Source organism: Bacillus rossius, chromosome 2 (genome assembly GCF_032445375.1).
Source record: "Bacillus rossius redtenbacheri isolate Brsri chromosome 2, Brsri_v3, whole genome shotgun sequence".
Lineage (NCBI taxonomy): Eukaryota > Metazoa > Arthropoda > Insecta > Phasmatodea > Bacillidae > Bacillus > Bacillus rossius.
The window spans coordinates 92992836-93107933 of record NC_086331.1 but is presented as its reverse complement, the minus strand read 5'-3'; the positions used below and the strand labels follow the sequence as shown (position 1 = coordinate 93107933).

The window sequence follows — 115098 nt, the reverse complement described above, 5'->3', positions numbered from 1 at the left end:
GAAAATTGTCATAGTGACAAAAAAGGACAAGACACCACGCTTCTGCATTAACTTCCAGCCGCTGAATGAGGCAACAGTCAGTGCAGCGCCCCCGGCAGTAAATATCCACGAAACGCTTAAAGCCATTGGGACAGCACGGGTATTTTCCACCCTGGATCTTAAATCAGGGTACTGGCAGATCCACATGCACCCAGACTCCAAGCATTTGACTGCCTTCACCACTCCGACAGGGGAGCGTTATCAGTTCAAAGTCATGCCCTTCGGCCTGAAGAACGCCCCTAGTACGTTCCAGCAAATGATGTCACAGGATGTATTACCGGACCTCATTGGGCAATGCTGCTTTGCCTACCTCGATGACATTATTATTTTTTCCAACTCTTGGGAGGAGCACCTAACCCATCTAGCACAAGTACTGGAACGGTGTCAGTTACACCATCTAACTTGTCATCTAAAAAAATGTCACTTTGGAAAGAGCCAACTGGAGTACCTGGGACACATCGTATCAGCAGATGGAAACGAAGCTAATCCAGAGAAAATACAGGCCATCATGGAAGCTGAAGCGCCCAGATCGGTACGTCAAGTCCGGAAGCTAATGGGTCTCTGCAATTGGATCCGGGAATTTGTACCACATTTCTCTAGTATCTGCCAACCCATTACCGATCTGCTGAGCCCCCAAGTGCGCTTTCACTGGGGGGCCGAACAAGCACAAGCCCTGGCAGACCTCCGCAAGACATTCTCCCAGATCAAGAGGCTAGGCCGACCCGACCCAACCCAGCCATTCACGCTACAAACAGATGCCAGCCAAAAGGGACTAGGAGCGGTACTATACCAGGAACCGACTCCGGGAAACCGAAGGATCATTTCCTATGCCAGCACCAAGCTATCACCGGCAGAACAAAAATACCACAGCAATGAGCTGGAGTGCTTGGCCATCATGTGGGCCATCAAGCGATTTCGGCCATACCTGGAAGACCAGCATTTCACGTTGCGCACCGACAACAGGGCACTTACGTGGCTGGGATCCATGAAGGACAGTAAGGCGAAACTCGCCCGCTGGGCATTGATGTTACAGGAGTTCGATTTCACCATTGAGCATTGCGCCGGGAAAGACAATGAGTTCGCAGACGCCTTGTCACGAGCACCCACAGGACCACCACTGGAAGATGACTTCCAAGACTACGACAGGATGGTCGCAGACCCGAACCCACTCCCTCCAACAGCAACGGAAGGGATGAGCCTACAACAAACGGGGATCCTAGGAGAAAGTCTCTGCCAAGCCATAACACAGGGTCAACAAGCAGACCCAGGCATTTGTATGATGGTGCAGCGCTTGCAGCGCATACATAATACCCCACCTTCTGAGCAATCGCCCGCTGATCAACAGTTTGCTCGCACCCACCGCCTCCACCCCACTGGCCTAGTGAGATGGCCTGACAAGGGGGTCAACCCGCAACTATTAGTTCCCCGAGCCTTAAGGGAAAGGGTAGTAAGGGAATACCATGATGCGGATCTCGCCGGCCACCCCGGCATGGCGGAAACCCGGAGGGCAATCCAAAAGAGATACACCTGGGACGGGATAAAGAGGGATGTGGAAGAGTATGTAGGGCAATGCTATCGGTGCAACACGGCCAAAGCACACCGACCTGCGGGGCCCGACCACCTTCATCCTCGCCGCCCAGAGAAACTCTGGGAAACAGTAGCAGCCGACCTCATGGGGCCATACCCCACGAGTGCCCGGGGAAATCGGTTCCTATTAGTGGTGACCGACCTTTTCTCCCGATGGGTGGAGGCATTTCCCTTAAGAAACTCTAAAGCACCAAGGTTAATACAAACCTTGGAGAATGAAGTCTTCTCACGCTGGGGATATCCCAAACAGATCCTTACAGACAATGGGAAGCAATTCACCGGAGAACAATGGGACAAAGCCTGCAAGCGATGGCGAGTGAACCGATGGACCACCGCACTGTACCACCCCAGGGGGAACCCCACCGAGCGAAGGAATCAAGAAATTAAAAAGGGAATACGGATTCGGCTTGGGGAAGACCACCGCCAATGGGACTCGCATATCCCATCGATATTATTCTCCCTTCGGAACAGATACAATGAAGCGCTCGGCTGCAGCCCCAGCCAGTTGCTGCTGGGAAACGAACTTCCCCGACCAGGAGAATGGGAGTTACCCACTACCCAACCCCAAAAAGCCGAAGTCCGACAACAAGCCGCCAGAGAACATCAGTCTCAATACCACCAAAGGGTTCACCCTGCGTCTCCTGAAGGAGTGCAAGAATCAACACTCCAAGTAGGGGACTGGGCCTACTGGCGGACACACCCAATGTCCTCACAGGGGGATAACTTCTGCGCCAGCCTCTCCCCTAGGTGGCAGGGACCCTACCCAATAGTGGGGAGACGCGGGCAAGTGCTCGCCCTAGAAATGAATCCTCAGAAGACCATCAAGGTCCACCAAAAGGACCTACGAAAATCCCCACTAAGGGATCCCACCGGAAAACCTAACTCAGGCCCAGATAACCTCCGCAAATCCCCATCATTAGGGACGATGTCATCACGACCACAGGACACTCGGCAAGAGGAAAACACCACTCCAAGAAGACACTCCAGTCCATGCCAGAGGCTACGACCACGGGATCGCCTCACCAAACCGGCACGGTACCGGTTGTCATAAAGCGAAGTGTAGTGGCCAGTGTAGAGGAGCCAGCCCTGGGACTGAAGCCCAGCGTGCTGACTCCTGGCATGTGCAACGATCCCAGTCAAGACCACAGAGGGAGGGGGGCGAATTGTCATACCCACCATTTTGGCCTCGGCTGGTATAATAGCACAAGCCCCAGGTGCGCCACCCCTCCTACACACTCTATGGGCAGGACATTTAGTTCGCCACCCGCCCCTAGATGGCAGACAAAGGGGAATGTAAAGTAAGGTGACTTTGTCTACCTGCCCCGTCTAACTCAGGGCAAATATGTAAATATATGGTGTTGTGACAAGAAACTGTTAATGATACAAGTGAATGTAAAGAGTTTTGTAAGTCGAATATGTATGCACAGGAAGGGTACAGATGTGCCCTCCCTACTGAATATGTACATATTTTGTATATTTACCCTGGCTGAGCTAAGCCAGGCAGAAAGCTCTTCCCAGTATTTCTGGGCCAATAAAAGTGACTGAATACTTGAGCAGTATTGTTTTAGGCAGCGACCTCTCTGGAGGACCGCTCCTCCCCCTTCCTTCCTCTGGTAGGCAGCGACCTCTCTGCAGGACCGCTCCTCCTCCTTCCTTCCTTCTCTGGTAGGCAGCGACCTCTCTGCAGGACCGCTCCTCCTCCTTCCTTCCTTCTCTGGTAGGCAGCGACCTCTCTGCAGGACCGCTCCACCTCCTTCCCTCCTCCTCTGGTAGGCAGCGACCTCTCTGGGGGACCGCTCCTACCACTCCCTGCTCTTGGGCAGCGACCTCTACTCGGGGACCGCTCCCACTCTCTCCCCCCCCTCTGCCCGATCTTCCCCTGCTCTTGGGCAGCGACCCCTGTTCGGGGACCGCTCCCGCTCCTCCTCTCTGCCTGGGACAAGTCAGTGGTATTCACACAAAACAAAAACAAAGCTGCAATAACTGCTGACAACAGCTGACGAATAAAATTATTAATATTTCCACCAATAAGAAAAACAAAATTCCCATTTAATAATGAAACCAAAAATATAATCTAGTGCTGTAAATGTTTGCAAAACCACATTCTCACCTTGCAATCTATGTGAAAACGTAATCGCAGGGATAGGGCAGTATTGTTATGACAAGTGTACCACTTAAGGAATTAGAACATTTTGAAACATTATGTCACATTGCGGAAAAGGATAGTTTTGTTGCATATGCCTTCATGGATAACAACAGTTTTGAAACACACCACATAGGTATTTCAACACATCATTTATAAAGGAATGTAGGACATTTGAAACATAATATTGACACTGTAGATGCAGTAATGCCAACTGAGTCAGAATAGACTTTTACTCGATTATTTATTTATTTTTGAATAAGGACAGTTTTGCAGTTCATTACTCTATTGTACAAAACTTACTTTTGTTGGGTTGTTAGGATCAGAGCAAAAAAAAATCTTCATCATTAAGCTAACAAATGAAGTAAGTAAAAAAGAAAGGAGATTGAGGAAAATAATATTAACAAGAAAACAATTAAATGTTAAATATGTGTATGTTATAAAACAACACACTATTATATAATAAAACATCAGTTCAGTTATAAAAATTATCTGGACACATAAAATAATAATAATAACGAGATTTAGTCCCAACATTTTTTTAAAAACCCACTGGAAACTATTTTTGATCATTGGGTGATAGTTCACTTAAAAAAACAAAAAAAGATACAAATAATAGTAAGGTTGGTCATATTTCCCCCAAAATTATGACCTATATTTGCCATTGATTTGAGTGTATTGATAAACATAATATTATTAAGAATGTTTATGTTGTGCAAAAATCTGTATAATTGGAACAACTGTAGAATTAGCAGTACAGGATCAGGATAGAGAGCATCACTGTCCCTCAGTAACACTGAGATTCTTGGTCAGATGAGACCTAATGCATCAAGACCTCATTCTGCAGGCTTGTCTGAGATGGAAGATCTATTATTCCCAGTGGCATATTTTATCAGCATTCTGTAGTCAGCATCTTAGCGCCATTAAATGTAACAAAAAAATTGGGCTGTAAGTTAATCACAAACACAAACTCATATGCTCCCAAAGTTTGAGCAAGTAAAAAAAAGAAATCAAACTAGAGAATAACATATTCGCAAACTACTAAGGAATTGGCCATTTCATTATTTTAATATTCTTCTAATTATTTTTATTATAAATATTTTTAAAACCTAAAAATGTTAAAAATAACAATAACTTTGGGTCAGGGTTAACAAAATAACATAGCCGCACATGTCAATGGAAATTTAAAGGAGAAAGTATCAATTAATATTTATGAAATTTATTTATGTGAACACCTGTTGAATAACATAAAATATTTATTTATGTCTTGGTTCATAATTATAAACTTAAATTTCATACAAATATTCCAAAATTATATTCTGTCACAATTATCTTTCAAGCTTTATTACTAGTAGTAAGTACCTTAAATATCATGGTTAATATTTCTTAATCCAATCAATGAAGAAAACTTTCCCTCGACTGCAGGAATAAAATTTTTGGTCATTCCCTGCAAACTGAACCTCAATGATGAAATTCATTTTAGACGAAATAACCAACCTAACAGGGACAAAAAAACATTTACACGGTGCTAAAATAAAAGAGAAATCTTTTTTCCTTTCTGTCTGTGGTAACAATTCAACTCAGCTTTGAGAAATCTCGATTCGACGGCTTTGTAATGCGCTGAGAAATCTCGCGAAATCACAACTACTTCTATCTCAAACTAATCTCGAACTCCACTTGAACTTAGGAAAAACACGAGAATTTTTCGCTGCACTCTATTTTAATATTTTGAGTTCAGAACTATTTTCTTTAGTGCGTAGCGCATCATGCTATGTTTGTCCATGCACAGTGGAACACTGTCTAGTCACGCGCCGGTAGTTGGCCTGGTCGGTTCGGCAGTGTCCGCTCCGGAGCAGCGAGTGCGAAATGTGGCTTGAAGCTGTTGTTACAGTACGCTGGCGAGGACTTTATATTTACGTAACATAATTGGGACGCGTAGTTGAATTTAAGAGTTCACGCGGATTTTCTTTCGCAACATGTAGAAAGAGTTTTTTCAGCTGTGATGTATGATGTGTTGGAGCTACGTCGATGTGGGGCTACTTGGAAATAAGCCTTACACAGGCGTGCGATCGATGCTGGATTACTAACAAGTCGCAACGGACCAGTGACTGCCTTCTCGAATCCCAGCAGGGATGTGTTATTTTTGCGGACTCATGAAAACGATTACATGGCTGTTTAATGCCTCGCAGCAGTCCACGAAGTTAGTAATCAAACAAATCCTACAATCGTTAAATTCGCCTTTCTCTTTAAAATGTACTTAAAATTACAGTAACTTGTGCCAACTTGAAAAGTGTAGTTCCAATACTTGCCTCATCTGAAATCTATGAAAAACGAGCTATCTACGATTCTAAATTATTCTTTCATATTTGCATCTTTCTGAGCAAACATTTTGTTTCAATTTACTCATAATCCATTAGATAACTATATACACCATTGCCGGTCTACCAAATGGGTAGGTAGTTGAAATGTTCTTGATAAAAGCACAAATAATATTCATACTTTACTATACACTTAACATTTTTGCGATCTTTACCACTTTTTATTTGCAAGCAAGTTTCAGGGTAATGCTTTTCTATAAATAATACATACATGTTCATTACATATAAATCAGAACATAATTATCTATATTTCGCTCGTGAACCATAAAGTGGAATGCAGTAAGAAAATGAGCATATGATGGAATATTTGCTCTAGTATTTATTCTGACTTACCTCTTGGTTTGTTGTTGTAGCATTCTCTGTTGTCTTTCGGTGACAGCCCAGTACCTACTATGAATGCCTGTTAAGTGTCTTACTCTTGCAAAACCTATTCCAATCAAGTTACCAAACCTTCATGGCATACCATGGTTTCCTCTTCACCAAGTACAATCTAAAAAAAAAAAACATTAATAAATATAGAATGAAGCTAATGTTTATTGTAATGTAAAATAAGTAAATATATTTAACTTAAGGCTTTATTATACATACTGTGCCGGAAATTAGGCATTTCGACACCTTTTTTAATTTTTACTATAATTTTAAAATTAATTTTGGAAATTTTATTTTTTTTTAAATTTATCTGGTTACTAAAGGGGTGATTTACTCTTTGTTAGGCTGGTGTACTCTATGTAGTTAAACTTTGTGCCAGTGGTCTGAAGCACCTTTCTCAGGGACCTATCTGATATTTTGCTAGTCTAATGTGGACGTGGGCAGCCCGGTTGAAATTTCTCTCGCCTGCAGTCACGTCCCAGGTTTGTAATATTAATTCCCTGCATGACCAAAATTGCATAGAGCAGCTTGTGGGCTGCAAGCGGCTACTTCTTAGAGGCCTGCTGAGAATAGCGAGTCTCGTCACGAACGGGTCTCCAGTGGACCCCCGTTCCCAGCTTAGTGGCGTTTTCTGTCCACCCTCCCCTCTCTCTCCACCACCTTAGTTCTGAGAAATTATGCTAGGAGCAGTGACCTGACGTTAACCTAGCCAAGACGGTGGCCTGCTTCAAGGACATTCTCCCTGGTCCTACAGAGACCTCCACGAAATCTAGCGGCAGAAAAAGCGACTTCGGCCCTGGTGGGTAGCGAGCAGTGACTACGTCAGTGACACCTAGCGGCGGTTCAGTTCACCGCCTCAGTTAGTTCCCCTTTATGCCTCTAGAAAGCAGCGCCGCAGCGCCATAAGGCCCTATGCTTCTTTCTCGCGTCCTGTTAAAGTCGATTGTTTGTTGCATTCTGTACCCGCCGGTAGAGAGTGCGCATGTCGTGTAGTTGTCACGACCACTCCTTCGGAAATTTTCGGCATAGAACCGAACCTTCCCCCTCCTTCTTCCTAGGGGCTTTAGCATCTGTTTTAATTAGAAGCATGGTCCTCCATGAGGTGACTCTGACATTGGCTACTAACCGCGCAGCTGTTCGGGCGAAACTTCTCTCCGTCTCTTGTCGCGGCTACGACGGAAACGACTTCTATTAAGAATATAGTCAACGGTCTTGAGGGATGTGATCCCATTTGTACAGTAGCCAGTCAGAAGTAGTCATTAGAAAAAGTTATGTTTAGTTAGAAAATTTAATTTTTTTTATTTTACTAAAAATTTGGTTTCTTCCATGTCATCTGTGGTTTCTCGGTGCGCGCCATCCTGATGTCGGCGCAAGACATCTCGTGAGATCGAAATCTACACCCTGTTTGGTGAGTAATCCAGCCTTTTTTTTCTCCTCCCCAAATTCCCGTTTGTTGGCCTTTCGCACCGACTGTGTATGACTGTCTGGAAGCAGGTCTAATTCGTTTTGAATTTGACTTATGTTTCAGACAGGGTCGAAGTGCTGGGGAGACAAATTGCTCCCTGCTCGTGGTCCTGGACCTCGAACTCCGAGTCACGTTAGAAGAGATCTTTCCCGACCCGACGTCTTACCGTGAAGACCCGGGTGATAATGTAAAATAAACATCTCCCCCCTTTCTATCTACGTACTAAATTAAAAGAATCAATAGCCTACCAGCGAGCAGTGATTTAAGAACTTAATCCTCAAGAACATGTAGAATCAAGGAAACTTACTATCTATGTAATCGTTGGACGGATCAAATTTTGGTGTGATACTTCAAATTTTTAAATTTTTGTTTATGTAATCGTTCCTCTGTTAAAGTTGAATATGTGTTGTTTTAAATAATTTCGGGGTGCCCCCATATTTTTAGTTACATGCTAAGATCTTGATTGTGATATCAGAATAATGTGAAAACAAAACTTCTTCATAATAAACCAGGGAAACCTATAGACCAAACTACTTATGTAGTGTATTTATTTATCACATACCTTCTTCTATTTGACGCCAACCGCCGGTGCTCCCTCTGGTCCGCAAAGGTCGTTATGCCACAACAACACTTGCCCCTAAGTGCATCGAACACGCCCGAGCGTGATGTCCGCCGAGTGTGTGAAAGTGCGCCGCGACGAACACCAAAGCGACGTCAGCGCCCGGCCGGGTGTGGCAATGCGCCTAACTAATTATTCATAATTATTTGTCAAATAAAAACAACTAAATTAATAACAATTTAAAAGAGGATTCATGTAAGGGAAATTATGTCTAATTGTTTTATAAGCATATATTTTGTAACTTGTCTTTAAGTTCAAAACTGGCCGGGTCGGTTTTCCCGCGTTTCACGTGGTTAGGCGCGAGGCCGCAGGGCGGTCTCGCGCTCAGTTACCGTCTGGAGTTCGAAGGGGTCGGGCGCTCCGCGAACGTCGGGTCATCAACTTTAGCATCTCTTCAACATTTCAGCAATAGTGTAAGTCTCGTAAATCCTTTAATCAGCTCGGCGCCGACCCCAACCTGGTCACACGATATTTCGTGCGACTCTTAACTTATTAAATTCTTCCCACAAGGGAACTTTACTTTTCATACGTAAATCCATGTCCAGTTTAAGGACCGCGTAGTAGTGGTACACAATTTTCGGCTGATAAGCCAATTAATCGTTATCGTCGTAGATCCTCCGTAATAAGTGTTGAGAATAATACTGACTAACTTTCGTCTCTTAACTTTCTCCATTTTTATAGTGCAAAGTGTAACGTGTATTTTAAGTGACTAACTTTCATTTGCAAGAGACGTTTACGTGTACGTCTCCAGTTGGCGTGTCCACATAATTTCTGAAACGTTAATATTTCGTTGCAGACTAGACTGCAAATCATCCTGAACATAGGAACTTTTCTACGTGTTTACCAGCCCGCCTAATTTGGGGCAATACCAGTTTCATTTACATGCTAAACCTTTCACAGGGACGAGAACCCACTGTTTCAGTTTGTCGACATAACTTTGCAATCCATCTTGGTCGCGCAAACCGTCACGTATAGAGATACGCGTGTCATAGCGGTCCGACAACGGACGCGGCCAGTATCGGGACGAACGAGTGTATCAATACTGAATAAAGTGCAGTGTCCTGTAACTTTACCATTCATTTACAAGGCGTCCTGGGTGGCCTGAACAGCCCAGGTAATTTTCGAAACGAGACGCGCTCCTGCCTGCAGCCACGAGGCCGAACCCCCGTTAAAACCCCTGAGATATTTTACAACGCTAATAATTAATTAAAAACTAAAACAGGCAGCGGGAGTGGCGTCATATTTAACGATCCATGAACTCCCAAGTTGCTAGTGTGCAGGGAGTGTAAATTTTGTCTTGTTCTCCACCTCGTGCCCCCTCTGGTAATTAACTTTAATTTTCTTAATATTTTGCCCAGCAGTTTCCAAGGCCGTTTTATTAAATTAAAATGATATAATTTTAGGGCACGAGGGGCGTTACAATACAATATATGTATATTGTTTTGTATGCTGCATGTAATACCCTTCTTTCTTTGGACCTCTTCTGGAAATAACACTTTCACAAACAAGACCATATAAATAAGCATCTTGGGTATTTTTGGAGGTCAATGTATTGAAGTTGGTCAATAGAAACTGCTTTTCCTTATCAGAATATTTACTAAGACATCTTATTTGACACCTAAAGGAAATAATTAAGAATGTATGTGACTGTTAAATAACTTTTGAACACCTGTTTTAGTATAAAGTGAGGTAAAGCCTGGATAAGTACATTTCAGTTTAAGATAAATTATATATACACCTGTTTCAGACAACTTTTCTCTTTAAATATTTTAGAATTTAAATATGATCAAAGTATTTGTACGAAAGAAACTCCATCTAACATAAAATATTAATATTCTGTGGTATTTAACCTAATAACCTTCTGTATGTTTACGTACCTGCAAAAAAACTGTGGTTTTTCAGGTCCTTAATCTTCCTACCACTCTATATTAATATACTCTTTTCCTTCCATTCATAATAATTTTTCTTCCACTCACTCCCATTTCTATTTAGTTTATCTAAATGTACTACAGTCATCAACAGTCTTAACCAAGTCAGCCATTTTCAATACTCTCTCAGCTGTTTGGCAACAACACTAACACTGTACAAATTAGATGGTAATTTCAAGAACCTCCCAAGTCTTGGTCTTGTGATTTTCTTTAAATCACTACACCATTATAAGTCACCGTTATATTTTGTGGTAGTGAAATGTAAAGTTGGCTGGTTTATTTCTTCCCTAGATGTGGTTTACTCCATACCACACGATTCAGGAAAAACCCCATTTGGCCAAAATAGGGACATGGGATGATTTTGAAATCTCTGTTTCATGCGAATTTGAAAACAAATTAATGTTATTATATATAAGTTGACGCCGACCGCCAATGCTCCTCTATGTCGCATAGACCGCTATGCCTCATCAACGTCTCCTAGAAGCGTGTGCACCGAACGCGCCCGTGCGCGCAGCTAAGTGTAGTGCGTGCGTCGAGGCGATCGCCGTGCAACGAGTGCTGCGCCGGCGGAAGGATCCGGCCGGGTGTGGCATATCCTTCCGCCGCACTACAACAAATTGTTATAATTATGTTTTTCCACAGGATTTTATTAAACATTATTTTTCATTAATTAATAATTCAGTCTTTGCAAAACCTTGTTTCACCGTGCGATTTGTCACGAACCTGACAGGTTCAGTTTCCCGCGAAATTCACACGTTTCCGCGGGAGGGCTGGCGGGGGAGGGGGGTCGCGCGCGGCGACACAGGCAGTGTCCTTCGAGAGCTCAACCAGGCCGGCAGCCTGCGCGCAACGCGGAACCTTCAACCTTTGCATTCACCGACATGTAGTTTTCCATAGTGTAATTTCTTTTCAACCTTTTGTACAGTTCCGCGGTCGGCCTAAATTTACCATGAGGTACTTAACTTAATGCAGTCAGTGCTCCGAGATGAGTGTTCCACGTCATACGTAAGTACTGTGGGGAGAGTATGTGGTTTTACGTCGGCGCTTCACGCCCAACCTAGCCTACAGGCTACTTAGTTTTGGCCCGCACGGGGCAGCCAGCAGGCGACACGTGCCATAAAACTTAATAACGATTCAGTCCCTGGGACACACCTAGACACCACGTAGAGTCGCCGGAGACACGGGCCTACGTGCTGCTAGCCCAGTTTATCAAGTGTAATATGTTAGTGGAATAGTTGTTCGCCTAAGTGTAATTCGTCATGTCAGGGCTTATGTATCACCGTCGTACGGCAGTGCGCCACCAAACTTAATAACGATTCAGTCCCTGGGACACACCTAGACACCACGCAGAGTCGCCGGAGACACGGGCCTACGTGTTGCTAGTCCAGTTTATCCAGAGCTAGGTATTAGTGTAGTGTATTGTGCTTCAAAATATCGTGTGCCATGTCAGAGTGTCTTTTGTAACTTTCGCGTCACGTATACGAGTCTGCCCCTCACGCGCATAAGAATCGTGAGCCGCCACTGAGGAAGTGAGCTGCGCGTGTGACTAGTCGCGTCGGGCAAACCGTTACGGCCAGAACGGGCAGCACCATGTATTGGGCTGTGCTGTATTAAATTCACCAACTATCTGAAGAAGTTTTGTGTTATTATTCAGGCGTCCCGAGTGGCCTCAACAGCTCGGGGGGGGGGGGGGCCCTGCTGCGTTGACCCCTACCTCTAGCCACAAGGCCGAACCTTCCCTGAGAACACGAACCTAACAAAATCACGTCTAAATAATCAGAGGTAGCGGGGACGGCGTCAAAGTCAATAGCAAAAAATGTAAATACAAAAGTGTCATGGTTAGAATAGCGAACAAAAATTTTTTTAATGTAATCCTTTTTTATTTATATGTTGAATAACTGTGATCACAAATTGCTGGTCAAATGTCACAGGATAGTTATTTGGTAGGTAATATAGTTACTTACTAACACTGCCAAAATATTTCGGGTACTTTCCAAAATTTCATTTGCTAAAATTAACAGTTAGATTTTAATTGGGTACTGACTTCGCACAGGTCGTGTTCACAGTCGTGCACATGGACTGTTATACACTCGCTAATGTTTTTTTAAATTTTGTATCCAGCCTTACTGGTACTGTTTTTTTTTTCAATTGTGCAACCAGCTTAAGCGGTAAGGGGTGGATGGCCATCAGTAAGGCCGGGTTTCCAATTATAAACATAAGCGAGTACATAGCAGGCAATGCGCATGACTGTGCACACGACTTGTGTGAATTTGGTTTACAATTATTGTAATCTTACTGTTAATTTTAGCCAATTATATTTCGGGATTTACCCGACATATGTTGGCAGTGTACAGAATCATATTAAGTACCAAATGATTACCCCATGACATCAGATCAGCAATTTGTGAACACAGTTTTTCAAAATATAATAAATAATGGTTATTTCAAAATCTAGGTATCCATTCTAAGTACCACAAATTTTTTCTAGTGACTAATAAGTAATAGCATTAAATCATTTTTAAAGCAGGAATTACACATGAGCATTTAATATCTCGACAATTTTTTTTTCTTCACAATATGATTTATAAATATAAACATTTCTCTAGTCCACTGTAATTGGGTGTTGTGTCATACATCTGTAACAAAAATAAAATATATTCATTTCCCTTCTATGCGCACGACCGCCTTATGCACAATTGCGAATCAGTTGTTTAGAAAAAATGGTGGTCAAATTTTGTGCGCATGACCTACTGTTACTGTTATTGTTTCCATTGTACAACCAGCTTAAGTCACCGCGCAAATCTTTTTGGTGCATCCTTGAAGATAATATTTTTTTTGACCATGTGTATAATATGACTGAAAAATTGTATTTTGTAAAATTTGGAAGTATGCATAATTATACCTTATATTTTATATGTGTTTAAGAAAAGGGTCGTTGCGCATAAGCTTAGCCCACTCTAATAATTGATCTACTGATGACAAGGTCGAAGTGATCACGTGAAAGGCTCGTGTTTGTGTGCGGACCAAGGGCGGACGTAACCGATGGTACCCGAGTTCAGTCGACTGTTGTGTATATGAAACGTAATGCAAGTGTGCTGTTGATTGAACAGCTAGATAAGATTACGCAGTAGAATTATAAAGGCGTGGAAGCGAGAAATTTAAGTTTTGGTTGTTCATATAAGTCCGTAATATTCTATTCAAATCAATCGTCGAGAGAGTGAGTGTGTTCGTACTATTTATTGGCGTTTATTTTTATTTAGAATTGTATAACTTTCTCTTAATATTAATTGTTTTGTTCCAGGAATCTAAATTCAGCTATGAATCAGCTTTGTCGCCAAGTTAGCATAGAGAGTCCAGGTCCTACGATCAAAGATTGTGTTTTTAGTTTTGAAGTTCCAGTACCTAATGTGCCCCCACATGGAGCTCGAATAAGGGTAGGTGTAATGTTTATCATTTTGGTCATGTTAAATAGTTTTTAGTCTTATTGTAAGGCAAGATATGGGACTATTCTTTAAAAAGAAAAGTTATCACGTAAAAGTAGCTGGTTTTTGTAGAGTTAAGAAATTTCCTAGCAGTAAAAAAGCAAAAATTAATGTCAGTGGGGAGATTGTTCTGTATAGTGTTCCCAAGTACATCCTTTAATCCTGATGGTAGGATACTGTATTTATTGATCCTGTGGTACATGATGTTTGCCATTTGAATTTAGTACGTCGAAAGATCTTGAACATAAGAAAAACTTGTGATTTAAAATTAATTATGATTGTAAGTGGAATACTAAAGAAAATATATTCACATGACTTAACATAGTTTTTGTTTGGCAAGGATCTTTTGTTGTATTAAATTAAAACAGCAAACATCATGTACCACGGGATTAATCATGCTATCATAATGAAGGGATAAACTTGGATAGGTGTTACAAAACTTTACCAATTGTGTTTTTGAGCATAAAATATTTTTTTTCCTAGAGAACAGCATTTTCAAATTCCTACTGCAAATGGCAGGGCCATAAAGATGAGGGAAAATCTGGTGTGAAAGCCATTAAAAACTAGACAAATATTGATTGGATGAATATTAACATAATGAATTCAATGAGGTACCCAAATTACTGTAGTAAAAATTTTTCTGCACATACTGAGGTACATTATGAATTATTGTGTTGTGGTACCAGCAACAAAAGCCTCACATTCATCACAAAAATATATGTACAAAACCAATGAATGCTCTATGAATGACCATAACTTTCTTCTCCAAGCTAATTGATTCTTTACTTTGCAGTCAACACACCAAATTATATGCGAGTAACAAATTAAATTTTTTATTGCATCCATCCCACAAGTAAAAATAATTCACATTCTTGTTCAGTTTTAAATTAATAGAAATGCAGGTTACCTAAAAATCTTGAACACTGAGTTAACATGGCGCTAACGAAGCGTATACGCGAATACACCGCTTTAACAGTAAACCTATTTGCAGGTAATTAAAATCTCAAAATGTTTTACTCCTGTCTCAGCAGAACTACCACAATGGTTAGTAGAACTGAAATATAACTTAAATGAATTCTTACATTTTTTTTATGCAGAAGCTGCTAATATAGATAATTTATAAGTACGTTGAAATTTTTGTCTAATAATTATTATGACCTTTAAGCCTTGTGTATGATGGATTTGTAAAAGTTGCTGAAGGTACAATCATATTTTAAGTACACATAAAATCATGAGCATTGTCTTATTTCCAAGTCTTTAAATAATTCAATCTGAAACTAACAAAGACTAGGCCTATGACATGTTATAGATATAATCTTGGAAAGAAAAACTTTACGTTTCAAAGTTATTTATTATTACTTGTCATTACTAAGTAGCAATAAAGTGTTATTAAGTAATGATTTTCATTGTCTCTCTTGAGCACTGAATTGCAGGGTTGTGGCATTCTTAATCATAAGACTGGGAACTGGAACTTAAAATGTTGTGACCAATGGTGGTAGTCAAAAAATGGTTACTGTAAGGTAAATTTTCTTTATAATACACTATGTGATTCTATTTTAAGTAGCTAACCTAACCTTATCCAACCAACTGTCCATATAATTTTACAGTAAATTACAGCTAAATTAACCCAACCAAAGATTCAGAAATTTTATTTTATGAGTCAGCCTTGCTTGTAACAAATTACAGCATGAAGGAAAGCATTGAATACATGTTAAGGAATTTTATGTTTCTGGAAAAAAAAATCAAGGAATAGTTTAGCAACTATAGGTTCGGTCAAGGAACTTAAAAAAGTAAGGTTGGACACACAAGCCAACCCAATAGCTGTATTTTTGTACTTTAAATTTAAAATTAAAATTTTGAACATCACCTTATTGGAAAAATAAAATAAATAGTGAAAACTTTATTTTTGACTACATTAGCCTAATTGTTTAGATGATCCTCTAAAATAATTGGTTTGAGTTCAGGCTGGATTGTAAAAAACCTCCACAGTGGGAAGGGTGGGATAATAATAAGGCATTTAAAACTGGACGAAATTGAACTGAAAAATATTAAACTGGTAAATATGTAGTGTACGGATTATCCTCAAAAATTTTTTTTAAAATCTGAAATAACTTTCATTATATGTTCTTTTACGTCCTCTTCTCATTACAGCCTGCGGTGATAAGAAATTCCAATTACTTTTGGAGATATCGCCGTTCTTATTTTGCAATACAAGACCTATGTAATCATTTGACCGCCGCAATTTTATATTTTGCAGTGTGTGCGTGAATGCCTAAATAATAGAAATTTTCCATTAGGTAAGGTTAGTTACATTATAAATACTTCAAAATAAACGGAAATTAAAAATAATATCAATTAATTTTACTTGTATAGTTTTAAGTATTTATAATGTAATTGACCTGACCTAACAAAACGGGACAAAGGTAGATTAGGTCAGGTCAGCTACATTATAAATACTTTGAAACTGAACGGACATTAAAAATAATAAAATTAATTTTAATGGTTGTTTAGTTTTAAAGTATTTATAATGTAGCTGACCTGACCTAACAAACCGGGACAAAGGATGAACAGTAGGAACTCACGCAGTTTTCTTTTTACATGATGTAGTCGTTCACGTGGGAGACCTAAGATGCACATAAAGTTCTGCCATTCCCGATTACACCCGAACAATTCACCTTCAGCCAACTTCGGGATTAGTTTTATTTTTGCGCAGGAAAAATGAATTCAAATATTAAAATTTATCGGTTAGGTTAGCTACATTAAAACACTTTAAAACACTATGGACGGTTAGTTAGGTTAGTATAGCTACATTAAAATAAACAGAGAAATATAAATAATAAATAAACCCGAGGTTGGCCGAAGGTGAATTGTTCGGGTGTAATCGGGAATGGCAGAACTTTATGTGCATCTTAGGTTTTCCCGTTCACGTACGTCGCAAAAAAAAATCATACTTGTAAACAAGCAACAATGTTGAATGCCGCATGAGTGCACAGGATGAAAATTAAAAAATTCAATATTTCCTAAAGTATTTGGAATTTCTTATCTCCGCCGGGTTTAATGAAAAGAGGAAGTTAAAGAGCACAGAATAAAAGTATTTTCGGAATTTAAAATTTTTTTTTAACAAATATCGCCCAAATATGAAAATTACAAATTCGATCTCTCCTAAAGTATTTGGAATTTCTTATCTCCGCAGGCTGTAATGAAAAGAGGGCGTAAAAGAGCATATAATGAAAGTTATTTCAGATTTTTAAAATTTTTTTTGACGCTAATCGGTACACTACATATTTACCATTAAACTTACTATAACAAATTATTTATAGCAATTTTATTTATTTTTCATGAGTATTTACTTATCCTCAATCTGGTAAACCACACAGTGTTCCTCAACTTCAAAGCCTTATGCAACTACCTATTTTTCAAGAATCCAGTTGGAATAAATTACTCCATTGTGAGAGAATTTATACGTTTGAATGATTTTATCATATTTTAAATGTCACTGGCCTAGCCCTTCAAGTACTTTCATCACTTAGACCATTTTAAACCCAACTATGAGATAAATCATCCCCTCAAACACCTATCAAAACTCTAGATTGCATTTAAATTATTTAACTTTTTTTAACTGTCACCGATCGTACCTAACCAGGACTTTTCACTTTTTTTATATCTAGACATGCAAACTTCTAGCCTTTTCGGAAGAACTGCCTAGTTTCATCGATAAAACTACACCAAAAAATTATGATATTTGGAGTTACAAAAATGGTTAGTATGGCTACTGCAGAAATTATCATGGTTGAGAAAAAGTAGTTGAAATACAATAAAAAATATGCAATATCAATTGATACTGTTTTGGAAATATTTATAAAATAAAACACTGGTCAGCCATGACCACTTTCACAAGCATGAAAAGGGAAAGACAATATTTAATTTCGTACTATCTTATCCATTTGACCCTGTTACCTTTAATGATTGTGGATCTAACTGTTATAGTTAGAAGTATCATAAGTTCACCTTTTCCGTGATAAAATTCTAAATGTTTTGAGTACTACAGATGTACCCTGATTTTATTCTAAAAGGGCGTTTGGAAATTCCGCATGTATACTTGATAACACAGTGTTCATTAAAAACCAGAGATTCTGAGCACTTGATCCTGATGGCATGATCTTTTATACATTGTTTCTGTAGTACATGATGCTTGCTGTTATTAGTATGTACAAACAACCTGAACATTACAAATACGTCATGATTACATTTACAGATATGAGTGGGAAAATATTTTGGAGAAATATAACCACATATTTTTCGAAATTTTTTTTTTCATTGCCAACTTAATTTAAGATAGGTTGATATATTTTATGCCGATTGGTTGGTTTTGCTTAAGGGGATTGGTGCAGGGCAAAAATCGGTCATGCGTCAGAATTTGTTGGAATTTGTCTTAAGTGTCTCATAAATGCTTGTTCGTTACTACTGTAGGACAGTCAGTACGTATATAAGCTAGCGGGTTAGATTTCGCAAGTTAGTGGCGAGCGAGCTCTCATGAGCACAGGTTGTTGAAGGGTGCAGCTCTGAGGCCTGCCATCTAGCGGGAATCGTCGGAAGGTCTTCGAAAATATCGCCTTTCTCTCTCTCTCTCTCTCTCTCAAGCACGAATACCCCACAGGTTTTCTTAGAAGGAAAGCAAACCGCGATAACCAGCTCTTCTCCTTTCCACCAATACTCTCCACCTCCCGCCCCCTTTCACACCAGCCGTCAAACTTTACAATGCCATTGTCCTTCATTCTCGGCAGCGGCCCTTCCACTCGCGGACTTTTGTGTGTCCTGCTCATGATGCAGACTGACGTGTGAAATGGCACATTTTTTTTATCTGGACATACCTTTCAAAATGTTTACTCAGCTAGCCTTCTGAATTAGAAAGACGAGGTGCTTAATTAACACAGAGCAATATCAATATTTTATCAATTTTGTAACCTACATGACACAACTATATTAATAACAAGTCAGGCTGTAGTTACTTAAAATTATTTTTATTTAGCTTTGCAAAACATTCACTATTTAATTAACGGTTATTAATTTTACAATATAAACATAAGTACATTACCAAACCAATGTGATTAGCATAGCCATGCATGTTTAAATGTTTTTAAATCACTGCTCATTTATTTTATTGTAGGCTAAGCTGTCAAGGGTTCAAATTAAAAAAAAAAAACCTTTCGGCTAAGCTTAGAGGCGCATGTAGACTTTGAAGTTGTTATACATTTTGCTAAAGTTGTATCCAAATCATATCCTATATTTTTGAATTTAAAAAAAATTTATAAAACATCTCCCCATTTTTAAACCAAAAATGTTGTTCTTAATTAGAAAATTTACGAATACTTTAAAAGGCTGGATACTGTATCTACTTAAGGTGTAATAAATTTGTTGTTCCGCATGCGTATTTTGGTCACCCATAGAAGTAAGGGTTGGTCATACCAATAACTAGTTCAGATTTTTTTTATAGATAATATTTAGAAAGTTTTAAAAAACTTTGTATGGTGTCCTAAATTTTTAGAATATGGGGGCACTAAGATATGTGCAATTTACAATTATATTTCTCAGGTGTAATTTTCGAAGATCAATTTCTGGTTTCGGGTTCTGCTGTGAATATCTCTCTCTTCCCTCTTTGGCGTCAGGGAAAGATGCTGCTGGTGAACTTACCAAGCAGTTATTCCAGCTAGCACACCACTGAATGTATGAGAGCGAGTGTGAGCTTGTTGCTATTGAAACCAATACTGTATGTATTAGGTGTGTGATGTACCTCTGCATAAAGTTATTGGTCAGGTCCATAGTGTTCAATTTCCATTTAATAAAATACGCATGATTAAAAGATACCAAATTCATTCAATAATTAGCAATGACTGTATGATTCTAAGGTGGGTAGTGCAAAGATCATTTTCACATAGGTATCTAAAACAGGCCCTAATATGCTAGAGGACAACCCTAGTTAAAGGAGATTTCAATTACCATCCTGATAGAAACCTGCACCTTTGTACCTTTAATATCTGGTAATGCAAGATGGCACACAATAAAATGCCGGAACTAGCTGTGAAGAGTCGGGAACAAACTAATTTTATCTGTCGGACCTCCAGATTAGTACTCGGCTACACTGGAAACTGGATCGAAGACCGGCATCCCTTTAGTCCTAAAAGGTTTATAGTCGAATTGGATCTCACAAAACGTCAGAAATATTCGTAGTGGAGTGCTACAACCATCGTCTTGAGGCACTATATGTACGAAAGCGACAGAAGCGGAAGTGTTTCACAAAGATGTCGTAACTCCCTATTTCTGACATACAATGTCAGAAAATGCTATCTCAACGCTTTCAGAAGATGGATCTGTATCTGATTAAATCGCATGTGACGCTCATCTTCGGCCACTCGAGCAGGCAACCAAGGATTTGGCAAGCCCCAGCCCGAGCAACGTCTTCCCAAAGCAATGCCCAAGGCTTCCCTCTAATTTTTTTTCTAAAAAAAGAAGAAAAAAATGCAGTTGAATTTGGTTGCTCACAGCAAGGTTTTCTCAGTTATTCCTCAATATCGAGGTAGTTGAAAGGTGAAAAGAGGAACGAATAAAATATCAATGTGTGCGCAAAGATATGGCAAAATGAATAAAACTCCAAGGAATAATAATTCGGAAGACCCTGAAACTAAATAGGTATTATAAGAGGTAGTGTTGTGTTATATGACTTTCAAATGGTTGTCCTCCTAACAAATAAAATAAGTCATTGCATTAAATATGATTTATCACAAATTATACCAATTAGCTTAGAACAATAATAAAGATAATAAAATAAAAACTGTAAACAGTCTGATTATTACAATGGATTTGACAATATACCTACTAAGAGTATTATAATTTTCTAAAGTTTTATGTAATAATAACATTATAAAAAAATAAATTTCAATGGATTAGATACTGTGTGTACTGCAGAATAAATTAATTTTTTTCTTAAAGCTACTTTTTTTAAACCTCTTGCAGTAATGTTTGTTAGTATCAGAAATGTTGACAGTCAAAAGTTTGAGATAATATTAAGAATAGTTACAATCACTGTACTAAGGAAGTAACAATTTCCCCACCCCCCCTCAAAATAATGTTTTAACCCTTGCTCTAACGCTTAGTTGCATCAAAAATTGTTTCAGACAAAAGTGTTAGATAATAATTTGTTGGTTTGAAAAAAAAAACTTTGAATAGATTTGATAATGTATCTACTAAACAATTCATCAATTTTTTTCCAGCCCTTGCAATGTAATGGTTGGTGGGTAACATCAAAATTTGTTTGTGACAAAAGTTTTTGATAGTATTTAGAATAGTTAAAATTACTTGAAACAGATTTGATACTATGCTTACTATGCGAGATACAAATTGTTTGACGGAAAACCATATTTTTCCCACCCCTTTCTGTAGTGGTTGGCTGTATTAAAAAAAGTTCCAGGCCAAATATTGAGGCATGACTCTCGTACACAATAATAAATTTAAATGATTAAAATAGATTTTGTATTCAGTGAGTTACAGTGATTCATCTGTTTTTCGAAAAACAATCCCTAAGTTGACACCCTTGGTCAGATTTTGCCCATTAATGAACTTGACCAAGATTTTCTACCTTTTGAAGCAGTTGTTTGGGAGTAATTGGTGCAAATTGTGGCGGTTATTATGCCCATAGAAATTTATGCATATTTTGTCAACAGAAAAGTTGATATAAATATGTAAACTTTTCTGTTGACTATGATTTTGGGTTCTAACAACCATGAAACTAAAATCTGCATACATTTCCCGTAAGTTACATCGTGGTAACTGCAAAGGTAGACTTTCTTAGAAATGTACTTAAAAGTATTATTTGTTATTTTGAATCTGCTGTAATTAGGTTTCAAAACCACTTTTTATCAAAGAGCTATTTAAAATGTTACGATTTACTGCGGGTTCGTAAAGGATAGCCCAATTAAAGATTTTTATCACACACAGTTTTATTTATTGCCACTATTTACATTACTAGCTAATAATCTAAAAATGCCAATTAATCAATTGTACTTAAAAAAATGTTGCTTCCTCCAGTCACTCGTTTCTCACAATCCACACGCCTCGTTGGGCCGCAACTCTGGCGCATCTCTTGCCGCAGCACTCCTCGGTCCTCCGTCACAGGACTCCGTCGCCACACTCAGCCGCCGCCGTCGCACTTCCCCTTTGCCGAGATCCCACTAGACGCCTCGCTCGGAACTCCGCCGCGCCCATGGCACTATCGCCCGGAACTGAACTCTTCGCCCTGGAACCTTCGTCCTGGAACCTTCGTCCAGGGACTTTGCCACTCTATCGCCCGGAAACTACGCCGCGGGAAAACTCCCGACTTCACTCTGAACTCTCTGCTGAGGCCGATGTCCTCTTTTTATATATCAGCCATCATTTTTGGAACTCACGAGTGCGGCTGAGGCCAGTCGCGTCATTCCGCGCCGACACGACGGCAGAAATCTCTCGAAACACGTGTCGGTGGCTCGCGTAACTCAGGTTTCGGATGTCAAACAGCGCCGCACATGGAGCTGAGGGCTGGAGGGAGGGGAAGCGGCGACCCAGGTGCGCACGGCACATCTCATGTTACAGCGGCATGTGATATCAGCCCAGCTAGCTCTGCACCTGCGTGTGATGCAACCTTGCTCACTTGCGAACTCTTGAAGGTTTTCCGAAGATCTCTGTTGACGTGTCTTCAGGGCTGTTCTGTACACCTCGCCCATGTGTTGGTCGCCATACCTCAACTCAAGGGCCTCTACTAATACCCCATATTCTTTCTAGTCCATAACTGGTATGGTCTGCAGCAGCTCTAGTGGAGATCCTCGCAGGGCCAAGACGAGTGCCGTAGCCTTTTCTTCATCGTCCCAACCATTCACTTCAGCAGCTGCCTCAAACTGTCGCCTGTAGACAGCCCATGACGATTGCCCATCAAAGGTGGGTGGCTTGAATTTTGGGTGACCGGTTGCACCTTCCACCTTCACATCTCCAGAATTACTGCTCCTTTTCGTAGCCATTGCAGCTTTCTTGATCATCCGACAGCACTCTTCAGTTACAGCTGCTACTTGCTGTTCGGTGGTCTGCTTGAGCTGCGCTAGCTGTTCTGCCATCATTTCTTCATGTTCGGCTAGCTGTTGCTCTTGTTCTGCAAGATGCTGCTCCAAAAACTGCACTTTGCCTTCCAAATGGATGCTGGTTTCATCAATCTTCTTCTGCATTTCTTCTTGTGCAGCAACTATTTCATTTCGCGTATCTTCTTGGTTTTTCTTGATGTCTTTGATCTCAGTTTTCATGGCATTCTTCATCTCCTCTCGGCAGTTATCAATTTTATTCTTCATTTCTTCCTGGCCACTCTTCATCTCGTCCAGCCTATTATCCATTTTCTCCTGGCCACTCTTCAGTTCGGCCAAGAATGCCAGGACATTCTTAAGCTCATCAGCAGCCATCTTTCTTGTCCACATATACTACAAGTCTAACACTAATGTCTTATGACGACACTGTAATTTCTTCTACAATCTAACCAAAACCCCTACTAAACACTAATACTAATTTACCAACTACTACACTTAAAACTAACTACAGTTCCTAACACTTGTTGCAATCTCGAAAATCTAAATAAATTTTAATTCTCTATAAACTAATCTTAAATTCTTTAAATTGGGGCTATCCCACTTCTGACACCAAAATGTTACGATTTACTGCGGGTTCGTAAAGGATAGCCCAATTAAAGATTTTTATCACACACAGTTTTATTTATTGCCACTATTTACATTACTAGCTAATAATCTAAAAATGCCAATTAATCAATTGTACTTAAAAAAAATGTTGCTTCCTCCAGTCACTCGTTTCTCACAATCCACACGCCTCGCTGGGCCGCACCTCTCGCCGCAGCACCCCTCGGTCCTCCGTCACAGGACTCGGTCGCCACACTCAGCCGCCGCCGTCGCACTTCCCCTTCGCCGAAATCCCGCTTGGAATTCCGCTGCGCCCACGACACTATCGCCCGGAACTGAACTCTTCGCCCTGGAACATTCGTCCAGGGACTTTGCCACTCTATCGCCCGGAAACTCCCGACTTCACTCTGAACTCTCTGCTGAGGCCGATGTCCTCTTTTTATATATCAGCCATCATTTTTGGAACTCACGAGTGCGGCTGAGGCCAGTCGCGTCATTCCGCGCCGACACGACGGCAGAAATCTCTCGAAACACGTGTCGGTGGCTCGCGTAACTCAGGTTTCGGATGTCAAACAGCGCCGCACATGGAGCTGAGGGCTGGAGGGAGGGGAAGCGGCGACCCAGGTGCGCACGGCACATCTCATGTTACAGCGGCATGTGATATCAGCCCAGCTAGCTCTGCACCTGCGTGTGATGCAACCTTGCTCACTTGCGAACTCTTGAAGGTTTTCCGAAGATCTCTGTTGACGTGTCTTCAGGGCTGTTCTGTACACCTCGCCCATGTGTTGGTCGCCATACCTCAACTCAAGGGCCTCTACTAATACCCCATATTCTTTCTAGTCCATAACTGGTATGGTCTGCAGCAGCTCTAGTGGAGATCCTCGCAGGGCCAAGACGAGTGCCGTAGCCTTTTCTTCATCGTCCCAACCATTCACTTCAGCAGCTGCCTCAAACTGTCGCCTGTAGACAGCCCATGACGATTGCCCATCAAAGGTGGGTGGCTTGAATTTTGGGTGACCGGTTGCACCTTCCACCTTCACATCTCCAGAATTACTGCTCCTTTTCGTAGCCATTGCAGCTTTCTTGATCATCCGACAGCACTCTTCAGTTACAGCTGCTACTTGCTGTTCGGTGGTCTGCTTGAGCTGCGCTAGCTGTTCTGCCATCATTTCTTCATGTTCGGCTAGCTGTTGCTCTTGTTCTGCAAGATGCTGCTCCAAAAACTGCACTTTGCCTTCCAAATGGATGCTGGTTTCATCAATCTTCTTCTGCATTTCTTCTTGTGCAGCAACTATTTCATTTCGCGTATCTTCTTGGTTTTTCTTGATGTCTTTGATCTCAGTTTTCATGGCATTCTTCATCTCCTCTCGGCAGTTATCAATTTTATTCTTCATTTCTTCCTGGCCACTCTTCATCTCGTCCAGCCTATTATCCATTTTCTCCTGGCCACTCTTCAGTTCGGCCAAGAATGCCAGGACATTCTTAAGCTCATCAGCAGCCATCTTTCTTGTCCACATATACTACAAGTCTAACACTAATGTCTTATGACGACACTGTAATTTCTTCTACAATCTAACCAAAACCCCTACTAAACACTAATACTAATTTACCAACTACTACACTTAAAACTAACTACAGTTCCTAACACTTGTTGCAATCTCGAAAATCTAAATAAATTTTAATTCTCTATAAACTAATCTTAAATTCTTTAAATTGGGGCTATCCCACTTCTGACACCAAAATGTTACGATTTACTGCGGGTTCGTAAAGGATAGCCCAATTAAAGATTTTTATCACACACAGTTTTATTTATTGCCACTATTTACATTACTAGCTAATAATCTAAAAATGCCAATTAATCAATTGTACTTAAAAAAAATGTTGCTTCCTCCAGTCACTCGTTTCTCACAATCCACACGCCTCGCTGGGCCGCACCTCTCGCCGCAGCACCCCTCGGTCCTCCGTCACAGGACTCGGTCGCCACACTCAGCCGCCGCCGTCGCACTTCCCCTTCGCCGAAATCCCGCTTGGAATTCCGCTGCGCCCACGACACTATCGCCCGGAACTGAACTCTTCGCCCTGGAACATTCGTCCAGGGACTTTGCCACTCTATCGCCCGGAAACTCCCGACTTCACTCTGAACTCTCTGCTGAGGCCGATGTCCTCTTTTTATATATCAGCCATCATTTTTGGAACTCACGAGTGCGGCTGAGGCCAGTCGCGTCATTCCGCGCCGACACGACGGCAGAAATCTCTCGAAACACGTGTCGGTGGCTCGCGTAACTCAGGTTTCGGATGTCAAACAGCGCCGCACATGGAGCTGAGGGCTGGAGGGAGGGGAAGCGGCGACCCAGGTGCGCACGGCACATCTCATGTTACAGCGGCATGTGATATCAGCCCAGCTAGCTCTGCACCTGCGCGTGACGCAACCTTGCTTACGTTCGTAACATATTTTAATTATTACAGATATGAAATATGCGTATTGCTTAAAAAAATACATTCCCCAATCTTAAATATTCTTACACCATCAAATCAAACAAATAATTTTACAAACAACAAAAAATTTTTTTATTAAAATTGTTTGTCGATGTTCTAAAATAGGTAGTTAAGAGTTTCACGACAACATTTTAAATATAACCAACAATTTACATAAACAATGAACAAAAATTCATAAAAACACTCTAGCATCGAAATAATGAAATAAGAATGAATGATTACATTTCTTTAGTTTTCGCCACAAAAAAATCATAGCAAGTGTTTTGTCTACATCCTTACTAGTATTATAAATGTGAATGTGAGTTGGTTAACCCTTTTTATAGAAAAAAAATTTTCTCTAGGGCAAACAAATTGATATTGGTATGTATGATCCAACTGAGATTTTGAGTAATTTGAATGAAATTTAATGCCATCGGGCATTTCAATAAGTAAATTAAATAATTCACCAAACTAATACTGTAATACCGGCGGTCAATTCACGTTTCACTTTTATTTTTCTGTCACCACCAAGCAATACTTCAATTTTTTTTTTAATTTTTGAGGTTAGGTGTCTGTTTATTTTCTTCGGTGGTGGTTGTTTGGACGTTGATGCTGAAGGTTATAATTTACTTTCAAGAGAATTTTGTAATTTAGTAGAAAATTATGTGGATCTTATTACTTAAGTTTTCCCGGACTTACAACAAAATTTTAATAGTAATCAGTGGTTGTGCACAAGAGTATTATTGGTGCCAAAAAATTATATCATTAATAAAATCAGAACTTATATTTTAAAAGAGGTGCAAGGGGAAATGAAGGAGTATTTGCCAATAGATACAATCATGGATACAGAACAAAGCACTTCATATCCTGCGGAGTTTTTAAATTCTCTTGAACTTTCGGGTGTACCCTCACATATACTTCAAATGAAACTAAATGTACAAGTTATGCTTATGCGAAATCTAGATGCTCCTCGACCATGTAATGGAATGAGGCTTCGGATCACACAGTTAGGGCAGAATATACTTTGTGCTACTATAAAGCGGAAAGTGTTATCATACCTCGAATTCCAACTATCCCCACTGATCTACCGTTCCAATTCAAAAGAGTTCAGTTTCCCGTCAGGCTTAGTTTTGCTGTTATCATTAACAAAGCGCAATGGCAAACACTGCAGGTAGCAGGGGTGCATTTGGAAAAGGCATGCTTTTCCCATGGCCAACTATATGTAGCCTGTTCGTGTGTGTCCAATGCCCGAAATCTACACATATTTGCACCGGACAGAAAAACATATAACATAGTATACAGGAGCATCATAGAATAACACTCTGATTTAAACTATTCTTAAAAAAAAAAAATTTATTATACGTTAATACTTTTAACTTTTTAAAATGTTAGTATTTAAAATTTTTTTTTGTTGTAATAGTGAAACATATTTCAAGAAAGCATGTTTTCAGTTTTTTAAGCTAAATTGTATGTTAGAATTTTTAAATACTGATTATCCCAGTACCACAATAAAAAAAAACAACTACCATATTATATAATTTTCTTTGCAATGATCTTTGATAATTATTTAAGGACATCAACGCGAGCGAAGCTGCAGGTAAAAGCTAGTTTTACATAAATTAAAACACAACACTGTAACTAATAAATTTGAAATTGCTAAAAATAAAGATGTAGAATAGAAATTTGGGCAATTATAAATTATTTATGTCTCAGAAAAAGTTTTTTTTTTGTTTTTTAAGTAAAGACACAAGAAAAGCATGAAAAAAGTAAGAATTAAAAATTTGTTTACACTGCAGCAAAAGATGAGCACTTTACTATCTACCTTAGTTATTTCGAACTCTCGCATTTTTAGACCAATAATCACTGTAACTCCCAATTTCACGCCCTGTATGGCTATGTGTATCGTACTTGTTTTTCAATAATAGTGTTAACACGTTTACATAATGATTTTTAAAACATTCAGTTACTTTATAGGTTTTATAAATATGGTTAAATTAATAGTAAACATATATCTATAACAGTTTTACGAATAATGTAAACTTAAAAAAAAAATTAGTCATTTCACACAAAAAATAAACACATTTCCAAAGCTTCTAAAATAATGCAAATATTTTTAAGATTATGATTTAAACTTTCCGTACATCGAAAGTTTTTAAGCTTGGCAAGCTTTTGATGGATGAATATAATTTTTCTGGCGATCTGATTGGCTGTAGAATCCTGGATGAACGAACGTGATTGTCTTTTGTAAACACAACTTTAAAAATTATCTTTCTTTTAGATGTTAGTTCTTTTTCATATTTAATTATAAAAATAAGAATAAGATTTAAAACAGACTTTTTACAGTGTGAATGTATTTGATATTATTATCTAGTTACATAAAATATTTTGTTTATAATTATTTTAACTTTACCAAATATTTATTTTTTACAATTAAAATTGTTTTCGGGACTAACACGATGTTCAAAAAAGGACTGAAGAATCAAAAATAATGGCAGAAAAATACGTTTAAAGACAATTTAGAACATCCCCGGAATGAAAATATCAATTAAATAAATAATTTCAGTTTCTTGAATGACAAGATCACCGTGGTTTTGACGTCATAAGACTTTGTCAGTTTTGATACAAATTTAATTTTTATTTTAACCAACTTTTAATAGTGTAAATGTGTCTTTCACTAGATTTACTGTAACAACTTATTAATCAATAACAGTATCAATAATAGTATGCACGTTTTTGTCTTACACGGTAGTATTGTATTAAGGCAGCAAACGTCGTATCGCAGTCTGTTGTATTTGATGCTGAACTTTTTCCTTGAAATTTTTCCTTGGCCACGTTCTCTCTTTCTTATGCTTCTCTAATGTAATCTGGATCTCTGCACCTTAGACCACTGCTGTGCCTGGGATCAGTTATTTCAGGCATTACACATTCAAGATAAAACTTTTTAGCTTTGGGAGCATTTCAATTGACCAACATTGAAAATCTTGTTCCACAGAAATAAATTCTGTATCGAAATCACAAAATAAAACAAGAGTAGCGTATTTTACACTATAAATGTTGAGTTGCCCCTGTAGTTGATAGTAAAACGAGCTGTTCTTGTATGATACACAAAACATGTTCTATATTCTTCTGAAAAAGAGTGCGTTGACCTTTAAACAGGTACCATCTTTATTCTCCCGTCTCCCATTCGTCAACAACAGAGGTACGGCGCAGGGCGGGTCGAGAGAAAGCACTGGTTGTAAAAAGTTCCAAAAACTGCCGAAAGGTGTCTACACAATCCAGCACGCTTTGCCACACGTTGTCGCCGATATTACCCGTAGCCTAAACTCTGTTCACTACCATTGTACCTGAGGTCCGATTACAATAAACTAAAAGCTAAATTAAAGTCAATCCTTCAGACAACAGAATGAAAGGATTTAAAATTATAATTGAAACGTGAATGCTTAAAAACTTGCAAATGAATATCATGTTATTTTGTAACAGCTAATTTATTAAAATTAAAATCTTAAATACACTAAATTAGTAATGATTACATATACAATCATGGTTTTAATGAAATCTCTCGTGTTTGAAGATTTACCTACAAAAGTTTTACCACCAAATTCTTTGTATTTTTTTAATTAGTGAGGAATTTTGAAAATTCCAGAAAACTGACAATAACTTTGATTTAACAAATAAATAAAATATCAACTATACACCAGAAGGCTTAAAATCTTCTATTACAGCTGAATCATAAATAAATATATTGTTTTTTGGACTCTTATGCGGGTACACCAATCCTCTTAAAAAAACAATTTTTTGTTCCTACCAGTTGTTAGGGTAGTATGTTTTCCACCCAACTTCTGAAATATTAAGCCAGCCATTATGTTGCAGAGAAAGATAAAATGTATATTTTATTTGGTTCTGTTTATTTAAAAAAAGTATATTTAATTGTTTGTTTCTGTGAAAGTATTAAATCATTGAAAAATACTTTTCTGGAAATCTAACATTTCTATTTACAACATAAACAAATTTCATCAAGTAGTTGTGTATTACTTTCTTTCATATTCAAGTTATAATCATAATTCATTGTTATATCACAAGTTTTTATGTACAATATTTTTTGACATAATTATAACAGCAAGCATCATGCACCACAGGATCAATATATACCTACAGGATCATGCCATGAGGATCAAGAGCACAGGATCTCTGATCTTACATATAACATGTAACAAAACTTCAACAAACTTTGAACAACACTCACCTATGTTGGAGGCAGGTATAATGACTTGGCAGTGAGCAAAAAAATACTGCAGACATTCACACTCGTCAGGATACCTCCAAAAGTAATATAAATTTCACGTGGTATTTAACAAAATTGTACACTGCGCCGGGCATACTGGAGTACTACTTGCTACGCATCTTCCCGTACCCTCTTTATCCTCTTGTGTATTCGCCCTAGTTTCTCCATTATTGAAATGCATGCAAATATGGGTAACCTGGAGGTGCTCGTAGTTTTTATCTGAAAGATGGTTGCAGGTTCTCCCAACAGTCACTAATTATGGTGATAACAGGCAATGTATAATCTTTAATGACCCAAAGCAAAGTTCTACTAGTCTGATCTTAATTGGCATGAGAAAAATATTATTTCGCTCTCAATATCCCCGAAGACCCACTGGCTATAAACCACTCTGTATTTATTGCGTTTTCTTTTCCCAAACTTAGTTGTGTTTGTATGCATACCACTTTCCCCTCCCAATTTGCCTATCCTGTAATTTTAATGCTAGTCACTAAATCTTATCTGCAAAATTACCACCAACTACTGTTTTTTCATTGACATGAAAATTTCTTTGTACATATTTTAATCGCAGAAGCGGAATTGTTTAAAGAAAGTACGTTATTTCTGTGACCTTTTTAAATGTAAATAAGGCTTTGCAAAAATCATGCATGATCAATTACAAAAATATTTCTGAAAATCAACTTTTTCCATAGGGAATAAGGAGAAAAGGGTCCATTGACAATGAAACCACTCGCTGTCCTCAGCCAACTCAATAAGTGACCCACACTTTGGAAACTTCAATTCGCTTCATAAAACTCTATGATCACTCAAAATGCAGTCAGTAAATACTATTCTGACAAATACACAAACATCTACGTAACACCAGCCAAAAAGCTTATCGGTTTTCCTGACAAACTTCCTGAAGTACGGGCCATTCCGGAAAAATGTCACCAACAGCCCATGTACAGACATGTTTACTCACTACAAAATTACAGTGAAAAATTAAATTCAAATTTCTTTTCATTTATCAATGCTTAAGAGGAAGAAGCTTTTAACATTTACTGAATCATAGTTACAACCAACTCATTCACTGACACACATTCCCAACACGTCTAATAACAAACATGGCGCTTATCAATTAACAACACAGTTATACCAGGAAATAAATGCTATGTCATGTAATTCACTACTGCAAATATTGTTATCCCCTTTTTACTGAAACGTCAGGGATAAGTATAGAAATTTGTATATATTATTTCTGGTGTTTTTTTTTGTGGCAATGCCATATCTCCGTTAATTCATCAAAATTTTAGATTCAAACATCATTTTAAAACCTATGTTCCCCACTATTGATGAAAAATAGACAAATAAGTTAAAATTAATGTTTTCATTAAAAAACAAAAATGGCTCACTTGAATTATAAATGACTTTGTAATTTATGGCTAGATTAGTGATTAATAAACATATAACTATGCCCAAATTACCTCACATTTGTAGGAAAACATGTGCAATGTATATAAATCAGTGGCGAATATAAGGTTATAATTTTTTGGGGGTGATAGGTGGGGTGGGGGGGGGGGACAATATGATAGCTGTTATTTAAACTTTTTTTTAGTAACGTGTGTGTGTTTGACATTTAATTGTATTCACATTAATATTATTTTCCTCACTCCCCTTACTTATTTATTTACTTAATGTGTTAACTTATTTTAGTAAAGATTTTTTTGCTTAGTCCCAACAACCCAACAAAAGTACATTTTCTACAATGGAAAAGAATGTTGGTTTATTATTTTTGAGCTATAACTAGGGTGTCAAATGAATACATAAAAAAAGTTTGCCTTTTTAGGTAAAGTTTACAAAATGAAGTCCATATTTCTTGATACACTAGCAAACTTATCAAGAACTTATTCATCGCTTATTTTAATGTATGGATTTAAAGCAATGCTAGTCCATTAATCCTATTTTTCCAGTGTGGTATTTCTTAAGTAAATCTTCAATCTTCTTAAACTTCAGATGCTTCTTTCCACAGTTGCAACAGAAACAGGCAGAACTGCTAGTAGTTTCAAGAGAATATAAATTTTAGGGAAGAAAGCCATGTCATGTTTTTCTAGAGAACTAATGGCTGTTTTGGGAAGATTTTCAGGTTTTTTCCTGACTCCACTTTTCTTTCCACAACATAAGCTCACTTTGCACAACCTTTTTATTTATCAAATTTTCTTCGTAGGAATTGAAAGCAGGTTCCAATGAACAGAAATCTGTTTTGGTACAAAATTCTGGAAGAATTTTTTTTTAAGGAAGCAACTGTTTCCTTGTAAGATTCAAAGAGTTGCTTTAGTGAATTACAAAAATAATCAAGTTACTTTATGTGAAGTTTTGCAGCAAATTCCTTTACTTGAGCATACAGGGTTTTAAAGTTATCATTAGCTTTATTTCGATAGCAGATCTAAGACACTTGTAACATTTGCCATAGCTTTTAAACATTTTTTTAAGCTTCTGAGATAAGTTATTAATGTTGACAGAATCTAGCTCAAAAGAAAATGATTGACAAGAAATTGTAATTGACTGATAAAACTACTTAGAGCATGTGCCTGAGGGCTGAGTCACATGATTCTTCTTCTATTTTCAAAAGAAAGATAAAGATTTGTTCTAAAATATCTTTAAATAAAAACACTGAGTCGTGCCTTTCCACCCCACCCATCGTGTATCACATAGTGAAATAAGTTTTTTTTTGTTCAGGGTAACTGTCAGATATCGTTGATTTCAGTATGGAAAAAACCACAGACTTTTTGATAACGCTCATACAAGGAATGTTACTTGCATCCGTCAAACGCAAATTTAGACTATGTGAAGAACAATTGTACTAGCTTTCCCACTCAGGGTAAAACCACTGCAATTTAGACACTTTATGGGAATGGCCTTCACAATTTTTTAAAAATTGAAGTTTATATTTAAACTTTTTTCCGCTAAATTGCTATTTCCTGAAGCAGGTGTCCTTAAAAACACAATTAAGATGTTACTCCAAAAAAATTCTAAGAAAGAAATTATCTTGATAGGGCTTACTAAAGAAGTACAAAAATTTATAAATGTTTCAAACAATTTAATTTAATTAATAATAATTTTTTTCTTTTTTGAACACAGTGTCAATACAAATCTAAAAACAGAATGTTCAGATAAACTTATAAATATAAACAACATTTGAGCGAACATTTTTATTACTGATTAACATGCCTCAAAACAAATAATCTTCAGCCTGCTAAAAAAGTTATACACTACTCTTTAAATAGTATTTAAAATTTTTTTATAAATTATAAAGGTTCCTTCAAACAAGTTCTCGACACGGGTCATTCACTAAATCGTATGCATGGCATACAATTTTGGTGGCCTATAGTCGTTAACACACTCATTTCGAGGATGGGTGTTGTTTTTTTATGTGCATAAGAGGTTTTTGGCCAAAAATCTACAATACCGAAACACCACACTATTCTTAATATCAAAATTGGTTTCCTGCTTTTGGGCTGCTCACAGTAGAATGGGAAATCACTTCAGCAGATTGTGCCTGGTTTTAAATCATGACACACCCTCTTGGACAGGTCCACTTACCTGAGTTTAGGTCCCTGGTTAAGAAACATACGTTTCCCAAGACGTATGCCATGAACCTGGGTTCCGGACAGCATCAAACCCTACAATGTCTTGACAGCCACAGCAGATACACTTACGCCCTCCAGCAAGCTGACTCATACACATGCGCACTTTTCTTCCAGAAATTGTGTACCACTGTGATATATCTGGTAAGCCAGTTTCCAGACACAGTTTTCATGTTTAAATGTGTGAACAAGTTATCACTGCAAAATATACACTAGCATTTTTTTCCGCTACCTTCACTCGTGTTCCATAGTTAAACATCTGCAGCGTCCGTTTAGCACTACAGTTTTCCAGTTTAAAACAGCGACGAATGAAGTCCACGAAAACAGTTACACGCTGTTCTGCCTTTTGTCCGCGGCCGCCCCGCCCAGACTAACTGCCGCCAGCGCTCCACCCACTCACCCAGGGCAATCGTCATCAACCATGCCCCTCTCGCAGCCAGGAAGGAAAACTAGAGTTCCACGCAGAGAGTTCCAGAGAGTTCCACCTAACTGAGAATATAAACTACCTTCCAAAACTGTTTTAAAAAGATTAAAAACAAATTACAAATAAAACTTATAAACTTAAGACTTACAAATAAATAAACTAAATAAACCTAAAATACAAGTAGTAACAAAATAATACCAGCATGTAAATAAAATGGCCATAACTATTAAAGAACTAAAATAAAATCTACAGCAATATTTATAAAATAAGTACTATGCATAATAAAGCTTATAATTAATATTAAAAATATTTAAAAAAGGCAGGGGAAACAACTGAAGCCTTTAAATACTCCATAGGGTATGCAAAGCATGCCACATATGTGTATACAATGCTAGTGGTAGTTTTTCTTTGATAGAAGCTTGTATTCTCTTGTATTCACATTGTGGCACTGTCATTGTATCCTTGACCTCTCATTTTCTTTAAGTCAAAGTCTGAACTTGGCAAGGTATCTTAACACTGTGTTAGCTAAGCTTGCACTCAGTAACTTTACATTAAACGGGGACAAAAGTTAGGAAATCATCTCTAATTTTGTATGATTGGTCTTCAACATACCGTACACAAAGAGAAAACTGTTCTATTTGGCTAATGTCAGTGGTTTCATCTGCTAAAATGGAAGAACAAATAGACTTCCTGACATTTGTCACAATTCGAGATTTGATTAAATGACCAAACATGTTAATGAGTTCATTTTGAATAAATTAACTAGTGTACATGCTCATCCCACCACTGTTCATAATTGGTCTCTAAAGTCATTATCTCCACTGTTAGCTCTGTATCTTGGCAGTGATAGATAATTTCCGTAATTTTTTTTTTCTGGATTTTCTAATCCTATTCGTCCATCATCACAATGACCTCTTACTGCTATTAGTATTTGCTGCCTTCCACAAAATATTATTGTTTGTATTATAGGGATCAATCATTTTTCTTTTTTTTTCAGTAGCCAATCTTTTTTGAGAATTGACTTCAGTGGTAACACTTAGTTTTTTTTAACAAATGGATTTTTTGTTTTCAGCAATCAAAACTGATGTTTTATGATATGTGCATTTTACATGTTTACAAAATATTTCCTTGGCTTTTTTCATATTACTAAATGCATGTATTACTAATTCCCCTGTTACTTGGTGATATTTTCCTACACTTTTGAAGTGCGTAAATATTACAAAAATATTTACAAAAAGATCCTGATTTTTCTAAAGAATAAGCTAACAGTTTTAATTCTTCTAGCCATTTCATTTGAAAAGAACTAGTATTGTTTGAACTATAACTACTAGAAGTAGAAGGAGATTTATTTACAGGTTGAGGTTTCTAAACATTTTCTACAAGCAAAATTTTTTCTTCATTTTTTAACAAATGAATGGAATTGCTTTGAAAATAGTTTCCAATATCACCAACATTTTTTCTTTCTTGTTTGAAGTCCCCCGCAACTGGGTCTGGATCAATGATACTGTTATTTGTGACACTAGAAGAAACATTTTTATTGGAACAGCCAATTTCAGCACTGTTGCTAACAGGCGTATTTACACTGTGTTTTTTGTAAAAATGTTTTCTGTAGAAGCATGTCGATTCATTATGAATGCAGTTGACTTAATAGCAAATTAATAATTCAGAATAGCAAATTGCAGATATAGCAGATTCACAGCTATTCACAAAGCTCACTGACTCAATAAACAGAGCTACAGATAAAACAACTTGAAAGACAAGCAGAGAAACCATTAACACATAAGCTAACCTCATAAGAATGAACTTATGCCTATTGCCGGTCACTCCCTCATATAGGATCAGTTGGTGTGCTCGGCGACCTTCTAGAAGCTTCAATTTCTGTAATATTCCAGAATCTTGTACCCTATTTGAGATTTTTACTAGGTCTCTTCACTATTGGCAACTTTGTTTTCTTGACAAATTTGGCACCAAAGTTGTATATGTATAAGCCTAAAATTTTGCAAATAAAATAAGTTATGTAGTGAAATTATCCTTGGTATGATATATTTCAAAACAAGGCCACATCTTCATTGTACACCTGTCTTTTAAATTCACGGTACTCCTGTTGCCATTTATATACATATTTTTTTGGAAGTTAATAGTACGGAAATTATTTGCAAGCAAATGAAACTGAATAACAACTAGGTACCAATTACTTTTAATTTTTTTACTGATTTCAGGGAGTGGGACCCCCTCCCCCACATATACATACCACAGATACATATCTAGATTTGGTTTCAGTATCATTGGTGTTTTCTGGAAAATGGCTTTGAATGTGATTTGTCTGTTTGTTGACTTATAGAGAAGAACAGTGTTGTTGCATGCTGAGATCATACTGGTAATAACACAAATGTATTGTTTCATATATATTAGGCAATGTATGTTTTACATATATCATACAATGTGTGTTTTACTATGTTTATTATTATGCAGATAAATATCAAATCAGTTTTTTCAATGAAAAATATAGTTGAAAAACTTTTGACTAGCTATATTTTATGTGGTACAGTAGAATCTGTGTAATGTGAACTTCTGTATTGTGAAATCGCATAAGTTCAAAAGTTTTTGCTGGTTCCTCAAAATTACTGTTTAGTCAAGTTACAAAAATTGTGTATATTTTAAATTTTATTCAATAATTATTGTTAACTATTAGTAAAACATGCTTAATTTCTGCAGCGGCAACAAATTCACATTTCATTAGTGGAGGAGAGGAGACTGTTTACAGCTTTGAGACTTGTTTTGTGGCAAATGAACAAACACTTTGGCCGTAAACATGTCAAACAATTTATCCTTTTGTCTACACTACCTTGCCAACAGCCAGGTAGCGAGCAAGGAATGTCAAGTTACTGGGCGTCCTAATCCCCTTTGCCTGTTTACTCTAATGTCGAGCTATACACAACTCTTCCTGGATACTTGCAGTAAGACCTGTTGACATAGTTTTCACCGCGTTGTTCACTAACATCCTCGAATCAGGCCTTATGTGCTTTCCCTGTTGTAACATATGAGTTCATTTCAGCTTTGTAATTTTTTTGTTGTGTTTTAACTTGATTGTTAAGTTTCATTGTTGTCATAGAAGAGTTAAGCAGTCATACTCTAAGTCTGGGCATGCAATATTGTTAGAGAAAAATGTTTTAATTAAAGTGGAAATGGGACTAAAAGAAAAGATTTGAAAAAAACCAAGAATTTTTTGATTTCACCACACTGTGTACTTGCCTGAAGAGTGAAGATAAAATTTTGAACAGAGTTAATATATCTGTTTTCCATAGAATGAGACGACACAATTGTGAAATGCGGCCATATGTTGGCTTGACAAAGCTGGCTGGAGTCGGATGGGAAAAAGTTAAATAATTATAATATGTACCTCTTACTGGGCCCATTACATTGTTCGGCTTGACTTTCAAGAATGAGTTCTGCAGTGTCAGTGATTTGGATAAGGAATGAGTAACATTTTTTGTTCGGGCAAATATGGATGGTTCTGAAAAACTGCCATAGTTGAGGACATAAATCTTTTTTCTTAATTCATTTTGTTTCTCAGTCCATTCGGGTTTGTACTAAACAAGTTTGACTGTATTGTAAAGAAACATAGTTTTGAGTAAAAAAAAAACCTATATTCATTGCTGAAATCATTTTGTATAATGAATGCAATGATTTGTGTATTTTTTACTATCACGAAGATAAATACAATTGAATGGTTAATTTGATTTAGTTGCTGTTTTTACAATGTTCCAGTGATTAAATCTGATATTAGAGCTATGAAAGTCTGATAACACCTTTTCAACAGACCATCCAACTACATAAAATAGTTTTGTATCAAACCGTTTGAAGTGAACATAGATTGCATCAAACAGCATTTTGACCAAATTAATCTGACAAAAAAATTTAATATTGGCCTTGTGGAACCCACTGATTTTCTGAAACAGTGAAAAGTTGAGAACTGGAGGGTTGAACAGAGACCAAAGTCTTTCGTAATGCGAGTTCAGTTTTACCATCGCGTTACCTCATTTGATGGTTACTGAAGGTGAAATAATCAAAATTAATCAAGAAGGAAATGTTTTGATTATTTTGTTTTGTGTAGAAGACAGTGATGGTAAGTATAAAATTTGACAGTGTTCAAGATTATAATGACAAATCTGAAATTGAAGATAGGCTATCTGTTTTTGTTACCTGAATTCTTATCAGCTAAGCAAACAAAAATCAGCAAAACATTTTAAGTTTTGGATACGCAAACAAAAATTACGCAGTTATGGCTGGAACAAGTATAATTTTATCATGAAAAAGCAGGTTGAAACATTAAATACAGTAAACTCTCCATTATCCGGGCCTGGTTTATCCGGTTTTCGGGTTATCCGTGCTTGATTTTTTTATGAAGTTGTAAAAAAAAAAGACCGGGTGTGGCTACGCCGCACTTTTTTTTTTTTACTGCTGTGTCAGAAAGCCTTTTACCTGACCCTTCAGACCCTCGTTCCCCCGCCATCTTCACCCGTCAATTTGTCACACTTTAAACCAAAAAGGAATGCTTCCGGCTCAACTCCCTCCCCCACCCCCCCTTTTAAATTTTCTTTTCACAGCGCCCCGCCACGCTAAAAAAAAAAAAGGTCCCTCTACCTCTTTTACTTTTCCACACTCCTTAGAGGCATTTTTCACGCAGTTATTAACATCAGTTCTCCCAGGCACATTTGTTTTTGTAATGATGTCTGGTAAAAGGAAACGTAAAGTGCTGACAATAGCAGAGAAGTTAGAAGTTGTGGACAGGTTAAAAAAAGGAGAAACTGCCGCGAAATTAGCACAGGAATATGAAATTGGAATCCAAACCGTGCGAGACATTAATAAAAGTGAAGAAAAACTTTTGCAGTTTGCTAGTAGATCAGACAGTGTGGCAGGGCCTTCTAAACGTAAAAGCATGAAAACATCTACCCACGCAGATGTTGACAATGCTTTGTATGTTTGGTTTAGGTCGTTAAAAGGGTGGAGGGAGATGCTGAGTTGGGACTGCCGCCGCTCTCCCTCCCGAAGCAATAAAGGGGACAGGAGAAGGATGGTGGCAACACAGTGTCAGTATTGTTTACGGTCCAATAAGCTGGGACGCGGTATACAAAGCCTTTGTTTGTACTCATATAATTCTACTGAAGAGACCAACTTTTGCCAGTAAATACACCATTTTTAAGTGGTGAAACGGATTATCCGGGGTTTTTTATGGGCATTCAATTATCCGGGCATCGGAAGGTCCCAATTAACACGGATAATCGAGAGTTTACTGTACTAATGTGCTATGAGTGAGTGTGTTGTGTATGGCATTGTATCATATTGACAAAATAACATTAATTAAAGGTTTAGTTGCACAAACTGTTTGCAAGTTGAACTGTTGCATTTATGAATGACAAACGTGGTGTAATGAATTTGGTTCATACTTTGCTTGAAAACTTACTATGCTAAATAATATATATTATTCACTCATTGAAAAATTCAAAACACATTATCACTGAAGAACATTATTTTTTTCAATAAAGCATCTTAAAATAGCATCTTAAAATGAAGAAATTTCCATAGCTATTGGTATGGGAAATAACCAGAAATGAAAGGGACAAGATCGGAGTCAAATAACAGTGAAAGCATTAATTTATTTAAGCAAATAGCTAACAAGTCACAAAATGTACAATGTAGGAAGAGTGTTTTTCTGCTACATCATTTCAACGGATTTTCGGTCTAATACTGTTATCAGGTGTGTCCAACAAGAATTTCGTGAGTGATTAAGAAATTATCTTGACAAGTGGATTTATATTTCTAAAAACAAATTTTTTTACAAATGAGAGAACCTTGAACATACAACTGATGGTTTTATGGATGTTCTTGGCCAGCTGGAATGATGGAAAATTATAGTAATAGTGAACTTGAAAAGTCACTTATTTAAAATTTAAAAAACTCCTAAAATAAAACTAGGCAAAAACTCTGCTGAGTGCAGAGTATAACTATTTTTATTCAGAGTCTAAATGAACGCCAGTAAAAGTACTAACTCATAAATCCATGCGAGGTTTGCAATAGCAAAATGTTGGGACTCAATTCAGGAGGATCTGTATTTGAATCCATGTCCATCCAACCTGATTTTAGTTTCCCATAAGTTGACGTCCCTCGGCTTGAGGCCCCCGGTTCCCTGCTTGCGTGAATGTCCAGTTATGCCCGTACTGCTCTGCGGAGAGTGGGTCCAGGCCAACGTGGCCGGGACCGGGAACTGCGGGACCTGGAGGGAGGAGTTAGGTGGAGAGGAATATTGGTAAATTGTTCCAATAACGATTCGGTGTTGACGGTTTTCACGAGCCCCTTTTATTAACGATTTATGACCCTGCCGCAGCCTGGCGAAACCACCGCGGAACCAGCTCCCTTCCCACGGCGACCCAGACTCACGTAACACCGTATGGTCCGCTATGACGTCCCGGCACAGATTGAGGCTGCTTACACGTAATACTAGTCCCGTTAAATTACACCACGAAGAGGCGCTGTGCGCGTGCACCCTGTTACGTAACGTATGGTCCGGAATACTCTGTGAGTAACGTCTGTCGGAGACTCGTAAACTCAGTAACGCGGCGAATGACTCGCGGAGGCAGCTTGACTGCCGTACTCTGCTGGTAACGTCACTTGACGACTCGTAAACTCAGTAACGCGGCGAATGACTCGCGGTTGCAGCTTGACTGCCGAATGACTCGTGAACTGAAAACGAAGGTTGGCCACGAGCTCCGAGTACGCGCCTCGCGAGCAGCGCGGAGCGGCGTACTCGACCGTCCTCGTTCGAGCCCTGAACACGACTGACTCTCCCCGCGGGCGCCCGCGGGCTGCGGGGAGGGGAGGGGAAATCGGCCGGCGTGGGAGAGAGCCCCGTCTCGCGGCGCGCCAGGCTGCAATTACATACTAGCATATGTGTGGAAACACAGAATATTCACAGCAAAACGAAACATTAATCACAACAAGTTTACAGAATTAATAAATTATATACAATATTTACACACTCGTTGAGGCCCGTGACCATTTAGAAAATATACACAAAAACACAGAATCCTCTCTTGCGCAAAAGGCTCATTAGCCCGCTAGGGCGCACGCGGGTGCGTCCCTGGCCGTCGCACTTCACTGGGGAGAAACACACTACCTCAGGCCCCCGTCGGTGGCCAGGTACGGCCTCTGTATCTGGGAGGGTACGACGACTGTCGTCAAAGTTATCTAAATCATGCCAGGTAAATGCCAGGATGCTTCCTTGCAATAGTCCATGGCTGATTTCTTGCCCAATTTTCCTGACATTTATAGTGTTTGCACATCTTTCATTACCTTGTTGGCAGGATATAAATTAGAACTAAACAAAGTAAGCATTAGATCCTGTGTTGACCATAACATTTAAAGTAGACTGGCCCAATTGATTTTATGTAACTAATATATTTTGACTACCAAGCTAATCATTAGGAACTCACCTGATGATAATATTTATGAATGAACCTTCAGTAAAGAATTATTCTTAACAAAATCTCCTGGCCATTAGCATTTTGATGTAAAATGAAATTTACGTGCCTATAATGCAGGGTTGGCTGATTCAAGCAATGGTTTAAATCAAGTGTTTTTTTAAACAAACTGGTTTTAATGAATGGTCTAATTCCACTCTAATAACAATAGTTCGCGCATTAATGTTTCTTATGATTTCCAGGAACAAAAAATCATGTACTAATCAAGATATTATCATTTAAATTATGTGAGTAAGTTGTAAATTATACCCAGCTAAATTCTCCTCTAAAATTAAATTAATTAGTAAATAGTAGTCAAAATGGTAAATAAAGAGGAAATAAATAAATTTATTATTTAAAAAGAAATTCTATTTTGTGGGAAATCTCAGACTAAATTGTAAATCCCCTTTCTGTAGGAAACATCCATTCTATGGAGAATCCTCCTCTTATGGGGAATACCCTTTCTGTGGTTAAATCTCAGTCAAATGTGCAGATTTGCTGGACCTCAGTTCTTTGATGTTAAAACTTTTCTGGTTCAACATGTGTGGCAGAAAGCGGAATGTTTTATTGCTTTCATTTTAACATGCGCAGAACCAAAATAACTAATGTAGTAAAAAAAAAAAACTTGGTTTGAACCTGGTTTGAACAAAAAAAAAACCAGGTTTGGTTTTTAAAAAACCTGGTTTCTTTCCCAACCCTGCTACAATAAAATTTTGTGCTCGTTTGTAAAATATCTTGATTATGTAATTGTTATTTTTTTATTTTCCCACATCCCATAGAAAGGATGTTAATTAGAACTGAACACTTTAGCCTGCACATTAGTGAACAGAGCAATCAAAATCTGTAATGAGTTAAATGTACTATATACTATAAGGATTACAGCATGTTAAGCATTATCTAATCACCAGTGGTTACCCAGAAAAAGAGACACGTAGAACAATCAAAGGTACCTAACAGCAAAGGAAAAGCAAAAATTGAGACTCCAAATAAAATTGGGCTTTGTTGTCATACATCAAAGGAACTACTGGAAAAATATCAAAGATGCTAGTGAAACACCATATCAGAACAATCTATAGGCTTATCAGCAAATGGAATGCATGTTTACGTTCAGTAAAAAACAGAACAACCTGAAAACCTTCCGGTGGTTTATTAAGTACCTACTATCTTCCTGTAACAAAACATACTTTGGATGGACTGGCAGAAAAATCTCAATTCTTCTGAAGAAAAATCTGGTAGATATCAATATAAATAACCCCACAAATCAGTAAAACTGGGCACCTCCTTTACTTTGACCTGATGAAAATAGATTACAAACATTTTGTGTTAAAATTACAGAAAATCAGTGAAGCCATAGGAATGAAAGAGAGAAAAAAAAATCCCAACAATATCACTAGAGAAGATGGATTTAGATTAGCTAACATCAGCAATGCACTATTCAATATCGCCATGAACAAACTCCATCAAAGAAGCATCCTGGGTCAATACTGCTGTATCTACACCTGATGCCTAACCTGAAATGTGCTTCACTTGCTACTAATTTTGTTGCTGTAGAGCCATAAAGTGGGCTCAGTTTTTAGTTAATTCCTTTAAAAATTCTAAAACAAAAATATATAGGCCTATAACTATAATGTTTAGTCAAATAAATATGTTTTTGTTTGCGTTTGGACTTACCCAAATTGCTTAGTTTAATGACTTATATACATATAAGTACCGTATTGTATAGAAAAAATCTCGAGAATATTTTTGTTGTTTATTTTTTTCTATGTACAGGAAAGATACAGTCTAGAAATACTTATAGTGATTGAAGTGTTGATTGCCAGGAAAACTGTATTGCTAAGCTAAGTATGTACAAGAATAACTAAATGATTAAAATATGTGTATAATTATAAATTCTGTAGATTTGATGTAGTCAAAGTCATTGTTATATCAAATCAAGTAAAAACTATTAGCTATACAGGGCAACATTTTAAAATATTTTCTCCAATACAACATCAGGACTGCTAGGAAACGGTCAATATTCAGCAGCAATGCATTACTGCACAGTTAAGACAGACACTGTTTCCAAAGGACTCAACTAACTTATGGTTCAGAGCATATCACTGGGAACAAAAATAAATCTTCAGGCTTCTATGCGAGTGGTGGACACAAAATTTAAAGTCAGAGGCAAGCTCGAGTTACCTGAATTAAGCATCTAATCCTCTTACTCTGACATAAGCACAAACATAATTAAAAGCCTTAAAATGTTGTTTTTAATTTTGCTCTTTACTTTACTAAAATTGAATGACAATGATATTACAATATCCAAAACAATAATTATGGCCAGGGTGAATACACAATGGTAATCTATACTCGCTACCGGTGTGCACCTCCGAATGACCTAATTTTGATAAAACTTTAAAAATCAAAATACAATAATACTGATTATAATAATTAAAATACTGTCATGATTTGATTTACAGTTCATTACTGTGCATCAATATGTGCTAATCCATGCTTCCAGCTCATGGCATTTAAAGTCTTTCAACCATGATGTAAGTGTTAACGTGTATACTGATACATAATGTAATTTTCATGGTGAATCCAACAAGAAAGATAAACTTAATTTTACAAAGTTTCACAAAAAGGTTGGAGAAAAGTTGGACGTCACTACGTGCGATGTCAAACTGTCTTATGTCTCGTGGCAGTAAATAAATTGTACAAAATCTCATGTAAGAAACACTTAAAAGTCTTTTCTTTGCACCACCCTGACATTTTCAACAAGCTGGCGTGAAAACCTAGAGCACACAGCCTGCTCGCACTTGCTCGTATCGCAAGATACTTATAGCCTGACACAAACATAAGGGCCGTGCCCACTTCTCTTTCGTACTGCATGTAATCGTCTGGACTAGGAAATAACTTCCCAGAAATGCACGAGACATTAAGGAGGTTTTGGTTCATCTATTGGCATGGCATGCATGCATTATACCTCAGTTATTTCACCAAAAAATTACTCATCAGTCATGACGAGGTTGAGCAATAACTGTTAGATTGAGTTTGTTACCACTACTACTTGGTAGCCACTTAAACATGCCAAACGCTGCTGTCTCGATACCATAAAATGTTGTTTCAACTCCAGCTTTTCTGCATTTAATTTTGTAATGCAATTCCGTTATACTGCCAAAATGTGTCGTTAAGGACAGTCCAGCCCAAACTGTGTTACGAAGTAATGACTGGGCAGCGAAAAATTATCAAAGCAATTACCGTTCATGCCACTAAGTCCAACACAACATGCTGCATGCATTAACGAAAATTACTAGCCCGATGTGTGGCTCACCATACCCATGCACCTCTCCTACTTGTGATGTCGACGCTCTAGTCTGCTAAAACGCTCACTGCCAGGGCATGTAGATTTGGTCTTATGGGTAGTTCACACAGTCCGGGTGGAATCGACAAGTCCGGTGCATGAGAGTGGTCAACATGACCACCTCGGGTCAGCTGCTCCAATCCAACAGGCCACAATGATGGCCGCAACTCCTCGCGTCGCCGCTGATCATCGCGCCGCTCATTGGTCAGCTCGCGTACCAACACAAAATGACAAATTATGGTGCGACCCGTCACACAAACATGGTGCGACCCGTCACACAAACATGGTGCGCAAAACACAGAAGCTATGGCGTGCATACCAGAAAGTTGTCTTTAAATGTGTCCTGCTAAAAGTCTTAATTGCGGGTAACAAATTAAGAGTAAATACAAAAAGCGAATGATGCCTTTAATTACTTAATTTAAATTACATGTAAAAATAATATACTTGAGACACAGGGCATCTCAACCTAACCATGCTGAACAACTGATGATTCTTTGGGGAACTTCAGGGGACTAAGCATTCAATTAGTATTTTTACATGGATTACAAGGAGCAGAAAAATCAAATTAGACCACTTAAACTTGAATGTCCTGTTGTGATTCAGTCATAAATTTTATGTTACTACCAAAATTTCTTTGATTTGCCTATGAATGCTAGGTTAATTATTGTGACTATACATTAATTTTTTATGTTAGTGAGTTACTTATGAACTGTGGATTAGGGCCATTTTATTTAATCACATTATTGTATTTTTTTGTAACATGGCATGTTCAATACCTTCATGCAAATTTGTACACACAAGATGGATATAATGTAACACACACACATGGCCAAATTCTGCATGTTGGGGGGGGGGGGGGCGCTAGTGTGCAGTGTTATATTGGTAGATGTTGCCTCGGGTGCCAACTGCCGGTAGAGCAATGTGAAGAGATCTCCGGCTACATTGATTGTTCAACTGGGCCATCTCCAGTTTTTGGTCTATTGTTGACCCGCTGCTCCTTGCCTACATTAATACCTACCCAATGGGGTGACATTCAGGATTCAACCCACCTTAATTACACAAGAGCCAAGGTTTGTAATAATACTCGCTGTTCGTGGTGACTGATTTACTTATGTTTGAACTTACACACACTTTATGTACATTGACAACATACTCTCAAAGGATATATATAATTTACTTAAACCATCCCCCAAAAATAGGAAAACAGAATGGGCCGGACTTCTGGGAGACATTTGAAAAGGTTTCATATATTTAGAGTTATTGCAGCTATTTAGAGTTAAGAAAATAAATAAATGTCTCCCATCCCACCACATACATCCGCCGGCCCGAGTCGCTTGTCTCCGACTGTTTTTACCGTCCTAAACCTCGACCTCTTGAAGTCAAGCTTCCCTTGTCGTAATTTAAATAGTTATTACATTATTAATACACTCAAACAAGTTTACTTATTAAACCTTTTTAATATTTAAATTTAGGCCTAATTGTCCGTCCTTTACTTATTCTAAAAATGTTTATTAAAAGTTCCAATTACCGTTAGTTAACATTACAACCGTCCCTGAGACACTATGACAGTCAGCTAAATTACTATTATATATACATAGATGGACACTTATTACCAGTACTAGTACATTTAGGCAACGCGCTTATTCATATTCTATTTAATAAGTAAGTACTAAATTAACACAACACTCCGAAGATGTCACACGGCCATGCTGAGCGCCGACAAAGGAGGCACATGTCAAATGGCTACAATAAACTAAAACAGAGGCAATTGAGTAGAGTAGCAGCTTCTATGAAATATGTCGATAATAATGTAAGTGAAAGATTGTTTAGGTACATACTATAATAATACCAAATATACTTCATAATTAACCCTTTCTCTTTAGTTATTAACTTTTTCCTTTGTTGAAGTCACTATGCTGCTTGGTTACCAAACTAAACAAACATTCTGATGGGGCATATGGAATATTTGGGAAATGATTAATTTTGAGTACATAACTTTTTTCAGAGAAAGTGATGTGACACCATTTTTCTTTATATGCAAATACAAAATATACACATATACTACTTTTGTTTAGTCATTCAGCGGACATGGAGAAGTGATTACACATTTTTTTATTGGTGTTTCTTGAAAAAATAGTTTAGTTAAAAGGAATGTTCAGTGTTTTAGGGCCATATGGTTTAATTGTCGGTCATGTAGGCCTATACTAACATATGTTCTGAACATTTTAAAGTCATTATATGGAAGAATCCAACAGTCTACATTGTGTAGATAAACAAATGAAAATAGTCTCAGGTAATAAACCCAAAAATATTACTTTAAATATTTCAAGAGCAATGTTTATGTAGTGTTTGCTTTTACACATTTGCTATCTCAAAACTAGATATGCTATGATAATTATGTTAACAAATCATTAAAAAATATAAACACTACAATTTTGTGCGTGTTGATCAGTCGAGTGTATTGACATGGTAACTAGACCACAAGACTTCAAGGTAACAAAAGTCGAAGCATCATTAACACTAACTGCTGCATATTATACAAGGTTGTTAGTGTCATAGTTGAGACACCTGATGTAAGATGTGACGCTTGTGATAAGGGAAATGGTAATCTTTTTTTTTGCTCCCTGTCGTAAGGTGACTGTCAAAATATCTGTAATTGATCAGCAGTCTCCCAGTTCAACCTTTAAAATAACTGCAACAGAACCTGCTGAGACGTGAAGTAATTATCAACTAGAATTGCCTCAACCCAGAAACCTAGATATTTTTAAACAGAGCCTGGCAGTAAAACCACCTCCCAAACCTTATCTTTTGTGTGATGAAACTTTATTATGGCCTGAAATATCACTCTTCGTAAGAATGGTGGAACGATGTTTGCCAGAAATTTTAAGACATTAAACTTTTTGTTTATACTAAAATTTGTACATGGCATCTCTCATGTAGAAAAAATAAGACTTCCAAAAAGGTTTTATATACTTGAGAATAACAATGTAACAGTCTCCCTAGAATTTTTTGTACTTTCGTACATATATTTTTGACATGCGTAAAACCCTCTTAAGAAAATCCCACTCTGACAATTCTCTGTTTAATAAGTTTAAAAAAATGAGCATTTGACCTATAAATACATACAATTTTAATAAATTTTTCCTGTTAATAAGTTAAAATTTTTAAGTACTTGAGAAACTTCTTAATAAGATTTTAGTGTAGTAAAGTATGAAAATTTCATATAGGTTAAACTTTTAACATAAATTATATAACTAAAAAAAATCTACTTTAGAATGTTTTTCAGTATTTGTGCTTATTTACTTTAAAATATTTTCTTTTTTATATTATTAGCTTCAAACAATGATTTTTATTTCCAATGTTTTTTAGGTCATTTGTGCTGGAGCTTGCTACCGTTTAAAACGATCGCCTTCAATCTCTAGCATTTCAAGTGTTTCGAGTACTTCAAGTGATGTTTCTCAAGAAATAGGGCTTTCTCAACAACAGAGTCCATCTCACTATGGTGTAAGAGATGCATCAATTTTCCCTGGCTATGAAGTGGCTGGTATCATTGATACTTTAGGTGAAAATGTTGATGGCAAGTGTGAATTCAAGCCTGGTGATCGCGTTGTTGTGTACCCATACGAAGGTGTTCCACATGGGTAAGTTACTTTGCTTCTGTACATATTTTTTTAGTCTTTTTTTGTTGGTTTAAGCTGGAAAGTTAATTAATGTTACTGTATAAGAGAATGCTGTAATTATTGAATTTTTTTTTTTTTTTTTTTGCTGTATATGAATCTGTAACTAGTTACAGAGTTAAGACTGAGTCTTATAACCCATGTAGGTATTTTTAGTTTATTATCATTACTGTTTTTAATGGTTATTCCCATAAATTCATCATGATAAATCTTCTGCATTTATTGTTTGGTCACAAATTTCTTTACCAGATATTTTATAAACATTATTTATGACATTAAAATACATTTATTAAATATTTTATATTAAACAAACTTATAAACTGTGGTTTTTCGTGCAATTTCAGAGTATTGCTAAACTCTTACCATTGAAAAAAAGTATGTGATTAATTCCAAACATTTTTACTAAATAAATAGACATAATAAATTTTTCAGGTGCATAAACTATTTATTTCATAAGAAAATCCTTTAGAAATTGTATTTTTTGAAGTGAAAATGCATAGGCATTTTTAATTTTTAGTATAGATCAAGAATGTGATTTTAAAACTTCTGTTTTAGAGTATTCGAGTATGTATTTTACCTTGATGAAATCATAACCTCCTTTTCATTTCATGAGGTAGACAATTTAAAAAATTGTTTAACACACACCTTTTTAATTTTAACTATGTTCATTCCATCATTTATATGAACAATTTAATTTACTATAGTTAAAGCTATGCTTAAAATAATTAAATAATTATTTCCTGTTTCCATATGCCCAATTAAGGATATTTGATCCACTCACATCTTTATTTGAATTAAATTTACTATCCAACGTATTAGTTGAATCTGTGTTTGCTTTGTATTACTTAAATAAAATCTCCAAATTTTTTACCCCTCTTCTCTTTCCCAAATGGATGTCCATGTAAAACTTTAGAACTAGTAAATATGGCAATAACCGTTAACCAAAAAAAAAAACAACTAAACTCCTTTTTTTTTTCTTTTTACCACAATGGTGAATTAAAAAATAATTATAGTAAAATTATATTTATATTTCCAATACTGATTTAATGGATTTCATAACTTTTTTTATTTTTTAAATAATATTAACCCCTGTTACAACTTAAAGAGTTGATATTTCAGAGAACTTTGAATAAGTTAGAATAGCTGAAGGTATTTTTATTTATCGTGTCCAATATCTTAAGTTAAGTGTGATTTGATCAGAAGATAATATTTTTTAATGCTAAAACCATATTTACAATACTTCACCTTTTAAAAAGTAGAACTTCAGCAAATTGTAAAAAAAAGATTGTGTAGTTATGCTTGATTATAAATCATACCACATAACTTACTCCTGCTTGATTAGCTGCAGAGATACGACTTTTATAGGTTGGATATGAAAAAATGGTAAACTTAAAAACCTGATAATAAATCATAATTTTGTACATTATTCTTTCTCAGTTTCTTACCTTCATCTTAATTTGCTTGGCTATATGATTATTACTATAATATCGAAAATTGTAGATGTACTCTATGTAATTATTTATGTTAATTATGCTAAGCTGCTTACATCTAGCTTGTTTGCTATGAAGATGAAATTATTTATGATAAAACAAAACTTACTCCTTTTCACACTCTAAAAGATGTAACCGGAAAATTTAAAAAATGGAATTTGTAACTCTATATCCATGATGTCATTCTTAATTTCTAATTCTTTGATTTGTGTGTGTGTGTGTGTGTATATATATATATATATATATACACACACACACACACACACACACACACACACACACACACACACACACACTTTTAACCAAACTTAACCCCTTTACCGCCCTTAAGGGTGTAACCTTGCAAATAAGTTAAATAATAATTTAATAAATTATTTTTACCATTAATTTATGTCGTAATTAGTTTATGAGATACAATTTTTTAAAAAATAATTGAAGACTTACCCCTTTTTAACCCACATTAAAAGACAAGTTTTAATAAACTCCAAAAATAACCAATACCTAAGTCTAGATGCAAGTTTTTTTAGTTTCGTACTTCTTATTCTATTTGAATTTGAAGTGTTAGTGTTTTGTTTTAAAAACACATCTACCCCATTTGCGAACTCTAGGGTTTGAAATTAGTAAACTGGTAAAATTGTGGTTGGTAATTTTTGTATATTTATTATTAGTGCCCAATTTTTTTATATGCTTGATTAATTTTGGAGTTAAATTTATTTATATTAAAACCATATTCACCCCTTTTTCACACCTTAGGGATGAAATTTCCCAAAAATGGTAAAATTGTGGTTGGTAGTTTTTTGTGTGTTCATTATTGGTATCCAATATCATTGATCACACTTAAATAAATTTGGAGACATAATTATAAATCTTAAAACCATATTTACTTCTTTTTCACCACTTAGGGGTTGAATTTCACAAAATATATAAATTGTTGTTGGTATTTTTTGTATGTTGATTTTTGGTGCCCAATATAATTTACTGCTCCTAAATATATTCGGAGATATAGTTATTAATTAAAATATATACTAGCCCCTTTTTCTTCACTTAGGGGTTGAATTTTGCAAAAAATAAAAATTGTGCTTGTGTTTGTTTGTTTATTTATTATTGGAACCCAATATCATTTTTATTACATTTTTGGAGATATTATTCATCTGTAAAATATACTTATCCCTTTTTCATCCCTTCTGGGTTGATTTTCCAAAATTAAAAATTTTTGTTTGGATGATTTCTTGTGTTATATATTGGATACTGAGTATCTTTTCTTTAGCTGGATTAGTTTCAGAGATATAATTAATCATCTTAAAACATCTAGGGGTGGAATTCTATAATTATATATAGCCTAATTTGTAAGTTAGCCAAAGACCATTCTAATAAAAAAAGGTTCATCAAAATCTGTTTAGTTTCTGATTGATGCTCAAACAGACAAAATTAAAAAAAAACTGTATGTTTGAGTTCTCAATAATGTAAATAGTCATTATCAATAGTTTTTTCATTATTTCATCCAGTGTACAGACCTTTTGCCTTGGAAAGTTTTATTATTAGTACAGTAGAGCACCCCTCAACCGTAATTCCCACAAACGGAACTCCCGATATCCGGAACTAATTTTCCAAAAAAAATTAAAACATTTCCGCACTGGAACGAGGTTTTTTTGCTTTTGCCTGACTGTACATGTCTTGTAGGCGCGCGCACGTCTGTCAGAGAGATAATTATAGCCAGTCTTTCCCGCGCATTGCGTAAATACACCGCTGGTTTTCGCGTCGGACGTGAATTACTATACAGATGTTTATGCTATAAGTAGTTTTATTGTTTCACTATGTCAAGTAAACGGAAAATTCCGGCCGGCCCAAGAGTATGTACACCGACTCCCACTACACACGCTGACACACGTGATAGCCAGTAACATTTACTTCCAACGTGTGATGCTTTCAGTTTGTAGACAATAATTTAGTGTACAAATATGTATTATGTACATATTTATACGTTAATATATGGTTAAACAGTCTACATTTACCTGTATTTCTCTATCTCTGTGTTTTCAAACGAGATGCTTGAAGTGTTATTCTTGTGTATGTGAAATGTAAACTGTGCATGGCAGTGACTATACACTCTCCAGGAAGTGTGAATTACTAGCACGTCTACACAGAAGTAACACAACACTGCAGCTGTAGTCCTACTACCTCCCCCGAACCCTCTTCTTGCCCTCTTCGCTCACGCACGCACCCACCCATAGTGATAATAAACACGTGCCTGCCAGCTTGCTTGAATGAAGGTCATTCAACCAGCCCGGAGGCCGGCCCTACCGCAACTCCCCTTACCCGGAATTTTCCCATAACCGGAATAGACCTCCCCCCAATGATTCCGGTTGAGGGGTGTTCTACTGTATAGATATAGTACATATTTGGTAATAAAATTCAAACAGAAACAAAATGCAAGAGAGATATTGTGATAATGAAATAACCAATGTGTGAGATGGAATCCTTAAGTCCAATAATGTACTGTCTGCAGAGCTTTCAGATTTTCAAAGTTAATTATTTGTAATAATTTACTATATTCATATCTAAAACAAATTTTAATCTTTATCATATTTTTTTTCATCATATTTGAAGCATTGATTTTGAAAAATTTGCATTGACATTTTTTCTGAAATGATATAATCTTTTGTTTACTTTGTTGCAATTATTAAAATACTTCCTTAAAATCCAGTGTCACAGATTAGTTAAATGCCTGTGGTGGACCTTGTAAGTTCTTATTTCTTGTACTTGGTCATACTGAGTAACAAATAATCCCAAGTCTTTGCTATATTTGAGTTTTTTGCCTGATTCTTTTAGGATTTCTTCATTGATTTAAGATCTTTTATTCAAAATATTCAGAAAAATAATACATCTAATTTTTTTTGGTATATTCCTGTTGGCCGACATACACTGGGTTCGTACTGTGCAGCAGTAATTTTGAAAAAAATAGTTGTATATTTTAAAAAATAGATTTTCTAAATGAAACCTCATTATTAAAATTTATACCTAAAATATGTTTTCTGTATTTCATTTATTATGGCAATGAAAAGCAGGATGAATAAAGAAAGATTTAGTGAAAACAGTTGAACTAACAGGTGGTTTGAAAATTCGTGGCCTTACTTTAATTTGTGGCAGAAAATACCAAAATAATTTTTTTTTAAGTAATGTCTGGAAATGTAACCATGCAGATTTCAGGTGCAAACAGTAATGCACAAATTTGAATTTATCTCACAGATTTGAATATATCACACATCTAGGCAGTGGCTGAGTCTCGCGTACGGTACTGGTACTAACATGCATGTTTTGCGCAGTGGCCCGAATTATAGATTAATTTGTTCAACCATGAGATCCAGGACATCTTCCACGAAACATAGTGTTCTAGTAGTTCCCTGGTGCCAGCGTCAATCTTTTGTTATATGAAACTCCCAGTTTCACACACTTGCTGGTCAAGTAGTATAAAGGTCTTTCTATTTGGTACACTAATGTTGTGAAAGCATCCTTGGTAAATTTGCACTGCTTCTGCTGCATTTCTTCTCACCTCCCTATACACCATATATGTATGAAAGGATTTATAAAATTAAAAGTTACTTCTAGAAAGAATACAAAAAATAGTGTGATCAATGTTTTACTAAAAAAACTTAAAGGATAACCTCTGAAAATTTTATTGTTAATCTAGTTTCCATTCATAAAAAGTGATAGCCTTGTTATTACTCACTAGCTTCTCCATAATAAGATATTGATAAAGGTTCAGTACATGATAGTTAAGCAAACTCTGTTAATGTTTGCATTTATTAAATTAAAGATTACTTACTAAATTAACCAAGGCTAATTACCATAAATACCTTTTCATAGCAGTGTCATCTCTAATAAGCATGATATTTTGCCTAGAAGAATTATAATGAATATTAATAACTCAGTATCTTAAGTATTTACTTAAATTTTTTGTAAACATTTTTAATCAAGGTATATTATTTCTGAAAATATGTTTTATCTTGTCTGTTAGGTATGCTGAATATATGATTGTTCCTGACATGCAGTTCTTGGTGAAAATTCCTGACAATATTTCATTAAGTGTAGCAGCTATGTTACCAACTGGAGCACTGCTTGCTATGAACACAGTTCTCTCTGTTCATGAACATGTTGCAAAAGTTTTGAAAGAACGGGGTGAAAATGGTATGTAGTGTTTTTTTTTATTCTTACATTTGTTATTGAATTAATTGCATTAACATATTTTAATATTTTTTGTTTTGCTTCTGACATTTGTTTTATTGTTATGTTGCACTTTAAAGTGTACCAAATATTTCAGTTGATTTTCAGTTAATAGAGTACTGGAAAATAATACATAAATAAACTTTAATTTACTAAATGCACTAAGCAGTAAATGTAATTTTTTGTAATCAGTTAAGTACAAATAAATTTTAACTAGAGTTATATTTTTAGTATGCATTGTTCACATACATATTGAGTTGACTGATACTGCAAAATTATTGTAAAATGAAATAATTAATTACAAGTAAAACATACTTTTCATTGTTCTCAACATTGGGAAAGTTTCTAGTATTTTTGTTTACCTATTATAAAATATTGAATTTTTAGAACTATACTAATTACATTTATTATTGAAGTTAGCAAGACATTATTTCCATTGACAGCTGGCTTTAAAGTTCAAATAATTTACAAGTACACATATAGAAACACTCCCTTGGTGTAATTTTTTTAGTCTATGTATCTGGTGTATATTGATTACCAATTGCATTAGAAAGTTTATCGTCTTCAATGTACTTAATCTCCTTGCCAATCCCTACAACGCTCAAAACAAATTTTCCATTGTTAAAAGCATTAATGCAAGTCTGCTTCAGTAAGCATTTTGAGAACCTCTGTCGCTTTTGCTTTCACCGCTTCCATACTGTTAAATCTTGTCCGCTAAAGTTCCGATTTCACCTTGGAAATTAAAAAGAAGTTGCAGGGGGCCAAGTCAAATGAGTACAGTGGGTGGTCCAACACAGTGATGCTGTATTTTGCAAAGAACGCCTTCGCAGACAAGGCTGAATGAGCTGGCGCTTTGTCTTGGTGAAGCATCAGGACTTGCTCTTCCTCAAATTAGGTCTTCATCTCCTCACTCATTCATGAAGGGCCATCAGAACCTTGACATAATTATGTTGATTGACTGTCTGACCTTTGAGGACCCAGTGAACATTGATAATTCCACGTTTGTCAAAAAAAAATTCATCAAGGCTTTGAATTTTGATTTGCTCATTTTCACTTTTTTTTTGCCCTGGTGGGTTTGGGCTCTACACTGCATTGATTGGTGCTGGTTTCAGGATTATTGGTAGTAATCACTCTGTCTAACAATCCTGGATCATAATGTTGTTTAAAAGGTCAGCACAAATGTTCATTTTTGATTCCTTTTGCTCTATTTTTGTGCAAATTTTGTGCATGTGATTCATGCAAAATCTGACAGATAATTTCTTTATTAATACCTACATGTTAGTATAAAGTATTATAAATTACGATGTGAGTTCTTAAATTGCTTCTTGTGCAATCAGAATTTTAAAAAAAATTCCCATTTACTGTCTGTATTGAACAAAATATCTCATTTTAATGCCTTTGTTCAGTCATGGTCCTATTCAGGTTCATAGTTTTTTTATTACATGGTTTAAAATATCTATCATCCCTACAGGCAGGTAAACTTGGGGCAAGTAGGAATTTTATGCATTTTGTAAATTTTTTAAAATGTAGTAGTATGTTAATATAATTTGTTTTGGAGTAACTCATATGAATCCAACAAGTGTAAATTGTACAATATACAGTGAAACCTCATTAATAAAAACCCTGTTAAAACAAAACTCTCATCAATACAAGTGTGTACACAGTCCCTATATATTATATAGCAGTTATAGTGCTTAGTAATTTGTTTAATACAAAAGTGTGGCCTGTGCAAATATTCAAATATGAATAATAAACTATTCATTTTCAATTCAATCTGGAATACTAACACTTCTAAATAAAGAAACATTAGTTTCATTACAAATATTTGACATAGCATATCCCATGAGTTCGTCGTACACCAATATTTACTGTTGAGGTTAAGTCATTTGTGTGATATAAATACCCTTTTTTGATGTTTTAATGGGACTTCATAAACAATAACATGAACAAAGTGCAACATTTTGAACATGCAACAAGTATTCAAAGTTTTCTTCTACTGTCATGCTAAACAGTAATGGAAAAATCACGTGAACATTTCAAAATAGTCATATTTGTCAGTTTAACCTTGTAAAAACAATATTATTTGCATTCATTTCATCACACTGAATATCGTGGTCACATGCACCAGAAGTGGAAAAATAAATAAATAAATGTCAACAACGACAGAGTACAACTCCATTGCAGTGGCCATTAAAAGAAGTAAATGTCACATAGTTTCAGTGGCTTATAAATTGATAGTTACAATCAATCTAATACCATGTGAGACGTTAGCAGCTTCCTTGCTGTATGTATCTACAACAAAACAGACGTTACAACTCATAAATATATTTTAAAAAAACATAAATAATGGTTTAAGTTTCCAGATGAAATTAGCAGAAATTGTGTTTATAATATTGCTGAACAAAAAAAAAATGTAATTGACTGCGTTAACAACGAAAACTCTAATAACTATGGATGGAATATGTAAATATGATCTCATTTTGTTTGGGAATACAGCATTTAAACAAATTAACTTTATTTGTGAAATTAATTGCATTGGATTTCACTGTATTTTGCCGTTCGTGAAATTTTCTAATCAACGTGTAGAGTAAAAGGTTTTGGATAATTAGGTGAATAAGAACTGAAATGAAAGGTTGGTTGGTTAGGTTTTGATACGTTAGCTGCATATCTAAAAACACTTATGTTTGATTTCATAAATTAAATATTTTAACAAAAATTTTCCATTTAATTATTGTAGCTGATTTAACCTAACCAACCTTTCACTTTATAATATTATTTGACTAATTTTCCAGAAGTTGTTACATTATGTGAAAAAAAAGATTTTATTGGGATTCTAACTCTCGTTCTTACTATTCAGATTCAATATTTGTGTTTGTGAATAATTTAGTATTCTTAGTCGATTTGAACTAAAAAATTTATATTCGCACAGGCCTACTATTAAGTAATACTAATTTGTTTTTGTGCCAATGGTGAAGAATTGCATGAAGTAAAGGATGGTTAATACAAATATCCCAGACTAATGTAAAGAAAAAGTATAAAGTTTCAACTAAAATAAAATAATGCCACTGCATTAGTTTAGGTTAGGTTGGGGGCAAAAGCTTAGAAATTACATATTATTTATTCAAAAATGATGGTATGTCTTTTTGTGGGTGGTTTTTAAACCTTTGCTTTATTCTTATGTCGTAAATCCTTTAAAAAGTAGTACAGTACAAATTTTTTTTGAGCCACAAAATTTTTTTTTTAATTCTGTATAAAATAGTGTGCAAGTTTCCTTGGAGCATATTATGTATTTTTGTGTGTGTTATGCATTTACTAAATGAGAGTAATAGTTTTAACTTTTTTGTGTTTGATTTATAAATCATATAAAAATTGTGATTTTTTTCAATATAAATAGTAACTTAAGTATGATTAATACAAACCTCGTTATTACAAAATGACAAAATTATGGTACCTTGAGGTTTGACTGTTTAGTGTAAAAGGCTATAGTTCTTGTTGTTCATGAAAATTCATTCAAGCTATATTCATTTGGCTTGCTACAGTCTGTACAAACTATTCAAGCCTTTCTCACTAAAGCTATAAAGATAGCTAACTATAACAGTAACACCTTGATCTGTGTAACAAGCTGGGTACCATGCCCGTGAATGAATAATTTTACTCCTGCATGCAGTTGTCCATATTATGCTATCTTGTGTTGCATATTGTGTTAGGTCATGTTGGCATACATAAAGTTGTTGATTATTTATGGTCTGGTAGATATGCATGGAAATGAAAAACAGAAGTTGAAACTAAGGTCTCCTGCATTTGGATTATACAGTCATATTCCTGGAGTGATACAAACAACTAATTATAATTCACAAAACACTATTAATTATTACTGTCATGTTGCATACTGTGATCACTTGCTATTTATACCCACTATTCAGATAGATACCTGAAAGATAATGAATATGAAACTATGAGCACTGAATATTTGCGATATTGCAAAGAATAAACCTCAATTATATCATATTTATAATGAGCAAAAATAATTTTTCTTACAAATTTGCCAAATGTTTTTTGTGTGTTTATCTTATTTTGCAGCAGTTTGCAAGGTTTTAATAGTTGGAACTGGCGGCCTGGCTCTGTGGGCTTTGCGCATAGCTGGACACCTCTTCAACAACATTAAGGACCATGTTCGCATCACAGTTGCATCTCTCAGGGACGAAGGATTTGTGCTTGCGAAGGAATGTGAAAAGTAAGTTGCTTTACACTTAACAGAGAAAAACTTAATGCAGGTTAATTTTTTTCACTATCTTATATATAGTGTTGATATCTGTGTTACAGATACAAATCTTTTAGGTTTTTCTTCGTAGTTCTTTCATTTTAATTAGATATACCAAAGTGGGGTATTTTTTTAGAGGTAGATAGGAATGGTATTTTTAATTTGGGACAGATTCGGTCGGGAAAGATTTTTGGGATCGGGAGCAACAGCATTGAAATTATTTCACTTAACTTGGTATACAGAAAAAAATATTAACCATTAATATGTTTCTCAAAAATATCTCTTACATCCCATAAACCTTCAGTAGTACAAATGATTTTGAGTTCACAAAAAAAATATTTATACATAAGGGCAAAAAATAAGTAACACATAATGAAAATAAAAACAAACATCTTATTCCCTGCTCATTTCCCATAATTTACTTTTGATCATACATGATGACAAACTGCAAGAATTTAAAACCTCTCCAATGTTTCTGAAAGAAACAGAAATTTATGGCTTAAATATTTGAAACCAAGAGAGCATCTTTCTGTTTCTTTGTTAAAAACTGAGTTTTTTGTCTTTTCGAATTTGACATGTTTGGCAACATTGTTCATTGATGCTCTCGTGAAGTTATTTTTCAAACATAACCTAACAATATGGTAAAGATGTTTACATTCATCAAAAGTAAAAATATATTATTAAATGTATGTTTGATCACATTGATTACTTAAATTGGTCAGAGTTTTTATATCTAATAGCATTATTAACACATGTCAAAATTGTCTTATATAATACTTTAACTTCTATAGTTACATATTATAATTGTAATACAAAGTTTTGCCTGCAGTATTTGAAAGTTATGTCTATTTTCATAAGATATATGAATCCACTGTACATACCTTTTCTCAGAACATTTTAAAAATATTTAAAATGTTTTTTATCAGTTAAAATTAAAAATCATATCCAACATCGTAGTTTATACTTGTCAGTATTATTTAGTCATGTAGAAATTGTTTTATTAAAAATATTCATTTAGTTAGGTGTACTTGTGTAGAAATAATAATTTAAGTGGTTGATATTTTTTATGGCAAGAATCCATATTTTTTCAGTCTTGATATTTAATTCTTTGGTTGAGAATAATGCAAAAATTACCTGAAAATTGGATAATACCTAATATAGTGTTCAGGAGTTTCTGTCTATTGTCAAGTTGTCTCAGATCACTATCCAAAGCTGCTCAGAACCTACTTCGGATAGGGGTCTTAGAATGAGGATGAGTTGAAATGAATAAATATAGTGTGAGATGTGAAATTAACTGGGACTAAGGTAAAACTTATAGCAATAAAACTGGCTGCATTAAAAGAAATCACTAGGCTTGCCACCACCCCAGTATTTATTCTGCACCTAAAACAAATGGGAACTGTAGATAACGCTAATCAAAATGAGAACCAGTTAACCTAATACAGATGGTAGAGCCAAAAATGCTCAGAGAAGTACCTTCAGAGTACCGCGTAGACCCAACACCTTTAACGGAATACAAGAGTCAGTCTTGACACTTGTTATCCGGTAGAGAGCGCGGGTGTCTCAAATGTGCAGCGTTTGGCTCGGATGACGCATACCCCGTGTGCGGAGTTGTAAAATTTGTCAGTCGTGTGCTGTCCACTGTGACAGTGCCACATCTACCTGCCTCCCTGCCTGCCGTTACACTTTCTGCGCTTCACCGTGAGCCGCGGTCTTCACATGCTGTGCGCGTTATTTTACATACAATTTCAATTAAATAATTGTCAACTGCGGTAACTTTGTGCTGCAACAATTTATTGATCTGTAATTTAGATATTATTTAAAGTATATTGTGGCTTATATTGCGAGAGCTTCTGAGCTAAAATCTCAGCTCAGGAATGATTCTATTCCTCTTTAGATATAATTACTAGCATAAACTGAAAAAAAAAATTTAGATTTTATTACTTTAATCAATTAAAAGAACACATGGTACATTCTTATTAAATGATTAATCACTTTAATTTGTTTTGAACACTTTAGTAAAGTAATACCTAAAATACTTCCTGAAATGTACAGGAACATATACTACACAAAATTATATGCTATACTAAACGATGATACTCTGAGCAGATATTATTTTCCTGTAATTACACAGAGCTAACAAATATATTTTATATGTATGTACATTTATGTTACCGTTGAAATGACATCATTAAAAAATAATACAAATATATACCATTTTAAAAAATTTCATACATTAAATACACAGAAATCAGCATAATAAAACATTAAATATTGAAATTAACATGTTGGCATATGTTTTTAAACAGGGAAATTATAGTCATGCTACGATACACATAAAATTACTTTTAGGAAAAGAATGTGTGTTCATAAATTACAAAGGTCTAATTTAATTTACATATAAGCATTAAATATGTGTTTAATATCCAAAATTCCCAAAAAAAAATAATATTGCTCTGACAATCATATAACAGTGTTGAAAATAGAAGAAAAAATGCCTAAAACTTAAGTGAAATTAGGAATCTATGAATGAAGTAATCCCTTTGGTGTTTTTGTTTCTTGAGCTTCCTTTATAAATTTAGGCTCTTGCATCTTTAGGCCTCGTGAAATTAATGGATCTGCAATCTCTGGAAGTAAGCATTTTTCAAAAAATTTGTTGTAATTTTGGAAATTATGCATTTCTCCCAAATTTCTTTGTCTAACGAAATTCTTTCAACATGTAAGTCATTTTTCATATAAACTACAAAGTCACAATATTTTCTATTGCAGATGGCAAGTTGCCCTTGAATCTGGTAAAAAAAATTGTGGGTTTTCTTTAGACATCTGCCCAAGTTTTTCTTCCATACATGTATTTTTATTTTTTGAAACATGGTCCTTTCATTTATCTTGCCCAGCTGAAAATAAGCATTTGACTCTAGCAGACCATCGTCTGCCACTAGGCCATCCTAGAAATGGAAAACATGGATGTACAAAAAAGCCACAATCTTTGACTTCAATGTTTTTTTAATTTGCAATACATATTCTTAGCCACATTTTCGTTCAATCATCCAAATTGAACAGCCTTAATTTAGCTCTCAGTGAAACAAAATTGATTTTACTAGACAGTGGCAGGATGCATGTGTGATTTTACTAGACAGTGGCAGGATGCATGTGTGATTTTACTAGACAGTGGCAGGATGTATGTGTGATTTTATTATATATTGGCAGGATGTATGTGTGATGTTACTAGATAGTGGCAGGATGTATGTGGTCTTCTTTTTACCACATAACCAAAATTAAATGCTGTAAGTCTGTTCATACGAGCATCCCTCCATTTAGTGTTCTGGTGTTGACCAACGGTACTTATTTCCAACTCGTGAATATGCTGTAATGTTGTTGCGTCCTGATTCAGGTTTTCGAGGATTGTAGCAATTTCTTCAGGACTTAACACGTATTTAGGAAATAAAATGTCCTCAGCATTTGGACCAAGACACTGCTCCCGTTAAAATCCATTTACAGTTTTAATTATATGTCTTAAGTATATTTACAGTACATTTAAGTAAATGTTTGAATTATATTTTAAGATTAAATATTCTTATATTAAATTACAATGTAAAAAAATCATGTGCCGCATGTTTACATAAAATGTTTATATAACAGGCTTTGAACATAACATTTCTTTACTTAGTGGACACTAACAACATTTCTGAGTTATAAAATAATAATGTTATTAGTATAGAAGGTATGAATCAGTCCTAATAAGATTAAAGATACTTTTTTTTACAAGTAAGATTATTTAACTTGTTAATGTAATCCTCAACTCTGTTTACAAAATGCATATTGGCCATGAGTCGCTGAATATATGACTTGCCACTATCGCATACTGGATGGTGCGAGGTAAACTATTTGTGAAAGTTTCTGGTCTCTCTCACCAGAGCTGCTGCTGACTAGTGGGATTTTCATGTAATGTTCATGGCTGAACAGATAAGCATCTTGAGATACTTCTGCCTATTATAAACTTCTGTTCTATGTTAATTGGGCAAAATTAAGTAGGCAATGAAGGAAGTGAATTGTGTTTCAGGAAAGGGTAAACTCTCATTTCTTGATTCGTCATATTATTAATTCATTTCATTGGGTTTTATGCTACACAAGTGTTGTGGCCATTGTATGTGCACTGAAATAAGGTAATTTGTATTAAAAAGAGCGCTTCTTAAAATACATGACTGCACTACTTCAAATCATTCAGTAATTTATTGGCATTGTTACTTCAAAACTACAGTGAAAGGTGTTTAATTAGACATGTTTGAGACCACGGGCATGACAGATTATCAAACGTTAGTTTAGTAGTAACAGGAATACAAAATGGGAAGTGTATTCCCTCTAGAAAACAAGATACCACTGAAATGAAAACAGACCATAACAATAAACACCTCGCAAACTAAAAATGCAAGCAGTGCAGTAATGCAACCTGGCAGCCAAGGTCAACGGTGTGAATCCACCCAAAAAAAAAAGTGGCTCGATTGGTGCTGAAGTATAGAATGTCAGAACCATGGAATGCCAGATTAAAAACCATTCACTGTATATTGCCTACATTATGTGTTTTAGTTAGCTTCCTTGCAATTACTTTTCATCAAACAAATACTTCCCTTGAAAGTTTTGAAACTAGTGCTTTCAAATATTTTTTTTCAATATTGTACAGGGAAAAGTAATCATTTACTATGCCATCTGAGACAACATGAGACCTTTTTGTGCTCAGTCACAATAATAATAGAAAATTTATTCTATTGTGATCACCAGACACAAAAATTAAAATGCACTTACTGAAAGTATGTATGTTTAGCTGGCAACTATAATTTCAATGAAATTAATATTTAAAATACATATAATATTATAAATTGTATATCAATGGTTTCATAATTATATATCACTTAGCTATTGAAAATAATTTTCTGTATCAAAATTCTGGATATAATAATTTTATTTGTTGTTGTTGTCAATAATAAATTTGTTTTATTTTATGTTTTTAGAGTGAATGTAGTTCAGTGGAATGAAGATGTTTATGAGAAGCAACTGATTGAGAGAACAAAGGATGCGTGTGGAGGAACAGTGGATGTTGTAATAGACTTTGGAACAACTTCACGAAGTCTACACAGATCTCTGCAATGTTTAAATAAAGTAAGTGTTTTAATTACTAATTAACACTAACCTTTAATTGTATTCCTCCCCTGTTTTTGCCCTTGATTATTTTGTTAATTGAAAAGTGCTTAAACTGCACCACATACAGAATAGTATTTTAATAAATTTGTATCATGAAGCAAATTTAGGTTAAAATGTTCAACTATTAGCCTTCTTAAATGTGAAAATTATGTCAAGGTTTCTCATTTTATCTACGAAGTTGCTGCTAGTAATTTTTACAAATCTCCTGCATAAAACATTAGACTGTTGATTTGGGATCCTAGTGAAGACTGTGTCTTATTAGTTCTGCTGTAGTCTCTGGTGTGGTCCTTAAATCATATTTTTGGTTTGCAAAATTTTGTTCCTTACAGTGAACTCTCGATATCTCGGACTAAAAGGGGTGAGAGGTGGTCCGAGTTACCGTTTGTCCGAGATACCGAAGGGAAATAAAGGGAGAGAAGACAGCCATATGTTTTAACTAACGGGACAGACTGTATTGTTAGTACACATGGCACGGGGAAGTGGCAACACAGCAAGTTATATCAGGGCTACGGTTGGCTGTGGTATTACATTGCGCATCTTAAATACAAAAAACGTAAGGGACGTGGTGATAAGATAAGCCTGTGCTATATGCTGAATGATGAATGCATTTTTTGCCTGCTGCAGAGACTCATGTTGTTTACGGAATGGTCTAGGGGAGGATATGAAAGAGAGAGATGGAGAGAGGCGAGGTCAGCTGTCTGTTTCTCAACGTCTCTTACGGAATGGAGGGGGCGGACAGAAAACGTGGGAGATAATGATACAAAATATGTACCGATAAAAAATACGTACCGATAAAGGTTTTTATGAGCGTATGTAATGTAAATTTATAACTGTGAAAATAAACAGTAATTATCACTGTACCATGTTGTGATTTTACATCGTTTAGTCAGAGTCTAAGTAAAACACACTTTCGCGGCTGTCACTGTAAGAGCATGAAGGGAAGAGTAAATCAGCTGGCCTAGCTTCTGCAGATTCTGTTGACTTCGAAGGCTTGAAAAAGCTGCCAATCTTCTTCTGGACGGTCTTGTGTTGCTGCTTACTGATTACTTATTCCTAGGGATAGGAATTTTTCGGTGTTTTCAAGAGGCAAAAAGTGGTGCTTTCAAATCAAAAAGTTGGTACTTTCCGATACAAAAATCGGTGTTTTCAAAAAGATGTTTAATGACTTTTACCAGTGATTATAAACAAACGTTTTCTTTATTTTAGCATTATATGCTTTACATTAAGTTATCAGAGCACTATTTGCTATAATCCTATAAAATATGTGAAAAGTTAATAACAAAAACAGAAGCTAAGCAATGAAATATCTTATTTACAAAAATTTAATGTCAAAAGCATAATCATTAGCAGGAACAATTTCTTCCAAACTTAGACTTGATTATCGAGGACTAGGTCTCAAAATAAATTTCACTAAACAATTCCAAGTTGTCTTGTTTTAAGCGGTGGCGTTGATGGCTGAGAATATTTTTGTAGTTAGAGAAGAATCTCTCACAGTCTACATTTGCACATGGCAACCAAATTGACTGCAAGGAAGCACGAGCAAAGTCAGTGTTGTTAACTGACACAGCCATAAGAACAGAAACAATGTCAACAGTTCCACTTTCACTCAATTTTTTCTTGACAAGAAACTGTAATTCTTTGTAACCTTGAAGTACTGTACTTTCACCAAGGTTTTCAAACAAAACCAGTTTCTGTAATTTCTTGCTTAGATCAGGTGTTACATTTGTCAGCAAAATTTCTGAAGGATCGAAAACACTTAGTTGCTCATATAAATAATGAGCTGGATCACTTGCCTTTAATGAAATAAGTTTTGTATGAGAATGTGAAGCAGCTCTAGCTAATGCTGATGTAATTTTTGCTTTGGTGACAGTTTTATCACAAGAGTTCAAAATTACTTTTGTTTCTTGTGGTAAGCTTCCAGTAGAAGAGAGCTGCAGAACTTGCTCCACTTTACGGAGTTCACCAACCAGCAGGTGACTACAAGGGTAATTAGAACCCTCTAGCTTTTTTATCAGTTCAGTTGCATCCTTACATGTCTCTTTCACAAAAACTGCCTGAATCTTCACACTTTGAAGATCTCCTGCTGATGCTGTTGCAAAGAATTCTACACCAGCATTGTTGACACCGACTATTTCACTGCTTGTTAGAAACTCAACAACAGCGTCGAAGTTGTCAGCAAGGTAGCACACAGATACGTACCAGGACGACCATCTAGTGAGCACTGGCATGGGAAAAAGTGGGATGCCTTGGCCTGGATACCTCTCATCTAGAAACTGTCGAAATAAATGCTTCCTCTTGCGCGTGTTCAAAAAAGATGATTTCACTTTAGCAACAGTCTGCTGAAGTTCAGGCAAATGTTTGCCAAGCTCATTTATGACTAAGTTGAGCTTATGTGCCTAACATTGGACAACATCAACATGATCAGACATTATTTCTTTCAAAGTATCAAAACACTTTACCATATACTTTGCCGAATCTGACACCAGAGCTAGAACACTGTCAAAGTCTACATTGTACATTTTCAATGTATCCAAAATTGCCCTCGAACAATTTTTCGCATTGGCAGTTTCAAGCGTATGAACATTTCCAACAATAATTTCAGTCTTGTCTGAGCCTTCTATTATCTTGAAGAGAACAACAAAAATGCAGCTGCCTCTAGCGTCAGTTGTTTCATCGCAGAGTATTGCTACTTGTTTCCCCTTGATTTTCTCCCTCATTGTATTCTCTCTTTCTTGTTTGACTGCTGGGAGGTACTTTTCTTTTAAGACTTTAACACATGGGATGTCTTGAGCACCTGCAATAAAACACCTCTATTAGATCCTGTGTTAGCAGCGGTATAACAAAAAGTTTAATTTTCTAAGATAGCATATTTACCTTGAACCAATTTGTTCATTACAGTAAAAGACAAATAACAGTTAGGCCCCTAATTCATTTCTTCCAACCAAACTACAGTCATTAATTTAAGAATGATTAATGAAATATGCTAACCATGAGAGATTACTAAAACAATTTAACCAAAACCAGAATTGCCACAAAATTAATAAGAAATTCCTCACATCATTGTTTGGGGGAAAAAACTACACTATGATAATTTTATTGATTGGGTTCTCACCTTCAATGAACTCATTCATGAATTCTGCCATGTGGGCATTTTCTAATTTGTGCAACGGTATATTTGCTTTCAAAAATGTTTCTGTAATTCGCTTTCCCAGGTATTCTGCAGTTTTTTTTTTTTTCCCCAACACTGCTGAAGCATGTTGCGATTGAAGTTTGTAGTTTGGAACCAACACATCCATCTTGTTCAGCAGCCACGTGCTTGGCCGACTTGAGGTGTTTGTCGACCGAATCCTTCCTTTCCCACGCAACTTGGCAGTTACAAAATTTGCACATTACCGTGCGGCTATCAGTACAATAGAAGCCGTTTTTTTGGTACTGGAATGCCCTGTCTCTAGCACTTAGTTTATTATTTGGCATTTTGTAATCACGTGCAAAATATTCCCGCTACGGTAATAAAATAATCAACTGCATAAAATATATTTACTTCACAATATTTCGGCCACAATAATAAAAACAATAAAAAACACTAAACAATACATTCTTTTCCACAAAACTAGTTTTACTTAGTCTGTATACACAATACAAATATTTACTTCCGTACCACGAGAGTCAAAGATACTGCAAGAGCAGGAATATCAAGTCGTCAAAAAATATAATTGAATGACTTCGTACGTTCGTAGTGATCAAGGCATTAGTACACTACGCCATCTATATGGAACTGTGTAGTCTTAACTATCGATAGATCACTTAGAGACGATACAAAATGGCCGATACACGTGTGCGGTATTCTTCTTAGTTCTTACCATCGTGCGCCGTCTACCTGACTTTTTTAGTCTTTGGGTACATTGTTTATCATCACGTGAGTGCATAAAATTTGTTGATATACTAACGAAACGTAAACGGTAAGATGTTTTAAGCGGGTTAGCGAAATAATATCAGAAATGTGAAAAATTCACGATTTCGGTTGGTTATGATGTTTTTTCGTGCAAACCTAATAATTTCGCGTTTTGGTACTAATTTTGCGCGAATTCGTGAAAAAATCGCGATCGCGAAAAATTCCTATCCCTACTTATTCCCGTGCTGCTCGGAAATGTCTGTAATATGACTGAAGGTCAGCATCTGAAGTTGAATCAACAATGTTGATAAGAGTATCCAGGGCTTGTCTAGCACTGGAAAGGTCCTGCTCTGATAGCGGCTCTAATTCATCCTCTTCGTCAGTGTCTTGCTGCGTGGTATAGCCCGTCCCACTCTTAGATTGCAGTACACGGCTTATGGCGCGCGCTGTTGCCAAATCTCTAACACATTACGAATTTCAGGAGATGCGTGTATTTGTAATTTGGATCGAACAAGAAGCATTTTAAGAAATCATATCGTAATTTATAATATTTTATACTATTACACATATAAATTTGTAATAATGCCACTTTTATGTAAATTTCAAATAAAAACTACCTATTGTAGACGAAAATTTCTTATAGTTTTCTTTTCTGTTCTAAAAATCCCATATATATATATATATATATATATATATATAATCACATTTTCATGGGCCCGATAAATGCCGTATTTTTGGACAAGTCATGTCCAAAATGATAAATAAAATACAGTAATGGAAATTCTCGGTCGAGTAAGTTATGGGAAAAATCCGAACAATTGGTTCGAAATGGGGAAGATTTTTTGAAAAACAGAAAAATCGCAACAACTCCCATAATATGAATAATATGGAATCCGTTTTAACGTATGATAACTCGGATTACCTAATGCCGAAAAATGTTTTCTAAATACATTTTTGATACGACCAGCCATAACTGCATGGGTTCGAAAAAAATTTTCACCGGACAAAAAAACGTAACTGCTTTAGTAGACACCTTATCAAATCTGTTTAAATTGTTTGTAATAATATCATAGTTATTTTCCAAAACTTTGTCTAAAACAATGTTTGATAAGATGCTTGGTGTTGAGAAGGATAGAAAAGTAATTCAAAATTTTGTACCATGATCGCTATTGAATTCCTTCGTATTTATTTCATACATTTTACATATTATGTTCAAGAATCGATTATAATATTTTTAGTTGACTAAGGAAGCCATGTATTTAAAATTGCTTGTAGGACAGAACCCCACTTATCTAAACACACGACCCTGTTTCCTCTTACGACGGCAGCGCGCGCTCTTGTACTGATAAGACACATCTTTAACAGCTATTTCCACGGAAACTGTAGAAGCAATTGAGATGGGGCTGCTTTTAAAAACTAATTCAATTCATTGTGAACATTTTTCTCGCTTTCGTCCCCCATCTATCTTTAATAGAAACATTTTTTTCCGCGGGTCAACTTTTTGATGTTTCAGTTTGTGAGAAAATGCATTTCAATATATTAAAAAAATTATTTAAGTGAAACCTGTACAGTTTTGTCTTAACATTTGTTCGGTGGCGTCCTAAGGCATTAATTTACTAATAAAAAAAATCTGAATGAAATACACATGTAGGTTTTCTTTTTTTGATGTGAAACATATCGGAATACTTCAAAACAGTTCGCAGCGAATAAGTTATGTTTTTTAATTTTTTCGGACACTTAAAATATTGTTAAGTATTCAAAATAAGCATTGCCTGATGCGTATTTTGATTCTACACAATATGAAAAAAAGCTTGGTCCAAAAATTAAAATTTTAAATTTCGTTTGATATTTGGCAACAAGGCACGAAGAAACAAGGACAGTGCTAACGGCAATCGGCGTGTGTTAGAGAGAGAGAGAATGCGCCCATTTACTTCCACACTGCAATCTAAGAGTGGGATGCTATATAGTAGGAGACAAAACATCTTGAGCTATCTCTTCCTCAGTCTGAAACTGATTACCAAGATCTCCTTCATCAGCATCCAACCATTCAGTGACGTCTTCTTTTGTGACACCTGTTTCGCCTCCAGCCATTAGTGTGCGCTGGTAGTCACTGGCTTCAAACCCTAGAAAATCTGGCTCTATGTCACCGTCAAAGAGCAGTTTATTCCACCCATTTGCAAGTGTAGATGTCTTGATTACTTCCATGCAGAAGCCCAGTTGAAAATTGCAGACCTAATGCTGTAATTTCGAATGTTCTGCAGTGTTCTCATTCCTCGAGTATCATCCTCTTTGTCCTCTGGTTCTTCCAACACCACCATCACTTGTCTAGAAATTTTTTTTGTATATTCTCTTGCATGCTAAAATTATTCCCTGGTCCATGGGTTGGATAAGAGATGTGGTGTTAGGAGGCAATGCCAAGCATTTAATTTTTCTATCCTGGCTACACATCTTCTCCGTATCGGGATGGGATGGTGCATTGTCAACAATTAGCAAAGCCTTGATATATTCTGGATCAATGCCTAAAACTTCCGTCTGAAATTTCTTTACTTCAGGCACAAACTGTGTATGAAACCTGTCACCTGTAATTGCCTGTGTAAACCAAACATTTTTTGAGCTGGTATAGTGAACTGGCAGATCAGTCATTATATCCTTTAGCTTTCGAGGTCGGCGTGATTTTCCCACGACAACCGACTTAAGACGATGACTGCCGTCAGCATTGGTGCACAGTAGAGCAGACAGCCTCTCTTTACTCAGTTTACGCCCAGGCGCAGTGCCCTTGTGTTTATAAGCTTGTGTATTTTAAGGCAGTGAACGCCAAAATAGGCCCGTCTCATCCGCATTGTAAAGCTGCGCCTTTGTCAGTCCTTCATCGTCAATTAAAGTGCAAAGCCATTTTCTGAATGGCTCGACACTCGCAGTGTCTGCACTCAAAGCTTCTCTGAACATCCTTTTATTAACGATGCCGTGTCTGTGTCGGAAACGCCACAACCATCTGTCACTTGCTTTGAACTGAATGTTCATGTGTTTAGCCAACTGTCGGCAGCTGCTTGTAGCTCAACACCACGAACTGCTACACCACTGAATCTTTGCTGTACGTACCATCTGTGTACAGCTTCTTCCAAGTTTGTAACGCCTGGCAACTTTAAACGTTTTCTGCTAGCAACAGTTTCTTCAGCATCATACTTCACAGCAAACGCCTTCAACTTTTCCTTTTGCTCTTTTATATCCAAAACAGTTTGTTTAGCAATCCCAAATTCTACGCACAAACTAGCCACAGACGCACCAGACTCTAGCCTTTCAATCAATTTTAATTTTTGCGTGATACTTAAAGATACACATTTTCATTTAGGTGCCATTATAATGTGCAAATAATTAACTGAACATAAACAAAAAAGATACTGCTACGTGTCAATTTATTTTTTCCAACTATCCATTAGTTCACAAGTGCATCAATAACTGCCGTTGTTACCGCCGGCGTGACGAGCTCGTGACTAATAACAATAGCCACCTCGGCGCGCCACGCACAGTTGCCACATCTCTCAATCCGCCCACCACGCACTGTTGCCAAGTCTCTCGCACCTCACGCCAGCAAATACCCACGAATGACGCGCACCCCACTTTTGCAAATGTCAGAGTTATCCGATGTCCGGAATATCGAAGTCCGAGATATCGAGAGTTCACTTTACATACCAGGCTGTATGAAAATAACAGCCTTTGGGTTCAGCAATTATCCAGGCCAGTAGTTTGCTTGAATTTCAGAATTTTCTGATTTCAGAACTTGAGAATGAATGTATGTACTTACTAATCTGTGGCTATGTTTTTACTACACCCAGTTCAGAATCTGGGAATGACAAAAAGAAAAAAGTAAAAATCAAATCCCAATTTTCTTGAATCCAAATCTCAAAGAGTGCCGCAAATCGAAATTTATGTTTCAAGGGTCAAAAATTAAATAATTTACAAGAAATAAATAAATTTAACTAACATCAAATACTGATTCATAGCAATTGTTGGTTGGTGAGGTTGTTAGTTACATTTTAAATTGGTAATTCCTTATGATTTTACAGTATTTTAAATGTAGCTAACCTTTACCATTTGACCCATTTCACCATATTACAAATTTATACCTCACTTAACCATTTGAAAAAATGAAAAACTACCTACTTGAAGTATTACAATGCCATCTTACAGATTAAATGGAAAACCTGTCAGTAAATTACGAAAAAAATCTTTTTAGGTTTTCCTCCCCCATAAAATTTTTTTTTTTTTCCAGAATTACTGATCGTTTTTATTTCTTAAAAAAAACTAGTTTTAGGTGTCAGAAACTATCTTAAAAAATATATATCAGATCATCTCTATAACTTTCTTAAATTTAAATGAAATATTAAAATAATTTTCTGTTGAATCTTTAAGGCAAGCGGTAGGTACTAAATAAAATAGTACACCAACTCATTATTTGCCATAAACAGGGCATAAACTACAAAATATGCACATTTGTATAAGATGTAATATCAACTAAAGTAAATAAAACATGGGGATGGAGCTGAACATATGTTAAACACATTGTAACAAATATTCCCATATCATTAACAATTATTTTGTGGCCTAACCTGTAAAATGTTTTAAATGTTAAATTTAAACAAATGAGAAGATAGTTTAATACCATATTATTATTTTTCACATTTGTTCACACGTTTACCGAGAAACCAAATTTTTCTCCACTTGAAAACATAATTTTAGTGTCCTGTTAAGTAATAAAAGAAAGAAATGTAAAACCATGTATAAATATATAGTATGTAGCAGCTTTTTATATGAACAAACTATTATTTTTTTATGCTTAAATAACCAAATATATGGATACAAGACGTATAACTTAATGGTCATACACACAGCACAAGAGCAACTTATCGAGTTTGTTGTGTTCATAAATAAAATCGATGGGCACTGCAGTTGAAAAAATATGACTTTCAAGATATATCAAAATGCTTTTGTTTTTTAATTTGTTTCTGTGTTAAAGAGGTATGACCTTCCACGTGACGTTTACAGAATGTTGATCGACTCCCAGAAACAGCTGTGTTTTGCACCAAACTTTGTTTTTCCACATAAACGTAAACAAAAAAAAATCTAGTAAACTTAAGAGTAGCGAGTGTTAAATTTTTGGATTTACTATATTTTTTCAAATATTTTTCCTCAAATCTTTTTCCTCAAATCTCAAATCTTTGGAATACTGGAGATTCTGTGGGATTCGAGGATTCGACCGGCTCATCCCTAGTAAAAATTCTACTTTCTGTCAGTGATTATCATTTTCTATCTCTGTTATGTAGACTTTTTTACTTTGCTTTTTAGGAAGAGTGTTTGTAACTTCTAATGAAGCATGTATCTGACTTGAATTAATTTAATGTTTTTATTCTTTCCATTTATAGTTTCAGCATTACAGTCAGCAGACCCTGACAATCTTCAACATTAAAATAGTATAAGGCATTTATTCTGTCTCTGTATACAGGGTGGGGTGGTATTCATCAGCTCTGAAGTGGCCGAGAGACTGATGCCCAAGTTCAGCAGACGTGCAGAGGAAAGGCAACAGATCATACGCCCAGTTGACATGGGTTCTGTTGAACAGTTGCGAGAACTGGTCGATCTAGTTGGGAGGAAAGCAGTAAGTTATTTAAATAAATTTTTATTGCTATTTAGTGCTCATATTTGTCAGTTTAATTGGTTATGATATATTACATGCGATTTTGATAACAGAAAGGGTTAAGTGAATACTACTATTCTTTAACAAAACAGAGCAATAGTTTGTGAACTGAGTGAAAATGAAATGAAAACTATAATTCTTCATTAAGGTACACATTTTAATGAAATATTTTCTCAGTATCCCCAAAAGCCTGTTGTTTTTTATGAATATTAAAAATGCAAAATGTAATGTAATTAATTTATATCCAAAATATTTGCTATCTTTGTAAATAACTACAAACATTGAACAGTTTTAGTATTGTTATTTATAAAGTTTTTACAGTGATTGGATTGGCATGTTACTTATTTTTGCATGCAAGAATATTTGTCAATAGTTTATTATTGTCAAACAATTTACAGTATAATCTCGTTATAAAGTACATCAATAATGCCTCAACTGTTATACTTAGTAATGAAAGTACTTTATTCTGAAAGTCTCTATATTTACCTTTAAAATGTAGTATTTTTGAAATTTAAAAATAAATTAGTAGGGGATCAAATGTTACATTAGCTTGGAAGCAAATATTTGTAAAACAACAAGAATTTAAAACAAATTACTGAACTTAATACAGTAGCCTAAATTCTAGGCCTACATATACAAAATTTATATCTGTCAAAAACAAAATGACAAATTTTGCAGATATGTACATTTATTGGGATAGAATTCCCTGAAAATACTTACCTTAAATATTTGAAGAATCACTGGAGAAAGTTTTTTTGTTTGTATAATACAGCATGTAAAAAAATTTACTTCAACATAAAAAACAGATAAACAAGAAATTCCATGAAAGTTTAGGCATGACAACTTTTTTTTATGAATTTTGATAGTTCTTCACATAAACACACTTCAAACAAGAGAGTTGTTGGCCTTTCTTTTAAGCAAGAATAATGTTTTATTCTTTTTTCTTGAAAAACTGAGAAATTTTATTTTGCTTTGTGTGTTTTGTAAGTGTTTGTTGAACAAACTGTTCAACATTGTGCATGGATTAAATTACATGGATGGGAACATTTTCTGTTTTTGCAAGAAATGCTGAAAGTTTTTCAAAGCACATCATGGCTTCTTTTGCGGTGACTGGCTCCTCTTCAACTTCTTCATCTTCTGAAGATTCACTGACTGCTGCTTGCATCACTTCATTTACTATTTCTGCATCAGTCAACTGTGGTGTAGTTTCGACATTACAATCAATAGCTACATAGTCTTCAAAAGAAATATTGTCTAGTTGCAAAGTACTTGACACTTCTTGCCAAGATTCTGGTGAGATGTCATTACCAGCAACAGCATCACTGCTGTCATCATCACTTGCCTATATGATGCCAGATTTCCTCCAACAATTGGCTAGTGTCTCCTTCTTAACATTCCACCAACCACCTGTTATAAGTTGAATGGCTTGACGGACATTGACATTTGTGGGAAAATTGCACCTGATGTTGATCAAAATTCTCTCAACCAGGGTGGCGACCAACCGGGAAAACCGGGAAAAGTCAGGGAATTTCGCAAGCAGGGAAAAGTCATGGAAAAGTCAGGAAATTTTTCAAATAGTCAGGGAAAAAATTAAATCTTGTCTAAAGTTCCTGCTTCAGCATTTTAAAGCTGAATATTATTCATAGTCTTTGTTAATTGTATGTAGCGAATTATTAACTGAAATTCTGAATACTATATTTTATACGAAGTTTGACATTTTAATGAAGCCATTTTTGATGTCGCGGGTCCATGAAAAACTCTGCTATTTTTGTGTTGCTGATAACAACTGGTTGGCGCGCGCGCGCATGCATTGTATTGCCACCATAGTCATGGTACGTGTACCAAATTATTCTATGCTTACTAGTTTTATAGCTCATAGTACACCGAGATGACCGAGATAGTTTCATTTTAGTTTCTCGTATTATTGGCAACTGTGGTACAAGTACACGAACATTTTGGGATGAAAACGTGTGTGCTTTGTTTTTTGTTCCCAGTCGTGTAGTGCTTCTCTACGTTTTACTTTTCAGATGTACTATTTATTTTATTTTGCTGTCCTCTTTGTGTAAACGTTTTGAATAGTGGCGTGTACAGGTTTTCAGTATTATTTAGTAAGCTACTCGGGCTTTGTTCTGAAGATAAATAGGAGAGAAGTAGTAAACAAAGATGAAAAAAAATGTGCGCGGGATCAGATATGAACGTGTGGGCTTGGGAAGAATATTGCCGTTGCTGAAAGCTAAGAGTAAATGTGAGTAATGAGTTAAAGTGTTTATTCGGTTATATTCAAATTTTTAGCCCATTACTTTTATGGAGTAAAACATTTTTTTAATGAATTCCAATACAGGATAAGAAAATTGAAAGGTAAATATTAAGAGTAGCTAATCATTAGACTTGCGCATAATAGTTCGCGACCGGGAGCGCTCCTATTCAAAACGTTTACACAAAGAGGACAGCAAAAGAAAATAAATAGTACATCTGAAAAGTAAAACGTAGAGAAGCACTACACGACTGGGAACAAAAAAAGAAGCACACACGTGCGAACTAGGTCGCTCTTTTAGTTCGTCTGCTCCCAACTCGAATTCAAAGAAGACAGGTCACAGATAGTTCGTTCGCTTTGCTACCGCTACAGCAGGCGATCTTCTTTGTATGTTATAGTAGTTATTTTTTATAATGATCAGTGTTGTGAACGCCTAGATTATTATCCTTTTTTGGGTTATTATACATCAAATGAGTAAATAAAACAATAATTTACATAATTGGGTAAAATGGCGTATTAACAGTTCTGTTTTTAAATCTTCACTTAACATACCTACACTATAATCGAAAAATTTTAATTTATAAAAGGATTTATTTTATAGCTAGTTAAAGAAATATTATTTATGAAATGTGTTTATTTTAGTGCATAAAATACAGTTTTATAAATATACAATTTTTATTTTTTTTTAAATATGTAGAGTCGCGGTATATGCAAAAAAAATGCTAAAAATCCGAAAATACTTTTATTCTATGCTCTTTCACTTCCTCTTTTCAAATCAACTGGCGAAGATAAGAAATTCCAAATACTTTAGGAGATATCGAATTTTTTTATTTTCATCACAATACATGTGTTCATGCGGCGATCACCATTGTTTCTGGTTTACGAGTAGGTATCTATTATGTTATTGGAAAATTTTGTCACGTGACAGTTCCGTGATTGGCCAGTATTCAAATGAACCAATACGTGATTATTTATTTATTAATGTTCCGTCGGAGGTATCGCGATGTAGGTGAACGACTACATCATTTCCGTCTAATGGCAAAGGAAATGTACCCGCCTCCAATTTAGGTGGGTTTTTAACGTTTCTAATTTTAAAGTCTTATTTTTTATTTGGATATTGTTGCGCAAGTAATAAGTAACAAAAAAAATGTACGTGAGTTGTTAATGTTCATCATTTGTCCGGGTTTGTTAGGTCAGGTCAGTTACATTATAAATACTTTAAAACTAAAGAACCATTGAAATTAAATCGTATTATTTTTAATGTACGCTTAGTTTGAAAGTATTCATAATGTAACTGACCTGACCTAATCGACCATTTTAGTTCCTACTGTTCATCCTTTGTCCCGGTTTGTTTGGTCAGGTCAGTTACATTATAAATATTTTAAAACTAAACAGCCATTAAAATGAATTCACGTTATTTTTTATGTCCGCTTAGTTTGAAAGTATTAATAATGTAACTGACCTGACCTAATCGACCATTTTATTTATTACGCATTAACGAACACACGGCAAAATAACAAAAATGGCGACGGCCGAATGGTTGTACAGTAGTTGTATTGCAAAATTAAAAGATTCAATATCTCCTAAAGTATTTGGAATTTCTTATCTCCGCCGGTTGGAATGAAAAGAGGAAGTGAAAGAGCATATAATAAAAGTAATTTCAGATTTTTAGAATTTTTTTTTCACAAATACCGCTACTCTACTACATGTTCAAATTAAAAAATTCGATATCTCCTAAAGTATTTAGAATTTCTTATCTCTGCCGGTTGATTTGAAAAGAGGAAGTGAAAGAGCATAGAATAAAAGTATTTTCGGATTTTTAGCATTTTTTTGCATATACCGCTCGCTACTCTACATATTTACCTTTTTTTTTTTTAAGTTTTAGAAATAATCAACAAAAAATGCATTATTATTTACAGACAACAAAATTATGTACATTATTAAGAAAAACGACCCATTACTCTTCTAATTTGTTACCTTACAATTAGACATAGAAAAACTATAAAAACTCTTTTAAGTATGATTGTTTGCTAATATTGCTTAAAAATGTGAATGTTCATTAGTACCTATATATAATTCACTAAATATTAGCAAGTTCATCATCACTTAACATACACTATAATCGAAAAATTTTAATTTCTAATAGCTATTATTGTTTGTCTGATTTTGGTTTGACATATATTTGTGTATGTTATCTGATAAGTTAGTTAGTATGCAAAAATAAGGTTTTACACTTAAAAAAATTGATGAGATTGTTAGGCATGGTCAGGGAATAAAAATGATTGTCCTGGAAAAGTCAGGGAATTTATTCTTTACAGTTTGGTAGCCACCCTGTCAACGAGCAGCTTCCAAAAATGTACTTTTTGCATTTTGGATAATGCCTTGATCTAAAGGCTGTAACACGGAAGTGCAGTGTGCAGGAAGAAATTTTAATGTTACATTTTCAAGTCACACATCAACATTATGAGCTGCACAGTTGTCAACTAGAATGATGATCTTTCTGTGTTTCCTACTCAACTAGCCATTTATAAAATAAATCTTTTGACATCCATGCCTTTGTGTTGCTGACGTAGTCAGCTGGAAGTGATGCAATACCTTTAAAGCATCTTGGATTTTTGAATTTGCTAATGATTAAAGGACGTAACTTAGTGGTTCCAGTTGCGTTGCAGCAGAATAATACTGACAACCTCTCTTTGGATTTCTTCCCACCTGTGCACTTCTCTCCTTTGTATGCCATAGTTTTATTTGGTAGAAGTTTGTAAAAAAAATGCTGTCTCGTCGGCATTAAATATATCGCCAGGAGAATAGGACTCTAGAATTCCATTCAATTTGTCAACTTTCCACTGCTATACAACTGCCGTATCAGCATCTTTCTCTTCCCCAGACACAACGTTCCATGAAATTCCGTGTCATTCACGAAATCGATAAAGCCAACCATAACTTGCCTGAAAATCTTTGATATCCATCAAGAAAGCAAAAAATTTTTCTTCAGCCTGCATCATGGGTCCTGTGACTGGAACATTTTGTGCCCTCATATCCTTCAGCCAGTTGTTCAGCGCAATTTCCAGGTCCTTGTTATCTCCTAGGCAATATCTCTTGCGACCAGCAGATAAAGATGACTTTTCGTTCAGTTTAATAATTTTTTCGCGATCTTTTATTATTGTTGACAGTGTAGTGGGCACCAAACCAAATGACCGTGCCACATCTGCATTTTTCCTGTCTTTGTCAACTTTTAAAATTTCCACTATTTCCTTCAAAGTGAACTGCTTGCATTTCTTTTTATCTTTTTGGCCATCCATCCTGATTAAAATATTCAATCTACAATATTGTTTGCCTCGCGCCACGTCAAACGTAAACAAACCTCGCATCCACAGATAAACATAGCGCCGCACTAGTCGCGAGCATGGCTGTGCCAGGCGACATTCCGACCTTCATGGCAACACAATTAAAGCGTGTCTGCTATATTGTGACACCAAACAGTTCGAAACTTAACCTGCATAAATTAACATTATTGGATTTTCTATTTCATAATATATAAGTTAAAAGATAATTTAATTTAACGTTTGTACCTACAAATATACATATCTGCGTTAATTAAAACTTTTAAAATGTGCTCTACAAATAACCAAAAGATATCACAGCTAAAAACAATTGTCTTGAAGAGGGGCGAGACAGCAATCAATTGTTTAGATTGTCTCGTGCACTAAAGTGTGTGATCCATGGAGGAGGAAGAATGGCGTGTTATACTGTACTATGATTCTATGAATCGTTGAGACAGTGTTTGTTTTATACTTGTTAACGATTCTTGAAAGTAATAAAAATTAATCATAATGTACATTTACATTAAAGAACCCCTGCGCAAACACAGTAACAATTATGTAAAATTTTCCTGATAACTGGAAATGAATGGTCATTGTATTGAAAGGTAGGATACATATTTAATGTTAAAGTGAAATATTTTTAAATTAGCACTTGGCAGACATGCATTAGGTGAATAGCATGATCAAATTATGTAAATAAGGGTACATATTTGCAATTACTCAAAATTATTTTAGAATGCTAGCATCTTGAAAAAAAATTATAGTAAAATTTTAGTTTGACCTTCATGTTCAAGAATAATATTTAATTGCCCTGTAAAAACTATACATAGTTGTATGTACTTGTACTTATCATCCATAAAAGCCTGTTTATAGATATTCAGTACTAATATTCAGAGGCCAATCTGTTGTCATTAATACTTAATAGTAGAAATGTTTTTTCATGGACTTAAGAGACAGATGCAAAGAACATAATTTCAAACCTGACTACTTAAAGTACTTGACATTTTTTAGTGTCACACGTATATGTACTCATCTTAGAGCTAAAATCAAAATATGATTGATATAAATATATTTATGATATTTACATAATGATATTAAATATGTATGATATTTTACAAAATATCTATTAAATACTTTATGGTCTTAATTTTCATACTTAAGAGCAGTTGCCATCATTGCCTATGAATTTTGCTACTACTATTAGCAATGATAAAGATTATTTCATCTATGATAACAACATAGCTTCAGATTGGATTGGCATGAAAATTCAAGATTACTATTTAAGAAAAATGCTGATGGGCCCCTGGTGATTGGAACAAATTTCTGGAAGCAAGATGAGATACCTTGTACAGCTATCTCTTCTGCACTTCACACACAGCTCAGCAAGGCATTAATGCAACTTAAGAGACACAAGCAAGTGTTAACTGAGATAATTTACTTCTTGTTAGTTCCTTTCCCTCCCTTTTCTTCTCCTCTATAGCTCGTGGCTTTGACAGTATTAATCTTTCAATGACATGAACATGTTAACACTACCCAGTGACAAGAAGAGCTGGTGTCTTAGAAGATGCTTAGAAGTAAACAACCCGAAAACTAAACCAAACTGAATGGACTGCATAAGCTTATGACGAGGTGTACAGACAAATGCCTTGGGTAAGGCAACCTGATATTATTAATCAATATTTGTGCCTTAGTGGAATGTCTCATGACAGCGGAAGAAAATTCTGCAACTTCTGCATCATGTAAGCCCAAATAGTTCTGCAACAGTTATTGGCAGTCAGTGTATCCCTTGACTGGAGAACATAACTACAACTGTAATACTAGAAGGAGAAGCTGTGCTGTGAACAAGTATAAATAGTCCAAGTCAAGGATGCCGGAAACCAAAATTTATGCCTGCCAAGAATCTACTGACACAAATGCCTAGTGACACAGAGTTTTAGATAGTTTAATTAAATTTTGCAGATTGAGAGCGAAATTTTGAAACAGTAATATATCAGTTGTTGGTTTCTCTTTTCCACTACTTTTCTAGCATTATTCATTTTAGTGTTGTTTGCTTTTCTCAATCCTTGTTTTTCTTTGTTTGATTATATCCTTTTTTTTCCCTCAACAACACTATAAATATTGACCAGTTATCAGTAGAGACATACAGTTTTGTGGTTTATTTTATAGCAAAATTCATTGTTATTTACCCTTAAAAGTGGTGTTATCATACATCAAAAGCAATGTTATTTTTTAAATAGTTTTAGCACTATTAATTTAAAAAAATAATCTAAGCATACCTTGAAATTTTGGACACATTCTTGCATTGTACAGTTGCACTAGCAGCAGTAATTTACAATCAAATTTACACATCACTTTTTACATACAGTAATTGAAAATATTTTAGTATCTAAACTAGTGATGCACCGATAAGGCTTTACCGATTACCGAAACGATACAGATAACCAACATAAACATCGGCCGATACCGATACAAACCGATTACCGATTATTTTATAACATTTTCATTTTCCAACAGCTAAATTAAACAAATAATAATATATCAAGCAATACTAAGAATTAAAATATCTTCACAGGTTTATATTATTTATTTTTATTCTTAAAAGTAAATATATCATGTGAAACACGCAGTTGACATTTAGTAGTCATAATTCAACACTGGCAAATTTGAATTTAAAAAAACAAGCTTTCTTAAGTTCTCAGGCAACATCCTGTTGCGCTTCTCTTGGAGAATGTTTCCTGCTGATGAAAACAATCTCTCTGAGCACACAGATCCAAGGGGTATTATAAGATTTTTCAGTGCTGCCTTCTTCAGATTTGGGTAATTTACATCTTTTAACCAGAATTCAATCGGGTCTGTCCCTAGGTCGAGTGTTGGCTGCTTCATGTAACTGTCCAGTTCTTCAATTACATTACCTGTAAATAATAAAATTACAAAATGACAAATATTTGGTTTAGCAATTAAATAATAAGATTTGTTGACTGTAGCACAGTGTATGTGGTACTTACCCCTAGTTGAAGCTGTTGTAGCAGCTATAGACTTATCAACCATTTTCTGGAACATCTGCCAAATTCCCTTCTGTGTAGCAGAAGGACCAGGTGAAGAAATGGCACATCTAGAAGTGCCAGTTGACTCAGAAGTCTGATCACATTTTTGCAGTGTCATGCTATCATTCAAACTATTTTTCACTGTTTCAATGCTGTCAGGATTTTGGAATGGATGGTGTTTATAACGAGGATCAAGCATCGTAGCTACTAGGAAAATCTCAGTCTTTTCCAATTCACCAAGACGTGAGCCGAGTGAATGTTTCAAATCGGTTGCAAAAGATTTAGTGGCACCTTTAACGGCTTTAACCTCCATTATCTTCATTTCCAGCATGTGATTTAGGCTGTTGACTAGTGGTATAGCATCTGCTACAGATGCTTTTTCACTGCTGACTGTCTTGGTCACATCTTCAAAGTATGTAAGAAGATCTACTAATTGCTCGGCAAGCAACCAATTTTCAGCTGTAATCTGACACCTAAACTTCGAGCAATTTTGGAGAGCAACCGTGATGGAAAGACGCTGTTCTACAAGACGTCGTAACATATGAAGAGTAGAGTCCCATCGTGTCGCAATATCTTGAATAAGTACGTGCTGAGGTTCGTTTACCTTTTTCTGTGCATCGACAAGAATTTTTTTGGCTGCTGTTGAATGACTGAAGTGCCCTACAATGCTCCTGAATGCCGCAAGCAGTTCACGAACTGGACGTTGATTCAGCAGCCCATCTTTGAGTACAAGCTGAACACTGTGAGCTAAGCATGGAATATTAGGCAGTTTGAGGTGATCTCTTACGGCACATTTCATATTAGATGCATTATCAGTAACAACTGCACATACTTTATTGCCTATCTCCCAGTCTTCAAATATGTGCAAGAGATTGTCTGCAATGTTTACTGCAGTGTGCAAATCACCATCAAAAGGTAAAACTTCAAGGCAGAAATGTACCTTCTGAGACAGCTCTGCTCCATGGGCTGTGACACTAATGAAATCATTCATCTGAGACGAAGCCTCACTTGTCCACAAATCTGTTGTGACAGCAACATTGTCAAGATTAGAAAGTCTCTCTCTAACTTTATTTTTCACTTTCTCATACATTTTTGGAATTACTGTATCGGCCATGTGTTTCCTTGAAGGAATGTTGTATCTCGGAACTGCTTTAGACATGAGACGCCTAAAACCATCATTATTCACAATGTCATATGGTTGCATGTCTACACATATCATTTCAGCAATCAATGTGGTAAATTCCTGAGCTCGTGGATCATTGGAATTGTACAGTAATTTCTTTTCGACTACGTCTTGCAGTGTTGGTTGAAGTAGACTTACTTTAACTTTCTTCTGAGAAGGGCCAGCAACCGAATGTTCCCTCTCAGTAGAACACGCCTGGCTTGTACTTTCTGCAAATGCAAATTGCTGAGGATGCCGTGTCTTAACATGATGCAACATGTTGGTGGTTGTGTAGCTTGATCGGCAAGAACCACCACGTGATATTACAGCACCACAATATAAACATATTGCTTTACTATCGTCTTCTTGGCTTGTAGTAAAATGTTTCCACACTTCACTTCTCTTTTCCCGCGTCGCCATTGTTTAAAACAGTCTTGTTTTCAGAAATACGTTTTCGCAATAATAAACATTTACGTTTAAAAACACAACACCTTCGGAATACTTCCATAGATTATATGATGTCAACAAAGACGCCAATAACAGGAAAGTTAGCCAACACTGAAGTTCGCAAACATTTGGTGCTAAAAAAACCGCTCTCTCCTTTCGGACGTTTTCATTATTTCTCACTATGATCGCTAGCGCTGCTAAACCTGATCGTAATCGTAACCACTTAAATGCTGTCTTATTCTAAAGTTGGCAGTACAACTTTTATCTGTATGCAGGTATCTATGGTTCTTAGTTGCGTGTTTACAAAATAAATAGCGGCGGGAATGAATACTAAATTAAAATAGTGAGTGTGCGCCTAATTTTTTTTATTTAAAATCTGGCGTAAGATATGCGGCGAAATATGTCTACGAAATCTGACGAGAAAATAAAGGATGCGTAAAATACAACTTACATCGGTATCAGTATTTAAATAATCGGTGATAACGATTAATCGGTAAAATGTAATTATCGGCGATTATCGTTAATCGGTATCGGAATCGGTGCATGACTAATCTAAACCAGCAAGAATAAATATGAAGTCTCTAAAATTGTGACATAAACACATGGGACAAAATCCTCAAACTTTAGATCTTGAAAGCAAAAATAGCCATTATACACAAATTAGCCTCACTTAAATTTGTCCTGCGGTCTGTTAGGACTGTGTTATATGAGGACAAAAATCGTTCACAGTCAATGTTTGCAGAAGGCATCCAGATGGCTTCAAGGCAGCTGGAAGCAAACAATGGTTGTGACAGCTTTACTACATTCAATGACTTCACTACGTCCACTGAATTGTCTGTTTCCATTTGTTTTGTAACAATGTCCTGAAGCTGACCAAAACCAGCTGTTAATTCTTCAGTGCTTATGGAGTAGAGACTATGGACAGTTTTCAGTTTCTGCACCATTTCTGGGTTTAATTTAGCAAGCAACAAACTTTCCTGACCAAAAATTTGAATTGCTTCAAATCTTTTTCTACTTGGGTCAGTTGTCATGAGAGTTCAGTTTAGAAAGGGCTTGTGTTGCTGTTCTTGTGATGGACACTTTAGCTTCAGCAGCTTTAGCAGGGGGCATGTTAGACAAGGCTCTACTGGTTGCCTCAAAATAAATGCCACGAGTGATGTTTTCACATTTTTTTTTATATCTTGCAAGTCCCCATATAATGAATGGGCAGTTGGATACAAAGAACCTTCAAGTTTCTTTATTAGCTCTACAAGGCTCTTGGCATGCTCTTTCACAAAGACAGCTTGACAAAGAATGAGAGAAATGTCATTTTCTGTGAGTGGACACAGAAACTCAACCCCTGAATTTTGTGTTGCCTTTAGTTCATCTGTTTTGCAGAAATCAACAATGTCATGTATGTAGTCTGCTACATAAAAAATGCTGTTGAACCAGGAATTCCATCTATTAACAACAGGAAGTGGGAACAATGGACGTTTCTCTCCATGCTTTTCTTCAAGAAAGCTAGCCTACAAGTGCCTTCTTTTCCTGGTGTTGTTGAACACATTTTTTATTTTGCTCATAGCATTGTTCAACTCAGGCAACTCTTTCACCCAGACATTGCCAACAAGGTTTAACTTGTGTGCCCAGCACTGGACATGCATTAACTGGTCTACAAGGATTACTTCGAGAGTACTAACAGCCTTGGTCATATAACGAGCAGCATCGGTTACTACTGAGAGCACATCACCATTGTACATTTTGAGTGAATCTAAAATTGCCCTCACACAGTTTGTGGTATTAGCAGCTTCAAAAAAGGTAACTCCTGCAACAAATATTTCTTGTTTATCCTGTTGAAGATTCAGAATTCTAAATAAAACAACAAATACACACCTATCCATTTTATCTGTTGTTTCGTCGCACAGTATGTCAATTTTTTTGTCCTTTAATGCAGTTTTGGCATCTTCAATTCTGCATTTGGCTATGTCCCCTACATATTTCTCACGGACTGTGCTAGCAAGTGGCAGGTCTCCAGCACCTTCGATGTATTTGTTCAGCCATGCCCTGATATTAGGATCATCAAGCTTTTCAAGAGGTATATTTGCCTTTATAAAGGTCTCTGTTGTTTCCTTTATAAATTACAACTTTTTGTCTTTTTGGACATTATTTTTTGCTGTCTGAAACGTTGAAGATATTGACGACTGGCGTTCAGACGTACTAGATGAGCCTTGCAATGAAGAGACACGCTTCTTGTGTTTTTCACTGCCTACGTGTTTTTCACATGAGTCTTTCCTATCCCAAGAGACGGAGACATTGCAGTGACGACAAAAAAGTGTGGTTGAATCACTAGCATAAAGTCCGTGTTGAGAGGCTCACTGTTTTGCAGTTACCGGCACTTTAGGCATTTTAATAGGCCTAATGTTTTAGCCGAAGTTTAAATTGTACACCTTTAATTTGTTTCACAGACGTTGAAAACTATCTGTAACAAATTCGACCCGTTAAACTTTAACTTGCGCACAACAGAATGTTACGAATCGTCACCGTGTTTGCATTTTAAATTTGGTATTTGGTTAATAAACAAGGACGCAATGGACAAACAACGCTTTGAGAAACAACCTGCTGTAAACTCCGTGATAATCTATTGTCCAGGCGAGCCGAATATAAAAATATATCCAACATACACACAACTGCTTGCTCGCGAGCGCGATCACAACACCATTTTGTTCAAGATCGATACAATCTGTGCCATCAAACGACTTATTTCCGCAATGGAAAACTTGTGTGCTGTGTATTGTTCGTCAACCTGCTATACACTGTGCGTAGTTATCTTTGGTTTTTTGTTGTTGTTTCACGTTTGTTACTGTATTTACAAATTGAATTGCCGTGTTCGAATGAGAAAAATGTTCTGACTGTTCGCCGAAAATTCAAGGATTTCGCGTTATTATCCAAAATGTGAGAAATTTGCGTTATTCTTAAAAATGTCCTCAAATTCACGTAAATATTGGTTTTATCGCATTCGCGAAATATGCATGTCTCTAGTTATCAGTTATGATAATTTGGTTCACGTGGACCTTTTCATGTGTTTGGTCAAAATATTTATACTACTGTACACTGGCCAATAAGATCTATTTTGGATTTCATTTACTTTTCTATTGAATAAACATTGTGTGCATGCAGTGTCTGATGTAGGACCTTTGTGGGATTTCTTTTGTGAATTATTTATTATTTAAAATAAATTTCAGGTTGAACCTCCACCGCACACTGAGTTCCCGGCAGAAGAAGCTTGTGAGGTTGTAAAGAAGCTCTGTCATTCTGAGATTCAGGGAAGAGCCATTCTTAGATTTCACACCATTAATTAAGGACACTCACGTTAACTCACTGCATTCATTCAATATTGTTATATTCCAAACTAATACAAGGATTAAGTAGCGATGTATATGGAGAAAAAAAGTTCTCGCTGTTAAGTGGTTCCATTGTGTTATCAGTGGATACATTGTACTGAGTGTGGCTGGTTTAACCTAGTCGATTAAGCTTGGCATAAGTAGCACTGTTGCATGAGCAGGACCACTGAATAAATTGTGTTGTTTATTGTAGTTATTGACTGGCTTGAATGTAGTAGAACCTACATAACAGAACCTGTTTGGATTGTGGAAGGCAAAATTACGTACTGGTATTGGAAATTAACATTTTTTAATATTTAAAGTACTTGAGGTATAGAAATGTCAGGAGTGTATATTTTTACTCTGTAGGAATCTATAGAGATTTAACACCTGTTTATTTCTCTCAGTTTTTTATTGGAACTAAATGATTTTATAATCCTAAAATTTTACCACCTGGTTATTCTGAATGTATTTTGCTTCCATTGTTTGAATGCAGATTATTTGTATAAGTTTTTTTACTAACTAATGCAAATGTACTCGTATTATAATATAACAGTATTAAGGTTTTAAAAGTAGCAATATTGTGTATGTATTAGGAAAGATTATGTCAATGTAGAAAAAAGCTAGTCTTAACTGTAAAAGAAGACTCCCAGCATAATGCAGCTGTTATGGAGACATTAAATATCCCTGCAGTGAAGATGATCTGCGGTAAATCATGGCATGATCGCGAGTCACTAAATATGAATAAAAGCTGTCAAAAAAGTATCTGTAAAATGTAGTGTATGAAAACATTTACAGTTTTTTATAGTTCACTCACCTTTTGAGCTGGCTGTCTTTTTTATTATTAGTAACAGATATGCATAGCAGAAAGACACTTGGTGCACTTGTCAAGGTAACTTTGCTTTAAGAGGCCAGTGAATATATATTATTAGCACCTATTGAAAGAAGTGTTCATTGAATTTGAGGAAACTGTTTTTTGGCAAAATGTTACTTCCATCCATTTTTTTTAATGCCCAGATGAGGACTTGACTTAACACAGATGGTAAGTGCCACTGGAAAACTACTAAAACAATCTTTTGTGCTTAAATTTTTTAGCATCAGACTGAAAATACAGTAGACTCCCAATTATCTGGTGTAATGACCGGCAAGGGATCCATGAATAACCGAAAAATATGGTTAAAGCAAAGTTAAAAAAATACTAAATTTTTTTTATTCAGGCTGTCGAGACAAAAACTGTAACAGATGCCCCTCGAAGTAACACCCTAATTTGTTCCAGTAAAACAGAGCACTAATCAAAACAGTGCTAGTCAAATGCGTTTTTTCAATAAGAGAGTATTTTAATCAAAATAATTCATTTTCCAATCAGGTAAGTGTGCTTGCTAACTACCATTTTAATCAAGACACTGCTCCCGTTAAAATTATTATACAGTACTAATATATGTACGTTAAAATTATTATACATTACTAATATATGTACGTCTAAATACATTAGCCATTCATTTAAATGAAAATCAAATAACATTTTGAGATTAAACCACCTAAAATTAAATTGTATAATTCATGTACTGCATTGTTTACATAATGAGGCTTGGGCATAACATTCCTATGTAGGCGCTATCAAAATTTCTGAGTTACAAAATATGTAATAATGTTTTTGTTATAGAAGATATATTTAAGTTATAATATGATTTTAAAAAGCATAAACTTAACATTTTCTATTATTAGAAAGATTATTTAACTTGTTAACGTAATTCCTGACTGTTATTTACTAGATGCGTTTCTGCCATGATTTGCAACTAGCACATCCTAGTAGGCGTGAGGTAAACTAGCTCTGAAATCTTCTGGCTTCTCTCCAGAGTTACTGCTGACACACCTGACATGCGGCATGTTGGCTGAAACTCTGACGTCATCGGAAATAAATATACAATGAAGGAAGCAAATAACTATTGCGGAAAGAGTAAAATATTTTTTGATGTTTTGTCACGTTATAAATTTGTTGCATTACAAATTACTTGCATTGGATTTAATGTTACACAAGTGTCGTTGCCATTGTGCATGCATGGAAATAAAAAATTAAAAAAGTAAAAAAAATTGTTTATGGTTCATGGAAGTGAAATATGCCACAGTTAACCCGAAAAACGGATAATCATGAGTCTACTGTAACTAGGGTCAACATTTTACATTCCTAGACACCAACTTTTGTCCTTTATTCAACTAAATGGCATTGCCAAAATATTTGGGCATGCTTCTATCATTGCTGCTGCAAGTACTGGAAGCATTTTTCTCGTATCACTCATTGATCTTTTTTTAGGCTCCGAATCACCTGAAACAATTATATTCTTGATTGTGTAATTTTGGATTTTAATTGTATTTCCTGTTATGGAGATTTATTTTATTATATGCTAAGCATTTATAATTTTTATTTATGTTTTTTAGAACAAGTTGTACTAAACATATTTGTTGTAAATAAAGTTATATATACAAAACTTAATTTGTTTCTAGTCATTTATGTAAATAATGCAAGAGTACCATTGGTTTAAAATATATTAGCTAAATAAAGACTAAAATGTCTTATATGTAATGTCTGCTAAGCGGAATACCCATAGAAAAATTAAATTTTGTTAATCAATAATTTGATTAGGAATTGTAAGGCAGGTAGTAAGGACGTAGTTGTGGAGGAGCACGGATGGGCCATGGGCCCTCTAAAACATTGTTTTCAAAAATAATGTAACCCATTTACCAGCTTTAAATGACTGATGTATGGTTCAATTTATGGTCACCAAATATGCAAAATTTAAATAAACCTTCTATTTAAACACATGTTATGACTTAATCAAAAGCAGTATATATAGTATTGCAAGGATCTTCTTTTTATGTGTGAAACTATTCAGTCAAGAATTAAAGATTTATAAAAATAAAAGCACTTCAGGGTCCTGAGACAGCATCAAAAAATGTCTTTAAGCATTATATTTTTTAAATTTTCGGGGGGGGGGGGGGGGGGGGGGAACAATTCCATCCTGGGCCACTGTCTCCCTCTCCTCCTCCTGCCACTAGAAACAGGCTCATAAAAAATATATGTTCTTTCAACTTCTGTTGACCTCCATCTTCCACAAATCCTGGCTACACCCTTGGCAGGTAGTGGAAGTTTTTAAGTCTTAACGACTTTTAGACAGAAAATATCTTTCTTTAAAGATTGGATATTATTTTGAATCTTCAGGCAAAGGGTAGGTTAATTCTGAGTTACCATGTTCTTTGTCTTGTGAAAATTGAAACTATAGTATTTACCTGGATAAGTTGCACCCTTGAATAAGCCTCGCACCCCAATATTTAAACCATAATCATAATTATATTTTGTTTGGAATAAGTCTTGCACCAAACCTTTATAAACAAGACTTGGGACCAAAGTTCAAGTTTATATTGAATGTTTATTCTGGAATAATGTAATTATTTAAAATTATGAAATGGCTCTTAAGATTTTCTGAAAAATTCATTCTTGTTACCTTTGATGGATTTTGCCTATTATTTTTTCACTGCACTTTATTGTTGTCACAAGAGTACCATTAAATGTGTAATTAGTTCCAGTGAAAAACCTAATGTAAATACACGTCTCTAAATCAGTATTTTATTTATGGATTCGCTGTGAATCGCATATTTACCATAATGCGAGGTAAAAAATGTTATGAATATTAAATGTCTACTGTCCACAGTTTTGTTTGCTGTATTGAAGCACCACTAATATTGACCACGAATCACCAAAATAAGAGATGTGTTATAAAATTAAATAAATTGATAAATTACCAAAGAAGTGCACAAAACAAATTCTTAATTTAAAATAAAAATTTTATTGAACTACCACCAAAACTCTAAGACAAATCTTAATATTTCACCTTCAGTCCGATATACAACTTTCTGTGGCAAAGTACTTTTCTCTTGCAATAATATTTTGTGTTTCTTGAGCATTTTTAATCATTGTGGTTTTTTTTTTACAGTTACTGTAGATGATTGCAACTGCGCTCACAAATCACATACAAGATATATCTTGTCCATTAAGTAATAGCAGGTTAACCAACCTAGTAGTTTGATGAAACTAGTGGTATGCAGCATTGCCAGCACACATTTTACAAAAAATTGTGCATATTTGTTTTAGCTGGATACATTAGTTTAGTGCAAGAAAGTTGTGCCTTTCTCTTATGGAAAAATTTCAGAACTACAACATAATGATATTATTTGCAGGAAAATATTATACCTTATATATTTGTTTATAGTTTCTACATTTTAAACAAAACTTTAGCCTTAAAAGTTGGGGTGAACACTATTCATGGGACACAAACATTTGATCACCATAAAGTGGTTACTACAGTTCATTACCTATGTACAATAAACTTCTTTAACTAAAGTGCCTGCTTTTTGTCTAAAAAATTTTTTTAAATTTATTGCTATGAACCATTTTTGAAGTTTCATAGAATTTCAAATATATTTTTTATTTTTATTTGTGGTTTTTATTGTGGGGTGCAACTGATGTGTATAATGGTGTGGCAGCGCTGTTGTGGCTCACTTGATTCCTTCAAGTGTGCAGCAAAACAGCACACAGATGTCTGCAACATGCACCTTGTCTCAGGATTCAAGTAGACTTTTAACCATCTATCTTATGAGATTCAAACATCCCATCGAAGAGAAAGGCAATGTGAACGATAAAGGTCTGTTAAGCAGAGAGCCCTCAATGATGTCCACTAACATAAAGAACAAATAAAAAATTGATAAGTTCCAATTAGAAGTCTTATAATTGCATAGCATATAATATCATTATTTTAAGAGAAGATATGTATTAGACTTCCTATGTAACAAAGTGACAATGTAGAAGATGTGCATTTATAAACATTAACATACAATTACAAGAATCCAAATTACCTCAAATTATGTGAAAAGTTTTTTTATTACAAACTGTTAATGTAGTATCAGAGTTAATGCAAATTTGATAACCTAGGCCAACCTGTAACAACCCAGATTACAGCCTTCCCCATGCAATCCAGTAATAATAATTTGTTATAAATTATTTGTCATATTTCAGGTTAGATGTAAAATTTTTCCTTTTAGAAGTTATTGTGAATGTAATTCTCTGATTTATTGTTTTTATTTTTAAAATGCATAAGTTTATTTTTGAAGTAATTTTTTTTTGCTTGCTTCTTTGTGTGGGAAGGCATGCTGACGTAATTCTCCTTCGTTATTTCCACAATCGAGGCTTTGTTTTACACGCTAGGCGTTAGAGTCACGGTCACGGGAGTGTGTGAGAGAGAGAGAAAATTGCTGCGTCATGGGAACAGAAGTAAGAATTTCGTGGAAGTTTCTGTTGCCATGCGCCGTGATTGGCTGAAAATTACGTCAGCGAGCCCAGGACACTACCCGCACAAAGGGAAGGAAGGCTGTAAAGTTAGTCATTGTTTGAACACCGGGCCAGTGGTCGTGATCAGGCAATGGCTCACATAACATAATAATGTTCTGTTATTAAAGTACAACTTTGCGGCTATGGTCCGGGCGACGCATAATAACTTTTTTTTTTAGACATTTTGATTAATTAGAATTTTTTTGACCGTAGTCGTAGGCAACGCCCACAGCGAGGCGACAAAGGTTTTTGTCCTGCCGTCGCTGCCCGGAACTTATACAGGCAATATAAAGTAATTCGTAATAAGAGTCTACGTATTTTTCTCCTTTCTGGATATACAGTTTAAATTTTTTTGTGTTCTGTTGTGCTGAATATATTGTTTTTTACATGAATAAAAAAACAGGTAATTCATTGAACATTGCATATGAATTACTTTGTGACCTGCTACCAACCTGTATGTACACTCATCACCTAATTTTGAGCTAGCCAGAGGTGGTGAGTGGTAACAAACCCATTGCCTATTTTGACTGTTGTTCAAGCAGTGCCAACCACACGTAACCTGAAACAGCAACTCGACTGCTAAATGAAATGGAAAAAAAAATAGCCCGTTCTTTCAATAATTATATTTGTAAATTATACTTTTCTATTATTATTAATAGCTATGATTTTCCTGATTTAATGCCCCGGTGCTTGTACTAATATCTCAAATCAGATTGGCATGAAAACAGCAATAGGAGAAGGTTTTATTTTTTTAATTTCAAAGTATACAAGATGCAAATCGACACACTAGATTATTGAATTTTCTAATTCGCTGTCAGTGTTTAAAAATTGGCTACCCTTGCCTTAGGTGAACATATTGTGCTGAGTACAGAGTACGCCCTACCTTAGTTTCTAATCTTTTTTAATAAGAGTAAACCTACATTTTATCATACATGAAATATATAACATAATATTCATTTATGTGTGTAGTGTGTGTGTGTAGTGTGTGTAGTATGTGTGTGTAGTGTGTGTGTGGAGTGTGGAGTGTGGTGGGGCAGTGGTAAGTTACTGGACTGACTTTCCAGAAAGTCTGGTTTTGAACCCCGGCCTTACCCTTCTGATTTTTTGTTTTTTCCATAATTTACATCGGTTTGCCGATATCACTTCAGGCAATTGTTGGTACGATTCCTTTCCAATATTCCTGGCCTGTGTTATGTGTTTGCCATGTCTAATGACCTTGCTGGTGATAAGATGTTAACCCCAAATTTTTAAAAAAAAAGTTTTAAATTTTATTAATCAACGTCCAGACCAGGATTATGACGGATAACAGAAATCTCTTAATAGTTAATATGTATGTACCGTGACATGATTTCACTGCGGGCTTGGGGCAAAAATGAAGATAAAATCCTTTAAAAGTAAATAAGACTTAAATATTAAATTTTACAAAACACTTTACAGCAGACCAGTACTGTTTGTAAACACTGAGGTAGGGCATTTCACATCCTGATTGTACATGTTGATGCAAGGTAACTGGGCTCCGCCTTATGTTTGCTGGGCATACAGACCCAGCGGAGACTCTCTTAACAGGGTTATGATGTCACTCATGTTTGGCAGAGACTCGATTGCCCTAATACACCCTCAAACCTCATCGACCTAGTCCACTCTGAGCATCGTACATGCTGTTAAGGTATATGTTAGCCCTAAGTGGGCTCTCAAGGTGTCCCACTCACCTGGGTCTCTGTATAGACATACAAGTGGTCCCATGATCAGAATACTCATGGTTGATGGTAAAACGGTTTTTTTTTTTCATACGATCCTCAACAATACAATTGGCTTACGGGTGGACCAGGACATCATGTGACCTGGCCTGGAAGATAAATCTCATAGGTAGTTTCAAATGTTCAGCGAGGAACTTAAATTATTATTTTAAAAAGTCTACCACTTGGAGAAGGCCTCAAAGGTGAAAAGGTTTAATTGAAGATTATGAAAATGGATGTGACTAGATCAGTTTTACCAATAGTGATGCCCTTGAGGTGCTGTGGCTGCATCCTTCTCCGTGTGGCATAAGAAAGACTTGGTTGTGGTCAGGGTGTCATGGCAACAGGAAGCTTCAGAATAAATACCATTAGGTCATGAACCAGTATGAGAAAGAAATAATAATAACAAAAACTATTCCAGCTCTTAATACCAAGGTAGGCACAATTAATTATTTTGCATTATAAACGTTTACTTATTTATTATTTATGTTCAAGTCTCCACCGCTCGCTCAAGGGCACGCTCCGAAGGGTTTGCGCATGGCGCTGCTCCACCCTTACATCTAACAGGAAACGCACACTTGGAGTTTGAATAAAAAGTGAAATGACAATGATACTAATTACTGAATTATTTAGGGCATGTGGCACAGATGCTAAGAACGTCTCTTGCGGCGACGTCTAACATACGCACTCATATGCACAAGTAGACACAGCCAGGGTGTTAAGTGGTAAGGAGAGAGGTCATGGCACATCGGAATTAGGTTGGCGTAGCTTTCGACGATGGGACACAATATCGGCTGGTTAGTGATGGGTTTGTAGGGCACTGATTAGTCACTTCCAGCTCTAAACAGTAGGTTGGAAAAGTAAACTAGACATTTTAAAGATATCCGATTGTTTTTTGATATTTGCACATTTTTTTTAGATCTTGATGGATTATGACAGATAACTGATGGTTAATCAAAATTATGCTGTACATGTATGGGAGTACAATTTCTAAATTAATTATTGCATAGGTAATTGTTAGAGTACTATATAATATTTTCTTTATGATTATTTCCTAGTTAGTAAACTATAGCGATGTGGTGGCAAAATGTCCGTGGTCATACCACTGGTCTACTTTCATGGCAATCTGCATTTGATTCTCTGCAGAATCAAACTTGGATTTTTGAAAATAGGAAACCTTGCATATGGCACACAGGCACACACAGAAACAGTAAAAGTTTGCATGGAAAAGGATTACCTCAATTAGGCCTACTGAAAATTATGCAGGATTATGGGTTCTGCTGTTTACCACAATACCTAGGACCGAGAGGTGTTCAGTCTCCGACAACAAAGATGGCAATAAGTACATAATGTTGAGAAGCATTAGTGACTGGACTTACTTTGGAATCTATACACAAGTCACATCTGTGGTGCGGCAAAAAATAGTGCTGGAGTGCATGAAATTTCTCTTGCAGAACTGTAATATATTCAAATATGTTTCTCTTTCCTATTCCCACATGGCCACATGTCAAGCAGTACATTTTAAGCTAACACACAGCTTAGAAAGAAAAATATTATACCTACCTAATATAGGTGAAAAAAGACTATTATAAAAGTGTGAATTGTTGAAGGCCAGGCAGCTAGTACTGTCTCAAAACTTACAAATAGGTTCAAGGAACAAGCCTGGTGAGCAAGCATGGTTGAGGGCCTGCTCTCTACCATTGTATTGAGGCTGCCAAGACTTCTGACTATGAGACGAAGGGAGAATAATTAAACAAAAATTAGATAGGTACGTAAATAAACACACTACATTTCAAATATTTAATTACAATGGGATTAATATTGACAAATTATGTCATTTGGCCAGGTCAGCCGTATTTCCAAGACTGACTAAACAATGCTGGTTTGACTTGTCACAATTTGACACAGGGAGGGGAAATAGAACCTCTTTACTTTTGTTAGCGGGCAGGAAAGATTATTAGGATATCAGACTGCCCCTCCCCCATGTAAGTACATCCTTGGCCATAAAATAACCAAATATTTGAATGAATGAATTGAGGCTTAAGGTTTTTATAACATCCTGATCATTCAAGACAATGAAGGATGAAATGTGAATGGTGTATTGGCGAAATGAATGTACGGAGGAAAATAACTGGCTCACACCGTCTGCCACATTTATAATGTACAAAAAATCTGTGTTTGAATCCCACTGGGAATAGATGCCGGATGAGTGATCCCACCTTTCAACCACTGTGGACCCACAAAATATTTTTAGAGTTAAATTTTCTAGTGATAAAAGCAGTAAAAGGATACCCTATAGCTGTTTTTAACTTGTATAAATATAAGACTTCCTCTGTAAATTCAATATTCAAGGATTTAAAAAAAAAATGTTTTTTTTTCCCATAGTATTTCCTGGTTACAAATAGATGAAATAAACAAAAAAATGACCTGAACCATACTGTGCGCAAGGTATGTTCAAAACGTCACAGCATCCTTCAAGCTGAACCAGCCAAGGATGATTTAAAGAAAAGGATCGTAAAAAAAAAAAAAACAAGTTTCTTAAGAAAGCAGGAGGTGTAGGGGAAATTCGGCGCACCATCTACAGAAGAACCCAAGATCTATGCAAGACTAATTTTTATTCACATTAGTAACAACCTCAAACATAAATATATAAACCGATGTTTCAAGCATAACAAAGAATTAAAAGATAATACAAAGGTGGTATACTATACAACTTGTTATACTTTACACAATACAGAAAAAAGGTCAGGTGGTGACGCAATCGGTAAACGAGATTAGATATAACTATAACTATAACAGCCTACTTTAACCAGGTATTTATAATATTTCCCAGTGCCCTGCAGTCAGACCAGATACGCAAAGATTTGAAACAAAATGACAACACACTATAAATATTGACGGTGAGCGAGCCATATGGTCATGGGCGAAGAGAGAACGACTGATATTAAACGAGAACTTAGAACGTGGCCAACGAAAGGGAAAAAAAAAATTGACAAACACAACTCTAGTTTAACTAGCCACTACAAACACAACAAACAAACAAACTTCATTAAAGTTCCATGTTACTCACGCCCATGACCACGGCTTCGACGTCACCAAGTGCACAAGTGCACACACCAAACGTCAAGGCAGACTGCAGGTAACGACACCGCTAATAGCGGGTTTATATACTAATTAACTAGGGGCGGAGTAAGCACACAGGGGAGAGGGGAAGGAAGAGGGGAACTAGCCCGAACCGTCCAGACTGAACTAGCTTGACCGAGCACACTCCAGCGGAGGGGAGGCAAGGAAGGGCAGGGGAGGTGATTAGGAAGTAACCACAGACACAGAGAGCGCAGTCACGTAGCAGCCGGCGGACAGTGAGGAGACGTGAGTAGACACGTAGCAGCCGGCGGACAGGTGAGACATGCGTAAGCACGGCTCAGACCCTTATTTTCTTTCTTGCTTCAAATCTTTACTCATACAAATTCATTCATTTGTTTTGATGGTGTACCTAATTATAGTCTTTGTTTAGCTACTGAAACTAACACTGCTGCACTAGTGGCTGATGTGTGCACTACATGATACTAGTGTACTCAGTAGCAAGCATGGAATACGAAGATGTTGGCTCGTTCTCTAACATGTGCTGGTATTATTCTTTCATATTAAAAAAAAATACTTGTCCGAATGTGTGTATATATATAGAGGAAAAGGTGTAAATATGGCCACCATATATATTTATTGTCTTAAAGTTAATTTATTTTAAAAATATTCTAGATTATTGACTTTCATTAACTACTATTACATATTTACGACATTATAGGTGGCAAAACTATTATTAATATCTATTATTTCAATTCCAAAACAAAGATATACAGAAAGCTTTAAAAAAGGCCTCTGGAAAAATGGGGTGTAAATATGGGCCGTCTCCAAAAAAATTATTTTAAACCTTTTTAAAAATGGATAAATAATTTAAAATGTTACACAGAACATCACACCAAAAATTATTTACAGAAATCGCAAACATAAATGTCTCTTTCAGCCTCGGCACAATCTAAATGTGCCCACATCTTGCACATAACACATTTAACCCACACTATTCCATGAGTGTCTTCAGAGAACTTCATATCGCAAAAGATGCAAGTTGCATCGCTCGAGTCTGGTGTATCCCCATCGTTTATATTCAAGTCGTCATCGCTGTCGACAAGGGGAGGGTCGCTAGAGTCTGATGAGTCCGATGATGAAATGTAGCTTTTCGTGGGTTGAATTTTCTTTTTCTGAAGGCCTTTTGTCTTTCTGCCCCTACCTCCTGGCTGGTCTCTTGCCCCGGGAAAATCAACCACCTCTTCTTGTGAGCACTTTCTTCAAGCGATTTGGTCAACTGCATCTTGTATGGTGATCCTTGCTGCTTTGCGCCCCCGAGTGGTGGTTCTCCTCTTAATGTTGGGGACAGGAGATATGTCAAATGGTGAAAATGCATTTGAAGTTCCTGTGGAACATTTTGGTGTTTCAAGAGCCTCATCAACTGGCATAGAAGGAGTCTGATGTGCTTGTATATCAGGATAACTTGAAGGAGAGGCAGATGATGTTGATGGTCCAGAGAAAGCAATTAGAGGAGCACGTTATTCAGAAACATTATTTGCCACTATGGAGCAAGTTTTTCCTGCTACCAACTCAGCAGCTATAAAGTCAGCATCATTGAAGATATAGCGATTCATAGGGTATATTCCAGTTACTCTGAACCCATTTATTGCTATCTCAGCCATTTGGGCACGAACATAGGCTTTGCCAAAAACCTCCATAACATCATAGGGTGTGAGAGGACGCCCATTCTGTTGCAACCATACTCTCACTGCCTCACTGTAGTACAACTTCAGAGGCCCCATAAAAGTTTTATCTAGGGGCTGTAATTTGTGGGTGGAATGAGGAGGAAGCGAGATGATAGTCACATGGTTCTGCCTTGTCAAGTCAATTACATCTGGATTACGAACATGGCTATAATGACCATCCAAGATGAGTAGAACAGGCCTTTGTTCAGTAGGGGATGTTTTCTCAATGAAGTGAGTGAACCATTCTGTGAACCAATTGTTTAGAACCCATCCAGAAGGATGGGCTCTACCAACTGCACCATCGGGTCAGCCTCTCAGAGCATGGGTCATATTTGTTCTTGGGAAAATTATCATTGGTGGGACATAATGACCCGAAGCGCTCATGCTTACGATAATTGTATTTGGAGCCCCTCTTTCTGCGGATGTTAGAGCTGCAATTTGTTTCTTCCCGTTCATTCCTATCACTTAAGGAATTCTGCTCTGGACAATGGACAGTCCCGTCTCATCCATGTTATACACTCGATCTGCTGGAAATGAGTGTTTGTTAAAAGTATCTGCCAAGAGATCAAAGAAAGCAGCTACATTCTCTTTATTGAAACCCAAAGCTCGAGCATAGGATGTTCCACAGGGTTTGCGAATTGATAGCTGATCCTTGTGTCTCTCAAGAAAAAGGTCAGCCCAAGCTCGTCCTGCCTCTCCATTTTTGAAACGGGTTGTCAAGCCATTTCTCTGGGCAGTAAATATTCCATTATTCTCAGGTCTGTCAAAGTGCACCCAAACATTTTTTGCTCCATCACAAGGAGGTAAGAAACTTACTGTTTTTCGAGCTCTGCATTTAAAAATGGTTTCCTTCCAAGCCTTGATTCTTGAACCACTTGCTCGGTGCTTTTATCAAGTTTAAGAAATCTCTGCAGAGTACTACGTGGTACTCCGAATCTTCTTGCGGCACCTTTCACAGAAACCTCCTTTGCTTTTACAGCTGTGATAGCATGTACCATCTGAGATTTATCCCACTGATTCCTCTTGTTCTTGAATTCATAATGCTTCTTAGTCCTTGGCATTCTTCAACAACCAGAAAATAATTACTAGCATATTTTAATGGGGAAAAACTGCTACAATGCCCTCACATTGATTTTTTTAGCTCTTACTAAGTGAATAAAATAATGTATATAATGTTATATGCTGCACATAACCCAATATATTATAAAATAAAACTTACATATGCTTTGAGGTAGGAGAACTTTAAATGTCCTTATAATTGTTTAAGAGAAAATTTAAGAGAAAACATGGTGTAAATATGGGCCCCCTTTAAATGGAGGCCCGTATTTACACCAGTGAAGGGTGCCCATATTTACACCATCATCACCAGAGAAAGATGGCCTCTACCTCACATACCCTAAAAGCATGCTTGACTAGAGGGGTGCTTCTAAAGGTAGCTTAGGATCTCTTATTACCGAATACCACTGTGAAATTATTTTAAACTAACACAAAGTACATGAAAATAAAACGATTTCACATACCTGCCAAAGTTTTGCAGGCCAGAACAAACACCAATTCACACATAACTGAAACTGTTTCCACACTTCTTGAAAGAAAGATTCCAACTGATTGCTGCTTTCATATAGCAACAATGGCCACTGTTTACATTACTGGCCGCCAGTTTACACACCTCCCATATCCTCTTCTTGAGGGGTGTCCATATTAAACCTGTGGCCATTTTTACACCTTTTCCCTATATATTTTTTTAATTCTTAGTGTGGTAAATTTCTCAATGGCCAAGTGGTCAAAGGTGTATGTTTTCCATACATCCGAGCTGTCATAGGTCGAATCACCTTGCTTCCAATGTATTTGGTATAAAAATGAAATTTAATATGTCTGTAAGGGTCATAACAACACGGGTAGGTAATGGAACATCAACCCTGCGTGCATGAGACCGAGTGATGCCGGTGAATTCTAGGAAAAAAGAGCGGAAACAAAGATGGCGAACATTGGAATCCAAGATGGAGACCTCCAGCAGACGAAAACAATATGGCTGGCATTACATCATCAAATATGGCACCTGCCATCAGATGAAAATTAAATGGACGTGACTTCATAATTAAAAATTGAATCCAAGATGGCGGACATGTCAGATTTCAATAGGCCAGCATCCAAGATGGCAGAAAGTTCTAGACAAGAAATGATGGGATCCAAGAGGGTGGCTAGAGTCAAGGCAATTCAAAATCATTGTCAAGATCAAAGATCGTGGTCAAAGTCATCCAAGATGGCCACTGTAATGTCACAATTCAAGATTTCGACTTATAATTTCAAGTCTGAACCTTGAACCTGGTGCAGGACTGGCCAATACATACAACTCCAACCATTTTTATTTTATGTAAGTGTACTCGAAAGTTGCCATGATGTAAAGTGTAGTCCTATGACTGTTACGAAAAATAGTTTAATCCTTACCATGCCATATACCATATCTGATTTGTAGATGAGGTTGAATATTTTGTACTGTAACCTTCCCCCCTCGAATAACGAGTAAGAGTGAGTACTAAAGGGCAGGAAACAATTTTTATTAACATTAAATACGAACAATGGCATGAGGGTTCAGGCATGAGATAAGGGATGGCTTTAGTACCTACAATGATTATACAGCTCTCAGGCCAGCTCTGGAAGCACACAATAGTACAAAATTATAAATACACCTTAACACAATATTATATGGCACTTTAGCAAATATTTGTTGAATGATTCTAAAATTACAAGCCTTTCTTTTCATGATAATTGAGGAATGGAAAATTACAAGTTCCGCTCAAATAACTAGCCACACCACAAAGAATTTACACATTATAAAGGCATAATCTTAAAATGGTATATTGAAAAATTTAAGACTTCTTAACAACCAAGCATTAATTCAAGATTGGTAACTCAAAGACTTCAATTAGATAGCAAGCCACCCTATAGACACTCTACATATTATAAGGCATAATCTAAAAATATTATATTTAAGAAAAATTGTTTGGTTATTACCATTCAAACATTAAAATAGAAAAAAATCTAAACCCATAAAAAAGATCAGCAACTAAACAATCATCAAGCCTTTATTATAAAATATGCTCAACTACTAGTGAGGTAAACAACATGACTATGTTTTTATGCTGAAGCATCAATAATAATATATGCAGGTTTTTCAAAAACATTTGCCTACAGCCAAAGTGTGTGGTTCCGAAGTTTACTTCACAAAATATATCCAATGCCCAAGTGTGTGGTTTCAAACATTTTTTTTACAAGTTCTGAAAATTTATTCACTGCGTAATGTGCAGTCACTGTAGCTGTCTGTAATCGCCTCAATTCCTACTCGCCGACCAGCATCGCAAAGAGTGGGTCATCACATGGGGACTCGTTCGCCTAGTCAACTCCACTCGCTGAGTCATCGTGCAGTGCCAACAGCAGCACTCGTTCTCCAGCCACTTGGAGGTAGTGAGTAGACCACGACACCAGCTGCACTCGCCCTGTTGTCCCACTGTAGATGACTGCCCTCGATCGCCACCAGAGATGAAGACACAAAGCCTGCCAGTCAACTTTGTAACTATCGAGCTCTGCAACTAGATGATAACCTCTGGGTAGCTTACTGGTATTACTTCGTTCACCAAGCAGCACTCATTCATTCTTCACCACAGTCTTATGTTGCCTCATTCTCTCCTTAACAGAACTTCCCAACAGCCCCAGCAAACTCTACTCGCTGCTGCAGAAACAATTAAGTTTTAATCAACTCAGGTCATATGTTGATAAATAGTTCACAGCCCAATAAATGGTACTACATTTTTACTTCATGCATAGACTAACTTCGGCGACAAAAATGTGTCATAAAATATTGCAATACTGTCGCGTAAAATTAAAGTCCTGGTAAAGTGTTAACACCACAACATCCTAAGCTGTACTGCCACCGCGAGTCAACCTCTATACTGCTCCATAACTTAAATGCCATACACAATAATTCTCGTAGAACGAGTCTCAATTACCACTCGCTCCCTAACTCGTACTCGTCTGCTTCAAATTAACACAGTCGTCTTTAATAGCATGCTGATGACAAGTTAACTCCAATAGTTTATGTGTTTAAGAATTGTGGGGCTCACCAAAATCCAAGTTCAGTCTTCACGATGTGATGTCTGCGGTGACAGCAAGCGATGTCTTGACGATGTACCACTGATGGTCGTCGGCTGTGAGTGTTATGCCACTGATTATCCCATTCAGCAATTATGTGATTTTTAAGAATAAAAATTCACTCGTCCATAATAGTTTGAAGAATTTCTGTCCCTTTGTAAGTAGACATTTTAAATATTTTTTCAATCATTTCCTTTTGGTTATGACCTTGTGGCTGAGTAGCCATATTATAGTTGTATATACTCCCTTGTTTTCAAGATTGCATATGGGCTGCTTAGTTTTAAGTATATCTGTTTTTCACTGATATGTTTTTCACCTATGCGAGGGCGTTTATGTGAACACTATTAGTGTCTATATACACTGTTATGAACAATGCCGCCATGCACTCCAGGTACCTGAGCTGCCTGGCGCCCGCACGGTCACTGACGTCAAGCACGCATATCTTCGGGTATTAGGGCGTCTCGGTCTAGCCACCCCCGCCCTGCATCCTCCTTTCACAGTGCTGTCATATATCCCTTAGCAGGGAAATCCACGGACTTAGAGGCCACCTCCTGGAGGGGGTGTGAAAAACAAACCGTTGTTCTGGGGCTTCGAGCGTCGGGTCGGCCAGGGATAAAGTGACACATCACAACCACTCCAGTTAGTTCCAGAAATACAGCCAATGGATATAAAAGCGGTGACGCCGGCATCCGCGACAGTTCCAACAGGCGAGTTGAGTGAAGTGCGAGCTCGGCGAGGAAGATGAGAGCTGCGCAGACACTGAGCGATGGGACCGGGCGAGAGACTGTGTGTGTAAACAGTTGCGAGGTAAGGGGCGAACCACTGTTGAGCCTAGCTTCAGTGAGGAGTGTGAACTTTGAACTTGACAGATACTTAGTAATTTGTGAACAAACATTAAATGTGGTGATTAATTAGTAAAGTAAATATTAATAATATATAAACCTGTATAAACTTAATTGGGCTAACCTTAAAAACCTATTTTCCCCACTCGTAACATTTTGTGTAAGAAGTGGGACAGACCTAATTAAAGGATTTACGAATAATTAATCGCGAATTAAAAAATAGAACACAATTTAAAAAGTAAAAAAAAAGAAAATTAGTATTTAGATTTTCGAGATTGAAATTCGTGTTAGGAATTGTAGTTAGTTTTGAGTGCAGTTGTAGTTGAGTTAGTGTTAGTTTCGTAGAAGTTTTGATTAGCTCATAGGTGAAATCATAGTGAAGTAATAGGACATTAATAGTTTATGTGCACAAGGAAGATGGCTGCTGACGAACTTAAGAACATAATGACTTTCTTGGTCAAGAATAAATGAAGTGTGAAATGAAGAATTGCCAAGAAGATATGAAGAATAAAATCGATAATAGCCAAGAAAATATGAAGAATAAAATTGAAAATAGCCAAGAAGAGATGAAGAATAAAATAAAGAGTGAAATGAAGAAATGCCAAGAAGAGATGAAGAATGCTATGAAGACTGAAATCGATGACGTTAAGAGGGGTCAAGAAGAAATTCTTAATTAAATCATGACTGTGACAGTTCAAAATGAAATGAAGAGGGGTCAGGAGGAAATGCGAGTCGAATTGGTACCTGCTCAGAGGAATGAAAGAAAAAGATGGTTGAAGCCAGTATTCAGTTGGAAGGGAATGTGCAGTGTTTGGAACGGCATCTGGCCCAACAGAAGCAACATCTAGCAGAAAATAAGGAACTGTTGACACAACAGCTAGCTCAACTGGAGCAGGCCACCGAACAGCGAGTAGCAGCTGTAACTGAAGAATGCCGACGATTTATCAAGGAAGCTAAAGCTACTACGAAGTGGAGTTTTCCCTGGGAAGTGAAGGTGGTAGGAGCTGCAAATGGCCACCTAATATTCGCCTTTGATGGCCAATCTTCTTGGGCTGTCTACAGGCGACAGTTCGAGGCAGCTGCTTAAGTGAATGTCTGGGGCGAGGAAGCACTTGTCCTGGTCCTGCCAGGATCTCCGCTCGAGCTGCTTCAGACCATACCAGTACTGGAGAAGAAGGACTATACTGTACTAGTAGAAGCTTCTGAGCTGAGGTATGGTGACCGGCTCATGGGCGATCACAAAAGTTTCCAGGAATTCGAAGCTGACATTAAGCGACTCATGAACCTCGCCTACCCAGAAGCACTAACAGAGTTCCGCCAGCAGCTAGCCACCAGTGTGTTTTTAGGCGGACTCAGAGATGTGAAGGTTCAGAAAACATTTTGTTTGGCCCGGCACTATAAGATGCCTTGGTCCATACATTTTTTGTTGATATTTGGATTTTTTTTAATTTCTAGGTAAATAATTAGAGATATTCTAGGTGGCTGTCAAATGTGCAGGCTCTCTGGAAATAAATAATAATTACTGCACTCTATCGGGTGAAAATGAATTTAATATCGCTGCAGCACACTCTAGCAGATGAAAACAAGATGTCGGCAGAGCACTCTAGCAGACGAAAATAATATGGCTGCCTGGAGCTGAAAAAATAGATGGCAGCTTCCAGCTGAAGAAAACAAGATTGCAGCCTCTAGCAGACGGAAACAATATGGCAGCTTCCATCAGACAAAAACAAATGGTGGACATGACATCATACTAGCCGGTGTTATATATATATATATATATATGTGTGTGTGTGTGTGTGTGTGTTGGTGTGTGTGTGTATACCTTGGCATTAGTGGTGGGAGGTCTGTCTGTCGGTGGATTCCGTGGATGAATTATTTTTATTTTGTCATCACCAGGTTCGAACTGAAAACTCTATGATGTAAGTGCATTTTTAAATTTAAATTATATTAAAATTTGTAAAATTAATTTTTTTATAAATTTAAATTTTTTTCCGAAATATTTTGATAGTAAATACGGATTTTCAATGATGGCGGAATGTTTTTTATTAAATTTTTATTAATTAATTATTTATTAATTTAAAAATTTCCAGCATAAAAATGATTTTCATAATGGATTCCATAATGAAAATCATAACATTCTAGTAGCTAAAATGGTGGGCATAGCAAAATATGCAATGATGACATCATACACAACCAAGATGGCAGGTATAATGAAAAGTGCAACATTTCTAGAATCCAGGATGGTGACCATGACTAAATGTGCAACAGTGATGTCTTAATTCAATATGATGGAATTTATTACCATTTTATTAATAAAATGTTTTTACAAATTAATTTTTTTTGCCGAGTTACTAGCATAAAATTACGGATTTTCAAGATGGCGGCCGTAACGATAGTTGCAATGGTTATTTCATGATTAAAGATGGCAAGTGTGTTGTAAAAAATTTTTATTAACTTTTTAAAAAATTTTTAAAGAATTTTTAAAAATATACCTATTATTAATAAATTACATGTTTACTCTAGCCGGGGCACGAACCACGGACCGAAATCGACTAAGTAACTAAACATTTGAAGGAGAAAACATTAAAATTAATTTTTGTTTCGACATTTTTCGGACAACAATTAAATTATTTGAATTATTTGGACTAAGGCCATGGTCATCCAAGATAGCCGCCAGAGGGTTAGGGGCGACTGGTCGTCGGGGAATTGAAGCATAATTGGGGAATTTTGGTTCTAAGGCAAAAGTATTTTGAGGTTTTTAGAATTTTTAAGGAATAAAATGGGAAAGTTTACTTAAAATGGGAATTTTTCCCTCGAAATAGGGAAATTTATAGGATTTTCGAGTCATTTTGAGTCCAAGATGGCCACCATGACATCACAATCCAAGATGGCGGACATCAAGTCCAGCATCACACTCCTACTCCTGGGCTCGGTCTGGCTATTATATACTACTACTCACATTAAATGAAATGATAAGCATTCAACAAAAGAAAAGGTTGTACAATGGACATGAAATGGACACACTGGATATGCAATAGACACACAATACACACACTTGATATGCGATGGACATGCAATACACACACAGAAAATGCAATGGACACACAGGACACACTGAACGCACAATTTACATTGATATGCGATGGACATGCAATACACACACAGGACACACTGAACACACAATTTACATGCAATGAACACACAATACACATAGTGCATGCAATACATACATAGTACATGCATTAAACACACAATACACAAACTGAACATGCAATGGACACAAATTACACTCATAGGACACACAATGGACACACAGTACTAACTGGACATGCAATTAACATGCAACAAACATGCAATACTAACACTGGACATCACATCACGAAGTCATCTACCCTACATGAGCTATATTAAGCATTTTGTAAGCTCCCTTCCAAATTTTCCGAATGCCTTTTGGATCATTTGGCAAAAGATCTTGTAGAGACCGCTGATTGGAGAGATGGGTATTTGGCCGAGAAGTGAACATGAGTTGAAATGGGTTGATTTTGTGTCCTTCATGGTGGGCATATTGGAATGCCATCTGTAACCACACCAAATTAATGTGCGTGTACATGATGGCTATGAGTGCGAATTGAGATTCCCATTGAAATACTCTGCATGCGGTGGTTTAGGGTAATATGGGGATGTGGTGACATTCTGAATGCCATGGGAGAAACACATGTTTTTGAATGATTTTGAGGTAAAATTGGGGTCTGTTATCGCAGACAATTATGGACGGCAGACCAGCATTCTTGAAGATTTGGTTTTGCAAAGCTGAAATGGTGGTAGTTGATGAAGCTTTTCTCAAAGGAATGAGCCAAACAAATTTCGAAAATGCTCAATGCACACCAAGGGCATGGTGTGTCCATTCTTGGAATGAGGGAAAGGGCCTATAAAATCATTAAAATCTTCTGTATTGGACTATCAGCAATCTCAGAAGACAGGAACCAAACTGGGTATTTTGGGCTGGTTTGCTGAGGGTACAGAGTTTGCACAGTTTGGTATGTTCTACAATATCATGGTGCATGCTGTCCAAAATAAAATGTTGCCGAATGTTTTGGATAGTTTTGTAAATGCCTAAGTGTGTGCCGAGGGGATGTGTGGTAATATTGAAAAATCACATTTCTTAAATTTTGAGGTAGTACAATTTTAAAAGATTTCGACTGCTGTGTTTTTCAATACAAAAGTCCTTTGGAAAGCTTGTAAAATTTTGAGGTGAACCAGCTTTAACCTGGGCAATATAATTGGCAATGTACTGATCTGATTGCTGGTGGGAATGAAGGTCTTGAAATGCCAAAGGGAAATCTGTGAGAAGTGCATGTAACCTCTGAAAGAATTTTAACCGAGGATTTCTCATTCATTCGAGAAAGAGTGTCAGACAATGTTTTGTGAACCTCGAATATGTTAGATTTGAAATTTGAGGGAAGAAATCTTGGCAATCCAACATCACAGTTTTCTTAACTGTTTAGGATGTGCTAAGAGTCATGCAAGGTTGATTATCAGTTTATAAAATAAATTCTCTATGTTCCAAACAGGGGCGTAGGAACCGGGGGGGATAGGGGGGACGTGTCCCCCTGAACGTTTTGGGTGGAGGGGTCTGTCCCCCTAACTTTCTAGACCGTGAAATTTTTATTTTATAATATTATTCCGCATTACTGTTATGCTATTTGAATAAATCAATAATCTAAGAAATTTTAAGCGAATCGGGTACCATGTATCAAAGGTTCATGTGCAAGAAATATGTCCAGCATCGAAATTATAACATTCAAAAACAAATAGTAAATTGACTTTACTTTAAACTGTCAAAACGTACCGATGTTATTTGAAATAGAGTATACCTGCAGGACTACGCCCCTTCCACTTTGCAACCAGACCTAATGTCTGCTGTCATTAGGCAGCTAGCTCTCTCCCTCCTCGTGTATCATACTCCTATACATATCGTCTGTGAGTGTAATTGCACATTCCTTGAATAACCTTAAGTATTTCGCTATTTTGTTGTCGTGTTGGGTGTTAGGAGTAGTGGTGTAGAAACATGTGTTGAGCAGTAGACCAGAGAATTGTAGATGTAGAGTCAAACTACTTACGTGTGCATTAGCATTTCATTTTATCGACAATGAAAAGACAAAACTGTTTTAGCATATTTTTCAATAGCCAAAAGACAGTGTGAAGATGCTCATGCTGAAACTTCATCGAACGGATGATGGTCATCATGATGGTCGATTCTGCTGTTAGTGGGCTGCATTCCAGATTCAACCAAGAAGGCATAAAGAAAATGCAGAAGCTGGAAGACTGTTTGCTCAAGGGAGAAATTTGTGACGAGCTAGCAAGTTATCCAGAAGTGAATTCTCAGTTACTGAAGACTGAAGTTGAACTATTTTTGAAGAAGCATAAGCCAAAATCTGTTAAGGATGTATCAAAAATACTATTTAACTCCGTGCTAGAAGTTAGGCAGCTGTTTTCAAATATAGAAGGTGTTTTGAGATTGCTGTTTGTTGTACCCAGCTCTTCTTGTTCAGCTGAAATAAGTTTCAGCTCTCTACGAAGGCTTAAAACTTATCTCAGGTAGGTATGTTTGATTTTTCGTGAAACCTTAAAATAATTATTTGGCTTTAATAAATATTGTTTTTGTACTTTCTTGTGTCGGAAAGTAATTACCATTAAATTTAATTTTTCAGATCAACTATGACACAGGCAAGACTTAACCATGTAGCTGTACTACATGCTCATCAACATGAGCTGGACGTACTTTATTTAAACGTCATCGCGTCTCAATTTATAAGTAAGAATGAGAGACGAGGACATGTGTTTGGTAAACGATAACGAGCTACAGGCAGTTGGGCACTAGTACAGTAGAAAGACTTTAATACAAAAAAAAATGTGCAGTGTTATTTAAGGTATCGATTAGTGATGTGTGGTGGAGATTTTAAATGTGTAGGGCTAATCAGTCAAAGTAGTCGTGACATAAGATGTAGCCTATTATGTGGACAAGAAGGCAAAGTTTACGAATTATAAACAATTTATTTTAATGTTTCCAAGTGTACATGTTTTTTAATTTAGATTGAAAATATCGTAAGTGAATTAGTTGTAGAAAATAATTTATAAATATCATTATGATTGTAAAATAATACTATTTAATTCCATTCGAGTAAAAAAAAAGAGAGCTTGTGTGCCTGCGTTCTGCCCAACTTTATTTGTAAATTCTTCACTCATCAAATTTTATCTTAAGGAAACAATAATAATTTTAACATCGATGTATCCAATGGTTAGATACAAAAACTGCTTAAAAATCCCTATTTTGCACTTTTAAAATAAAAATTTTCCTGTGGAGGACCCCCGGACCCCCCGTCATAATGGGAGGGGAATGGGTTTACATGACATCAAAATCATTATTTGTCCCCCCCAACTTTATGAACACAGCTACGCCAATGGTTCCAAAAACTGTCTAATTTTTTTTTATGCCAAATACTACAGCCAAATATTGTAGTTCGTATACAGATGAGGCTTTTATTTCCTGATGGGTGAGTGTTCGGCGAGATGAAAGCTATAGGTTGTCGACACCCATATAATTCCTGGGACAATACAACTCCAATGGCTATGCTAGATGCATCAGTTTGTAGAACAAATGGTTTGGTGAATGCTGCCATAGGTAAGACTGGAGGACTGGCAATGGCAGGTTTTAGAAATTTGAAAGATTTTCCCTGCTCAGGTCCCCAGTGAAGTTGCACATTTTTCTTGTGTAATGCATTTAGAGAGGCTGCATGTTCAGAAAAATTTGGCATTTGTTTGGAGTAAAAATTTGCCATTCCGATGAAATGAGCGATGCCTTTAGCATATTTTGGAGGCTTGAACTCCATTATGGCCTGAGTATGGTCGAGGTCAATGGTTACTCCCTTTTAAGAAACTAAATGGCCTAAGAATGATACTTCCTTGACTGCGAACTTTACCTTTTTCGTGTTCACAGTCAGGTCTGCATTGCGCAGTCTCTGAAGTACCTCTGTGAGGTGGGCTATGTGCTCCTCAAAACTTTCTGAGTAAACTACAACTTCAACCAAAAAAACTGGAAATATACTTACATTTGAGATCTCTCAGTACTTGATCGAACAGACGAGTCTGCTCCTGTGCACAAGTTGCCAACCAAAAATTTATGACCTTGTACTGATATAAATTCCATGGTACACAAAACCCTGTAATGTATTTTGATTTTTGGCTTAGTATAGAGGAATTTGATGGTATGCAGAATTAGGTCAAAAACATTGAAATATTTCGCTTACTGAACCAATGGAAGGCTGAGTTAAGGTCTGGGAGTGGTGTAGATTCTATGCTTATCTGCTGGTTAGTTTTTCAAAAATCAACTTCTAGCCCCTGATCCTTTCCTTTAGGAACTAAAAAGGCAGGTGAACTGAAAGCAGAGATAGAGGGTTCGATGATATATTTATCCAAAAAATGGGGCCTAACAACTGGTATGGGTGACTTTTTACTGGTGTAGTATCCAAAAGGTTGATGTCATATTCTATTAGTTAGGTGCATCCTTATTTTTGTTGTTAAAACCTCGGAAAATTGTTGGCATAGGTATTTGATGGCTACTTGTTTTTTGTAGCTGAGATGGTCCAGATTTAATTTGTTTCTATCGTCCGAAATTGTTTCTAGTGTGTTGAAATTACCTTGAAAAATGTTTACTGGTACCACAAAAGAAATGAAAACTTTTGTATTAAATTTAAATTTAATTATTTTTGTTTGGAGATCAATTACTAATCCAGTTTTAGCTAAAAAAATCTGAGCCAATTATGAGGTCTGTAGTTAGATCATAGCACATAAAAAATGGGAACATCCATGAAAATAAATCAATTTTGTCCTTGATTATTGCAGCAGAGTTGAAACTTAAATGTTGCTCAGAGGCTGTGAAACATAAATAAATTGGTTGGTTCAACTTTATTGATTAAATTATTTTCCAGCAATTTCTGAATAAAATCTTCCTGAAATAAAACTGCAATCTGAACCTGTATCAATTAAACCTGGTAATACCTCTGTACCAATCAGTGTGTTGGCATAAGGCAACAGTAGGGATTTTTCCGAAAATGTTGTGGCAAGTTCGTTTTCCTGTCCTGTTAAGGCAAATGCAAATTTTGCACTGAGTATTGTGGGCAAATAGTGCTTTACAAGTTTTGGTTTGGAGGCCTGTTGGCGTACTGAGACGACTGTAGTGGAAGCGAGTGGAACTCGCTGGAGCTTGCCCGAGATGACTGCATAGTGAGCGAGTGGAAGTCATTGGAAGCGGTGCGAGACGAGTGGATCAGCCGGCATCACGTGACGGCTCCCAGAGAACCACGTGTAGCGGAACCAGGTGGTCGTGGACTTCACTGGAGTGACGTCATCTCTTGCATCAGTGCAAGGATCAGGCGAGTAACACCGACGGATATACGCCAAAGCTACAGACAGAGTTAATTTGGCTGTAAGCCTCTACTTAATGATTGCCGACTTCAGTTGGTGAACCAACTGGTTTTCAGACCACGATTATTGCTCTTATAGAGACAGTAACGAGTATAGTAAACCGAGCATTTGTTGTAATAATTCAATTTATCCTACTTGCCAGTAAATATTTATTGTGTTGTTTGTGATGAGTGAGTAGTACAAATATAGTGTTCAGCCCCTTAATTCTGAATGGCTGTATATCATGGGCCAGTATTATTTTTATGCTAAATATCATGATTGTAATACATATTAATTGTTGGCCATCCACTAAGAAAAGTAATGTTTCTGTGTTAATCTGTTATGATAGTGATAAATGTTAATTGCATCTTTATATTTGTTGTCAGGTGAAGGCGCAACTCAGAAGCAACCTGTATCATCGGAAACCCTACAGTAAGTTGCGAGTCATATGTTTAATTTGGTTGTATTACTTATTATTTTTAAAATAATAACTGTGTCTTGTTGAATGAGTTATACTGCTTATAACTTCTTCTGCTCCTGAAGTCCTTGTTGGCCTGTTCACAGTTTACCAACAAAGTGTGGTTAGAAGACAATCTGTTTGCAGTTGTTAACTATTGGAGATTAGTAGGCCAAAGTTCCCTTCGTCTTTGTTCTGCGGGAGTTAAATTTTTGCGGGTCCATTTAGATTTTAATTTTTTGTTGGTCTGGAAAGCAGCTAACTATAGGAAAGACTATATGAATCACTATAGTGAATACATGATGTAACTTCACATACATTATAGACTTAAGGCGGGGTTTCATCAAAATAATGTAAGTAAAATATGCATTTCCTACCTCTATCTGTGAAGAAGGTAGACCCCAGTAGGTATGTTGACATGTGGTATGTGAATGCTTTGTACAAAGACAACAGGTGTATCTCAGAAAAGGGAGGGGGGATATGGCACATGTACAATGTATCACACATCTCTTCACTGTCAGTGGGAGTTTAGTATGTTGTAACATGATTCAAGGCACCTGATATGGACACATGACTGTGCCACACTATGTCAGCAAGCTCTGCTAAACCAAGCCGCTCCATAGCACAATGTTCAGCGCACAACTGTCTGCTCTATTGTCACGCACGTATGTCAGGTCCTGCATTCCTGTCGGCAATCACGCAACACCGGTTGCCTAACTGCGAGGCATCCACTCGCCTCTTACTTTCTGAGGTCGACTTTACAGATCAAAGTAGAAAAAAGTAACATGTTTTTAATTATGTTATTATAACGAATCCCCTCCTACAGTCTGTAACGAATGTTACCTACACCCTTAATATTGTAATTAGTATTTTAACAATAGAATGATTATGTATATTGTGTTTTGGCATAACTTTAGTGTAGTGCTATGAGATCATGTAAAAATAAAATTTTCATAGTTAAAGAAATAGATCAATGGATCTTGGGTAGGAGGGGAGAGCTGGTTTTCCCAACGGAGTGTTTCTGCTTGAAAAAGAATGGTTGAGTATAATGTATCTTGACTCCCGGTATTATCCAAATATTGGCATTTTGAATACATAGTTGTATTTCGACAACAGTTTTTGACAAATAAGTTATGTGACACTATTATATGCATGATTTTGTTTTTAAATTTGTACATTGGGCTCTACATTTATGTTAAACTTTGTTGGGATTTTTTAACTGAAATATTTCCAATACAATCGCTTAGTCACTGCGGAAGACATGTAAGAGAACTCTTTAATATTTGTTACAATTTGTCCTACTTAGAAGAACTCTTATTTCAAGTTAAACTGTGCTACAAGTAGTAACATAATTTTATTTAATTTATGTAAGTACCTATTTCATATCATAAATCATCTACACATCAGTACGAATAGGTTTTATGAAAAATCTGGCAGATTAGACTTCTCCATATTCCATGGTGCAGTATAATGATGACGTATAAGATAAGTGTCCTTGATAGGCATTCGCTACTTGGCCATCAAATTCTACATCTGGTGATGTAATCCAGAATTTTTTTTTGAGGATGTAAGTTTCACATATCAAGGCTGAACGTCACTGGATATAGAAAACTTAAATTTTGTTTTATGAACAAGAAAATAAAAGTATTGTGTTAAAAACACTGAACATACAGTCAAAATGCATAGCCTAATTCGCATAACCACCTGAATAAATAGGGATAATCTTCTTCCTCAGCCCTATGTTACAATGGAGTTGAACCAAATATGCAACACATGCGCTACTGAAAGCTGTAGTCTTGAAATCTGGTATTAAGAAATAATGATTCCATTGCCATTTTCCAATAGGTACATGAGGGTATATTTTTATTATAGTGTAATT

At 36.2% G+C, this 115098-nt stretch overlaps 1 protein-coding gene across 1 annotated transcript; it reads left to right on the top strand.

The window, feature by feature from the left end:
- Positions 1-13530: 13530 nt before the first annotated feature.
- On the top strand, positions 13531-89875 carry LOC134529469 (uncharacterized). The gene is made up of 8 exons (XM_063363599.1): positions 13531-13745; positions 13830-13962; positions 48742-49013; positions 54555-54724; positions 58841-58994; positions 64028-64175; positions 73610-73762; positions 87247-89875. Exons 2-8 carry the CDS (start codon positions 13846-13848, stop codon positions 87361-87363), a joined length of 1131 nt encoding a protein of 376 aa, XP_063219669.1. The 5' UTR covers positions 13531-13745; positions 13830-13845; the 3' UTR covers positions 87364-89875.
- The last annotated feature ends 25223 nt before the right edge of the window (positions 89876-115098 follow it).

Excerpts from the sequence above, each read along its gene's own strand:
- LOC134529469 (XM_063363599.1), top strand. The coding sequence starts at position 13,846 with ATGAATCAGCTTTGTCGCCAAGTTAGCATAGAGAGTCCAGGTCCTACG. Across the intron at positions 58,995-64,027 it reads CTTGCGAAGGAATGTGAAAA|AGTGAATGTAGTTCAGTGGA; the intron begins GTAAGTTGCTTT and ends TTATGTTTTTAG. Across the intron at positions 73,763-87,246 it reads ATCTAGTTGGGAGGAAAGCA|GTTGAACCTCCACCGCACAC; the intron begins GTAAGTTATTTA and ends AATAAATTTCAG.